Source organism: Vidua macroura, chromosome 16 (assembly GCF_024509145.1).
Source record: "Vidua macroura isolate BioBank_ID:100142 chromosome 16, ASM2450914v1, whole genome shotgun sequence".
Classification (NCBI taxonomy): Eukaryota; Metazoa; Chordata; class Aves; order Passeriformes; family Viduidae; genus Vidua; species Vidua macroura.
The window spans coordinates 3,179,674-3,299,744 of NC_071586.1; the positions used below are offsets into that span (position 1 = coordinate 3,179,674).

General features: G+C 48.9%; 7 protein-coding genes across 21 annotated transcripts; 1 reads left to right on the plus strand and 6 right to left on the minus strand.

Annotated features, from left to right (window-relative positions):
• Positions 1-1,593: 1,593 nt before the first annotated feature.
• On the minus strand, positions 1,594-6,710 carry MRPL28 (mitochondrial ribosomal protein L28). Its single transcript, XM_053992467.1, has 5 exons — positions 6,389-6,710; positions 6,132-6,284; positions 4,446-4,580; positions 2,388-2,474; positions 1,594-1,980 (listed from the first exon to the last, which is right to left on the minus strand). The coding sequence occupies exons 1-5, from the start codon at positions 6,674-6,676 to the stop codon at positions 1,897-1,899; spliced, it is 747 nt and encodes a 248-aa protein (XP_053848442.1). The 5' UTR covers positions 6,677-6,710; the 3' UTR covers positions 1,594-1,896.
• Positions 6,711-7,330: 620 nt separating this feature from the next.
• Positions 7,331-24,338, minus strand: PGAP6 (post-GPI attachment to proteins 6). The gene is made up of 13 exons (XM_053992062.1): positions 24,242-24,338; positions 20,049-20,226; positions 18,342-18,549; positions 18,130-18,263; positions 17,497-17,762; positions 16,027-16,349; positions 15,253-15,346; positions 14,551-14,674; positions 13,745-13,881; positions 11,702-11,880; positions 10,758-10,904; positions 10,253-10,369; positions 7,331-9,826 (listed from the first exon to the last, which is right to left on the minus strand). The coding sequence occupies exons 1-13, from the start codon at positions 24,336-24,338 to the stop codon at positions 9,530-9,532; spliced, it is 2,301 nt and encodes a 766-aa protein (XP_053848037.1). The 3' UTR covers positions 7,331-9,529.
• A 7,454-nt stretch (positions 24,339-31,792) lies between these two features.
• LOC128815159 (hemoglobin subunit alpha-A) lies at positions 31,793-32,620 on the minus strand. The gene is made up of 3 exons (XM_053991602.1): positions 32,473-32,620; positions 32,122-32,326; positions 31,793-32,020 (listed from the first exon to the last, which is right to left on the minus strand). The coding sequence occupies exons 1-3, from the start codon at positions 32,565-32,567 to the stop codon at positions 31,892-31,894; spliced, it is 429 nt and encodes a 142-aa protein (XP_053847577.1). The 5' UTR covers positions 32,568-32,620; the 3' UTR covers positions 31,793-31,891.
• Positions 32,621-34,950: 2,330 nt separating this feature from the next.
• On the minus strand, positions 34,951-35,846 carry LOC128815161 (hemoglobin subunit alpha-D). Its single transcript, XM_053991604.1, has 3 exons — positions 35,708-35,846; positions 35,389-35,593; positions 34,951-35,130 (listed from the first exon to the last, which is right to left on the minus strand). The coding sequence occupies exons 1-3, from the start codon at positions 35,797-35,799 to the stop codon at positions 35,002-35,004; spliced, it is 426 nt and encodes a 141-aa protein (XP_053847579.1). The 5' UTR covers positions 35,800-35,846; the 3' UTR covers positions 34,951-35,001.
• A 2,270-nt stretch (positions 35,847-38,116) lies between these two features.
• On the minus strand, positions 38,117-44,868 carry LOC128815160 (hemoglobin subunit pi). The gene is made up of 3 exons (XM_053991603.1): positions 40,060-44,868; positions 38,932-39,136; positions 38,117-38,392 (listed from the first exon to the last, which is right to left on the minus strand). The coding sequence occupies exons 1-3, from the start codon at positions 40,152-40,154 to the stop codon at positions 38,264-38,266; spliced, it is 429 nt and encodes a 142-aa protein (XP_053847578.1). The 5' UTR covers positions 40,155-44,868; the 3' UTR covers positions 38,117-38,263.
• Positions 44,869-46,004: 1,136 nt separating this feature from the next.
• NPRL3 (NPR3 like, GATOR1 complex subunit) lies at positions 46,005-88,090 on the plus strand. 10 transcript variants are annotated; one of them, XR_008439564.1, is made up of 15 exons: positions 46,007-46,169; positions 47,748-47,817; positions 52,679-52,717; positions 56,111-56,240; positions 59,423-59,497; positions 61,568-61,721; positions 62,913-62,994; positions 69,082-69,219; positions 69,934-70,090; positions 71,937-72,043; positions 73,217-73,346; positions 80,968-81,157; positions 82,286-82,478; positions 84,052-84,145; positions 87,369-87,405. XR_008439564.1 is itself a non-coding variant. In XM_053991585.1 (14 exons), the coding sequence occupies exons 1-14, from the start codon at positions 46,052-46,054 to the stop codon at positions 87,532-87,534; spliced, it is 1,749 nt and encodes a 582-aa protein (XP_053847560.1). In that variant the 5' UTR covers positions 46,010-46,051; the 3' UTR covers positions 87,535-88,090. The 10 variants fall into 10 exon arrangements, 9 of the variants coding, with proteins under 9 accessions (XP_053847566.1, XP_053847560.1, XP_053847562.1 ...); XM_053991585.1 differs by lacking the exon at positions 84,052-84,145 and having other exon boundaries at positions 46,010-46,169; positions 87,369-88,090; XM_053991594.1 differs by lacking the exon at positions 84,052-84,145 and having other exon boundaries at positions 46,066-46,087; positions 87,369-88,090.
• A 1,640-nt stretch (positions 88,091-89,730) lies between these two features.
• MPG (N-methylpurine DNA glycosylase) lies at positions 89,731-103,184 on the minus strand. Of its 6 annotated transcripts, none has more exons than XM_053991598.1 (6): positions 103,128-103,184; positions 102,700-102,803; positions 99,154-99,281; positions 98,338-98,563; positions 95,110-95,314; positions 89,731-90,251 (listed from the first exon to the last, which is right to left on the minus strand). In XM_053991598.1, exons 4-6 carry the CDS (start codon positions 98,557-98,559, stop codon positions 89,857-89,859), a joined length of 822 nt encoding a protein of 273 aa, XP_053847573.1. In that variant the 5' UTR covers positions 98,560-98,563; positions 99,154-99,281; positions 102,700-102,803; positions 103,128-103,184; the 3' UTR covers positions 89,731-89,856. The 6 variants fall into 6 exon arrangements, with proteins under 6 accessions (XP_053847573.1, XP_053847574.1, XP_053847570.1 ...); XM_053991599.1 differs by lacking the exon at positions 103,128-103,184 and adding an exon at positions 102,889-103,080 and having other exon boundaries at positions 99,154-99,278; XM_053991595.1 differs by lacking the exon at positions 103,128-103,184 and adding an exon at positions 102,889-103,080.
• Positions 103,185-120,071: the final 16,887 nt, after the last annotated feature.

A 120,071-nucleotide genomic window follows, 5' to 3' on the forward strand; every position in this document is an offset into this window, starting at 1 on the left:
GCTCCTGCTACCCCTTGTCACCCACCATACCCTCCCAAGGCAGCAGATCCTGCAGATGCTCAATGAGCAGCTCTGGAGATCAGTCGGGGTCCAGGCTGGGCAGTTCCAGCCATGGGAGGACACACAAGCAGAGCCTCAGCTCCACAGAACCAGAACCTCCCACCCCTGGGACAGAGCAGCAGCTGCTCATTGTCCCCTCAGCCACTTCCAGCAGCTCCCTCAGTGCCCAGAAGCTGCTGGAAGTGCCCAGGGACCCCCACGGGGCTGGGCAGGATCCGGGCAGGCGCCAGCCGGGCTCGGGGGGCCGGGCACGTTCCAGCAGAGCTGTGCAGGGGGGCAGGACAGAGCCACGGGCTGGAGCTTTGCTGGGAGCTGCATTAAAATGCATGAGCTGAGCTGGCACTAATGATGAGCAGAGCTGTCAAACAAGGAGCTTGTCCCAGCTAATTATCTCTAACGAGGGCAGAGTGTCAGGGTCCCCGAGGAGCTGGGCAGCAGCTTCCCACTCAGCTCAGTTGCAGCAGAGGGAGAAGATAACCAAATGTCATTGTGCTGGCCTAGCTGCAGAGTCATTAATTAGGCAAATACAACCTTCTGTGCCAGTTTGCTCTTGAGAACCTGGACTTGCTGGGGATGGAACACATAGGCAGGCTGGAAACATCCCAGCTTCTGCCACCCAGCCTGCTCCCCCTGTGCCCCTGCAAGAACAGCACAGCCCTACCAGCCTGTGCCAGGCTCCTCTGCAGGCTCAAATACCCCTTATGGGGACTCCATCCCCTTCTCTGTCCTAAAGAGCAGCAGAAAAGTCTGGTTTTCATGAACTGCTGTTGTTTAGATCCCATTCAACTCCACAACCTCCCTTACCCAAGCCCAGCATGGCCCTGTGAGGCTCTGTGCTCACCCAGGGGCTGCTTCTGCACCACTCCTCCCCCAAACCTTCGAGGCACTGCCAATCTCCACTCCCCTGTGGTCCTGCTCCATTGCAGCACAGAGGGGCCGAGCCACACTCTGCTCTACAAGCCCAGTTTCTCTCTCTTCACTCCTGTGGCTCACAAAGCAAGGCAGTGCACTTGGCCTGATGTGCCAGAGGGGGAAGCCCAACACAGGGGTAAGGCAAAGTCTCTTCCACAGAGACGACCCACACAAGGTTCAGCCTGCAGGCTCTGTGCTTGTCCCTCACCTCAGAGCTGAGAGGAAAAGGGCAGAGGCTGATTTTGATCACCCAGAAACTCACTGCACCACCACAAAGCTTCCAGACAACACCAGGGACTCCCAGTGCTGCTCATCAGCCTGTAATTATGGCAAGTGCTCTGCAGTCCCTTGTTGCCAGACAGCAGCAAAGACTTCAACACCCACTTCAACTACATCTTTACAAAGTAAGATTTAAAAGTCACCAACTTACAACGAAACAGGGCTGTAACCCAAGGGTTAGTGAGCTGTGCAGGGCTGCTCAGCCCCACCTGCTGAGGGGGTCGGGGTCACACTTTTGGGGCACAACCATCTGGGGTGGGTGAAGCTGGGGATTGATTTAAGTTACATTGTGTCTCAGAGTCCCTGCCACAACACACTAATAAAACAAGGATCAGAGAGAAGTTTACTGCTATTAATACCAAAATGTGTATTTTGCATCACAAGTGGGCTCTCAACAGCAGCCAACTGCTCCTACAGGCACAAGATCCACACTGAGTCAGTCTGACAAGAGCTCTCAGAGCCACAGCACAGAAGCTCTTTCCTCAGCCCACAGGAACAGGTCCTCACTGAATTTAGGCTGTCATGACACTTCAGCAACGTGGCTCTCACGTTGCCCCTTCCCCAGCAGCGTGGTTCAGGCAGCAGAGCCCCTGAACCCCACTGCTTTCTCTGCAGCAGGGGTTTTGCTCCCAAGGTTTCTTCTTTCTACTGCTTCTGCACTGCCTGTTGCTGTTCTTTCAGCTGGCTGACAAGCTCTTCAGCATACACCTTGAAGAGAGGGACTGGGTCCTGCAACAAAGCAAAGGATACACCATGTGACAGGAGTGAACCTGAGCAGCAGCAAGGGGAAGTGCAATGGGGAGCCCAGGGAGTGCTGGCAGCCAAAACCAGAGGAAGATGTGCCTGGGTTTTATTCCGGGGCTGAACAAGGCAACCTGCTGTGCCACAGCTGCTGCTCAGCTCTGTAACCCTCCCTCAGAGAGGGCAGGCACTGTGTGGGGCATTCAGCAGCTTCCCCAGTTCTGACAGCAGGTGAGGATCATCAGGAGCTCCCAGGGATCCCTTTCCCCCCTCCCTCCCTCCCTCCCCACACTGCCTGCCATCAGTGTGCACTGCAGCAGTGGCTGAACGCTCCCCATGGAGAAGCTGCACGTGCAGCCACAACCTCAGTGCTGAGCACTGCCTCAGCAAATCACCTTTTTTTCCAGGAGCCTCTGTTTTTCTATGGCTTCTTCCAAACTCAAGCCAACCCATTCAGCTTCTTCCTCTGGGATCACAAATTCCTGTGACAAAAGAAGGAGAAGGTAGCACAGTCTTTGCAGGTGACCAAGACACAAATCCTCTCTATGCCCAGTGTTAGAACCTGGTTACTGAGAATTTCAGACTTTCTGTGCTGACAGGCACTGACCCCAAGAGAACACTGCATTTGACCTGAGTGTGGAGAAAACTTCCAAAATTGAATGACAGAACTAAAATTGTAAGTGTGTAATTTAAATAGAAGTGTATAATATTACATAGTAAAAAAACCTTAAAGTTTTAGAATATAGTAATATATATATAAAACAAGATAGAAGTTTTAGAACATAAGCTAGTCCTTCTTCTTCATAGGTTTAGGTGGTATTGTAAAATTAGATAAAAAAGTCCACATTACACACCACAAGTGGTTAATTATTAAGATAAAAGTAAAAATAATTCAAGTGTTATTTCTTAATTAAACAGTTTATCCTTAAAAAAATCTTATAAAGAGAGAAATATAGCTCAATTTTTTAGTTTGTTAAAATAAAGTAAAATAAAGTACTATAAAATATAAAGTACTATAAAGTACTATAAAAGTTTATACGAATATAATATAAATAAAAACTAATGAACATCTAATACCATCAGACACAAAAGACATATTGAATTCTAACCCTAACAAAAAAAACCCAAAAAACAAAAAACCCTCTAGAGGGTTTTTGTTGAGCCAACCCTCAACAACAACAACAACAAAATTAAAAGTCCCCCAGCCCAGGACACAAACATGAGATCCAGTGGGAACATTACTACGGGCAAATCTTAGAGCCCTGTTCCCTCATTTCCAACAAGCAAGGTCACTTCCCTTCTCTCCTCTCTTCTCAGCAGGTGTCCTGCTCTCTGATCACCTGTGTCTTCTCCTGCAATTCTTTTATGCAGTTCTGGGGCTGTTTCTCAGCACAGCTCCAGGGACTCTGGGTGCTGGTGCTGTTTCCATGCTGGCAGCCACCAGCAGCTGCACAAAACTGACACAGAATGGGCACTCTGGGCTCCTCCCTCCAGGGGTAGCACAAATTCTTACTGTTTTTTATTGCAGACTCTCCGTGACCTCAATCACAGCAAAAATACTGCTTTTTGTGTCCCTAAATGATGAGTAGAAAAATGAGAAGCCCACAGAGAGACAAGAAAAAGCTGATGATGTTTATATTTTCTTGTCCCTCAGCAGAGGAGCACCAACACCAGTGATGGGTGACCATCCAAACAGCAAACACCAGGACAGGTTGTAGGATTAATCCCTTTTCTGACCCAGAGATGGGGTAACTGAGAGGTGTTTTAAAAACTTTTATTCTATTTTCAGTTTCATGTGAAGGGTGAGATGATACAGATGTCATAAATTACACTATTGTAATCAGAAGTTAATAATAATAATAATAATAATAATAATAATAATAATAATAATAATAATAATAGTAATAATAATAATATAATTATTGTTATTATATAATTATGGTTTTGGTGTATCAGTTTTTGTTACATTAATTATTATTTAATTAAATTATTATTTTAGAAATTATATATATTTCTTATTCTAGATATATAATATCTAATATATTATATATTATATATAATATATAAAATAATATATAAATATAATAATAAATACAAATTATTAATTAAATCAATAATATTAAATATTATTTAATTAATAAAGTAAATGCTTTAAAGCTAATTATTTTAAATTACTCTTTGTGGGTCTTAAAATGTATTTTTCATAGTTTTATTTTTCTAAAGTATTTAGTCTTATTTGTAAGGCTATCTTTTGAAACGTGTTTTTAGTTCTGTTTCTCTTAACAATGTTATTTATTCTATGGTGTTTTTGAGCTAGTATCCCTTAAGGTTTGTATGTAGATGTATATTATGTGAGCTTTCTGTCAGGTGTTTATAAATGTAGTTGTTATGAATTTCTTGTTTACATTTCCCCTCTCTCTGGAATGGGAGCGGGTGAGAAGTGCAGAGCCCACCTTGTACTTGTCATAGATGGCCTCTCTCCTGGCTGCATCGGCAGGGTGCAGCGCGGGGTCCCGCCGGGCCAGGCGCAGCAGCATCGTCCTCTTCAGATCCATGCCCAGCTTGGAGCACATGTCAGCTCTGGGAGTCTGCAAAGGCAGCCTGGGCTCAGGGACCAGCTGCCAGGGGGCACAGCAGTGCCCCGGCACACTGGCAGTGAAACATAAACTTTAAGAGATGGAGAGATTTTGGAGGAGCTAAGATTTTAGTTAGAGATAAGCCTTACTAGAGTTAATTAAAGTAAAGGGATTCTGTAAGTAGGCCTTGATGAAGTTAAGAGTTAGTAGTGAACTAATAACTGATTGCTTGTCAACACAATGTTTAGTTAGCTGGGTTTCTAATGAGGAATATAGAAACTGACAAATAGCTTTTAGGAACATAAGACAATTGTGGGCCTCCTTGTTCTGAAACCAATTGAAGACAGGGAATGGGAGTTCTACCAAGGTTCATTTGTCATATTTGCATTGAAAAGGCAGAAAGGTCAGAATGAGGAAGACTTCATTGACTTCCTCATTTTGGGACCCCTCCCCATGAAAGGGACCACCGGCCCATTTCAAGGAACAAACTCTGCATGCTTAATAGCTTTTGGAATGATTAGCATAGGAAGCGAGGAATGGGATGTACTAAATGATGAATATGTATTTGTATTTTGGGTATTCAATTCTGGTGTGGATAAAAGGACTCTGTAATCATTGGAAAGGTGCAGTGTGCATTTGGGAGCTATCCCGCACACTGCCTGGCAATGAACATACACTTTCTAACTTCAAACTGTCAGAGAACTTTTGTCCATCACAGTTGGGTATTGTTCCTAGATCAATATCCATATTTCTTTAATAAATCAACAGCACTGGCACCTCATCCACACCCAGCACACGCTCGCAGGACACTGCAAAAGGGGGAGCAGCTCTTGGATTTGTTCTGGACACAAGTTGGTCACAGCTCTGAGTTTTACTATCGAGGGCTCCAGTCGAGGGGGTATTAAAGGCTGGGAGCATCAGACCTGTGCTAAAACATTAACAGCAGCACTTGTTCAGCCTGGAGGAGAGGACAGGCTGGTCTGTCTGTATCACACTGTCTGCAAGAGCAATGAGAGTTTCTTAAAAGAATAGAATAGTACAGTATGGTATGATCTAATAAATTGATTGAAGAATTACAGAGTCAGTGCTAATTATTACCCAGCTGGGAGCTTTCAGCAACAGAGCTGTGCTCAAACATTAACAGCAGCACTTGTTCAGCCTGGAGGAGAGGACACTGAGGGTGGAGCTCAGGGGGGCTGCAGCTCCTCCCGAGGGGCAGCTCCAGTCTCTGGGACAGGGTCAGGGAATGGCTGGAGCTGGGCCAGGGCAGGGTCAGGCTGGATTTTGGGAAAGGTTCTTCCCCCAGAGGGTGCTGGGCACTGCCCAGGCTCCCCAGGAATGGGCACAGCCCCGAGGCTGCCAGAGCTCCAGGAGCCTTTGGACAATGCTCAGGCACAGGGTGGGATTGTTGGGGGGTCTGCGCAGGGCCAGGGGTTGGGCTCGATGATCCCTGGGGGTCTATTCCAACTTGGGATTTTCTGTGCCTAATCCCAGGACTCCCTGCCTGCCAGCCCACGGCTGAGGGCAGCGTGGGCACGGCCCGGGAGCCGCCGGGCGCGGTACCTTGAGGATGTAGAAGTCGAAGCCGAAGGCGGCGTCGATGAGGTCGAGCGTGCGCATGGTGACGGTGATGGTCAGCGTGGCGTCCAGGATCTCGCTGTAGAACTGCCGCTCGAACAGCTGCGGCTTCCACGTCTTGGGCAGCCTGGTGGAGAGCTGGGCACGGCCCGGCCGTCAGGGGCTGCCCCGGGGGAGGCGGCGGCCGCTGCCAGCGGGCCCCGGTGACACCGGCCCGGCTCGGGGAAGGGCGCAGCGCTCACCTTGTCGTCGCGCGCGTAGCGGAAGCCGCGGACCCACCCCTCGCCGCCCCAGAGCCCCTCGTTGGCGGCGGGCGGGAAGTACACGGGCACCGGCACGTCCTGCACGCGCTCGCGCTCCCCGGTGCGCGGGTTCCGCCGGTAGCGCAGGCCGTGCGGCTCCCAGTGCACGGGGGTGGGCGGCGTGCTGTCCTGCAGCGAGGCCAGGTAGTGCTGCGGCAGCCGGGCGCAGATGCCCTCCCGCAGCCGCATGGCGGCCCAGAGCCGCGGCGGGAAGCGGTGCAGCGGCATCGCCCCGGGCCCGCGACCCCGGCCCCGCCGCCGCTTCCGCCCCGCGCGGCCGCGCCCGCCGCTCATTGGCCGGCGCGGACGGAACACGACGGCGGCCGGGAGGGGCCGCGCCGCGCCCCGCCCGCGTTTCGGCTCGGCAAGCGCTGAGGGTGTTGGAGGGCGGTCCCGGCTCCTCCGGCGGGGCCCGGACAGAGCGGCATGGGCACGGAGCGAACCGCTGGAGCTCCACCGCCACGGGCTCGGGGGGCGGCTGGAGCTGGGCCAGCTGGAGAGCAGGGAAAGGCTCTTCCCCAGAGGGTGCTGGCGCTGCCCAGGCTCCCCAGGGGATAGGCACGGCCCTGAGGCTGCCGGAGCTCCAGGAGTGTCGGCCAGCGCTGCCAGGGCTGCCCAGGCTGGGGTTGCTGGGGTGTCTGGGCAGGGCAGGGCCTGGGCTGGGTGAGCCCTGGGGGTCCCTCCCCACTCAGGATATTCCGTCATCCTGTGAGGGAGAACTTCACACGGCCGGGGCAGAGCAGCCGCCCAGGGAAGGCCGGGCTCTCCCTCTCTGGGGACATCCCAGACCGCACCTGGACGCGTTCCTGCGGCTCCAGGTGACCCTGAGATGAGCCCCCTTCCATCCAGCCCTGGATTGTGTGACTGCAGCCACCAGGCGTCTGCCCGCAAATACCGTCACCTTTATTAAATTATAAAACCGTAAGCTTTAAAATTTACCATATAAAATAATCACAGGTATTAACAGCAAAGAAAAAAAATAACTTTTTCTTTTTTTTTTTTCCCCCCCAGACACCGGAATTTGCTTAGATTTGACCCAAAATAATTAACCCTCCCTCCTGCAGGCGCCAAGGCCTGGTCAGCAGGGAGGGGGCAAAGCAAAAATGAATGATCAAACACAAAATAAACAATCACATCAGCGGGATTTCTTGTGCCAAAGCTTCTGCTTTCAGCACGGAAATCCCTGAAGGGAAAGGCCCGATGAAGAATTATTGCTTTCTATGATAACCAGCAATACCCGGCCATAGCAGTGGCATCAGGTCACACTGGTGGCACCCGGGTCACACTGGGGGCACCTGGGCCACCCTGGTGGCACCCAGGTCACATTGGCAGCAGTCAAGTCACATTGCTGGCACCTGGGCCACACCGGCAGCACCTGAGTCACACCAACAGCACCTGGGTCGCACTGGAAGCACTCGGGTCACCTTGGCAGTACCCAGGTGGCACCAGTGGCACCCAAGTCACACTGGCAGCAGTCAGGACACACTGGCGGCACCCAGGTCCCACTGGTGGCCCGGCATGGACGGCACAGCTGTGAAGGAGCAGTGGTCCCCTGGCACAGTGCTGGGGCCTCAGCACCGCTGTGCAAGCTGAGACAGGGGACAAAAAAAGTGCCTAAAAGTGGTAAAAGTTGGAGGAAGCCCTGAGGGCCCCATGTCCCCCTTCCCGCTGTGCTGCCCTGGATGGCAGCAGCACAAGGAAAGGCAGGGGACACGGGTGGGGGGGGTGACACTGCTGGGTGTGGACAAGTGTCCTTCACTTGTCCTGAGCCTGCTTAAAAAAGGGGACATTGCAGAGGAAGGGGAGGCAGAGGGATAAAGTGCACAGCTGAGCTGGGTGCTCTTCAAAGCAGAGAAAGAACCCCGAGGAGGCAAATCCTCCATTAAAGACTCTTTCCTCCCCAAAGCCACCTGAGGAGGGGCTCCCAGCAGCACACACCAGGCTGACACAGCTGGAAGGATGGAGTTGAGCCCTTTTCTGTGGAAGAAGGATGGGCAAAGACAACTTCCCTGGTCGCCAAGTTCTGCCCTTGCTTGCTGTGTGCCCTGGGGTAAGGCTAAGGTGAGACACGCTGCAAAGGAGACCGTGGCCACCTGGGGAGCCCCTGGTGATGCTCCTGGCTGGGCTGGGACACTGCTGAGGCCTCAGGAGCCTGCAGCACATCCAGGCTCTGAGGCACAGCAGGCTGGAGGAGCAGCTCAGGCACCACCCCAAACCTCCTGTGCCACCCCAGAGGGAGCCCTGCCCATGCCCAAACCCCCAAAAGGAGGAAAACAGTGAATCCCTGAACACCATCAGCCTGGCTCCTTCCAGAGCTGAAGTTAAACTCAGACCAAACCCTGCACTGCTGTGGGTTTCACAGCTCTGGCCGAGCTGCTGCTGCCTCCAGCATGTCCCCACATGGGGTTTTTCACATTCCTGCCAGGCCTGATCCTGAATCCAGGGCCCAAGTCCCAGCCTCATTCTTCTCCCACAGAATCAGGACCAGGTAAGAGCAGCAGCACCTGTTTCAGAGGGAGAGAGGCTCCAGACCCCAAGGAGATGGCAGCCAAGGGCCCAGCACGTGCTGGGATCAGCTCCCTCCCTTCCCCATCAGCAGCAAGGGCACTCGGCAGCATTTGCTCCCCAGAACAGAAGAGACGTGTTCTTCTCTTGGGTTCAAGTGCTGACTGCAGGATGGCAGGAGGGGGTCCCTGTCCCACATCCTCTACCAGGACGGGGTGCAGAGAAGAGCCAGCAGCCAAAGCCTTGGCTCCAGCTCACTGTGTGCTAAGCCCAAGCCTCATGGATGCAGCAGCGGGGGAAGAAGGGTTGGCGATCTCCCCCAGGGCTGTGGGGAGGTGGGGGACAAGCTATTCCTTGATCTGGAACCATGAAGAGCCTGCCCCACCCCAGCAGAAAAGCAGAGGTGGCCTCAAACTTGCCTCCACAAGACCAGCCCCGACCATCTTCACCTTTAAACCCAGCCCACGCTGCGCCCTCCTGTCCAGGGGACGAGCACGTGAGAGGACTGAGGACGTGCGAGGGCAGCCACGGCCGAGGGCAGCTTCCCCATGCGTCCACCCCTGCGACCAGGACAGGTCAGGTGACAGCATAGAGCTCCTCACGGTCGTTCTGGCAGATCTGATAGCGACACGTGAGCTTCTGGGACCAGGCCCAGGGCTTCTTATGCTTGTCCCGAGGAGGGAGCAAGAAAGCAACACTGCAAGCCACCAGCACGTGCCAGATGCTGTGGGTGTAGTAGTAGTTCTCATTGGTCTCCATGAAAGCGTACACTGAGATGGCAATGAAAGCCAAGGTGATCCCTGGGAGGAGGTAGAAAACCCAGCGCTTCCACGAGGAGGGGTAGCAGTGCCTGCGCTTTGCTCCGTGGTGAACCTGGGGGGGTCAGAGCACACGGGGGTTAAGCCGCCCAGCAGGGGCTGGGGCAGGGGGCAAACAGACCCCAGAGCATCTGCCAGCCTCCCGGGGTGCTTGCTGTTCCTGAGGAATTCAGCCCCCCTGCTGCTTGGGCCCATCTCTGCTCTGCAAAAGCCCCCCGGGAGCTGTGGCACCAGAGCCCAGCACAGATGGTACAGCTCCTGCCCAGGGCCAAGCCACAGCCCGTGTTTTGGGACCCAGAACCAGGGGTTTCTCAGCTGCTGCAGGGCTGGAAGGTGAATCCCTTGCCCTGCCCCCTCCAGCTGGGTGTTTCAGGGTTTCAAGCCATGCCTCTGGATGGGCTGGAGCCTTGGGTCTGCTCTACCACCACCACTCCCCATGGGGAGCAAAGGGCAGCAGTCCTGCCTGGCTGCCCTCACTTACCCACGCTGTAACCATGATGAGGAGGGCGAAGAGGCAGGGACCCATCATGTTCCACACCCCTCTGCGGTCCAGCTGCAGGGACATGGCAATTAACAGGGTCCCCAAGACGAAAAGGACCTGGAAAAGAGACACCACCACTACTGGCGGGAGCTCATCTGTTGAGAGAGTACAGCCAGACATGCCAGAGGCAAGGAGAACCTCTTCTTCTGGCTACCCAGCTCTGCATCCACGCAAGAGTCAGGAAAAACACCTTCAGGGAGGAGGAACCACAGAACCCATGAACCTTTATCCCAAATCTCAGAGGACATCTTCAGGCCCAGCCCCTACGAGCAAGCAGGCATGAGCCAAACTGCTGGGACAAAACAACCCAGGGTGGCACTGGGTGACAAACAGGCTTTGTCACCCAGCTGTCATTAAAATACAGCGGTGAGAGGGCTCAGCGTGGCCACTCATGGCTTGGCTGGCTCGGGTCTGGCTGGGCCACGTGGGGACACCTGACACTCACGTATTTCAGGATCTTCTTCAGGCGGGCCATGCACAGGATGGTGACCCAGATGGACACCACGGAGCCCAGGAAGTCGCAGTACTGCAGGGTGTCGTAGTCCATGATGCACATCACGGCCACGCCCGGCTGGTCACACGCGTGGTAGAACTGCGGCCGGGGGCAAAAGCAAAGGTCAGCATGAAGCCAGCAGCACCACAAGGCTCTCTGGGAGGGGGAGGCAGGAGAAGGCTCAGCCCACTGCCTCCTGCAGTGGCTCCAGGAAGCTCCACCAAACTGCTGTGGCATTATGGAAAGCAGGTGAGAGCAGGCACCCTGCACTGTCCCAGCAGCTCTGAAAGGGCAGGACACAGAGTGGAGCAGGTCCAGAGGAGGGACATGCAGCTGATAAGGGGACTGAAGCACCTGCTCTATGAAGACAGGCTGAGACAGTTGGGGCTGTTCAGCCTGGAGAGCAGAAAGTTGCATGGAGAACTCATAGCACCTTCCAGCATCTGAAGGGAGCTACAGGGAAGCTGGAGAGGGATTCTTCTCAGAAACTGGAGTGATGGGACAAGGACTAATGGGTGCAAACTGAAAGAGGGGAAATTTAGGTTAGATATTAGGGAGAAATTTTTTACTCTGAGCATGGTGAGACACTGAAACAGGTTCCCCAGCGAGGTTGTTGATGCCCCAGCCCTGGAAGTATTCAAAGCCAGGCTGGATAAGGCCTTGAGCAGCCAGGTCTAGTGGGGGTGTCCCTGTCCATGGAACTAGGTGATTTTTAAGGTCCATTCCAACCCCTTAACATTCTTGGATACTACAATGTGCCCATGGAGGAGCTTATCCAATGATCCCAGGAGCTCCTTGTGGAGCTCCAGGATGGGCTGCTCCACCAAGGACTTCATTCTGGCACAGCATTCCCAGAGCTCAGGCGAAGGTGTCAGGGGACACAAGGCAGTCCCTACCGTGGAGAAGAACATGGTGTAGGTGTAGACAGAGGCCTCCACCAGGTAGAAGCGGTAGACAGCGACTGCAATGGCGGGCAGGAACATGAGGTTGCTCAGGGTGAGCAGGAGCGTGGCCAAATTCTGTGTGCCCACGCTCTGGGCCTTGGTGTCATCTGTGCAGCTCCAGCCACCCCAACCTGCAGACAGAGAGGCTTCTGTGGATCTCAAAGGCCCTGCCTTGTCCTCCCACAGCAACCAGCAGGAGCCTGGGGTGCCTGAGAAGGAGCAATCCCACACCCAGACTGTCCCTGAGCCTCTTCTCCATCAGCCTCTCACACTCCTGCTCTTAGGGTGTCTCATTACTCTGCTGTGGGAAGCTGGGGAAGCCCAGCAGAGCCCCATGGCTGCCCTGAGGACATCCCCCAGGTTGTCCCCATGTAGAGAGGCCATCCTGCATCCAGACTGGTACTTTCCATCCCTGCAGTAACTCAACACACGTGCTACTTGCTGGTGGAACATCAAGCACTCAAGGTTCAGATGCTTCACGTGGTGGTGTAACCTGGGTGCAGGATCCCTACAGATCCCAGGAATCAGGTGGAGAACGACCCTCAGCACTGAGGAAACCACTGGGCTCCTCTCCTACCAGCTGGCACAGCAGACCCAAAAGAGGTCAGGCCACTCTAGACCTTCCCCAGCTGACTTTTGAAGATCTACAGGGATGGAGACCTGGAACCTGTGCAAAAACAAACAGCTCTGAAGGGGGAGAAAATGTGTCTTCTTCAATTTAGGTGACAATTTCCTTGCTGCAGCCAATGTCTGTGGCCTCTTGCCCTTCCCCTGTGCTCATCCTGCATAGCTGGCTCCAGGGTCCCTGTAAGCTCTGGGCAGCAGAAAGTGTGACTGGTCCCACTCCAGCTCCTCTTCCACAGGCTGAACAAACCCACTGCCTCAGCCCATGGTGACACCCAGGGCTGCACAGGAGCCTGGGAGTGAAAATTCCCTAAAGGAAATTTCCTAAAGGAAAACAACTCTCACCCTGTGATTGGACACCAAGGACTGAACTGAGGCAATCTCTAGGAACACAAATCTGCCTCTTCTTTTTAAAAATTATTTAAATTATTTTAATTATAGATTAGGATGTCCATGCCCTCCTTTTGAAAAAAGAAGGTCAGCCACAGGGCAGCTGGGGTACGTGCAGGCACTCCATGGTCAAGAAGCAGAGTTAACAGTAGCATCCATCCCATTCCAGAGTCACTGGAACCCACAGCAGCAGCTCTGCCCCGTGTGCTGGCTCCCTGCCAGGCAGAGCCCAGGGAACCGACTCTCTCTGGTTTATTTCTGGGTCACCAATATGCAGATGGGGCACTTTGCTCGGAGTGATTCAGCAGAAAGCTGTCCTCAGCCTGATTCTCCAGTTCCCTTAAGGTGCTCTGTGCTTCCCAGAACCTGGCAGCCCTCAGGGAAATTGGGATGCTGCTCTCCATCTCGCTCCTCACCCATCATCAGCACTGCAGCAGGGAGGTCCTGGCTCAGGCCCAGAGCAGCAGGGAGCCACATTTTGCCCTGTCCTTCTGCTGAGAACAGGTGCACAGACCCACCCAAGCACAGCAGAGCTCATCTTCCCTACACCACAGACTTCCCAGGCCATTAAGATAATTAGGAGCTGACACAGATATTCCTCCTCCAGGGGCACCTCTGAGTCTAAGCTCTTGGCAGGAGACACACGGGGACCGCAGCCCGGCCTCATCACAGCTCGCACCAGGAACCCACTCAGCAAACCTCCCTGACAGGCACAGGCTCTGACACAGGCATTTTCAGGCACCCTGATCTCTCTGGGATGCTCAGGAGCACTGCTCCAAGCCCTGGAGGACTCCAAGCTGTCCTCATCCCAATTCCCCATCACCCCTGGGCTGCCCTGGGTGCTTCCCAGAACTGTGCTTCCCCAGGCACTGGCACTGCCACCCACAGCAAACCCCAGGCTCCCCCACTCCAACACCACCACTCTAAATCGTGCTGTCCCCTCGGGGAGGACGGCAAAGCTTCCCAGGACAAGGCACTCACCAGCCTTGCAGCTGCAGCCAGCGTAGAGGTAGCCGTGTCTGCGCAGGAGGCTGCACTGCCCGTAGGGCCCGCAGTCGTTGAAGCAGGGGGTGAGGTACGCGAACACCGTCACTTTGCCTTCGGCGCTGGCACATTCCCTGCAAGGACAGCACGTCCCCTTGGTGCCACAGTCCTTGGGACAGCCCCCTGCCCTGCTCCCGACAGCCAGGCCACGCTCCTGCCTGCAAGCTCCCTGGTATTTCGGGATCTGCTCCATCCCTCCCAAGAGCCAGGAGCAGAGCCTGCTCCCTTGCCACTTGGGCTGCCAAACTGATGTCCAGGTGGGTGTCAGCTCTCCCCAGACCCCCATGGCAGACCCCAGTGCCCGTGACTGTCCTCAGGACCAGTGTCACCAGTGCTGTTTTGCATCATGCACTTGGCTCCTTACACAGGAAGCCAGCAGGAAGGCAAACTGCAGGAATTCAGGCACAGCTGCCTGCACTTTAGAGACCTCCCAGAAGGGTAACAGCAGCAATTATTTCCCAATTTATCACCTCTGAATCCACCTGGGGAAGGGGAAGCTTACCTAGGCAGGCTCTGCCATCTGCAGTCTACGTGAGCTGTGCCAGCTCAGCATCAAACAAGCTGCTTGGGTGCTCACAAGGGAGCAAGTGAGCAGGGCCACCCACCTCCCTGTCCCTCTGCAGCCACAGTTCAACTGCCACCAGGTGAGAGGAGCCCACAGCCCACACAGGAGGACAGGGGGGTCAGGTTTGCTCACACGAGCCAAGGGCAGTGGGATGTAGCAGGGTGACATCCAGACTCACCCCTGTCCCTTGGGGCAGAGGAGCTGCAGGGACAGGAACCAGTCATCGGTCTGCGGGTACAGGACAATCAGCATCGCTTCCGCAGAGGACGCGCTCACACTCAGAGGGTAGCCCTGGGAGAAAGCTAAAAAAAGGAGAGTGCTGTGATGTGCCAGGGCTTGAGGAGAAGGGCCCACAGCAATCCCAGGCTGAGACTGACCACACAGGAATCAGCTGCCTCCTGTGGCTCCTTGCTCCCATGCTCATGAGGCACCAGCAGCATGGAGAGGACCCCTGCTCTTAAGACCCTTTTGCTTGAGATCTCAATTTTTTCTGTCATTGTAGTTCCTGGTACATATCTGGGCAGCACAGGGCACCTGGACAGCAGCCTGTTGTCTTGGCTGGTCCTCCAGTGCACAGCTTAGTTGCTTTGCACACCAGCAGTACCTTCACCATCCCCAAACCTCCTGCCAACAAGGCTGGAAGAACCCCAGCTGGTAACCAGACCTTCCTTTGGTGGAGGCTATCTCGTGGTGCCAAGACCACCACCTGCACCCCAGCACCCTGGGAACGTGCCAGCACAAAGACCTCATGAGGGTTTGTGCAAAAATCGGATTTTGGACACACCATGAAGTCCTGAGTCAGTTAACAGCTTGCCAGGTCTAAAAGCAGAGCCCTGAGATGACACAGCTGAGCTGGTGGCAGTGCCAGCATCTCTCCTACCTGTGCTGCAGTTCTGTGTGGCGTTCAGGGACAGCACTGGAGAAGCAGCACTCACACAGGCTGCCACGGTGGCATTGGCCAGGCTCACAGATGTCTGTGCAAACAGAGCATTGTCCAATGTTAGAGTGCCCCAATGCCATCCCCCGGCACCATTCCTTTCCCACAGTGCCCCGGGACAATAAATCCATCAATTCAGAAGGTTTCTGTTTCACTGGACCTTGTGCTACCACTGTGTTGTGTCAGGGATGAGAGGCATCCTTGTGGGGGACCCTGCCAGGGCAACTGCCCCAAAGCTGGGGTACCCACACATCATTTCAGCACCAGCACAGGGGAGACAGAGTCTGCAGAACATCAGGGCTGAGCCCTCGGCCAGCACTCAAGAAGTTTCATAGAATTTCAGGGGGCTATTTTGGTGGTGGTGGTGGGGTGTCACTGAAGGAGCCTGGGAATCAGTGACTTGGACAGGAACATCCCTGGGTTCCCCTGCTCAGCCTCCTCTCCTGGTGGCAAGGTGCCAGGCTCCCATGGAGAAGATGGCATTGCAGCTGTTTTCCATTTTGTCTCCTGTGCGTCACTGCCGCCACATGCTGCAGGCTGTGGCATTTGAATTGGAGCTGGCAGGTGGGACATGCTGGAAGCAGCTAAAAAAGGCTCGGAGTATTTTGTAACAACAAAAAGAGAAATAGTCCCAGTGGTTCCTACAACCCCTGGAGCATGCAGGAGCAGGGACAAGCCCTGCCAGGGGGACCCAATCCCGTCCATCAGCCTGCTCACCTTGTTGAGCAGCAGACTGACCACGAGGGATCCCCCGCTGTCCATGCCCGTGTTCAGGTTGAGCAGGAGCAGGGTGGGGGACAGGGAGGTCACGGGCACACTGGGGCCGTTCAGGAGCCGGTAGCGCACGGACACCACGTCCAGGTCCTCCCTCACCACGGGCTGGCTCTGCAGGCAGGAGCTCCGCCGGCCGGACGCGTTGCGTGGAGCCTCTCCTGCAGCTGGAGCAGAGCTGCCTGCTGCTGCTCCTGGTCTGGCACCAGCCTGGCTCTGGTTTAGGCTGATGAAGTTAAGGAAGGAACTGGTGCTTCCTGGTCTGCAAACTAGAGCCAAAAAGGAGAGGAATCAGCACAGCCAGGTGTAGCACCTCACCCAGGCAGGGTCCCAGCAGATCCAGTGCTCCAAGGGGCAGCACAAACTGGGGGGGTTTCAGGTGGTTCATGCCCTGCAGGAACTGTCCCTGAGGTGCCATCTTTGCAGGAGGAGCATCCACAAGCTGGGACACTGCTGGGAGCGAGGCAGTGGTACAGTGGGTGGAAGCACCCTGGAGCTACAGGGAAAGGGGAACAGAGGAAGGGATAGCACAGCACCATCAGGGAGTGCTCACTCACCACCAGCAGAGCTCAGCACTCAGCTGTCCCACAGCCACAGGCTGCACAGAAGTCTCTCCCAGCTCCCCATATATGAGCAAGCAAAGCTGAGCAGGAGGGAGAAGCCAACCCAGTGGAGCTGGGCACACTGTGGCAGATGGAGCTGAATGGGACTCTTGGAAGCCCAGTGCTGGAGACTGTCCATTGCTCCCAGAGACTCCAGTGCTACCCTCTAACACCTCTGCTGCCAGTGCCAGGTCTTTCAGCACACAGGATGAGGCTGTGCTTTGAAGAGGAGGTGGCAGAACCCCCAGCAGAAGAAAACTTTAAAAATGTACCTAGTTGGTGAGCTTCCAGCAGTCAAACAGGGATTACGGTCACACAATAGGTGCAAACGTGCCCATCACAGCCACAAGGACCTTGTGACCACCTGAGCCACACGGTGTCACTGGAAATGGTGACACCCCCTCACCACAACTCCAGACATTTCCCCAAGTAAACCTCTGTGAGGTGGTTTCCTGCCTGTAGCCTGCTCTTGGCTAATTAGCAGTCAAAACAGCCTTAGTCTGGTGTACCACAGAAAACTATTTTTCCCACCAAATTTTAAGCCAGCCACTGTTTCTCAAACAACCTTTAGAAAAATAACACTGAACTTTACAGGTGTTTCCAAACAGGCAGCTCTAGCAAAAGCCTCTCTAGAGTGAACGCTGGAGCTTTCAATTTCGTCCCCAAAGCAAGAACTAGGGCGTCCAAGAGGAGGCAACCAGCATGATGGGGAGCATAGGCCAGCACAGCCAGGCACCCAAAGACCCAGGGTGACACAGCACACACAGAGTTCCCTCTGGTCCTCCCCTCACTGCTAAAGAACACGGAATCCCACCTGTGAAAGAAGCCAGCATCTCCACCGACACGCTGGCATTGGCAGTGCCGAGACTCTCCACCATGATCTGCAGCCACTTCTCCCAGGGGGGCGACTCCAGGGCCAGGCTGCAGTTGATGCTCCCAGTGCAGGTGAGGCTCCTCTGGAAGGACTGGGGCAGGGTGATGGAGCCCAGCAGCACCCGCACGGTGCAGGCTCTCTGCTCGCTGGTGACGCAGCTGCTCAGCTGGAACCGCATCCCCGCGGCGTGCTTGGGAACGAAGACCCTGCAGGGAGAGGGAGCAGCAGTTTGCAGAGCTTGTGCTCTCAACACAGGCCAGGTCCAGGTCCCCAGGGCTTTGTGACAAGAGCTAGACTGCCCTGGTTGGTGCTGTGAAAATCCTTCCCAAGGCAAACATCTGGAAGAACTAAAACTCCTGCCGTTGCATCTATGACCACCTGGGAAGAGTCGGAGAAGGGTGCTCGTGTGCTGCCCGTGCAGACCCTACCACTGCTGCAGGGAGCTCAGCAACAGGCTCGGAGACCCCCCAGCTCCAGCCCCACGTGGGAACAACACTGGCTTCCCCTAAGCAGCTCGTGTGGGAAGTCCCACCCCACCGTGCCCTCAGTTGCCCACCCGCTGCTCCCACTCACTTGACATGCAGTGGCTTAGCAGGCGAGACAACGGTGTGTGGCATGGGGACACCAGGCTCCAGGACAGGCATATCAGTGAGTCTGAGCACAAACATATCTGCCTGGAACATATAGGGGCATGGAGTGGAGAAACCCTGCAGGAGGGGAGAGCACAGGGGTCAGCTGTGGCTGTGATGAGACACGCGGGGCAGGGCACGGGGCAGGCCCCTCACCTTCACCTCGATCCTGCCCGCAGCCTCGGGCAGGTGGGCAGCGATGAACCAGTCCCCAGCAGCGGGGGTGGTGACGTTCACGAAGGTGGTGTTTTGCACAGCACTGCTCAGCGTGATGCTGATGTTGTAGGAGGGACGGACGGTGGCGTTGGCAGGAAAGCGAGTGCCCAAAGGGTTAATGACGGGAGGGGCTCCGTGGCGAAAGTGCCTGCGAGAGAAACCACAGTGAGAGCAAACTCGGGGAGGTACAGACACCGGCAAGATAAACTGGGATACAGACTGGCCTGGGACTGGAAAGGGAGCAGGCTGGAAAACCCCACATTTTCAAGTGGAGTCATCATTTTCACCTGGTGAGGATTGGCTGCTATTAGCTTATCTGGGATTTATTTAGAGATTGGTTTAACTTGGCAGCTTATTAAGATTTACATGGTTCCATCAAGCCTGCGAGCAAATTTCCAACACTTGCTAAGGCTCAGCCCCACCCACAGACTACTGCTTTATAACCATCAGCAAATCCCCCATATAGGGAAAATCGTCCACAAAGAACTTTAATTTTCTAGCTAAGATCTGCATCTTCCCATTTCCTCTTTTAAGGAAGGCAAACAGACAGACTAAAAAGGCATTTCCAAGGAAGGCCCATATTACAGACTTCAGTACAGCAGCACTTCTGCTTTCTAGATAAGCCCAGCATTTGAAGTAGCAGAAACACACACAGCTGAGGAACGTGGGAGATATTTACTCAGTCAATTTGGCATTTAATTTGATTGCTTTTGGACTGCACTGCAACAGGTTCAGCAAGCAGACATGACAGGTGATATGTTCTTACCCCTTGGAGCTTATCTGGGTTAGCCATCATTTCTTGGATAATTGTTTAGCTGCTGCCTTGTCCCTCATGCCCCCAGACAACTGGAAACCTTTCTGGGAAGCAGAAAGCAGGCAGATCATCTGTGCCAGGCTGCTCAGGAGCAACCAAGAGTGCCAGTCTCCCCAGGACAGACCAGGGTGGCACAAGCCAAGCAGCTTCAGTCACTCCCAGACCTCTGTGGCATGGGTGCCAGAGACCCATGTGACTCCATGGGCACAAGTTGCTGAGGAAGCTTGGTGTCCTCCCAAGATAAAGCTCAAAATCTGACAAGTTTTGGATCTGAAATACTTCAACAAGTCAAGTACTGTTTTAAAAGCAGCATTTCTTTCACTGACATTGAGTTTGCAATCTTCTCACACTCCTGTACCCACAGGACACCACATTCCTCTCCTATCTCTGCTCCACGCTCGGCCATGCCCCTCACAAAGTGCCCCCAAATCTCCTCAGTTCCTCTGCACTGGGCAGTTTGCCCATCTCCAGCCAGTCTGGGTCTGCTCAAGTCCCTTGCAGTGCTGCCACATCGTTTGGCACCATGTGCAGGTTCTGCCAGGCCAGGAACACCTCTGAGCAGCACATCTGCCTCACTGTGAAGCTCTCTCCAGTGTCCTAAGGGGCCTCTTGGACACCACACCTGACAGGCAGCCCCAGATCCACTGGTAACATGAACACAAAACACTCCTACAGGTTTAAACACAGACTCGGTGCTGCTCTATAAAGAAACTACAGCTCCTGCAGCTGAGGAACTGCCCAGCCTCCACAACCAACCAGCCCCAGCCACGAGTGACCAGGACAAGGGGACAAGAAGCCCACAAGGACAAGCCCTGGCACAAGGACATACATACACAGTGATCTCCATGCTGGTGCACTCGGGGCCTTTCCCCCGGGATGCCTGCAGGAGCCAGCGGAGCAGCACGGTGTCTTCTGGCACGTGGAAGTGGAAGAGCTTGGCGTTCCCATACCAGCTGTAGAAGGAGAGCTTCTGTGCACTCTGAGAGAAGTACTCGGAGACATACAGGGAGTCTGGAAGGGAGAGAGCACAGCAGTTGGTGGGGGAGCTGCTGGGGGCAGGCTGCAGGGCTTTATCCACCCACAGAAGCACACAGGAGGCTTAATGTTTCTTGGAACATGCACTCTGTGTCCCTGATTTCTCATTCCAGTCCCATTAGATATGTGGTGATCCATGCTCCTCCAGCCAGAACTACCCACATGCCTTCTATAAAACCATCACCCTGAACCAGAGAGCACTAACAGATGCCTAAACTTCACTCTGAGAAACGTGCCCTGAAGATAAGAGATCACCAGAGACACCCAGGAGGAGGAAAAGGTAAGGAGGAAAGGTTGATGGCAGAAGGAAAGGTGATGGAATAGGCAGCAGGAAGCCCTGGGCACAGCACAGAGCAGATGGGTGCAGGCAGCAGGGGGTGCCCTCTGCCCCAGCAGCAGTTTATGGTGCCAAGAGGCAAGAGCTGTGCCCTTGTCTCCTGCTGAGCACATGGGCTGATGTTTTACATGGGCAGAGAGTGAAAGGACAGTGGGGATGATTTTAAATGAAAGGAGGGGAGATTTAGATTGGATGTTAGGAGGAAATTCTTCCCTGTGAGGGTGAGGAGGCACAGATTGTCCTGAGAAGCTGTGGCTGCCCCATCCCTGGAAGTGTCCAAGGCCAGGTTGGACAGAGCTTGGAGCAGCCTGGTCTGGTGGAAGGTGTCCCTGCCCATGAGATGATCTGTAAAGGTCCCTTCCAACCCAAACCATTCCGTGGTCATCCATTTACCCAGCTCAGGACACGGGTGCTGTCTTCCTGTGACACACAACACTATGGAAATTCATGTGCTGCAAATGTCACTCTTTCAGACATACCTTCTAAAGCCTAGCGATTTTCCTAGCTGGAAGAAAGGCTGCTGGGATAGTGAGAACAGCCCCAGGGTAGGCTGAAAGGGCGTGCAAGAGGACAATAGCTACTCAGTCAAAGTGCCAAAGTGACAAACTAGATCCTCCATGCCTCTGCCCAGCTACACACCTGCAGATCACACCCAGCAAAATATACATTACCCAAAGCAGCCAGACTGCAGCTCAGGGCTGGAAAAGAAGCATCACACCAGTTGAGAAAGGGCTAAACTGCACAGAGACAGCAGAGTCAAGGCCACCCAAAACCAAGGTTTGTAACACTCAGCAAGAGGGTAGAAGGTTATATCTTCATGTGCCTGTGGAGTGTTTCCTGATGCTCCTTTCCTACTTTGGAATCCCCAGAGCAGGGAGAAGCTGTGGCACATTTCAGAGGCAGATTCCTCGTTTCTATGATAGAATAGCAATGAAGGTGAGTTAACTTGCCTTCCCTCAAAGCTGCACAGGGTCGTGCTGCAAACACAGAGGACCCAACTGTGTATAAGAAAGACAGCAAAGAAAGAGGAAAACAATCCTTAGGCAGGACCAGATCCTTGGGATGTACTTCCTGCCGGGAGGAATCTAATCCTAGCAGGAACTACGTTTCGTGCCCCAAAGGAGGACGCTGGCCAGTCTGCACCCACGGCACTGCAAGGAGACAGGAACGGTAATCATGGCTTTAACTCCTTGGCAACTTACCAAGCCAAAGCCTGCGGGCATCCTGCGAGCCAGCAGGGAAAGGAGGAAACAGGAAAGCGAGAAATACCAGCCACGCAAGGCAGCGGGAGGATTTGCTCCTGGAGGAAGAGCGCGGCTGCCTGACCTTGCCGCAGGGGCTGCCCCGGCCACGCACCCATGGGGGACAGCCAAGGGAGCAGAGCCGGCAGCACCTTCATGCACAGTCAGGAAAGGCCACAGGGAAAAGTGAGCCTTGGGCAGGATGGCCAAGAGGCCACAGGCCCTGGGCAGAGCTGTCCCACTGCAGCCGGGGTCACGCTGCTCTCCAGCCAGCAAGGAGCAGAGACCACAAAAGGGGCTTTTCAAACCAGTGCTCCCTGGCTGAAACGCCAGCGCAGCGCGTGGGTACTGTGGACAAGAGCTGGCTGTGATCCCTGCCAGCCCAGGGACATTTCCCTCATCAGGGCTATGGAAAGGAGCAGGCTTTCATCCGTGGTGTCTGTACCCCCAGCACACTCCACACACACTTGGCACACTCGTTTCTGGCACTCCGTGGAGGCATTTGGGCACAGGAGGAGGGTAGGCAGGGACACAAAGCGTGATTAGAGCTGGGAGAGCCTTGGTCCTTGTCCATGCAACAGGTCCCATCAGACAACCTACAACCTGCCCCAAGCCCACCAGCTGTCAGCCACGGCCACCACCCATCCTGCACGTCCTCACCAAGTCAAAGCTCCCTTTGTGTGGGTTTGGGGGAGGACAGGGCAGGCCAACTGCAAAATTAAAAACTCCAGCAATCAGCAGTGCTCTTTATTAAGGACTGGTCAATTATGTGGAGCGAGCTCAAGAGCATTACCAGGTCAGAGCAGGCAGACCTGCCCTGCCCATGCACTGCTTGTCACCAGGTAAGCACCAGCTGGGGCTGTGGGCAAAGTCCACTGACAAACAGCTTCTTGTGGTGACAAGGGCTGAGCCCCTGCTCACAGGCTGTGCTGGACACCCAGAGCTGCACCAGCAACCTGGTATGCGACTCCCTCCGCCCAGGGTGACAAGAAAATACCACAGATAAGCGGGACATCAGCACAGAAAAGCCTGAAAGACAGGTCACTGCAGCCAAAGTGTGTGCTCTGGCAGCCCGTTTGCATCAAGAGAGAGTCCTCTGGCATGTGCTGTGCTCTGTTTGTGTCCATCCCCATCTATTCAGTCTGCTCGACACCAGCATGGCAACACCTGGAAAGTCCCACTTGACTGTTCCATGATGTGAAACAAGCTTTAAACTGAGCAAGAGACCTGTCCAGTGGATGCTGTTTTCCATCCTCTTCCATACAGATCTCGCATAAGCAGATTTCAAACGTATTGTGTGAAAACCAGAAGCGATTTAAGACAAGCAACAGAACGCGGTAGAATCCCTGATGCACAGAGGAGACACATTATTTCAATTTCAGAGTAAAGAGTCACTTGCTACAGCTTGGGTTTGTTTGTACAAAGATGATCTCATGGTAGTTTTAGGAAATAATACCTTGACTGTGGGTTTCACAGGGCATCCCATCAAAGGCATGAAGCCCTCATTTCAAAGCAGACACTGTCTAAAGCTACAGAGTTGATGAGCCTGACTCGGGAAAAGACTGGGCTATGTTGCAGGATGTTTTCCCACTTACAGTGTAACAGAAATCCCATTCCTTTATCCCGGGTCTAAAACCCCCCTGCAAATGCTGCAGAACAAGGACCCCTCGCTCCCCTGGGGAGCAGCTGATCTTTGCCAGCACCCACACATAACCCTAGCGAGGTACTCCCTAAGAGGCATTCCCACAGCCGGCGGGACGGCGCCGGGACAAACCCAGCACCACACCTGAGGCGCAGGGAGCTCTCCAGGGCTGGGAACCCAGCGAGCAGGATGCCAGAGCAGGGTGGGCCTGGGGCACGGGGCCATGTCCCCCGCGGCTCCCCGAGAGCCTCACGCTCTGCGGACTGCGAGGAAGCGATAAGCACCATCAACAGGACAGCCACGGGCAGAACGAGCCGACCCCCCAGACGGAGGTGAACAGTCTCACCTTCCCACACCTCTCCACCCCAGAGCAGCTCCGGAGCGGGGGCACAATCCCCGCGGGTCCCCAGCCCCACCGCTCTCCCAAAAGCCCCGCTCCCATCCATCCGTCTGCATGCACTGGAAGTAAAGTCACCTGAAAACAAGGCAAACCCAAGGAAAACGACCTATGCAAACCCTCTGCGAGTGGCCTGACCTCCCCCTGCTCTGCAGGGCCGGCACAAGCGCTGCTCCCGGGGATGCTCGAGAGCCCCCGACTCCCCCGGGAAAGCGCGAAGCCACCCCAAAGTCACTGCAGATCCACCCCGGCAGCAGCTGCGACACCCGGGGCAGCTCCCGGGGCTCCCCTCAACATCGCCCTCCGCTTTCCCAGCGCCGCCTCTGCCCCCCGAGACCCCGCGGCTCGCCCCTCTCCGTCCCGCCGGGACTCACCGGGGCCGGTGCGGTCGGCGCGGCCGGCGGGCAGCGCCAGGAGCTGCAGCAGCAGCAGCAGCAGCCGCGGCAGGGGCGGCCCGGCTGCCCCGGCCATGGCCGCCCGCCGCTGCCCCGGCCCCGCCGCCCGCCCGCCCCGCAGCGCCGCCGCCGCCGCCGCCGCCGCCGCTTCCGCCGCCCGCCCCGCCCCGGCCCGCCCCGGCCCCGCCTCCCGCGGCACCGGGAGCGACGAAGCGGGAGCGACGAAGCGGGAGCGACGAAGCGGGGCTGCCCGCGGAGGCCGGCGGGGCGCGGGGCCGCAGCTCCCGCCCGGGCGCACCGCCCGCTCCGGCCTGGGAGCCCCCGGGCTGCGCCTCGCGAGTCGGAGCATCCCGGGCACGGGGAGAGAGCCCCGGGGTGGTGCCGGTGCTGCTCCCGGGTGTGCTTCTCAGCGCCCTGAAGGCCGAGGAAGGTGGTAGTTGGAGATCGGTTGAAGCTGAAATCGCAAACATGAACATGCCTCGGTCACAACCGGACAGCCCACCGTGTCCCCGCTCAGACGGGAAATCACTGGGGAGGGTCAGCCCTTCAACTGATGGGTGGTTTAATGCTCGCTCCTGCAAAGCCCGATTGCTGTCTTTGCTCTCACGTATCTGCCATGTTCATAGGACTCACGGGAGATGTGGCTTTCACAGGCATGGTCAACTCATTCTCTGATTTTCCAGCTGATTTCAAAAGTGTCAAGGATTTTCTTTTATCTGCGTTTTCCTTGGGATACCTCTGATGTGTTCCCCAGCAGAAATACTGCAGCTTGGGGACAGTCTCAGAGTCCTTGCTCAGGCAAAAATCCCACCACTCCCTTACCAGTCAAGTCCTCCTTAGCTGAGGACTTCAGACCTGTTTCCATTCAACCACAAGCTCCCTGGAGATGGAGTTTCTACTTCTGGAGCTCAAAATCTTTGCTGCTTGCTCTCACAAGATGTTAATCTTTGTAATAAATTCCTGGGGCATGGGAAGGAAATCCCCTGGGGAAGTGCCTGTCATTTTCTAGGAGCTCTGACATCACCAAAATCCCAGTCAGAGCAGACTGTGTGCTCAGAGCTGGCAATGTCCTCACCTGATTTGGAGATGACTTCCCTGAAGTCAGCCCAGAAGCCTGAGCACATAAAGCTCAAGGATGGAAAAGGACTATTCTACTAATTTCCAGCTTCAATTTGTTCACTGCTTGTTCATTTCCGTTTGCCCCTGTGTGATACTATCCTTGGATTTTCAGAGCTCTCCTTCTAAGAGGAAAAGAAATAAACCCTTCTGTCCCCATTCTACATTAATTTAGCCTTTGACTCTACTTTTAAAGATATCAGCTCATCTCCAATCAGGCCTTATGAATTACTTTCTTGAAACGCTGTTTCTAGTTATTTTCCTCTTAAAAGAGAAAAAAAAAAAGGGCAAAGACCTGAGCATAAGTTAAGCTTATCTAACACAATGCAGAGTCAGCTCCAGAATGTGTTACAATACCTATTTTTTTCACAGCTTGGGTCCCTTGGAGTTGCTTGTTCCCAAGAGAAGCATTCCAGTGCTCACTGGAACTGTGTGGATGGATGCTGTGTGGATGTAGGACATGCCACCTCCAGACTGACAGCTGCTCCAAACACGTGGGGACATGCAAATGTTGTCACTGGCTTAGTGACTGTCTGGGCTGCTCCTTTTCCCTTAGGCTAAGCAGCCTTGCAGCCTCAGAAGGGGTGAGTTTGGGCCAGGGAGGGTCTCCTTTTGGCTGCAGAGCTGGAGTTGGGGCTGAAGCTGGAGCTGGAGAAGCTTTCTCCACTTCCCAGTCAGTGCAGCAGGTGGATCACAAAGACCTGCAGCCAGGCAGAAGATACAGCTGCAGTGGCATCTGCCTCATCCTGTGTGGCATCAAGAGCCCAGAGGATGCAGAAAACCACGTGGGGGGTTGTGTCTGTGCAGAGGCCTCAGGGACCATGGCTGTGCTGGGGCCAGGGCTTCTGTCTGAGTCAGTGACACTCTGAATGTGTCTTGGTGTCCCTGTGATGGTCAGGGCTGACCACTTCTGCTTCTTGCTCTTTGGTCCATGAGTCCTGAACATAGCTCTTCATCAGGAAGTTAGACAAAAGAGGAAGACCTGTTCTGGAGTGTATTTCCTGCAGTGTTTCAAACAGGCCTGTGGAGAAGTCTGGATTATATACTGGAAGTATCCCTCTTTGAGGCAACAACCTGGAAAAATAAATAATGGTGGCCTGTGCAATTTGGATTTATGGAGCTTTAACAGTGCTGACCCATGAATTTTGATAAATACATTTCTACTATTAATAAAGGCACTGAGCTGCTCAACTATTGAGGGATGTCTAAAAGCTTTCTGGATGAGCAGCTGCAATGCACATTTTGCTGTATTGCTTTCCATAAATCCATAGCTGGGATCCTCCTGGCCATGTGCAAAAGTCTCTGGAGAGCACAGAGCTGGCACAGTCTGCTCCCCTATCTCTGTTTGATCCTAGTGCAAGGAGTAAAAAAAGTGTCACTGACTGGAAAACTCAGTTTTAACTATTTTCAGCTAGGTCTTCATTCAATTGTGTCCACCCAGCAGCTTGACTTGAAGTCACTGTGACAGGGGAAGGAAGATTATAACAAAGAGCTGTACCCCAGGATTAGGGACCAAAACTCTGCTGTTAGAGTTGCACAGTTTTAGCTTTTGACAGAGAAGTCAGATGATGCTCCATCGCTGCAGGAGACTGCTGAAAGGATATTTGATGTACTCTGTGGAACTTTGCTATGTGCAGCTCTCAGTGTTGCTCACAAAAGGAAAAACAGAAGGTCAGTCCTTTCAGTGTAGTTAAAGAGGGTGACCTGGATAGGGAAATATGATCTAAAACAGGGGAGGCTGAACTTAAACTGGCTATTACAGCTCAGGAAAAAGATGCTGGAGCCCTCACTGATGGTTTGCCAAAATTGTAGCCTTGATGTGCAGAAGGAAAAAAAATGATGGTATCATCAGGAAGGGCCTGGGCTTGCAAAATAGCAAAGAGAACATCTCCTGCCTGTTGTGTAACAGCTTGGTGCACCCACATCTGTGCAGGTCTGGCCTCTGATCACAGAATCCTATAATCATGGAATAATTTGGGTTGGAAGGGACTTTTAAAGGTTGTCTAGTTCATCACCTCTGCCATGGACAGGGATGGCTTCCACTAGGTCAGTTTTCTCAGAGCCCCATCCAACCCTGGCCTTGAAAGTTTCCAGGGATGGGGCATCCCAACCTCTCTGAGTAACCTGTGCCAATGTTTTACCTCCTCCATTGTGAAAAACTTCTTCCTTGCATCTAATCTAAATCAAGCCTCTTAGTTTGAAACCACCACCCCTTGTCCTGTCGCAACAGGACATCTTAGAATGTAAGAACATTGTGGATTTACAGCCCTGAGCAGGGCAACTGAGATCAAGGGGATGGGGTAGCTGCAATAGAAGGGGGTTCTGGGGAGGCTGGGATTTTTCTCTGGAGAAAGGGGAGCAGAACATGCCAGCCCTACAAAATCACAAAGAGAACGTGGACCTGGTGCATGATGAGAGTTAGAGCCATCGATCAGTCTGGTAGATTGATTTAAAATGAATAAAGAAGACTTTATTTGGAGCAGGTGGGAGAATGAACTTCTGCAACTCACTGCCACAGGAGGTTGTGAAAACAAAGAGGATCAGCAGGTTTATAAAAGGTAGAGCAAATTCATGAGCAGCAGCAGTTCAACAGACAGATGCTGAAGGTAACAAGCAGGGATGCAGCCTCTGGAATTGCTATTAGTGCTTTTGTGGGAGCTGGAGGAACACAACCAAAGCTGGGCCCTCCCCAGATGGCATCTGCTGCTGCTGAAAAATACAGAAAAACAACATGGGGAGAGGGGAATCACTGATGTCACCAGCAGAGCATTGCCTAACATCTCAGCTCCAAGCAAAATCAGATCTCCCACGTGGTTGCTGTGTGGTAGGAAGACAGGGCAACCAGCAGGAAGAAAGATTTTGCATTTCTATTCAATTTCCATCTTTGCAGTGAAAATCTAATCAATGCTCATTTTCTGTCTTCTACCACTTTTCCTTTTTCCACTGGCAAAACAACCAGTGGTGGAGGAGGTGGGAGGATTCCAAAAAGTTTGAATTCAAGTACATTTCAATCATTCCTTGTTTTCAGACTGCTTGCCTGAGGAAAAAAAAATCCCCTTTACCTCAAAAACTGATGGAAGCCACCTCCAAACATCCAATATCTCTGGGAAAAGAGGGAGGGGGATGGGGTCACAGAAACAAGACCATCATGTCTCTTATCATTAGCAGGGTAAAAGGAGGAAACCAAGGAACCAGTCGGGTTCAAGTTAAAAAAAACAAAAACAAACAGTGGGACTTTCAATCAAGCAAAGAGATGAGTAATAATCATAGCCATTGCCAAGAATGAATCCTTTCAAATGAGTATGTTTTCCTTCCGTGACAGATTCCAGTTCTTTGTTTACCATTATTATTTACTGTTCTGTCATCAATAACTTGTTTTGTAGTGGAGAATGTCCTTATTGAGTTCTCAGATGTTCCTGAGCTGGAGGGGCTGCAAGCACTGGCTTAAAATTCAAAAGGATTCAGACAAATCAGGGAGATAATTTCAGCAGGAAAAATCTGACATTTAGGAAAGAGTGGCTGTCCAAACACACAGCAAAGAAGCAGAGACCTATTGGCTGCACCACTCGTGGGCTACACTATTGAATTCCAATATGGGACGTATAAACAAGAACAGTCTGTAAAACACACGATGTTTTCCTTCCTAATTCCAGCAAGAGGATCTCTCAACTGGTCTCCTAAGATCAGCTTCCAATGAGGAATTAATTCTCTATCTTCCCACTGCTTGTTTGCTAGATCCCCTTACTACTGGGAAGACAGAAAATTCATGGAGAATTCCTGTTAAACTCCCCTAGGATGCTTGACCTCCTCCAGAAGTATGTGTTTTTTTTATCCCTTTCCAAGACACACTCTCTAGGGACATGACTATCTAGCCAACATAATAAGATTAGAATCCAGCCTATCTGGACAATGCTGTTTGCAGCCCCTCAAGAGACTGGTGGAAGTCCTGTGATTGGGTAAGTCATTACCATCAAGCTCATTTCCTGATGTCATTTAACTCCTCTTTCAATAAAAATGAGCTCTGAGATGCCACTTGCCTTGGTGACACCACAGAACAGAGCACTGTCCTGTTCTGGGGGTATCTTTGAACCCCGGGTGCTTTGTCCATCAAGAATAAATGAGAACTGAGAAAAGCCTGCAGAATGGAGACACCAAAACAGGCATGACCTGGAGATACTCATCTTCTTTCTTCTGCTGAAGCTGCCTGGTGTGATTTGGCTTCCTGAGTGCTGCCATGGCCTGGATCGGGGGGCTTTGTGTCCAAATCCACCTCCTCAGTGTCACCTGGGGCTGTTTCAGGCTGCCGCTGCTGCTGTGGCAATGCAGAAGTTGCATCCAGCTCTCTCCTCAGCGCTGGAGCTGCAGCAATGCCAGCTGCAAAGCCAGCCTGGGCCAGCACTGGGGCAAATATTTGACCTGCTCTGCTCCAGAGCATGGCTGCTGTGGTGCTGGTGGGTCCCGAGGCAGCTGGGCAGGGATGCCAGCTCAGGGAGTGCCAAGCTGTGGCCAGTGTGTCTGTGCCATGGGGCTGGCTGTGTCCTGGGGCACACACAGCCACGGCCACCAAGGGGTGCCCAGCGAAGGGACCCCTGAGCTATGAGCCAGAGGCACGGGGGGCTCAGGGCTGGAACTCTCAGCAGGTCACACGGGCTGATGGGGAGGGGTCCTGCACCCCGCTCCGAGCTGGCACCAGCGTGCCCAAAGCACTCGGGATCTGGGGCCGGCTGGAAGCCCTGGCACAACAGCTCTGCTTCTCCCAGCCCTCGCAGCCTCTGCCTGGCCCCGATAAAGCTTGAGGTCCCCATCTTGTGGCAGCAGGGACAAACGGCTGGGACAACACGAGCTCAGCGGCTCTCCGGCCAGGCAGAGCCCTGGCAAAGTGCTGCAGAGGCAGGACACTGCCCGCTGGCACCCGACGTGTCCTGCCTGAGGTCACAGCACGGCTCGGGAGCAGTCAAAGCTAAAGCAAGCTGGGGACAGCTCTCATCCTCACACAGACATTGTCCCCACGTTGCTCTTACACCTTCTCTCCTGTGCCCACCATGCTCGGGACCATGAGGGCCCTTAGTGGCTGGGTTTGGAGAAGTCCAGGTCATTGATGGATTTCATGTTGGCTCTTCCCAATGCTTTTCACACCAGTTCACATCTCCTTGCACACCTGTGTGCCCCGAATCCCCACCATATCCTGGTTCTCCACGAGATCCCCAGGAAGTTGTGCCTACAGCTCTGCCTGGGTGCTGTTCCTGGCTGGAAGGGTGGAACCTGCTCCATACAAAAGTGGATCAGATTGGCCAGTGATGCCCTGAGTGGCTTTCTCCTCCCTTCCTCACTGTGCCCAGGAACAGCGGGTGCGTGGGCTCATGATGCCTGCAGTGCTTCGCAGAAGAGACCCTGAAGGGCCTCCTTTTCTCTTTGGAGGTGCTGGAGTTTCTCCTGTCTCTGTGCATTCACTGACAGTGCCTGGGGGCCATGGCACCAGGGAAGAGTCCATCCTTGCCAGTGCCAAGGATCAAAGGAGCCTGTGGCAACCTTGGCTGGCTTTGTGAGCCACCCTGGGGCTTCCTTGAACCTTCCCCTCCTCACTAAGGACCTCCCAGCCCTTACTCAGCACCTGGCAGGTCGTAGCCTCCTGGAACTATCTGTTGCCCAGTCTCCCACCACACCCACAGCTGGAGGAGAGCCCACACGTTCCTTTATCAGCCCCCACCACGGCCACCCTGCTGTGGGCTGCGATAAGGGCTGGGGGGGTGCAGACACCAGCGCAACTCCTGGGCTCCTTTTCGTGCCCTGACACCGCCCCACACTGCTGGATCTGGAGCTGAGCCCCATCTGCTCCCCTTGCAGCTCCCCAGGACCCCTCCACAGTGACACCCCAGCAATGGGCCATTAGGTGGAGACAGAAGAGGTCTTACACCACTGCACAGCCCTGTGTGCTGGGTGTGCAAGGAAAGATGCCCTGGCACAGGGAGGTCCTCAGGCTATTCCCACTCTGCTACCAGGCAGAGGGTCACAGGCGCCAGGAGCCCCTGTACTCCTGCAAACCTTCTCAGGAGGAGATGCCTTCTGACACTGCCCTGAGCAAGGGTGCATGGGGCTCGTGGTGCAAGAGGGGATCCTCAGCGTGGAATTCTGGTGGGACAGCCTGGGGCTGCAGGGAGCCCCAGATCTTCCATGAGTCTCTCCCCTCCACTGGTGCATAGAAATGCTCTGTTTGCTCCCAGAGCCCCACGGCAGCAGAGCAGTGTCTGCCTGCCGGACACCACCCCCCAGATGCTGCCTCCTCTCAGGGACAGCAAAACCAGAGCCCATTTCCTCCATGTACCCACCTGCTGGGGAGACCTCCAGTTCAGACCCCCAGAGCACATCCCTCCCGCTCCCTTCCCGCAGGCAGCACACAGAGCAGGACACCAGAGCTGGAGCACAAATGCAAGAGATTTTATTTCAGAACATTTGACTGCTCGCTGTCGGAGGGCTGGTGGTGTGTTGGCTCCAGCTCTGGCCACAGTACACGTCTTAACGGTACTTGGCGGTCAGCACGGTGCCCACGGCGCACAGGAACTTGTCCAGGGAAGCGTGGACCTCTGGGGTCAGGAGAGAGGGGTTGCGAGTGGCCACTACCACCAGGAAGCACTGGCCCAGCAGCTGAAAGGCAAAACGATGTGGTGAGCAAGGGAACGAGGCAAGGGAGTAGCCAAGGGGTGCAGGAGGGAAGCTGGGCTGGTCGCCCCTTCCCAGACACTCACTTTGAAGTTGACAGGGTCCACACGGAGTTTTTGGGCGTGGAGGTCGCTGAGCTTGGAGAGGGCACCGGCAAGGTCATCGATGTTGTTGGCAGCTTCGACCAGTGCAGCCGCCACCTTCTTGCCGTGACCCTTGACCTGAGCAGAGCCCTTTCCTAGGTCGAAGTGGGGGAAGTAGGTCTTGGTCTGGGGGTAGGTGGCGAACATCCTGGAGAACAGAGGGGTGCGGAGACAGGTGAGACAGGGAAGGGTGGCAAGGGACAGAGACAGCTGCGGATGGGGACAAGAGGGGGCAGATGCGAGGGAGTCGGGGCTGGAGAGGAGAAAGGGTCACGCCGGGGACATCCACAATACCTCTCCAAGGCGTCGGCGCCATATTCGTCGGCTTGGCCGCCGATTTTGGCGAAAACGCCCTTGACGTTGGACTTGTCGCCGGCGGACAGCACCATGATGTCACCCCCGAGTCGGCAGCCCCAGCACGGGTGGCCCCGCTGGCCGCCGCCGCCCTTATATGCGGTGCTGGGGCTCCGCCCGCCCCCGTCCCCGCCCGGCCCCGGCCCGGGGGTGCTGGACCCCGGCCAGGCGGGGCCGCCGCCCGTCCCCCCCGCCCCGCTCCGCCAGGCACCGGCACCGGCACCGGCACCGGCACCGGCACCGGCACCGGCACCGGCACCGGCACCGGCGGGGCGGCTCTGCCTCGGGGGCGTCGGGTCGGGGTTAAGGTCCGGGCTTGTTCCAGAGCGGGTCTCTGCCCCGCGGACACAGGCTGATGTGACAGCAGCGTTAGGCTCAAGGTTAGGCTTGGGGTCAGGATGCGGTTTAGGTTTATCTGTAGTGCCTGGGCTGGCGTGGGTTGTCGTTAGGGTCTGCACTGGCACTGGCAGAGGAACCCGTGTGTGTCCCCTGGCATGGGGTGGGACACTGGCTGGATGTTCCTGACACAGCCTGGATGTGTTCTGGCCAGGTGTTGGGACAGCAGCGTGGGGGAGCCTGTGCTCCACACCCCCACACAGCCCCGTGTGCACCTGCATGTACAGACTGACCATCCAACAGCCTGCACGCACACCCCGAGCTGCCCCAGGACACGCACTGCCAGCTGACACCTACACGTCCTTGCACACGCATGTGCTGTCCCTGTACAGCCCTCTGCCATCCAACACAGTCCCTGTGCACAGCTGCCCCACCGCATTCCCTGCTCTTGTTCCTCAGGACACCCCACACCAGTGTACCCCACACCAGTGTACCCCACAGGATGTGTCCTCTTCAGCCCCTGCTCCCTGAACCACAGTCATGTCTGTTTGCCAGCAGAGCCCGGATCTCCCCAGCCCCAGCCCCCTCCCCTGCACTGTTGTGCTGGCCCTGGTGCTCTGGGGCACTGGGGGACCCTGACTTCTGGGCAGGGAGGACACTGGGCAGAGCCACGGGATCAGCACTGGGCACTGCTGCAAGCACTTCGGGAAGATACGAGGGACCACAGTGGTCTGTGGTGAGCCCTGCGTGCTCCAATTGATGAGATGAAGGTGAGGAATGTAACAAGGGCAAGGAAGATGAGGGTGGTGAGGAAGACAAGGAGGGTGAAGGGGCTTGCAGAGCTCACAGTAGGTTCGGCAGGTGGCGCAGACAGCAGGGACAGTTCACACCCGTGTTTCCTCCATGGCTGAGGTTCTTATCATTTGTGTTTGGGGGAGATTAGCTCGGTTTGGCAGCACTTCAGAGTGGGGAGGGAGGGCCGGGGGGGGCTGACTTTCTGGGAAGCAGCAGCAGCAGGGCAGTGTCTGCTGCATGTGTGTGCATGGGGAGAGCTGCCAAGGCAGCAGAACCCTTCAAACTGGTGGCACAAAAACAAATGGGTGTAAATGCACGAGAGCACACTGGGATGTGGATTGGGATGTGTTTGAGGATGGAGGACAAGCGCTGTGGGTTCACCTGCAGGAGCAGAGGCTGCCACGGTCAGGGACTGCCTGTGGGTGAGCAGGCAGGGGCTCTGCATGCCCCCACCTGCCTCCTGCCTGCACCTGGACACTCAGGCACCTCTCTCCTGCAGGATCTCCTCTCCTCTCTCTGATGTCGCAGCACAGAGCAAATCCAGGGCTAGTTTAGTATCTCATAGCCCCATACCTATGATCTCTGATTCTTTTAAAATTCGGGCTCCAAAGTCCTGAAACCAGTGTCCCTATACTGGACTGCAGATTTGCCCATCCCATCCCATCCCATCCCATCCCATCCCATCCCATCCCATCCCATCCCATCCCATCCCATCCCATCCCTACCCTGCCTGGGTCCCAGGGGAAGAGCAGACACCTGGGGCAGGTGTGGAGGTTTTTCCATGGCAGTTGACTGGGATTTGTGGTTCAGGAGCTTGAGTCCCTGAACAGTCTTTGTGCTTAATGGTCTGCGGTGGACTTTTCACTCCATGAATTCTCAGATTGCTTCTGGAGCTCATGCAAGCACTTAGCTCCTGCAGCACCCCTAATAAAGTCTTAAAAAGCCATCTTGATAGATGGAGACAGGCAGGATTTATCCTACACCCCCACCACCCCACAGGAATCCTTCAGGGGAATGCAAGGATCACATTTGTCTTGGCGCAGCCTTCGCCCTGCTCCCTGGAGGGATGCAAGCACAGCTTCATTCCCTGGGTCCTGCCATCAGCTACATCCTGTTCTGGGGAGGGTTGGAAGCAAGCAGGACCCTGAGGGACACCCAGGGAGCCCAGGGCTGGTGCTGCCCTTCCCGTACCGCATTCTCACACCCACAGCCCCCTTCCTCCAGCAGGAACACTGCCACACTCCAGCCCACCCCAGCCCCCAGCCCCGGCACAAACAGACACGTTGCTGCAGCAAAAGAATCTTTTTTTATTGATGGTACACAGGCACGGCTGACAGCTCATCTGTATTTCTCAGCCAGCACGCTGGCCACAGCCGACATGAACTTGTCGACGGCAGAGTGCACCTCGGGGCTGTACTCCTTACCCAGGCGGGTAGCCAGCGACACCTGCAAGCACTGCGACAGGAACTGCAAGGATAAACAGGGCTTAGCACCGCCACTCCAGCCCTCCTGTCCCCATCCCCGTCCCTGTCCCACACCCCCTGTACTCCATCCCCTGCTGTCCACCCTGATCCCGCTCCCCCATCCCCTGTCCTCCATCCCCCAGCTCCCTGTCCCCATTCTCTGTCCCTTAGTCTCCATTCCCCATCCCCTGCTCCCTGTCCCTCCATTCCGATCCCTATCCTCAAACTCCGTCCCCATTCCCCATCCCCATCCCCTGCCTGCCTTGAAGTTGACGGGGTCCACACGCAGGTTGTAGGCGTGCAGGTTGCTGAGCTCAGACAGAGCCTGGCTGAGGTTGTCCATGTTCTTGATGGCATTGCTCAGGGCAGCCACCACTTTCTTGCCATGGCCACGGATCTGGTCAGATCCTTGTGACAGGTCGAAGTGGGGGAAGTAGGTCTTGGTCGGGGGGTAGGAGTGGAACATCCTGGGGGAGTGGGACAGTCAGTGGTGCTGACCCCAGCTGGACCCACCACAGTGGCCCCTCCGTGGGGCTCCCACCCCCTCATCCCCCTCTCCCGTGGGGTTCCCAGGCCTGTACCTCCACAGGGCATCGGCTCCGATTTCCTCCTCGGCGCCGCTCAACTTCCCCCAGATCTGCTGGATCAGCTTCTTGTCCTCGGCGGTCAGCATGGTGGCGGCTGGAAGAGTGGGCAGGGGTTGGTGGCAGCAGCACTGCAGGAACACCTCTTATAGCCGCTGGCACCTCCACCCAGCCTTATCTTATCACACTGAGGGGCGAGGGGATGGCCGGGCCCTGGGAGCGGCTGCGGCACTGCCTTGGGGGCCCCGGATACCTCGGGGGGCCCTGCCCTAAGGAGGCCCCTGGGGGGCCCAGCTGCCTGTCCTGCCCCACTGCACCAGCCCAACACCAGAATGGGGCAGGGGGCAGCACCTTACCAGGCTGTCCCATGGACAGCAGCAGCCCCAGGCATGTCCCACGAATGCCACAGCCTTGTCCACCCTGGCTGGCATGTCCTCAAACCTGCTGTTGTGATCCACCATTCTCCACAGATGGGGCAGGATCCTCCTTGGCTCTGAGGGTGTTGAGGCACAAGTGTCCCATGTCCCCTCCAGACTTTGGCACATCCAGCTCCTCTCTGCCCCAAGAGGCCCCCATGGCCTCTGAGCAGGAGCCATGGACAAGCCCTCCCAGAGAAATCCAGTATGGGAACAACCCCTCTGGGTTCACGGTCTTCCCAAAGTCCATCCTGTGATGCTTGTCAGTCCTGGACTCCTTCCCTTCTTCCCACCCCAATGTGTGCTCCTGCCTCTCCCCATAAATGCTGGGAAATCCCGCAGGGCACGTGGTGGCTGGTCATACAAAAAAAGAATTTTAGAATAATTGAATTATTAATGTTGGAAAGGGTGTCTAGGATCATCGAGCCCAACCATTCCCCAGCACTGCCAAGGCCAACACTAAACCAGGTCCCCAGGAGCCACATCTACACATCTGCTAAATCCCTCTAGGGACAGGGACTCCACCACTGCCCTGGACAGCCTGTGCCAGTGCCTGACAAGGCTTTCAGTGAGGAATTTTTTCCTAATATCCAGCCTAAGCCTCTCCTGGCACAACTTGAGGCCATTTCCTCTGACTCTCACATCCTTCTCTCAGCCTCTGCAGGAAGGAGTTGGTGCAAACACGGGGTAAGGGACACGCCAGATACTGTCTTAGCACGTAAGTCATGGATTTAACCCTCCAGGTTACCTGACATGCATGGATGTAGAATGCCTTAGAAGCTGCTGTGGTGACATATTTAGAGCCATTTGGTGGCCTGAGAGCTTCCACATCACCTTTCTCCCCCTGTCCAAACACAGTCCCTAAATTCCATGGATGAGACAAGGACTGCCACTTGCAGTGCTGGCTCAGGCTGGCCATCAGAGCAGGCTGAAGGCTTTGCACCCATTGTTTCATGCCAGAAGTCTCTGAGACAGGAGCTGACATGGTCCTGTGCTCCAGGTTTTTGGCCAAAGTGCCCCAGTAAAAGGTGGATGTTCCAGATTTTGTTGAGCAGCATTTGCACAGCATCAAGACTGTCTCTGCTTCTCACTCTGCCCCCACCCAGGGAATAGATTTTGAGGTGCTGGGAGGGGACACAGCCAGGCAGATAGGCCCAACTAATCAAAGAGGTATTTCATACCATGTAACACCATGCTCAGCAATCAAAGGGAAAAGAAGGGTTCTGAGGGAGTTTTAGGGGGGTTATTTATGGTTTTTGCTCATGAACTGGCTAAACATCAGCCTGCCCATGGGATGTAGTGAGGGATTGCCTTTGCATCCCATGTTTTGTTTTCTTCCCTCCACTTCCACTTAGTCTTCACTTACTAAACAATTATTTCTGTTTGTTTGTTTGATCTTGACCCCCAATTTTTCTTGCTTTTATCTTCCTTTGCCCTTCACCTCATCCCATTGCAGGGGGGAGGTGAGTGGGCAGCTGGGGTGCAGTGGCTGCACAGTGGGGTTAACTCAGAGAAGAAACACATCAGGTACCACGTCCATACCCCATGGAGAGAGGCACAAGAGGACAATGCCCTGCATTGCAATGCAGGTTTGGTTCCCAATGGGCTGGGATGGGTTTTGGATACGTCAAGCAAAAAGCCTGGGTCCATTCAATGTCCTAGCAGGGTAAAAGATTCATTCCTGGTCAGCCTGGAGACAGACTGTGGTGGATATACCTTGGTGAGCAGCTGCAGTCACAGGGCTCCAGCCCATTTTGGGCTTCTGCTCAATGTTATGTTGCTCCCACTGAATGTTATGTTATACCCACTGAATTGGCACATGAATTAGTATGAGTTCATTAGTATATGAATTAGTACATGAGTTTATAAAGTTTATAAACTTTAACTTTTTATAAACCCCCTCCATATTGTGTAGACATTTCAGAACACCCCTGCCTGAACATTCAGGTGTGGGCAGAACATATTGAGAGGAAAGCACAGAGACCATAGCTCACATTTGAATTATTTATTGGGTTTTGCAGATGACCGAGACCCTGCAGCAGGGATTTAAAGAGCTGCCCAGGAAGGGGTGATATCCCAGAGCCTGGCAGCAGGGCTGGGCTGTGGATGGGCCTCCCTCACCCTCTGTTGAGGTCATTTATCTGTACTTCTCCGTCAGAACAGAGGAAACACTGGACAGGAACTTGTCCCACGCAGCATGAACTTCTGGGGTGAAGTCACGGGGATAGTGGGCAGCCACGGAGCACAGGATACAGTGGGAAAGCAGCTGTAAGGGAAAGCAGCATGAATTCCATCCCAATGAGTACAGGTACCAATGTAGGGGTCTGCAGCGACCCTTGGGCCCAGTGTGCTCGGGGATGACAAGTACCTGTCCCAGCCAGGCAGTGCTGCTGCCTGAGGTGGGAGTGAAGAAGTACAGCTGTCTTTTGTACAGGGCAAAAGGCACTGCTTGATCCCACTCCCTTTTCCATGTGCCCCGTCCTTCCTCATGTGCAACAAAAACAGTGGGACTGTTTATAATTTATTAAAACTTTGTTCAAGACAGCTTGATGTGTGAGGCAGATTCATGAATTACAACAAAACCAGCAGAGATTCGAGTCTGTCTAACACAAACCACAGGAGCTCCCCGAGGAGTTCTTTGCCTGCATTGGGCCAGAACTTCCATTAAAAGACCCAATCTCAGGTTAAAAATCATATGAGAAATGAGCTGTGCAGCACAGTCAGGGATCAAGCTGCCATTAGAGACCTGTGCTCTCTAATTTTGTGATGGCAGTTTCCACCCCTGAAAGTCTTGTGCTCACTCACCTTGAAGTTCACGGGGTCCACCCTGAGGATGTAAGCATGGAGCTCACTGAGCTTGGCCAAAGCCTTTCGGATGTCATCAATGTGCTTCACAGCTTCCCCGATGGCATTCATGACCTTGGAGCCGTGGCCACGGAGCTGAGCTGAGCCTTGGCTCAGATCGAAGTGAGGGAAGTAGGTTTTTGTCTGGGGGTAGCTCAAGAAAAGCCTGGAGGAGAACATGAGGAAGTGGTCAGTAGAAATGGTATGAGGTGGTAAAACCTCAGAACAAGTGCAGTGTAAACCTTCTGCAGCACATGCAGATTAGACAGCAGGTTTATCTGTACGTACTAGAGAAGAATTAAGTGTTAAAAATTATTTAAAACTTAATGTAGTCTTGGGCTTGGTTTTGTTTTTAATAAATAAAAGCCCAAACTTATCACTGATTTTCCAGTATTATATTATAACCAAGTTTCCAGGACCTTCAAACGAAAATTAACAAACCAGAATTGATATGAATGATACTCAGAATCCTGAAAGGAGGATCACAATACTATATATTGAGCTGTAAATAGCATTTAAGTCACTTTGAATAACATAAGAATTTCTGATAATTTCCAGAACCTTTTGTGCCAGCTTGTTTAATTGGTATGGACTTTTAATTACTGTGCCATGCTTCATGCAGGGGGTCCAGCTGTCTTGTTTCACAGCAGTTTGTTACTTAACAACTGGAACAATGAAACCTGAGCATCCAGTGAATTTAGTGGACAGCTATTCTCTTAATGCATAAAAATTTAAGAGAAAGTGCATCACTTGTACCATAAACCACTTCAAGTTTATCCCCTAACAGGGATAATGGTGTTTAGGACACTGAGTATGAATGACTTTGAATTCCTCACCAGTGCTTCTGGCTATGAATTCTTCTGTATGGCTATAAGGAGAAAAAAAACCTATTAAATTGTTTAAAAAATCATGCTTTACTGCCAGATTGTGAAGCATTTAGTAGCACAGATATAACTCCTGGAGATTACATATCAAACAGCACAACCCGTCATCAGGTCTCCCTGGTCCCAGCCTGCTCTCACTCACCCAAATTCTACATGAGATGCATCCCAATAGCAAAGCCCTCTCTGGAGGCTGCTGGGGCCTTACCTCTCCAGTGATTCTGCCCCAATGGCATCAGCTTGGGTGGCCACCTTGGCCCAGACGGTGACCACGGCGGCTTTCTCGGCTTGGGTCAGCGTCATTGTGCAGGAGGTGCTGGCTCTGTCCCTTTGCAGTGACCGCTCAGAGCAGGTTTGGACTCACCACCCTGGCAGCCCTGGTTATAAAGGGGAAGGGGGGAGCAGACCCCGGTGCCTGCTGACACTCATTGGTCACTCCAGAGGCCCGCTGTGCAGTGGGGGACACTTATCTCCTGAGAAGCAATGGCTACATTGGCAAGGGTCAGCACACTGTCCTCCTTGCCTGCTGGCCTTATCAGCTTCTTGCTTCTTAACCCAACAGCAGTGTGGTCCAAAGAAATTGTCTGGACACGTATTGATACATGAACAGAGAGATAATGCTGCAAAATTCCAGTGATGAAGCATTAGGACACACGTCTAAGCTGAGAAGCGCGTGGACTGCAGCACGCTAAGGAGCCTGGAGAGGAGCCTGCATTTCCTCCCTTGGTTCACAGATGTGAACACAAGACTCTGGGCCTTTCTGACCCAACCACTTCCAGTATATGTGGCTGCACCATGTGCAATATTTCACATAAAATGCTTTGTAGGTAGTCGTAGGGACAGGCTGGGAGATCTGTAGTGCAGTTCAGAGGAGAAATGAAATTCTGATTTTTTTAAGAGTAAGTGCAGATTCTGCACTTTGCCAGCCTCTTGCAAAGAATTAGGGACTCACTTTACAATTGCTGCCTGTGACAGCACCGGTAGTAAGGACTACTTTGGATACAGGAATAGAGAGTTTGTGAAATTGAGTATGATGCTAGAAAAAAGTGTGTGTGCGAGAAAGCCCAGTCAGATTTCTTTTTTTATAATCCTCAGACTGCACATCTTTGATTTCTAACTGTGTGATCTTACTGTTAATTGTTCCCTGCACTGTAAAATAGCCCTCAGCACTCCAGTTAGTGCGGGCTGTGTTGTGCTATGTGCTGGACATGCACAAGAGCTCCTGGTCCTACAGCAGATGGCTGGTACCATCAGGGCATGGGCCCTGGGTGGGTGAAGGACCAAACAAGCAAAATGGAGACCAGCACAGGTCTGTAATCACAGGTAAGTGGGCAAAGTGTCAAAGAAATACCCTACTGGAGATGGTTGCTGCAGAACCTCTGGGAGTAAATATCCTGCCAGCACATAAAGCAGAGGTAAATCTCTTTGCCACGCTGATAAACTTCAGCAGCCTCAGACATCAGCACTGAGAGCTGGCAGCTGTGCACAGCTGGTACAGTCAGAGGGGTCAGATAATGTTCTCTGCCCAAGCAGCCCTGCACACTTGTGTGGAGAAGGTTGGTGTGTCTCAGTGAGAGATGTGTCTGCATTTCACAGCAGCACTACCCACCACCACAGAGGGTGTTCCCCAGCCATGGTCATCCTGCTAAAGGGAAAGCCCTTCTAGGGATCTAATGATCCTTGGGTGGTGCATGGATTGGGGCATGTGCAGCCCATGGATACCTGTGCTGAAGCACAGGTGTCCCACAGGAGTGTGCACTGGCCTTGCAGCCCCTCAGGAGCCACAGGGAGCTGTGCTGTGCTGCTGGAAAGCTGCTGGCTTTGAGGTGGCACCCGTGCGTGTGTGTATGGCAGGGATCTCTTCTGTGCTGTCACATGGTCAGAGAGAGGTCTCTCCTCTCTGGGTAGACTCCACAGCCTGGAAGAGTTGATCCATAAACAAAGAGACACCACTTTCCTGGGGCTGTGCCTCTGCCACTGCATCCTGGGCTCAGGTGGGAATGAACCAGTGGTAGGGTCAGAACCAGGGATGGGGGCAGACCGCAACTTCTGTATCCTCTGGTGTCCCCACTTTGCTGAGGCAAGTGGCACTTGCAGAAGGACTCTGACCCACCCCTTATACTGTGCACTGGGCTCTAATTTAAGCTTCTCTGCATGCCATCTGTCACACAAACTAGAATAAACCTGGGGCTTTCCCAAAAGGCAGGCACAAAACACTTGGGGCCTCTGAGTCTGCAAGCCTGGCTGGGTTTGGGGATCTTGAATTATCATCCCCTCTGTGGAGGCCAACAACTCCTCTGGGATTTAATTTCAGATTGTGTTCAGTGCCACAGCTCCTCCTCAGTCCTCCTGACCACAGGCTGGGTAATTCACTCACTGTAAGAGGGGATATGAAAGTGGACTCATCTGAGACACAAGGAGGACAATTGTTTTACCACAGGGAATATTATCAGAGGGCTCTTTGTATACCTTCCCTTTGATAGTGCCATACATATCCCCTGAAAACCCAGAACTCACTCTGGCTACACAGATGCAGAGCAGTCTCCAGTTAAAAGTGCCACTGACAGCATAGGCAGAGTTAGGCCACGGACAACATGGTATTACATTTATACAACTTAAATGAATGGCAGTACCAAGAAAGGCTGTATTCATCATCCCTTGCTACATACATTTCCAAAACTTGCAGTTTTCCCATAGAAAATTTACTTTGAAAATACAGATGCTGTTGTGAAATATCCATTTACATAATGTTTTTGTCTCCTCCCCAAAGTGCTGCCTCTTGCAAGTCGTGTTGCATGGCAGTGCTCCAAGCTCTCCTCAGTGAGAGTGCTTTTAATCAGGGGTTACTCAACCAAGCTGTGACCCAGATAAACACAGGGATAAGGCACAGACCATCAGGACTCCTTCCTATCCTGCGTAACCTGGGCATTGCTCCTCTGTGACTGCAGGATTAAGGTTTGTGAGCACACAGAGTGATGTCTGCACAGGAGGATTCATCATGACTGAAATCATTATGGAATTTGAATTCCTTTTCTGAGAGTTACTTCTGCACTATCTCAAAAGCCAGAGCAGCCAAAAGGTGACAGTGGTTTGCCAGAAGGAGCTCATTGCTCACTCAGGATCAGGGCTGTGCTGGGCATTGTTGTGGGAACTTCTCAGGAACAAATCCAGTGGGAGAAGTCTGATCCTCAACACAACGTGACATGGAAAATGGCCCGGCTTTGCATGAACGTTTCAGCCAAATTCCTCCTTACAATGCTCCAGCTACCCATGGGTAGTGAGACAAGGGGGTCCTGGCCTCAGGAATGCAAGGAACTGGACAACATGACTGCTGCTGTTCCTGTGTCACAGGGCCACTAGTGAAGACATGTCCTCTGGGAAGCCCCATCCAACCTGTCTTCCTCTCTTGCTGCTGCTTCTCGTGATGCTCCACAGCTCCACTGCAGAATGTCCACCCTTGGGCACGTCACGAATCTTTGTCAGAAAATCACCAAAGGGGATTTTTTTTTAAAATTGATGTACGTCTCTTTAAATCTAAAATCTGTTCCAAAAGCTAGCTACCAGAGTTTCTCATTTTAAACAGCAGAAGCAAGGAACAGACCTGTTAGCTAATTGTAAAAGTGGTATTCTAATTTCCAACAGACCTGATTGAATTGAATCATCCAATTGAATGCCATCACTGTGAGATCAGGGATAACTTTCCCCACGGGCCTGTATTATCCACAGGAATTGCCTTCCCCTCAAGGAGAATGCTGTGGATAAGGGGGGGACATATATCTGCTCTAACTCTGAAATATCTGAGGCATATTACATTTTGAAAGTCTGGAAAGTGGAGTCTAAATCGTGGCTTTACTCTTTAATTTCCTACTAGAGCCTGAAGAACTTGCAATCATTGCTTTAAATGACAAGGCTAACTACAACTAAATGTCCAAGAGCTGGGAATGACAGATAGGCCTATAATTTATTATTTAAGAAAGTAAAATTATATTTTGAAGCAGTCACACTGAAATTTTAACACGACAGCCCAGTGCTGGTGTACAAGGAGTGCTCTGCTGTGATAACATGACTGGTCTTTAATCACCCCAGGACAACTCTCTCCCCTCAGCATCGTCTTCTCTTGCTCAATTGTTATCGCTGGCCTTGTGCAGAATGGCCCTGCAGATTACACCCTGCTGGGGCTGCTCATCTCCCTCTTCAGCCACCCACCTCTGTCCTGTGTCCCTGGGGGGACTGCAGAGCAAAACCCCCAGAGTGGGGATATCTCAGTGTCCAAGCATCTAAGTAATGCAATAAAATACAGAAGAATTTGCATAAACCCCAGGGCATCCTCAAATAGAAATGCTGATAACTTCTGATCTCGATTAAACACAAAAAAATATGAAGGCACCAAGACTGCTGCCAGGGGAGTAATGTCACCCTTCCTAATCCAGAGGCAGGAGTAAAAGCATGGAAACCATGAGGCAGGGTGCATCAGAGCTGTGAAGGGAACATGAGCAACAAGCTCAAGCCAGCCTTTCCATGAGCATGGGGAGCCCACAGGTCTGATTTCCAGAGCTGCCCCCCTGCAGGCACCCTGGTGTCACAGAATCATTAAGGTTGGAAAAGCCCTCTGCAATCATTCATCTGCAATATTGACATGCTGGATTTGGCAGCTCTGATGGAAACAATCTACTGCCAGATGGTGGAAGAATGGAGAGGGACTGGAAGGGAAGACAGAGGAATTCTCCATCTGCGAATCCACCCTCAGTGGTACCCAGGCTGGCACAGGGAGGGTGGAGATGCACATTAAGCTCCTGCATCCCATCTCTTGTCCATGGCAAAGCCAGGAGAGGTCATCAGTTCCTCTCCCACTAGGGAAAAAGCATCCATGGCCTCATTCCAACCCACAACAAATTACCTTTGTTTTCCCAATTAATTTAGCCTTCTGCTCAGTGTGCGGCACGTGTGTACTTAGCTCCAGAAAGGCAGAAATGTTATTTCAAAAAATTGTTTGAAATGTCCCAAAGAGGCATTTGCAGCAGGCTTTAACCAGTGTTCCTTTATCTCCATTCCCACTATAATTACCAATGAGCCTCCTTGTTTAATACTGCTTTATGGAGCTCTTCTTTTCTTCTTCTTTTCTTCTTCTGTTGCTACTAGAAAGTTGCTGATGTGGAAAAAAAAGCAGGGAAAGTGCCATGAGAAGAGTCATGGCAGACTGAGCTCACTTAGAAAAATTCCTATTCAAAGACACACTCCAAGGTGTTAGGTTAAACCAACACTGTCAAGCCCACCACTAAACCCTGTCCCAAAATGCCACATCCACATGTTTTTTGAATACTTCCAGGGATTGTGATTCCACCACTGCCCTGGGCAGTTCCAGTGCCTGTCCACTCTTTCCAAGAAGATGATAACCTGGAGGGGGAGGGGGGTCTGGGCATGGGGGAGATGATGAGCCCTCGCTGGTCTTTGTTACCAGCTCTCAGGAAAGTTCTGGAGTTAATGACTGAACTGGCTAAAAGCCCACAAATGACCCATAGTGGCCAAATAACAGCATTGGGTGGTCCAGGATCCAGCAGCCCCTGCAGAGGGATCCAGGGCTGGGGCCACCAAGCACTGTCTGGGTCCGGGGCTGAGCTGGGGGTGCTGGGCTATGCTGGGAGCGCTGGGCTGAGCTGGAAGGTGCTGGCTGCAGGCATGTGAGGCACTGGAATAAACTGGGAGTGCCTGGAACAGGGAGTGATGTCCATGGGACACTGGGATGACTGAGAGAAAGCAAGTGTCAGGTGCTGGTATGAACTGGGAATACCGGGCTGTACTGGTGATGGGGCCATGGGGTACGAGGTGATGTTCAGAACTGGGAATACTGGGCTGTACTGGTGATGGGGCCACGGGGTACGAGGTGATGTTCAGAACTGGGAATACAGGGCTGTACTGGGGATAGGGCTGTGTGTGAGGTGCCGGTCTGAACTGCAGGCGCTGGGTTATACAGGGAACGGGCCATGGAGGTCTGAGATGCTGGTCAGAACTGGGGGCATTGGGCTGCACTGGGCAGCGGCCGTGGGGTGGAGAGGCAGGGCCGCACCGGGCAGAGGCGGCCCCGGGCACGGCCGCCCCGGCCGCGCTGCCCCCGCCGGTGCCGGCAGCGGCGGCCGCACCGTGTGCCGGCGGAAGCGGAAGGCGCAGCGGCCGGGCCCTTCCTGCGGGAAGCCCGAGCCGGCATGGGCGAGAGCACCAGCCCCATCAGCGTGATCCTGGTGAGCTCGGGCAGCCGCGGCAACAAGCTGCTGTTCCGCTTCCCGTTCCAGCGCGGCGCCGAGCACCCCGCCGCGCAGGACAGTAAGTGCCGACGCCGGGAGCTGCGGCTGCCCCGCGCCCGCAGCAGCCTCCGCCGGGGCCTGGCATCCTCCCGTGGGGGGCTGGTACCCCACACGGACCGCTCACACCTCCCGTGGGGGCCCGGAACCTCCCCTCACATCCTTCACACTGTCCATGGGGGCCTGGCACCCCTCACCTGGCAGTCCGCACCCCTCACACTGTCTGTGGGTACCTGTCATCCCCCCCACACACCCCTCATACTCTGTGGGTATCTGTCATTCCCCACAGACACTGTCACACTCTGTGTATCTGTCATCACCCCCAGACACTGTCACACTCTCTGTGGGTACCTGTCGCCTCCCCCCCCGCCCCCCCAGCCCCTCACACTCTCTGGGTACCTGTCATCCCCCAGACACCCCTCACACACTCTGTGGGTACCTCTCATTCCACCCACACGCACCCCTCACTCTCTGTGGGTACCTGTCATACCCCTCACACTCTGTGGGTACCTGTGATCCCCCCACACTCTCTGGGTACTGGTCATCCCACTCACACGCCCCCCTCACACTCTGTGGGTACCTGTCATCCCCCCCACACACCCCTCACACTTTCTCTGGGTACCTGGCTCCCCTCACTCCCCTTGTCCATGAGGACCTGGCACCCTCACAACTCCCCATGGGACTCTGCACCTCTCAGCCCTTGCCCTACAGGTGCCCTCACTCCCCCCAGGGGCCCTGGGACCCCTCTTATCCCACCTCAATTGAACCACATTAGTGCCAGGTGTCACCATCCACCTGGTACCTCACCTCCGTCCCCAGGAAGGTGAATCCCATGGGTTTTGGGAGCTGCAGGGGAAGGAGGGGGCAGGATGAGAAGGATGGCACTGATTTGGAAGAATGGATTTGGTAAACACTATAAGCTTTAACCAATAATGGGCAGGAACCATGAAACTTTAGTCTGTGGTCTTGAATAATGTGCTTGGGGAGGTTTAATTTCTCCTGGAAAAGAGGAGCATGGGACTATTCAGGTGCCAGCACTGCTTGCACCTCTTACTTTGAGGCATGTGATTTGGGACAGTGCCTGTGGCTGGACTGGGACCAGTATCAGTGCAGGGCCTAAAGGTGCTGCGGGGTGATGGAGCTCTGTGATTTGGGTTGTGTGCTAATGGCTGTGTGTCAGGAGAAGTTTGACTCCCCTGCTTAGGTTGTATGAGGAGAGATTCATGTCTAGTTCCCTTCCCATTTTTATAGGTGAAATCTGAAAAGTTTGGGTTTTTTTTTTGGCTGTTTCCCTGCCACCTCCCTCCTGCTTTTTGTTGGTAAAGGATTTCCCTTCCTGTGACTGTGGGAGCATTATATTTGTCCCAAAACCTCAGCAATAAGGGGCGAAATCGCACTGGTCAGACTTTTACTTTTCACTCTTGAACTGCAAACCTGTGTCAGTTTCTGTGCATGTTTCACTTTCTCCTCTTCATCCCCTGAAGGATAAAATTTTTCTCCTCTTTTTTTTTTATGTTCTTTTGAGTGAGAATAGAAAAACATACAAACACACATTAAGCAGATTGTTCCTGGATAAAATTATCTTTATTCTTTGCTTCAGACAAACCAAGGAGTCGATATGCTGTGAATGGCTCTGGTGACACCACAGAAGATCAAGATGGGGACTCCAGGTAGGAGGCAAGACATTTCTTCTACCCAAGAGGTTGAAATGGAGGAGAGACAGCCTCCTGCTCTCTTGCCTCCTAGTTCCTAGGCATATTCTCTTGGACTGTACAGAAGACAACCTGGCAAAAAATGCTTTAATATCAAGTTGTGACCAACTTAGTGCTTAGTAAAGAGGACTGTCTCACGAGGCAATGATGCTGCAGCTCTTGTTTTCTGGGCAAGGTCAGCTATTCTGTGCTCGTTAGAAAGGCAATATTACCCTTGCAAAACTAGGAGTATTAATCCTTTGGTAAAATCCCACTTTTCTTTACCTGCCTACTCCTAACTAGATATATTTTTCAGTTGCCTCGACTTCTTCCCTAGCTCATGTAATGGTCTTATGGAATTGCTGTGCACTAATGAATAACTAATTTTGTTTCTCCACACAGAGCTGCTGTTGTGTCAGTGGAGTGACACAGTGGCTCAAAAGGAAACTGAGACTTGAAGAGAGTTTTTTAAATACAGGAAATCAGAGGGTAACAAATGCACTGAAAATAGGCAGTGTGGTGTTCAGCATGCGTGTATGTATGGATGGACCCTCTAATTAGTTTTGTTCAACATTTGAAATCTGCTGCATAGTTCTAAATTTATCACTACTAGATATGAAAGAAATCTGGGAGAGAAAACTTTTTTGTCTGTTGGCCCATAGTTCACTTGCAGATCTTTTTTCTGATATGTATTTTAATCTCCAGTATTAATAAAAAAAGACGTAGTTGCTGCTCTTCTCTTTTATAAGAGTACAAAGTAATCACGACTTTCCCACCCCAAAAAAGGTAAGGTTGTTGTTAACTTTATGACAGAGAGTGGTTTAGCTGAAATTAAAATCACCCATGTGACTGTAAACATCATCACTTAATTTCGTTTTCCAGGACTGGGATCTTATGAAAACACATTTTGCTTGAGGTAATTTGTATCTTCTGCCTCTTCTGATGCCTTTGAAACCTTCAGCCTTTGGTTGTGTGTCAGTGAGTGCAGTATGGACAGGGCAAACCATTTGTATGTTTGGGAACTGGTGACTGGGTTTTCAGGCTGGGCTGTGGACAGCAGGAGAGCTCAGTGCACATATTTGCTGGTTATCCCAGGGGTTTTGTTGGTGGTTGTTCAAACCCCTGGCTCTAGAATTTCCCTAGGTAGATTAAGAAGGTGTTGGAATGATATCAACTTCTGTCTGACACTGATTCTTTTTGCCTCTGCTCTTTTGGTAGGTTGGACAAAGCACTTAATGTGTGGCTGTGTTTATTGTATGTTGCCTGAGTTGCTGAATTAGTGTGAGACAATATGTGCTTACTGCAGTGATGTAGGAAAAGCTTTTATCATTTCAAATGATGGTCAGGTGAGAAAACTGCTGGTGTTTTCCTGAAACAGATTTTAAACTGAATGTGCTGCCATGTAACTTACACTAAAAAAATACTTCGTTTCATTGTAGTGATGTCCAGAACACTGGGCATGAAAGTTCATGCTTAATCTCCTGGTCAGGTATTTGTTACTAATAAAAGATTTTTTTCAGATCTGTCTGAATCTCCCATGCATATGAAAAGGGAAACAGAAGAGCAGCAGCATTTCTGTTGCTCTGAAAGTTTATTTCTTCTAGATGCTGGATATTGGAGTATAGCACACTGCTAGTGCTGTTTATCTGCTTTCTGAAATTCAGAGACCCTTTAAAATTGTGTTTGTTTCCAGTTTGATTACTGAAAGCTTTTTCCCAGCAGCAGTGTAATCATCACTCTTAAAAGTCCCCTGCATCCCACATAAATGTGTCCTCTTCAGTGGTACCTGCTAGTAGAGGAACATGCTGATGCTCTTTATATACTGAGTGCTGTTAATTTAAATTAGACAAGAGGACTTTTGTTGGCAAAGTTCATATTTTTCACTGACTGGTACAGGTGGAAAAAATATGCAAGTTTTAAGTACACAGATGCTTCTTCCAGCAGAAGACAAAAAGGCATCTTCAAAACTGTGCAACAGATTGCTCCAACTTTGATTTGTATCAGGCAGTTTTAGGAGTAACAGAAGTTGTTGCCTTGGAATAGAAGAGATTCCAAGGGGAGAGTGGAGGCAGAAAAGTGCAGATCCCCTGGAGGGAGGGAGATGCACTCGCTTTGTAAGCTGGGAAAGGAAAGGAGTTTAACTTTCACATGCCATGAAACCAATATCATCATTGATTTTTTCCTCACCAACATGATGAATTTTTGCTTCAGTTTGTGTGTTTCCATTGAAGATCAGGTTGTAGAGACCAAGAATGGAGCAACTGGTTTTGTGAGAGCCATTCCTTCAGTGGCAGCTCCATCCATGTAAGATCCTCCTTCTGCAGTGCAGCAATTCCCTTCCTGGACACTCGGTGCACTCAGTCCATGGAGAGAGTTCATCAGCATGAAGTCCAGTCTGTTTTCTGATGGTGATGATTTTCTGTCTGAAATTGTCCACAATAAAAGTCATTTATGAAGTGGTTTTGTATTATTTTTGGAAGACTTCATTGAGGAAAAGGTTCCCTGCGTGTCAGGAACACCCACCGGTGTTTTTGGTGGCACAGAGTGAGGCTGTGGAGTGGGCAGACTGCTAGGTTGAGTTGGTGGTGTGTGGCAAGTTTGATAATGTTGTAGGGTTGGGGTTTTCCCACTGCATGCTCAGTACAAAGGTTATTTCAGATTTATCTTATAGCTGCAATAGTTCCTAAGGGGGTTGGAGTCATCCTTTTTTATACTGGATGGCTGTCTTTAAATTTTTAGTAATCTAGCATCAACTGTGTCCTAGGTAAGGTTTACTGTTGCTTTTTCCCCTGAGCTATTGGAACCCAGATCAACTACTTTGGAACTGACCTTTCCTAGAATAGCTGAGGTGCTTGTATTTCTTAATGCTCTTAGGAGGGACAAAATTAGATCAGTTTGGGTGCCTTAACTCCATTTCCATGTAGCACATTTGGTATAGAGAATTGGATTTCTTTTAGCCTCCAGGCTCAATTTCCTGGTCATTGTTATGCTTTCTGGTTTTTTATAGACAATGGCAGCCTATTCATGATAATCTTTCCTCCAGGTTACTGAGGTGTGTTTGCTTGTATTAATTTCTGCTCCATGGAGTTGTGTTTAGGTCCTCAGAGTACATATTTTGCTTCCTGCTGAAAGCAAGTTGAGCAGCAAAAATACTTGAGGTGTGTTGATGGTGGCCATGCAACAAAAAGGTATTCAGAAGACTGTCACTGTCAAAACAAATTGCTTGTCAAGTCTCTCTTTGTTGGCTTCTTCTCAGCCTTTCATCATTTGCACTTTTCAAAAACATCCTTCAGTTTCTGAGTGTTTTACCAGGAATACACCCCCTCCCAATGTTTACAGAGATGCCTGCCAGTTTTCTTTCTTTCCCCTGAAAAAATATGAGGCAATTACTCCTTTGAAGCCATAAAATAATGCTATGTTAAATTGGTTTGAAATAGTTTTTTGTAGTTTTTCTGAAGGTGGTATAGCCAGCATGCAAATATTCTAATGAGGAGGCACATATAGTAACATATGTTACAGCAGACTTTGCTTTTTTAGTAGCAGAGCTGACTAACTGAAGGAGTTTTAGCAAATTTAGCAAATGCTTCTGTTATAAAAACCCCAAGTAACTGACAAACAAGGGTTTGAATGTCCCTTTCTAACAAACAGTAGTTCTCCTGTGATAACATTTGTTTCCTCTGTCCCTCTTTCACTGGACTCCAGTGTTCTTCCTTGTATTTGTTCTGAAAGGCTTCCTTTCTGTAAGCCTGTGCTTTTCCATTCATCCACCCATTCCTTGAAACACCCTTCCTGTAATGTCACCCCACTGTGTACTTTGTCATTTAGGTTCTCTAGGTTCTCTTTTCATTGTCACTGGCAGAAATCTGCTGTGTTTTGTATTATGCAATTGTTGGTTTTCAGTTTGCCTTCCCTTTCTCATGTGGGATATTATAAAGCTTTTATCAGATTCATTTTCCAGTACATTTATGAAGTTGTTTCAGGAAACAAGTAATTTTTTAATCTTAACTGGGGGAAAAAGTGGCAGTTGGATGTTAAAATAGAAACAGGTGTTTCTGATATAAAAATGAGTACAGGTGCTAACTCAGTCCTGCTCTGTACACCTGTTGTAGAGAAGGGTTTAGGATTCTTTGCCTTGAAAGCTTTTTCAGCCTCCACTTCCTAAGTTGTGCTTATTGCCTGGGGCACAGAGCGGGACAGAGAAGGACTTCATGTGTGTGCTGTGAGTCTGGCCAGCCTTGTGCCTGCTGTGTGAGTCCCTGCAGGAGCAGTGGTGGCTGTGTGTGCCAGGTCCTTCACAGAACCCTGCCACTATAATCACTTGGTGTCCTCTTTTCCTAAATCTTGTGGGTATGGAAGCGCTGGAACCAGTTGGGAAGAGCTGTGGGTCGTTTGGAGCTGCATCTGAGGTTCTTTGGTGGAAATGCTAGCAATAGTCTAGGAAAGAAACTGAGGTTTAGAATCTGCTCTAAATTAGGCTGCAGCCTCTTCTGTTTCTCTTAAGGTAAGCATGAATTAAAAAGTGCCATGGAAATCAGCTCCATAAATGCTGTGTACTGTGGGAAAACACGTGGCAGCAGCCACTGCTAGTGCAGGGGCTCAATTACCTTAGCCTGTTTTCTCCATGTTGTCAAACAGCCTGCAATATATCCTTGGAATTCACCTTCCATTAACTTTTGACTCTCCTCAACAGTTATATTTCCTTTACAGGAGTTTAATCCTTAATAGTTCATCCTAGTTTTTAATATTATCTCTTTTTTCTCTTTTGTATTTTGTGTACTTGCCTCGTTTATTTTCTTTTGTTGTGTTTTGTTTTGTGTTTATGGCCATGTTCCCATTTCAGAGACCAATGTCCTCTAACTGATGAGCAATTGGTTTCAGGGTAAGACCAAACATTCTAAACAATCACCTTTGTCTAGAATGGCTTTCTTTTCTCACCATCCTTTTTAATTGTGCTTTTGTTTCTGGTTTCTGTTTTACACTGAATGATCAGAAAATCATATGCTAAATCACAGTGTTTGTAGGAAATGTATTGCTAAAGGTTTGTGCCAGGATAATTACCGAGGTCCTACTAACATTTCTGTGCTTCCTGTAGGAAATCCAGAATGGATGTGGCACTGTCCCTTCTGTGAATTGGGAAAAGCTGGGAGGCGCTGGGAATGCAGCAAGTATAGCCTTGGCATTGTAGTTATTCCAACAAGGAGCCCTAAATCAAATGGTTTTCTGAGGAGAAGTGACTTGAAAGTACCAGATCAGTGAGCAATCTATTTAATCCCAGGGTAATGATGGAGAGCTCTTTAGAGGACCCAGGTCTGAGCAGCTGTGCTGTTGCTTGTTCTTGGTGCCCCACTCAGCTAAATGGGATGATTACACACATAGAGGGAAAAGTGCTTAACTCAGGGCCCCAGAAGGAAAAAAAAATAATGCATCCCTAGTCCCTGCTTAACATAAAGCTCACCTACATACTCAGATCCTGTTCTGAACTACTTCAAAGAAAAATTCTTTGTAGGAACCTTGCTTTGAATTCCTGTGGCATATAAAAAGTTATGATCCATTCTTGGGGGAAAAATGAATTAATGTTTGAATCTTTTCAGTGTGCTGTTGCTATGTTGTGCTCTGGAGAGGAGTGGTAAAATATTTTGGACAAATCAAAGCTTTTGTTTATTGTATATTGTTTCTGCCTGCTGAATTCCTTAGTACAGAAGAGGTTTGCTTCCCCCTGGAATTCACAATGCTCAGACTAATCTCATAAAAGGAGAAGGGTTACTGCCCAACTGCAAAACTTAATCTGCTTCTTACAAACTCTTGGGCTCTGAGAAGACAGTGTTTTTAGGTCATCTTAACATACCCCAAAGATGGGAAAATGTGTATTGAAATATTTCAAGTGAAAGTGTTATTTTCTAGGATGAGGTGACTAATTGAAGTAATGGGAATAACACATCTGCTGTTCCTCGATTTCCCTATTGTCCTGAGGCCTAAGAAATGTCAAAATTATGTAGAGCACTGGGGGTTAAAAAAAACCCAGACAGCAAAGCTATAAATCCAGGCTGTCAGAGGAGGAGAATGGGACTGGAGTCCAGGTAACTCTTGGGAGAGCCTGTGGTGATAGGAGGTGCACCTGTGTCAGGATTCTGTCCCTGAGCATGTCCTCTGACTACAATTCAGTACTCTCCCAGACAGAGAAGACCCTGCTAGTGAGAAGATCTGGAGGACTTTCAAAAGTCAGCCTTTTAATCTCTTCCTCCCCAAAGAGCCACATGCAAGGTGGGGCAGATAGGGCTGTTGGTGTCAAGAGCTCCCCTGGGAAACTGCTGAATTCCCACCTTTAGCACCACATTTATCTGTTGAAAGATCTGCTGGTGTATTCCTTGTGGAAGTTATGAGAATGATCAGTTTATCAGCTCCCAGGTATCCTTTGCCAAGGCTGGAGGAGGGAAGGGTAACTAATTTCTTACCAGGAAGCCGACATTTTCTAGTTTGCCCTCCTTCTCCCTTCACCCCTCAAAACATATGCTCCTTTTGGATCCAGTGCTGTTCCCATCTTCCTGGCTCCATGATGAGCCTATTAATGAGCAGCTGAACAGGGTAAAAAGAGGAGGAGAAGCTCACTGCTGTCATGGTGACTTTTTTCTATTTTGAATGTGATCTCCAGGGTCTGTCAGTCCAGGTCCTGTTCCAGTTGGCTTTGCCCTTTGCTCCCAAACTTCCCAAGTTGTGCAGCCCAGTGGCTGAGGAGCAGGGGCTCAGTGGCCCCAGGAGTCTCTGGCTAGTCTCTGCTTGCCCTTAGCTTGGAGTTTGGAGCAGAGCAGTCAGGGATTTGGATGTTTGTGCACAGCTGCTCTTTCCATAAACCAAACATAAGCAGCATGCTGTGGTCAGGGCAACCTGTTTGTACAAGCACCAGGGGCTTTGGCAGTTTGGACCTGTGTGGTCCTTCATCTCCAGTATTTGTAAATAAAAGGAATTCCCTGTGTCCTTGAGTGCATTTGTCTTAATTTCTGTAGTACTGCATGACTCAGAGGGAAGCAGGACTAAGGTACATTAATTGCTTCTCTGGGTATGGAGGGCTCACTTGTGGCCAAGAGATAAGATGAGCACAGCACACACCCATGCCTGCCCTCCTCTCAGAGTGATACTGGGTTATCTGGGATACCTGCCTGCCCTAGGGGGATGGTCTGGCAGGGACACACATCCCTGGGTGTAAATACACAAAATGAAATAAACATTTTCATTCTTAAAAACCAGCTCTCATCAGAAAGTGGTCTGAAATTCATTTGGTCAAGTAGGAGCTTCTGTAAAACAGATGAGGAGAGAACTTGTTAATAACAAGCCTTGCACTGCTCCTAGAGCAACAAGTTTACTCTAGCAGCTGAGATCCTCTTCCCTGTGGGTTTGGGCTTCACTGTCCCAGGGGACACCTTGAGGAAAACAACTGTTGGTAGAGACCAGACCAATGTTGAGAGGCCATTGGAGGGAGCAGTTGTGGAATTCCTCCCTTGTCACACGGGATTTTTAGCTGGTTTTGCAGCAGTGGCTGTGTTTCACAGGGCAGACCCCTTGTGGATACTTGCCCTCCTGTCTCAGAGCTGCCGCCTTGCCCTCACCAATCCAGAGCAATTCAGTAACCCCATGGCTGGGCATTGGGAAGGGCCTGGCCTGTCAGGAGTGTGATGTATCAAATGAGAAAGCCCAGGTGAGGCCAGGCAGCTCTTGGAAGGTGCCAGTGGTCTGCTGAGCACAGGTTGAGATCTATTCAATGAGGAACTTAAAATGTCACTGATGAGCTTTGGGAAAGGAAGGACAAGCATTGGCTGTGTTTCTTTTAATTGAATCAGCTCTTTCTTGCCTCCCCCTCTGCCATACTGGGTGGCTTAAAGATCTCTGTTGTGCTTGAGTGACAGGCTGTGTCAATATGTAGTTGCTTAGTAAGTTCATTAACCTGCAGCTAAATCCAGGCAATGGCTAACTCCAGCTCTTTTTATATTTAAGCAAACTGCATCTAATCTTTTCAATGTATTTTGCTGAGCATGTAATTAAATGAGCATGACCCTGCAGTCTTTGTTGTGAATGCTTCCTGTTTTATAATTGTGATGATCTGAGGGATGTAATTTAGGGGTCCTTAATTTTACATAATTGGTGGTACTCCAGGTACAGCAATCTAGTCACAATTTGTAACGCCTTAAAAACTTTGGAGTTAAATATATCTGTGTTTGCAGGAATATTTTGGGGGTGTGCTTTTTGAAAACAGTAATAATTTCTGTTTCTGCTCTTCAAGGTTTTCAGATGTCATCCTGGCAACAATTTTGGCTACCAAGTCAGATATGTGTGGCAAAAAGTTTGAATTGAAGATTGATAATGTTCGCTTTGTTGGCCATCCCACCTTGCTCCAGCATGCCCTTGGGCAGGTAGGTATGAGATCCCCTCTGGGGACCTGCCTTCTTCACAAACTGCCTGCCTTTAGTGAGGAAACCTGCAATTCAGAATGGGCATGTTGGCTTTTGATCCTGGTTTTACTTCCTGATGCTCCAAGCTGTCTTTTACTTACTTCAGTGGAGTGAGTAGCAAACTAAGGGAGCTGTCAGTGATCACAGAAACTCTTTTGGTTACTGTAGGGAAGCAGTGTGAGTAAAGAGAAGTAAAACTGGGCACTCCAACTCAAAAAGCTGTTTCCCACTATTTTAGTTACTGCAAGTTAGCTTTTAGCACCTCTAATTAGTGTGGCAGTTGAAAAAAACACCACCAAAAACCTTCACAAATGCTAAAAGCTGCGTCAGCCTTGTTTGGCTTTTAACTTTTCCTGAGGCTGAAGATGATCCACAAGACTTAGATGGAATATGTAGGATGTTGAAAGAGATCTAACATTTTCTTGTGGATCAAGTCAGGCTGCTGTTTGCATTGAGACCTTCCTCCATGGCCTGTGTTTTAGGTGCTTAGAATGAGAGCAGTTTGCTACCTGGGCTATGTAAAAGGCCCTGCTTAAATCTAGGAAAGAATTCACCTGCTTCTGCATTCCTAATATTCCCTGTCCTATTCCTTCTTCCTGATCAACTGTAGGAATGACCTAGGTTTTGGTAATTTCTGAATCCAACACTGATCCCTGTCACTGAACTGCTTTGGTCTCATTTTTCATCAAATTTGCTAAGTCATTCCTTTTTTCAGGGGAAAAAGAAGTCTGCTTGCCAATTCTATCCTGCTTTCTAGCTATAATTAGAGGTGGAAACAGCTTGTTGGTAACTGTTGCATGATATTTAGAAGACCAGACTGCTTTAATCCCAGCGAGGAGCTGGCCTAAAGCATCAAAAGATGCTACTTTGGGAACTCAGTTGTGAGTCTGCAGGAAATGTCATGGAGGATCACCAAGACTCAGTCCTGAAAAGGTTTAAACTATCTTGGAAGACAGGATTCAAGTGTGCCCAAGCTGTGCAAATCCATCAGCAGCCCCAGGCAAGGCAAGAGGTGAACCAGGCCCAGGGTCTGTGTTGAGACCCTGGCCAGGAGCAGAAGGAGACAGGACAAGGGTGGGATGTACCTAACCAAAGGTCTGTCCGGGAGACAGGCACAGATCCAAGGCCCATCCTGGACACAGGCATAGCTCCAGGCCCTGGGATGAGCTTAAATGTGGCTCCCAGGTCATGGACTCTGTGGGAGGGTTATTTGTGTGGGAACAGGTCCTGGCCAGGGCCATTAAGACCTTTTGGTGCCCTCAAGGCTCTGACAGCAGTGGCCTGTTCTCCCTAAGATCATTTTCCTTTCTTTTACTAATCTCATCTGAAAGGTTCAACTTCCTAAATGTGCTGTAAACGAGGTTGAAAATTTGTATTTGCATTTTTTTCACCACTTATTATTGTACATTCTTTCCAATCAGTTTAATCCTAATTGCATGAAATGTCACTTCATTTCATTTGTCTAAATAAAATTGTATCTGGGCAAAGAAATAAAATTATAAAGAGCTGTTTTTGTTACTTCTGAAGGATCTTCTTTCTGGGTGTGTCTTATCATCCCAGGAGGGACCCCAGAACTTTCTGGGAGTCCAGAATCTTCTAGATGTGGCAGCCATCTCTGCTGGTTTGTGCCAGTCTAAATCTGGGACCCTCCTGCAGTTAGGAGGAAGCCAGATGGAGCTGCTTTTCCATGGAGCTCAGGCAGTGTCTGGAGTAACCCAGCAGCCTCTGCTTTGAGTTTCCTCAGAGTTCATACTGCAGTAAATTAATCCACAGAACAGCTCAGCAAATTCTTACTTTGATGAGATTCAGGAGTTACAAGAGCACAAACATTTAATCCCGTGTGCCAGATTGGTTTTGTGTAGCAATGTTCTGAAGTCTTCATTCCTTCAGCATTTTCTTTCCCAGCTCAGTCTTCCTTTTTTCCTGGACGTGAGGTGATATGAAATCTAGCCTGCCTCCCAACTGATGTTAGTGGTGGTAGTTTCTCTGATTTTAAGGAAGGAACAGGATCAGTCCTTACATTTGAAAATTCATAAGATGTCCTGGAACCTCTGGGTCCAGAACAGATAAACACAGTAAACTGCCTTTACCACTCTCCCAGCACTGCCTTTCTGAGAGAATGTAATTTTCACTTTAGGACAAAAATACCCCCAAAATATGTATCACTTCTTAGTTTTCTAAATGTTGAGACTCCTGAGTGAAAGCAGTCAGATTTTGGAGTTCAGTCCCAAGCAGTTCACTGCTGGTGCTTGGGACCTGTGGGGAAGGGCAGATGCTGCTCTGTGCTTGCCCTGGCTCAGGTGCTGCACATACTTTGGGTAGAGACCAGCTCTTGTTTGGCCTGGCAGGTTCCAGCTGTTTGCACTCGGGATGGGGTGGGTGTTGAGCACGGAGATGCAGGGAGGTGAGAATGTCCTCTGCATTTTGTGCTCCATCTTGTGGCGACACGTGCTCCCTTTGGAGTTGGTCTGGATGTGCAAATTCCACTTGCTTGTCTCAGCTCCAGCTTTTTCTTCTCACTGGAAAGTTTGAATCTGCCTTGGGGATGGAGCTCTCTGCTACAAAGATAACAGAGGGGCTGGATAATGTGTTTGAAATCCTTCAGGAAGGGAAAAATCAAACCTTTTATTTTCATACTGCTGTTCTAGACCATCTTTTGTCTGATAAAAGCAGCAGTTTGTAATAGGATGCAATATAAATGGGGATTTTAGGAAAGGAAGGAATAGGCGTGGCCTGAGATCTGTGGAATTCTGTTGACAGTATATCTGACAGTTGTGCTAAAGAATTTAAACCTAAGGTCCCTAATGATGCTAAATGTAATAACAGAGACTCTAAGAAAGAGTGCTGTCTTAACTGACACTCATTTCTATGCTTGTGACTAAAAGACTTTGGTTTAAGTCTTCACAGCTGCTCAGCAAAGGCAGTGTTGTAGAGTAACTGTGACACTCCAATTAAAAACAAAAGCATAGTTCTATATTTTGCCAGTCATATTTGATGTTATATATTGATTTGTCTGCTCTCTTTTCTCAGCTTGTTATTTAACTAGGGTTTTTTTTTTTAATTTTTTAAAAAAAATTATTTTCCCTTTGTTACTGTCTCCAGCTGACACTAGCTGATGGGATTTTCTAAAAAATTTTTTTCAGGTATCCAAAACTGACCCCTCACCAAAGAGAGAGATGCCCACCATGATTCTGTTCAACGTGGTGTTTGCACTAAGGGTAAGGACTGTCTCCATTCCATCTGACAGTGGGATGTGCCTTGGAAGCATGAGAGAATGCAATAGGCTCACACTCCAGTCTTGTTTTATGATTAATGGCCAGTGTTTGAAAGCTGCCTCCTCTCAGCAGTGAGGTCACTGTAAAGGGAGAGTGCCAGGGAGCAGCAGCTGAGCAGCAAAATGAGAAGAAAGTACAAGTGAAGAATAAAGAGGTTTCAATGTTCAGCAAAAACCTAGAACAAATACATAGTTTCTGCCTGGAATTTTTTTCAGGCTTCCTCTATTAATTAGATGCTGGTGTTAAGGGATCCTGGCTTGGCTAATTAGGTGTATAAAGCCCTAGAAATTTCATTATGTTCAAGCATTACTTGATTTCTGAGCTCTGGCTTTCTTTTCTCAGTCCACAGGCTGTTTAAAAATAAAAGAGGGAGCTGGAATAGTCATCTTTGTGGAAATGGTTGATTTTTGCTCGACTGGATGTAATGTCATGATTTAAAAACCTCCAGCTCCCTGCTTGTGAAAGGAGCTTTTTTTCTTTTTTAGCACTAATACTTTTCTTACCACTGGCTTTGCAAAGTTGACATGGACATGGCCCCAGCCTGCATGACTTGTCCTCACATGAGGAGCAAGGTTTCACACAAGACAATTACCTGAATCAAACCAGAAATTGTTTTCTGAGCTCTGCTGGGAATCCAATGTTCCTGTACTTTAGGACACTCCTGGGTCAGGGAGTGCTGAATTTGCGGTGGAGGAGTTGATTTTAGATTTCACATGTTAAGAGATGTTGTTTTGGTGTTTTGTTAAAGCCCTGTGCTTTGCTTGCAGGGAAGTGTGTGTAGATGCACCTGCAAACACAAACATTGATGCACACTGAGCCATGTGGCAGCAGAAGTGTTGAAACCAATGCTCTTTCATTCACAGTGAAGACTAGCTCACATTTTTCTGGAATCTAATTTCTAGTGCTTCTAGGAAGACTTGCTTTCTTTGCCCTTCAGCCATGTGATGATACTGATGTAATTGTGTGTGTGATGCAGCACTAAATCCATTTGCCAAATGAGACACTCTTAGTTCACAGGGAGCAGCCAGGTTTCTGGAAGGTGTTGGGCAAGAAGCAAGTAGAAATTTTTTCCTGGGATGGAGTAGTGCAGTGCAGGAGGTGGGTGGAGGCCCTCAGAGATAAAGATGAGTGTCCATCTGCAGTGGGCAGACAGAGCAGGCAAAGGCCCAAGTGTGATAATCAGCACTGATCCTGCTGTGTTTGAGCTTCAGGGCTACCAACGTGGCGTGACTCAGCAAGAGCAGTGGAGTCAAAAAACTGATGAGTCACGGTTTGCTGGTTTCTGTGCCAAGTGGTCACTTGCCAGAACTTTTAAATTCCTTTAAATGTCTCAACAAACATGAGGCAGCTGCTGACTCATGCTGGAGCTACTGAATTCCCCTTCACCCCCCTTGGCAGCTGTACTGATGTGATATTTTTCCAGCACTTTCTTTCTGGGACTTTCATAAATGCAGTGTTAGTAATAAGCCATATTTGTGAATTTTTTGGGAGATCCAAATTAATTCAGATTTGGGATGAAAATATTGGTCATGAGCTGGTAATTGTTACCTCGTTACTGCCTTTTCAGTACATGGCACAAACTCCAGTGTGGCAACATGGAGTCAGTGGGACATGTTAAAGGCACTGCAGCCCTTGTGCTGCCAGTGGGTTTAACCTGAACATTGGGAGCCTTTTCAAAAAGCTTGACGCTTTCTTGTCTCACTGTGTGAAGTTGAGGTCTTTGCTCTCTGCTGGTAGAAGGCCTATTAACAACTGGAACAACAAACCAGATAGAGCTATCCCTCTCCAGGTGTGGTGTTCCTTTGATGCATTTTTAACGAGCGTAGAAATGCAAATATGCAAATTACATTTGGACACCTCTGAGCTTCTGCTTGGTTGCGGGTAGAGAAAATTCTGTTATTTTTCCAGCTGAGAAGCTGATTTTTAGTCTCAATGGCAAACCATTTGCCTGTTCCCCATCATCCCTGTAGTTCTGTGTGCCCCTGGCTCAGTGGCTGCTCGTGTTCCCTGCAGGCCAACGCGGACCCGTCCGTGATCAGCTGCCTGCACAACCTGTCCCGCAGGATCGCCATCGTCCTGCAGCACGAGGAGCGCCGCTGCCAGTACCTCACCCGCGAGGCCAAGCTCATCCTGGCCATCCAGGACGAGGTGTCTGCCATGTCAGAGAGTGAGTGCTTTGAGCAGCAGTGGCTCTGAACAGGAACGCTCTTCCAGGGAGGTGCTGATTGTGCCTTCTTACTTCTCTTGTGCCTGGGGTCACTGTGAACAAGTTTTGGTGCTCTGTAGCATTCTGGCAGCTTTTCCCTGCGTTTTGCCTCAGCCAAGTTCACTATCCCTATGCAGAGATGTGAGTTTCAGAGATGAAATTGTGGCAGGCACATTCTTCTCTCTCTCAGGATTTTTTCATAGAGGAGCACAGAGAGAAGAAAGAGAAAACAATTTCTATTTCTACTCCTTGTTTTTCCCATTTGGAATGTGTTTAGAGAATTGTTTACCTGGGGTGATTGCTTGATTGGATTCTGGTGAGGATTGTTTGAACCTGATGGCAAATCAGATCCACCTGTGTCTGGACTCTCGCAAGAGGGTCACGAGTTGGAAGGTAGAAAAGTAGGCTTGTAGTTTTAGTATCTCCTTTAAATAGTATATCAATGTATTATAGTATAGTTAGAATCAAGAAATCATTCAGCCTTCTGAACTGGAGTCAGACATCAGCATTTCTTCCCACTGGGTTCACCTACATTTACAAGAGTGAAATAGTTTCTTTGCTAGTTAAGTTCAGCACAATCCCTGGAGACTGTGCACTGAGCCATCATGTTTGCCTCTCCCTGTCAGGCTGGCATGGAAGAGCTCCTGTGTGGCCTGCTTCACCCGGCCTAGAGCAAGTTTTGCATGCTTTAATGCTGTGTGCTGAGTCACCAGACTTCTTATGTGGAAGCCTTACTCTTATGTGCTGCTACCTGGCTAGCAAACAGTTACAGAGCATTTTTATAGACTGTACTTGGAAAATTTACTACAACAATATGTACTGTTTAAGGTGAACTCTGACAGTGATGCATTATCTTGCTGCAAGCATTAAAAATTAAAGCTAACATCTAGCAAAACAAAGCATTTAAAGTCATCATTTGTCAAATTTGGTTACATGGGCTTAACTGAGTTGAGGTTTAGCAGAAGTTGGCAATAATTCACTATTATCATCTTAACGTGTAACTTGAGTTATTGTAGAATATTTGAATGATAATTGTAGATTAAAATGATACAAATTCTGTCCTTAAGATACAGGTTGATACCCAGTGGGGGAAGAAGAAAGTCTTTGATTTGAAGTCAGTTATTTACTTTCTTGTTTTAAATTTTTCCATAGCCACAGAAGGGCCCCAGTCACCTTTTCATCACATCCTACCCAAGTGCAAACTGGCCAGAGATCTCAAAGAGACATATGACAGGTAAGTTGGATTTTAGTCTTAGCTCATAGCATGCTGTTTCTCATTGAAATCTCTTGGCTTTGTTCCTAGGGATATTACCCACTTCCTCCTGCTGTTAATCATTGGGATTTGGGTTTTAAACCAGGCAGAGCAATGTGAAGCCTGGAAGTCAGGTGAAATGTTTGCAGAACTGCTATCCTAAGCATTACCTTGGTCTATCTTTGGTGTCTTGTTCTTAAAAGCTGATGATGTCTGTCACAGCTTTAAGAATGACTTTTTTTCTTCTTTAGTGCAGGGCCACCTATTGACAAGTGAAGTGTAGAACTGACAACTGTCATAACAGGGCTATCACAGCACTGGGGAAGTGCTCCAAACCTGCAGCTAAGGGGAAAGTGCTGCAGGAGCACTGATGGCAAGCCAGGTACTGACTTGTGCATGTCTGGACAGCAAATTTGCATGAGATGCTGAGATTTCCAGCAGAATGCAAAGTGTAACATGCTGTTTCTTGACTGGGTTAGAAGTTCTGGCAAAGGTTTCAAAGCAGTGTGGGGCTGTTGTTGTACTTTAGCAGGAGCCTGTGCCTGTCAGTGCTACCTCCAGGGACCCAGAGGCTCCTGCAGCCAGGATTGTGCTTGGGGAAGGGCCTGGACAGAGGGACACAGAACCTCTGTGTGAGGGAGGAAGATGCTGTGTCCCTTGTCTGAGGTGTTTGTCAGGGATTCAGAGAATTAGGCTGGAGTTCCTTAGGGAACCCTTTACCCTCCCTGGGTTGTGGCTTCTCATGTACAAAGGGGATCAGAGCCCTGTAAGGTAAGGCACTGGGAGCCTAAATAATTTGCAAGGAGCATCAGAAAACTTCTGCTAAGCTGCTCTTTGTGCTCCAGAGCTGTGAATTTCATCTTATTTGAAGAAATGTGGTATGTGGTTCCACCCACCTTGCACAAAACCTAAGTACTAAAGTTTAAGTGCTAAACTTTTAAGTAAGGCAGTTTTTATGCAGCCTGTAATTCTAATATTCCAATTATATTTTTCTGTTCCTCTAGGGCTATGCATTTATGACTAGGCAAACCCTGATCACATTTCCAAATATTTTAGGGACACAGTGACATCTTGTGGCATTTAGCAGTGACTGTAGCAACACAGAGCCCAAGCTCATGGACTGTGCTGATGTGAGCCTTCCCAGAGATAAGGAGGAATAGACAGACCATGGAGAAATACACTTTAGTGCTGCCCCCACCTGTAAAACAAAACAGTTTCTCCCTCATTTAGGCATTGTGAGTGGGGAAGAAGTGGTGCAAGTTGGATTTTGACACTTTCGTATGACGCTGTCAAAAGAAAATGTAAGAAATAAGGTGTTGGTAAAAATCTGAAGTGCCTGTGTGCTTGATTGGAAACTTGTACTTCAAAAGGAGCTGACAGTGTTGTTGGGTGATAAGGAGATGTTCTGCAGGGTTTTTCTATTAATACTTAATATGGGAGCATAGGAAATATGCTTGTTATACCTGCAGTCAAATCAGCTGAGAGGAGCTGCAGCACCTTGCCAGGCAGGCATAGATTTAGAATTATTTTTTAGTAAAGTAGAAAAAGGGTTCTAGGAATACAATTTTTTTCTGAAAATGCAGGATGAATTAATTATTCCTGTGTGGCAGCAGCTCTGGAGTGAAGTCTGTGTGGTCTTCTGTGAAGTGAGGGTTAGTCATAAGTGACATGGGGTTACAAAAAAATCCAGATAGACATGAATGCATAAAATAAGTCTTGTCTGTAAGATAGGCACCAATCCTGCTCACAGTTGTAAAACTCCTGCTGTAATGAATACTTTATCCAGTTTGGACACCACATTTCAAGAGGGATTTAGGCCACCTAGAGAGTGTGGAGGAGTGTGAATGACCTCAGAGGGAAGATGGAAAGATTTGCTCTGTTGCTTTTAAAGGAGAAAGGACTGCTGGGAAGGGTAAACCTTCAGATGCATGCAGTGACAATGTGCTGTTCTAAATTTGCAGAGACTTCTGGCATAGCCTTTGGCTGTAGGAGAACAGCCAGTGGAGTGGAGAGAGCACTTTGAATTGCAGATAGAGCCCAGCTCTCTGTTTGAGATTTGCTCCAACCAGCATTTCCAAGTGCCTGCTGATTTCTGCAATTCCAGCCTAGTTTCCAGGGTTGCTCCAGAGGTGTTGTCGAGCCCTTGGCTTCCTGTAGATGGTGCTGAGGTATTTCAGACAAGACCCAACATGTCCCTGAGCAAGTTGGTTTGAGCAAAACCACAAGTAGAAGAAGATTTTTGTCATTCAAAGTGTTCCCTGGTTTTGAATGAGGTGCCTGTGTTCCATAAGGCAGGAGCAGTACCCAGGACATCTTGACTAGCAATGGAGTGGTATTACACTGACAGCTCAGAGGCTTTCAGCATCTGCTTCCTGGGACATTTTGTCTCTAATGGAGAGCACTAGAATGTTTCTTTATGATTAATTCAGAAAACGGAGAGTCTTCATGCATCTTGTCCCCAAACTGAAGCATTGGTGTGGAACAGAAAGCAATGGTTTTTAGGCCCAAGAAAGTTTCCAGGACTTCCAGTGCTGAAAAACTTATTGGTCTTAAAATATGTGTCTCTTTTGAGGAGCTTTTACATAGTGTTATCTGCAACTGCAGATAATACACGAGCTTGATAGTTACTAAATGCTTGTCTGGTTCTAGCAAATTTCTCTTAGCTTTGCATTGGAATAAAAGTGAAAGTATGGAGAGGTTTTTGGGGAGGTTTGGATTGTTTGTTTCTTCTTTTTAATACAGAAAGAGACTTTATAAACTTTTAGCCTAGTGGGACTTAACTGTGTGGTAACCCATCTCAGCTCAGGGAATAATGCTATGGGACCTAATGTTATTTCTGTGGCTGTGCTGTAAAATATAATCCAACTACAGTTATTTATCAAAGGACAGCCCTTTGTCCTTTATAAGGAAATGTGAAATAATTTCAAAGCTCTGAGTAGTCACAACCTCTAGGAAAAACAAACCCCAAAGCTACAAGCTCACCTCTACGAAAAACACGGGGATAATTTCTGATATAAATAAACAGGACAGATGTGATATGAGGTGTGTGTATATGTAAAAATTCTTGACTCTTATAAACATGAAGTGGGATTTCTTTGTTTTGCCAGTAGTTATGGAAAAGGCTGCAGTTCTGGGAGATGCTTGGCAAATTTTCATGTTCTCATTTTGGGGCAGTTGCTCACAGTTCAGGACACAGCAGAACGGAGCAAAAGAGCAGTGATAATCCCTAAAATATTCCCCAGCTTCCTGCAGCTCTGGAGGGGTTTCTGTACATTCAGCAGCTTTCAGCTGATCTCACTTCCCGGAATTAGCCCACAATCCTGTGAGCCAGAGTAAATATTGAACAACCACAGCATCCTCTGATAAGGAGGTCCATGGCTTTAACTACTTTTTGTGCTTCTTTCTATTTCTTCTGAACTTTGCTCCTTCTTGTATCTTGAGATATCTCATGGGCCTTATGATGAGAGACATTAAACAACTTTTTCCTGTTTGCCTCTCCCTGTCTCAATTTTAAACTTTGTTATCTGATCATCCTGATCCTTGCCCATGCATCCCTCAGATCACTCATCAGGTGTTACCAACCAGAGATTAAAAAAAAAAAAAGAAAGTGTTGAAACAAAGTTTTTATGGAATAAAATGTATTGGTGGGTTTAATATCCGATTGCCTGAATCTTTGTGTCCATTCTGGGGACGTTATTTAACTCCCCTGTCTGGCCAAGGGCAGTTGCAAGTGTTGCTGCTGGAGGGTGTAGCTTGTTCCTTGTCAAATTACAGGCACTTAATTATTTTCCACCTAAGGAGGGGCAGGTGAAGGAGAAATTGTGTTCATAAAGCTATAATGAAGGCTGGAAAATGTACAGCTGAATGCAAATGCAGAAGAATAAAATTAAGATCCAAATCAGAACTGAAAATCTGTTTTTCTTGTTGTCTTTAATTCTAGGCTTTTGTTGTATAGTGCACTGTAGACAAAATTATGCTGTGGAGAGTGTAATTTTGTAATTAAAGCTTTTGCCTTGGTGCACTTGGACCAAAGAATGAAAGGAGCCAACTGGATCTTTGTCTGCATGTTAAACTCTGCAGGGAAAATGTCCCTGCAAGTGTTTCATGCTTTCATGTATCTCTGCTGCTCTTGGGTAACGTGTTTTTACAATCCCAAGAGCTTTCAGGTGGTCTCTGAACTCGCTTGTCCCATTCCTTTATTGCCATGTTTCCCCTTGTGAGGATTTGGCCTGGGAGATCGTGTGGATAACCACAGCTTCAGCCCTTTTCCCTGATGTATTTTGAGGGAATCCAGCTTTATCTCCAAGTTGTTTTGTGGTGGGGTAAGCAGTGTTACTGGAGCTGCAGCATTTAATGAACTAAACCAGAGGTGTTTGTGCTTTGCATGTTCCTTCAGGGCTGGGAGCCTCTGAGCAGATCAGAGCTGGTGGGGCCAGAGAGACACAGGATTCACCCTCTCAGTGCTTTTTAAAAACAGGAAAACACACAGTATCTGCTCCATTTGCAGCTTGAAAAATCAGCATTTTCCAGAGTTCCATGCAAGATTTGAGAACAAAACCTTTTGAAAAGTGTTGTCTGCAGTGAGATGTTCCCCAATGAGTCTGATCATGTGCGAGGTGGGAGGGGATGCTGTTTGCTCCCTCACCACTCTGTTGTGGTTTGGTGAGTAGTTGCACCAGCAGCTAAAGCTACCCAATATTTTTGTTTAAAGCTGAAATTTCTGCTCTCTCCAAACCCTCTACAGAGCCAAATGAGCTTGAAAAAGACCATGTTCGTTTGTGACCTGCAGTTGAGTGCTGGTTATAAACCACATAAATACTTTTCCAGGCGTGTATTTGTTCCTGGCCTGTTCCTGGCATGTTTTTTAATCTGTTTTGTGTACAGGGGGAAATTCATGGCAGTTATTGACACAAAAGTCAAATTGTGAGTCTCAACACACTTTGAATTTAAAATTCAGGCTGGAATTTTCAGAATGCAAGCTTTGAAATTTGATTTTAAGCCAAAAAATGTTGTTTGGGAAGAAAATTTAAAATCTAAGGGCATTGACAAATTCAGTTCTCCGGTGTAGATCTTGAGATTGATAAGTTTATGTGTTCCTAATTTATGAAAAGATGTGGTGGGCCTTGCTGCTTCCTCCCAGCACAGCTGTTCCCAGGCCAGCATTCCCTGCCTGTGGAATTGGGAATATTGTGAGGGTTTGCACGGTGGTGCTGGCTTAGCTCCTTAGGGTACATTACCCATTTTAAGTAAACATAGTTCCCTCCTGAGGTGGATTCCACCTCTTGTCTAGATTTACAGACTTCTGTAAAAGTGCCTGAATGATGATCCTGGCTCTAATCTCCAGCTTTTCTGTTGGTTTTTTTTTTCAGTAAAAGAGGCTTATTGTTGCTTTCAGGCTAAGAGCCAGGGTCTGACTTTATTGTCTTTATTATTCCTGGGACATCCATTGCTTCCACTCCGGTCCTGTTGTCTGGAGTCAGATGAAGGGCTTAGCTCAGTCCCTGTGGTTTCCTAGAATGAAAAAACCATGTAACAGGCATGTTTGTCACAAGCAGAAGCAGGTTAGTAAGGAAACAAACAACCTAAGCAGAAGCAAAGGAGGCTGTTATTGTGGAAATGTGCTGCTTGGAACAGCCCTTGCCCAGTACACACATCCTCTTTTCTTTTTGCTTGGAGGGGAAGATGGAAATTGGAGGTGAAAACAGTGTGCCCAGTTGATCTTTGCCCTATGCAGCTTTGGCCTAGAGAATTTTCCTTTGCCTTGCTGTAGATCTTGAATAAACTTTAACTTGAGACACTGCTGCCGTGTTAAGGGTAGAGGGAGCAGAAGGTCAGTGGTGGAGTCTTTCAAATCTCCCTCAAAATGCTGCAGGGGATGGTGCTCTATGTGTTCAGCTGTGGGAGGCCCTTGCAGTTAGGTGTCAGCTGGTCCTCAGCCAGCCTGGGGACAGATGGGGTGCATTCAGTCTTTTTTCACATCTGATTTCTGTGCAGGGGTGAAACTGGGCCACTGTTTTCATTTGTGATGCAGTGTAAATGCTGTATGGATTTATTGCCTTCCTATTTTAGTCTGTGCACGACAGGGGTGGTTCGTTTACACATCAACAACTGGCTGGAAGTGAGTTTCTGCCTTCCTCACAAAATCCACTATGTTGCCACCAACTTCATACCCCCAGAAGCAATTGAGAGAAGTCTGAAATCTATCAGGTAAGAGCAAGCTCTGCCCCTCAGAGTGTGGCCAGTCCTTGCTCCTGTTCCAAGGGTGGTGCTGCAGATGTCTGAGGTGGCTCCGGCAGGGGGATGGTGTGGCTGGGCTGTGGAGGAGGGGGGCCCTGGGCTCAGACAGGACTCCCTGGAGCTGCTGCTGTGGCTTTGTGGTGCTGCTGGATTCATGGGGGTGGTGTTCACTTTAGGTGGTTGTACTGAGGGGATGCTGCAAGAGTGGCCTGCGCTGTTTGCAGCCAGGAATTGCGTGTTCATTTTAATCTGTTGACCCAGAAGTAATTCTGCCTTTGGAAGAAAGAGAGCCCAGGTCATGTGATACCTTATTTCCTGTGTTTGTTTATCTGCAAAAGTAATTAACTTCTGCTTTCTTCCTTTCTTCTACTCCATTCTGTATTTCAGTAATGCAGATGAGCAGTTTTCAGACTTGTTCTCAATTGTGTGCCAATGCAGTGCAGTCTTTTTTTCCTTGTCACTGGGGTATCCAGTTACCATATAACCCTTTGTCTCTCTTTTACAGAGAGCCTCTTATGTTGTGATATAAAAATAAACTGATTTTGAACCCAGTTAGAGCAAAATTATGATATTAGAAATTCTTTTTTTACCATTACATTGACCCCAGGTATCGTGGTGTGGGAATAACAAAGCCTTCAGGAAAAGCTGCAGTTTACTGTGCAAATGTATTCTATTTTTCTGCAGGCCTTACCATGCCTTATTACTTTTAAATGATGAGAAGTCATTGCTTAATGAGCTCCCGTTGGACTGCTCTCCTGCCCTGGTGAGAGTAATTAAAACTACCTCTGCTGTGAAGAATTTGCAGCAACTGGCTCAAGATGCTGACTTGGCATTGCTGCAGGTACGGGGAGCTGTCAGCAGCTGCTGAGAGCTTTTTAAATCATGAGGTGTTTTCTCCTGTGTGCCCGTGGGCTTGTGTGGGGCAGGAGCATGGCAGCTCCCTTGGTGTGAGCAGAGAGCAGGGAGAAGGTACCAGCCCTGAGCCTGGGGAAAGGCTGGAGAAATAAAGGGCAGGGGTGCAGGGACAGTGCTGGGCAGCTCTGCAGCCACATCCTGTCTCAGATGGGAGTCCCCATCCTTGGGGTCTCTGGTCCCCATCCCGGGGGTCTCTAGTCCTCACCACTGCTCAGGACAAGTCCATTAAAACAGGCTGATTAAAAACTTCTCTTCAAACTGTGAGCACCTCCAGGGCTGCCTCCTACAACCTCTCTGGTCCAGCACTGACCAGCATCAGAGTGAAACCTTTCCCCTTATCTTGTAGGAATTTCCCATTGTTCTCTGTGTATGTTGCCTCAGGACCTGTCCCTGTGTCCCTCTGAGGAGAGTGGCTCTGTCTTCTCTGTGCCTCCTATTTGGTAGTTAAAACCAGAGCAGGTTGTACTCCTGACTGACACCACAGTGGCCTGTCTTGGTCCTGCCACATTGATGTCTACATGCAAATGAAGCACCCAGAATGCAAGTGCAGGTTTGCAGCTACCATGGCCAAATACGTTGCTTCCCCTGGAGCTGCCAAGATCTTTTCTACCAAAGACTTGTGAATGTCTGTACAAACCTTCCCATCCATTTCCCTTAGTCCATTAGTGCACAGACTTGGCAGTCATGGGAAGAAGATTTAGTTTAGGCTAGGGGAAGGATCTTGAGCCAGTCTCCCCAAGCCAGCAGCTCTTTCCAAATGCCCTTCCAGTAGTGACAAGCAGCTCTCAAATCTGAATTGCTGGAGGTGATGTGATGAGCCCCTGGAAAGGGAAGTTTTGCCAGTGGAGGGATGAGACTCTGGCACTCACATGAGTTGTGAGGCTACTGAGAGACCCCTGTGGATTACTCTGATCATTTGGGATGATTACATGAGATGATTCCAGAGAGGGAGGGGCTGCTCCATGCTCCTAAGGGTTGATCCAGACCCAGAGACACAGCCTGTGCTCTGTGTGGCAGGGGAAACACAGCTCATCATCACATGTTCTGGTCATAGGTCAGTGTTCCAAGGGAAAGGTCCTGCTTTGTAATAAAACTCCAGGTCTGCCTGCAGTGGTCTGTGGTATTACTTGGCTATGGGATGAACTCTGGAAATTCCCTACTGCTTCTGTAGTTTTGTTCTCCACAAAAAAGCACAGTTAAATGCATCTAATGATACAGGCTGGATTTTATGTCTTGTAGACACTATTTATGTGGCTTTTCCAGAGCCATTAGCAACCACTGACTTGTTTAACACATTAAAATACTTTAGGTAGCTCATTACTGAAATACCTCTGTGCAGTAAAAAGGCAGTGTTGGTTTCCTTTATGTTTCTGTCATAGTAGAAGCTGATTCTTTTGTTTTATTTTTCACGTGTTTTATTTTTCATGCATAACACAATGCATTTTGTGCATAAAGAAAAATAGTTTTGGGGGCATGAAAAGAAACTAAACTTGTATTGATACAGTTTGGAGGAATTCCTTTGAGGCAGGAAATACTAAGTTGCTTAGAAATGTGAGGCAAATCTCTGTAAATTCATAACCTTGTCAAATGCTTTTTGATCTGCCACATGTTATATTAAACCATAAATTTATTCTGAAGGCCGGGTGAAAGGATGGAACATTTTTCTTTCATTTCAAGTCAAATGAGACTTTTTTTGTTGTTGTATGCAACGCTTGGTGAGAGTTTGTATATTGATTTTGCTCCCCTAATTTTTCCCTGTTTTCTCAATACAGGTTTTCCAGCTTGCAGCACATCTTGTTTACTGGGGCAAAGCAATTATTATTTATCCTCTTTGTGAAAACAATGTCTACATGCTTTCTCCAAATGCCAGTGTCTGCCTGTAAGTAGAAGGAAAATGTGTTGGTGGCAACACAGTGCTGAGGAGTGCAGATGCACTTTCCTTGCCTGACTGGATGCAGAGTGGGATCTTTCCTCATGAATTTGTTGAGGCTGTACAAAACACAAATCATTACATGAGCCTGAACTTGCACAGCCAGTGTGGGCAAGGAGGAGCAGCAGAGCAGATCAATATTCCTCTGTGGCCCTGGAAGCAATATATTCCCTGTGAAGCTGCTGTCAGTGTTTTTAGTACTCCTGCTCACTGCATGTCCAGTATAGGAACATTTACAAACTAAAATACTTTATGATTAAGTTATAGGGCTCTCTGTGTAGCTGGCACACCTGACATAAATCAAAAGTAGCAAAAGTTGCCATTGTTTTGTTTCATGTGCTGGCATTCCATACTGTGTGCCTTGTCACAGACAGAAGGCACCATGGCCATTTGGAGAGCAGGCAGAGCCACTGCAAGGAAGATGTGGAGGCAGGGGTGGGTATTTTTGCTCTGCTGAAGATTGGCAACCCTTCCTCTGTTGGATTTTGAGATGCTTTTAGACTCTGTGTTGGAACTCAGTTATAGGAAAATTGTTTTAAATCAAAACTTTGGTGATGGAAGTATAAAAATAGGGCTGGAAGGGACCTTGAGGTCATTCAGCAACAACTGTGCCCGTGTCAAATATGGCAGTGCTGTTCCTGAAGACCTTTGGAGATGGAAATGCTAACACAGACAGTTTTCCTGATATTTAACTTGACTATCCTTTACTTCTGTTCAGTCCTTTTTCTTGACCTGTCAGCACGGGGAGGGGGCACAGCCACATCTGCAGCTGTGGTTGGCACATTCAGAGGTTGTGTGTGTATCCTGCCCAGTTCCTGCCCAAGCTCTGTCCCTTTACCAGAGGCTGCACAGGTCTGGACTTTTTATCACTTTCATTTTTCTCTGGATTCCCTCCACACCTTGACTAAAATGCTGGAGCTGAATGTAAGGCTGAGGTGAAAGTGCATGAGCTCCTGGCTGGCTTCTGCAGGACAACAACATGCCATCAACTATGCTTAGGGGTTTTCTAGATCACAGGGAATATTCCATTTGGGAATTGGCACTTCTGCAATGCTTGATTGGATCACAGTCACCCTGAGCAGCACCACAGAGCTGATCTGTGCCTTTGCCTCTCTCCTGCAGGTACTCTCCCCTGGCAGATGCCTTCTCCTGCCAGTTCCGGGGTCACAACCTGCCCTCCATGCTGGCCAAGTTCTCCCTCCCGGTGTCCCTCTCCGAGTTCAAGAACCCGCTGGCACCGCCTGTGCAGGAGGTGAGCTGGGCACTGCCAAGGGCTCCTTGTTCTGCTGCCCACAAGGGATGGTGCTGCTCCTGAGCACTCGCTCAGGAACCTGCTGTTGCACATTTACAAGTTCCCAGTTACTGTGCTTCCAGCCTTATGATTTACTGATTCATGTCCTCGTGCCAAAAAGCTGTGGGGATGTTCAAGGTGAGAGGATGCTCTGTGCTGGCAAAGCACAGTCCTAAAAGAAGCATTTAGAATGTTTCTTTTTGTGGAGTGATGTAGTAGGGAAAACTGAAACTCCATTTGGTCTGTTCCAAGCTGCTATCAATTGGTAGGGCTGAATCAAGTTTGTGGATTCTTCACAATCACATTTGATTTTATTCTATTCCATCTGCTCCAAGTTCACAATCTGTTTTTAAAAGCAATCTGTCTGTTCATTTGGTTTTGCTGTAAAACTGGAATTGTTAAAAGGCTTTTGGAGGAAGTAGGCTCAGCATGGGGTCAGCACAAGTCCCTGTGTCACTGCATTAGCTTTTTAGTGTAAAGATCTGTGTTAATAAAATATGGATTTGGGATTTGTGAGCTGTTTTGCTTGTGCATCGATCATGGCTTGTGGCATTTCTGGGAACTGCTGGAACACAGGAAGGAGCTCAATAACGTGAGGTCTCCTGGCTGACTCTGCTCTGTTCCCAGATGGAGGAGCCTGGACCTCTGGCCGTGGCTCAGCGTGGCAAAGGAAGCATAGGCAGAGTTCTTTGGCTGCCTTCTCGTGGTGTTTGTTTCTGGCCTTCAGACTGGGGTGCCTTGGTGGCTCCATGGCTTTAGCCCCTGCTCAGATACAGAGAAGATTACCATCACCTGTGCACTCCAGCACAGCTGTGAGGGAAGAATTGGCTGTAATTACAGGTTCACAGAGATGATGATCAGAGATAAAAATAAGTAATGATGTAGGTCTAATCCCAGTAGTATGTACTGGTCAGCTGCAACCTTGGGAGGCAGGGGAAGAGCAGGACTGCACTCTAGTTACAAACAAATAAGTATCCTGAAAATTGAAGCTGAAGTCATAGCATTAATTTTATTATAGCTGCAGTAGCTTCAGGAGACATTCTCAGTAATCCTTTTAAAATTAATTACTTGCCTTAATACTTCTCCTTCAATAGTTCTGGTTGTTCTCAGACGTCCTGCTTTTGTTTAAAATACATAAATAAGTGTCTGTCACTTACTGCTGCAGTTATACCTTGAAACAAGGGTGCAATAAATGCTTACCAGAGCTGATGGAGTGCTCAAGTGTTTTTTAGAGAGTGTACCTTCCCTCTGCTGCTCACCTGTCTGTGTTAGGGTCCTCAGGATTACCAGCACAGCTTGCTTTCATCATCCTTTGAGCCTTATTGGAAAGATGGAGGATGATGCTGTGAAAAGTTGTGGCTTTTTGATAAAGCAAAGTGTGACAGTTCTTAGGGACGTTTAAATTAGAGCAAGTTTTTATGTATTTTTGTATCAGTACATTTTCTTCTACTTTGAAGAGACTTCTTCAAAGTACTCTACTTTGTAGGACTATGTAGGACTTCTTGTATTATTTTTTCATTTTTCAGTCTTTTAAGAGACATGACTCCACTCCCTGCCCTGGTCAGGCTCCAGTTGTAAATAACAGAGATCTAATCAATACAGCAATTAATCTAATGAGATGTGTGTGGGTTTTGTTCCGCTGGGCTGTGATAAAAGATGTTGTACTATGAACTGTAAATATTGTCAAAATGTATTCGCTTTGCTTTTGAAATGAAATAGCAAAGGTGGGACTTCTCTCTGTAGTTTTGTTCTTTGTGTGCACAGGAGGGGATGTGAGGTTTTTTAGCTTTGAAGATTTCCAGTGGTTTTCTGTTATCTCGTGCTTTTCATCAGGCTGAGGGCACTGTTTGTGCTCCTGAAGGTCACTGAGCTGAGGGTCAGTACTGTGGAGGGGGGTATCTTCTGCAGAAACTGTTGTGGCCTCATGGCATCCATCCCATTTAATTCTTCTCTTAAGCATGGGATTGGCTCCCTGCTTTTGGCATGTGTTTCTGGATGGGTAAAGGAAACAGAAGGCATTAATAAAGCCCTCCATAGGAAATAGGAGAGCTCTCAGAGTCCTTCCTGGTTTTATATAAAAATGTTGCTTGATTTGAAAGGAGACAAAGTTATTTTTGTTCAATTACCATTACATGAGTGGAATTCCTCTATTCCTTTGGGTAGATGAAAAAAAAAAAAGTGGCACTCATTTTTCTGCTTGTTGTGCTGTGGTATTTTTTGGCTGGTAGGAAATATGAGCAACCTGAGCAAAGACAGGACTCCCTTGGGAGTGCATGGCTGTGTTCTGCTTTTGCTGTCTGCCTGTCAAGTAGGTAGGAGGTGTCAGGTGAGAGGTGTGTGCCAGGCCTGCCAGTGCTCTCAGCTGTGCCCTGTGCCAGAGATTGAAAGTCTTGATTGTGTCATCTTGGTCTCCTCTCTTGCCTGAGATGAGGAGCAGTGTACTGCAGTGGAACCCTAGTCAGTGTGTATCTGTTAGTTGAGAAGATTTTGGTATCCATGCAGTGCTCCCTGCTGCTTCCCTTTCTCTGTGTTTCCCTTGGATTCCCTGGGACAGCAGCAGGATGAGGATGAGCCCATGCCCTCAGCTCGGCTGACCTCAAGAGATCTTGGTGCTGTTGAGCTGAGGCCCTGCTTTTCCTTCCCCTCCCAGGTGTGTGCACACACGAGCCTTCCTCCCTTCCCTCTTCCCTTTCCTAGAGCCCTGTCCAGCCTGACTCTATTCATTAACCTGTTCAGCTGCAGAAGTGTTCTGCCAGGTTAGCAGGTGGAATTCACCTGGGGGGATCCAGTGAGCTCCAGGGCTGGCACAGAGCGAGAGAGGTGATTTCTGCAGAGCTTGTGCAGCTGGGGGGATGAGGGAAGCAGCAGCTGTCCTCCCCATTTCACAGTGAGTTGTCCCTTAGCTCCATTGTGACTTCTCATGTCACCAGGACTTGCTGCAGTGCCTGGGTTTGTCCTGGATCTCACCAGGGTACAGCCACGGGGTGGGGAGATCCTGTGAGCTCACACCAAAGGGAACTCATCTTGCCTTTTGGTGTTTTTCTGGAAGAGAAGCAGTTTGCATCTCCTCTGCCCCGACCCCAAAGAAGCTGCCCTTGTTCTGCTGCCTGTGGCTGTTGGCTCGTGCCCCTATGCTCTCCTCCTCTGTGTGGCATAGCCCTGCTGTGAGTGCAGGGCACACTGGGCTGGAGCTCTGGGGTTGCTCAGTGAGGTGTGCACACCCCTTCCAAACCTCCTGGGAAAGCACAGGAGCACCTGGTGACCCAAAGCCTTCAGGTCAGCACATGCTGACTGGCAGGATCTGTACCAGGCACTGCTGCTGGTGCAGGGGGAGGCTTTGACCTGCTGTTCAGGATAAGGATTTCTTTGCCAAGCATGAAATTTCTTTACCCAGCTACTCTGCACGAAGTTGCTTTGCAAACCAAGAGTTAGGGATGATGACTGTGGCTTCCCCTCCTCTGCACTGTAACCTCAGCCAATTTATCTCCCTCAGAAGCTGTAACACGTCTCTGCCCCGCCCTGAACAAACATGGACTAGCAGGAGGGATCTTCTCACCTGTAAGGAGTGCTCCTAGGTGAATTAGGCATCCCATTTCCTTCCTGCATCCCCTTTATCATAATGCACTTTGTCATTATTATTGTGGTTCTTTAATTCTCCCTTGATGGGACGTGGATAACTTGCAGAAAAAAAAACCCAAAACCAACAGATGGGAAAGCAGGACAGCTGCTGCTGAACAAAATCTCTTTAACTTTTCACTTTTGTTTCAGTCAGTCTGGGCCATCCTGCTGGGAGTCAGGCCCAGGGAGATGAGGCCTCTGCCTCGTGCCTGCTGAAAACATGCCGAGCTTTGTGCAGGGCTCATGGAAAATGAGGCAGGAAAATGTGTCAGGGGATGGAGTGGGAGGGGAGCTGAGCTGCCTGCACACCCTGAATGGGCAGCTGTGTCTTCAGGGAGCCACACTGCACATGGGGCTGCTCTGCTGCAAGGCATTAGGGAGCTTTCGTTGGCAGAAGTAAGGAAGTGGGATTAAGATGCATTTATATTCATTGGACTGGGAATAAAATCAGGGGTTTAGCACAGTAAGTTAAAAGAATATATCATGCTAGGCCTGAATGGAGGGAATGGTTAAGCTGAGAATTCAGAGCTGTTACCTAATGATTAAAATGACAATATTAGATAGTAAATGTTTCATCCTACATCAGTAGGAGTTTGCAGAGTCTGTTTCCTGTAAAACAGGGAGAAGTTTTCATAGCTTATGTGTTTTCCATGAAACAGCATGGTTTGAATGCTAAAGGAAGGTAATACATTTCAGCAAACATCCCTGCACCCCAGTGGCTTTGAAGGTGTCATCATCTTGAGCCAAGGCAGCCCTCAGTTCTCCAGTCAGACCTTGAAGAGGATTTGTATCAAATGACTGGATAATCCAGGCTGGAGAAAGGGGGCTTGTGTGCTTCAGTAGGCAAAACAAGCTGTATTTTCACTGTCTCCTCTGGGACAAACTGGGATTGAGTTCTTCTAGGCTGCTGTTTTCCCTTCCCTTTCCTGAACCTGTTGCTGCTCCCAGGTATCCTTAACTTTTTAGCCCTTAGAAAGAAAACAGCCTTAAAGAGTCCTTGCAGGAAATTTAACATGTTTCTCAAGAGTTTTACAAATGGCCCCAGACAATAAGGAATGCTGGATCTTGTCCCTCCAAGACTTGGAGCTGAGCTTTCCTCTGGCCATCCTGAAGTGCCCAGCTGGGCTGATGGGCAGTGCTGTGTTTTTGGAAGCCAGTGCAGCATCTCTGCTTGTGCCAGTGAGCACAGATCAGGGAATTGTACCAGTGCATGACAGCACACTGGCACTGCTCTGGGAATAGCCCTGGGCTGCTCTGTGCCAGCAGGAACAAGCCAGATGTGGCTGCTGCAGCAGACAGGACCCCCTCTGAGCAGGCTGGAGAGAGGAGCACGGGCAGACAGGAAGGATGAAAGGAACATGAATAACATTTAGATTGAATTGGTAGTTAAATTAAGCAACAGAAAATGTTTCACTTTATATTTCCATCACAGTCCTGGTGTTTCAGCCAAAAAAGGCTGGCTCTGGATTCCTGCTGTGCCAGAGCATGACTGAGGCAAGCAGTCCTGGGATGGAGTATATCCCTGCCTGGAAAGCTGCTCCCAGCCCATGTGGCTTCAGCAAGGAGCTCAGCTCTAATGAAGTGCCCTGAGAGCAGGCACGGGGAGAGCCCTGCACCTCTGGGGAGGAGCAGCATTTCCAGCCAGCACAGCACAGATGGGGCAGGGAAGCCTCTGCTCCTGCAGCCCTGGGTGAGCTCCATGGGAGCTTGGGAGGAGCAGATGGAGAATGGATGGAAGTGCAGTGCTGGTGTCCAGAAGCACAGGCAGCAGCAGAATGTGTTAGCAAAGCCTCTACTGGAGCTGATCTGTGAAAACACTTCTGCCTTTGCTAAGAAATGGGTCAAAACCTGGAGGAAGTGGGAATGGGAATGGTGTGAAGCACTTGCAGTGGTGGCACAAAGCTCATCACATGGGCAGGGGCCAGTGCAGGATGCTGCAGCACTTGGGCTTTTTCTAGGACTGGGTTTTAAGAGGTACCAAATTCCTGCTGAAGTTTGACTAGTACAGAAAAATGTCAAGGATCATCAGTCTCTGGTCTAGGGATGATTGTTCCAAGTTTACTTCAGCATGGAAGAAGAGTTTCCTCTAGTTCTCACGGCAGTCCCAGATCTCCAGCTCTCCCACCCAGGGATGGCACCAAGGTGTTTGGCAGGGGTTGCTTGCACAAGGTTGTGGCTGTAAAGCTGTAACACCACTGCTGCCTGGCTTCTTGTTCCACTGGGCCATAGCTGCTGGCTCGGGGTGGCTTTCTAGGTATTTCCACAAGGGTGTGGAGATGATGGTGCACGTGCAGGATTAGACTCTCCATGCACATGGAGCTGCAACAAAGGAAATTGGCTATTTTTGTAATTCATGGAACCACCAGAGTGCCCAGGGGAGGCTGCTCTGGGTCAGGCCCTACCCATTGCTTCTGTAGGTCTGGTAGAGCCTGTCTTCCTGTCTCCTTGGATTTTTCCAGGGTTGTTTTGTGCTTTGAAACGTGCAGACTTCTTTCATTTGCTAATCAGACGTCGCTGCGTGCCAACAGGTTGGAAATTTAAGTAAAATAAATGAGCCATCTTTCCATCCAGGCCTGCATCTGGAAGGAAGGATTTCAGCAACATAATTGCTGGAGTAAACCTTGCTCTTCCAGGCTGGCTTCAGATGTTAGCAAAGCATTATGTCTTTGGTGTCTTTTGCCAACCTTCCTCTCTGTAGATTTTCTGTTAAACATGTAAAATGAATTATGGCTTTTCCAGAAAATAGATGTTTGAAGGCGATCCCAGATAAAAACTTTTAAGATTAAAATCCACTGAGCCCCCAGAAGTGGTAATTGCTGAAAAGACAGGGTGTGGGTCTGTCTGCAAACAGAGAGGTTTCTTTTGTGATTTGATAGCAGAGGAGGAGCTAAGAATTACCAGATTTATGGAAAAAGGAAAATTATGTGGGCTGATGAACTTGGGTTTGGGGCTTTTATTGTGATTTGGCAGGTTACCCTGATGATTAATGCAGCAGAGTGAGCTTCCTTCTGAGCCTGAGCTCATACTGCATGTGTTTGTCTCACCAAAACAGTGGTGGTTGCTATGAAATCCCCAAGCAGCCTTGTCAGTGATAGTGTTCTGAGCCCTTTGCTACGAGAGTTGCCTGCAGTGATATGAAAAGGCTTTTTATGCAGAAATCAAGACACAATGATGCATTTTGAAGGCTCCTCCCAGATTTCTGAAAACAGATCCTACAAGCACTTGCCCCTTGCTCTGCCCGTGGTGCAGGTCTCCAGCAGGTGTTGGGCAATGTTTAATACATCTCATTGCTTTTGAGTCTCTTGCCTGCCTGAAAACCCAGGTGCCTTATTAGCTTGGCCCTATGTAGCAGAGGGAGGTGAAATGAGGGATGGTGACTCTGCATGGAGAGGGGACTCCTTGGCAGCTCAGGCTGCTGTCCCCTGCCAGGGCTTGTGCTGCTGCTGGTGCTGCTTCTGTATTGCCCAGCCCTGTCAGGCTCTGATCTCCAGAGGCTCGCCCATGGCTAATCAGCAGTTTCCCATCTGACACCAAAGGGCTCCTGGCCACATCCCCTGATTGCTTCAGCTCTGCCCCATCACTGCCCTCTCTCTGGCTCTCTAGAGGAGCCTGCACTTCAATCTGACCATGTGGGATTAACCCTTCTGTGATTTATTTTAGTGGCCCTTGTGTAGAGACCAGCAAACTGGTCTGGAGCTGAGGCAGGGGCAGGGCAGGTTCCTTCAGCTGTGCTGGTCAGTGTTGCATAAATACGTGGATCATGAAAGGCCCCATTGCAGCCTAAGCACCCACAGAGGCTCTGGGTGTGATGAAGTTTTGTGTCTGGTCACCTTTTTGATAAAATCTTGTGTGGGGCTTGAAGCATTTTCCATGTGACTCATTACTCACCAAGTGTACTCTGTGTGCTGTTTTCCTCCTGTATCTCATTTCCCAGACGTTTAACCCCTCGTTTCTCCCCCTGCAGACCCAGCTCATCCAGATGGTGATTTGGATGCTCCAGCACCGGCTCCTGATCCAGCTCCACACCTACGTGTGCCTGATGGTGCCCCCGAACGAGGAGGAGCTCCGAGCCCAGGACGAGGACATGCCCTTCACTGCCAGGGTTGGGGGACGAAGTTTGAGCACCCCCAACGCTCTCAGCTTTGGCTCTCCAAGTATGAGCACACTTTTCTCTGCTGTTCACACTCCACCTCACTTCTAGAGCTTCCCTCAGTGCTGCCAAGGGCCATCAGGCCTTGGTAATATGACATCTCCTCTTGCTGCAGTGCTTGCTAATTAGGTCCAGCCTTTCCTAAATTCAGAGCTGGTGAAAGTCCTAGGGGCTATTAGACTTCTTTTTAGAAAGAAGTAATGCTTTGTAATTTGCTGAATTCTCATCTGGTCATGTAAAAGATTTTTATGAGAGGTACTTTGTTTTTAAAAGTAACTTTGTCCTCCCTTGCTGCACTCAGAAGTATCCCCCGTGTTACTCTGGCAGATTTTGGTTTTCAGGACAGAAAGAAAATGAGATAATTTATTCAAGCAGCATTGGTTTCTGTGGGCTGTAGAGCCATTAGAGCCACCTGAGGAGACACAGAGCTGGCTTTGTTCTCACACATGATTGATTTCTGTTTGTGTCCTCTGATTTCTTTAATCCCCCAGTGCCATTCTTCAGGGTGATTCCAGGAAAGCATTCTTTCAAGAGGATGAGTCAGATATAATGCTGAAATCACCAAACTTTCCTGCCTGGGCTGTTCTGAGCAGCCTTCTCAGAACACTGCTGGGCTTGGATATGGGGAGAGATCCTCTCTGTACAACTTGGAGCTTTACAGGAGTCATGAATTAGGGCAGAGATCTTGGAATGTGAGTCAGATGAGTCTGTGATCTGCTTTTTCTGGCTCCCTCACAAGAGGATATTGCTTCTTGGCCTCTCTGCCTGCTTCCACCTTCTGTGCTGTTAGGCTTTTCATGTTACCATTTCACTGTATTCCAGCACAGTTGTCTGGGAATTCTCTTTTCAAATGTTTTTATGGACTGTTTATGGTCTCCAGAAGTACAGTTTTCCACACAAATTGATGACTCTGTTGAAACATTTGAATTTCCCATTGAGAAAATCGCTGTGTTGTCATATGACTAATTGCAGATTCATGGAGCACTTGGAGAGCCACTTTCTCTGCTCTCCAGAGAAGAGGGATTACTTGGAAAGGCTGCACAGAAACAGCCTGAATTGATAAACTTTGCATCCTTATGCTGAGGAATACAAAAATTTAATGTATATGTGTGTCTCTCTCTTGTCCTGATAGCCAGTAGTGATGACATGACTCTGACAAGTCCCAGCATGGATAATTCCAGTGCTGAGCTGATACCTGGTGGGGACTCACCCCTAAATAAGAGGATGACAGAGAATCTCCTGGCAAGCCTGTTGGAACACGAGCGGGAAGCCATCCTGAATGTCCCAGCTGCCCAGAACCCAGAGGATCTCCGCATGTTTGCAAGGTGAGCAGTGCAGCAAGCATTGGTTCTTATCCTCTCTGCTTTATGGAAGGATTGCTGTGGAGACTGAGCAAATCCTGTTAGCCTAGGGGTTTGGAGGAGAAATTCTTTTGGGTTTGCTCCTGTATTTCTTCTGTAATACAAACTAATATTTGTGGCACAAGAACACTTGGTAACAAAGAGTCCTGGGTGTGTGAAGGAGCATCAAGGAGTATGGGTGGACTTCACTGTCCTGCCAGTTTTCCTGGTCCACACATGGCAGACACAAAACTGCACAGCCTAAAAAACCCATCTAAGCAGGCAAGGCAGAGACCCAGTGATGCTGATGCTGCCATTTTGTGTCCATTGGTATTTCCAAGCCAGCTCTCCTTAATTTTATGGTTTGTAAACTCCATGGAAACATGAGACACAGCGCCAGCCTGAATACTTTTACAGAGTGTCCCAAGGTGTGTTTGGCAGTGATGAGAGCTCACTGCTTAGCTTAGTTAAGCTAAAGGCATTAAGATGTGTGATCAGGAGCACACATTTTGTTGTCACACATTTGCACTCAACAAAAACAGGCATTATGTGTTTCTGCACATGGTAGAAAGAGAATGACTTCCAAAGCAGCCATCTAGGAAGCAGGGAGGGGGGGAAATACTTTTTCTTCCAAAGGATTTCAAAACTCAGTGGCATCACTGGAATGCAACTTCCACTGATTTTCATACTTGTGGAACAGAAAACCACCTGAGGCAAGGACTGCAGCTGTTCCATATTTTGGATTCAGTTGGTAATACCTGAAAACCTGGTTCTTGCCCTAGGATGGATACAGGCAGGTAGCCCAGGGAAATTGTAATAGCAGGAAGATGCTTTCCTTGTCTGTGGCAGAGTACAGCTGAGGGACTTGGACAAAGCTCTCAAAACTTGTGGGTAGTTACTGCTCTCTGAATTATTCGTCTCCTTCATCTTCTGCAACTCTTCAGAGAATATGCTCTGACTGGGAGGCAACATTGGCAACTTGAGAACTCTGAAGTGTTTTTTTCTTTATTACCAGCTAAGTCATTACAAAACCACCGAGGAAGGAAAGTAACAACAAAATCATATTTAATATCTTAAGACGGAATTTGTAGGGGATTCCTTGGACCAGTTCAGTGGCAATGCAGATTCTTTGTTATCCTAGTGAGAGGAAAGGATGTCGTGATTGCTCCCCTCTCATACCCTCAGCTGGGTAAAAGAGCCATTTGGAAGCTTTGGAATTGCAGATGCAAGAAATGACTCTAATTTCTTTGTGAAACCAGCTGAGTGATGTTTATTGTGCAGTTTGCTCCTGCCCCAGGTTCTTCTGCAGATCCCCAAGCCTTAGCAGGTCAGAATTTCCAGTCTACTACAGATTGAATTGACAAGTGCAGAGTGCTCCGAGGCAATAGTGAGGAACAAACAGATTAAACAATAAATAAACAATAAACAGATGGGTCCTGTGAGCAGATGCTGCAGTGCACGTGTAGAAATGTTCATGCCAGACCCTCTTGGTTACTGCTGGTTTTATACACCACAACTTGTAGGTGTGTTTTCCCTCTTTTTGTGTCATAACTATCAGAGATGAATGAGTAAATCTGTTGCTCTCAATGAAAGAGAAGAAGCCATGGTGAAGCTGCCTGAAGGAGATGACCTCCCTCATTACCCTCATGCAGGTACTGCTCCAGCCCTGGCCAACAGCTCTGCTCTCACAGCTGCCTCCAGAGCAAAGTGCTGTAAACTGGTGCCCCAAAATTCCTGTGGTATTTGCCCTTCCCAGGATGCTGTGTGTGCACAGAGGGATGGGCAATTTCCAGCACAGCAACAGAGCTCAGCCTGGCACATTTTCCTGTGCTGGTGCCTCTGAGTGCCTGTCCCTTGTTACACAGACAGCACAGAGTGCTGGTGCCTGTCCAGGGCTGTGCTAAGCTCATGTTTGAAGGGAGAAACCTTAAGGGGAAGTAAGGAAATACTAAAGCTTGGCTCCAGCATTGGCTGCATTAACCCTCCTGACACTGAATGGGGATTTAAATCCAAGTTCTTTCCTAAGGTGCAATTACAGGAGGGTTGGCATGTCCATCCAGGAGGAAGCTTGAGAAGGAGACAGTTCTTTTTGAGCTAGATCCTCAGTAATGTACACTAAGCCTTCCTCACTGCACATTAAGCAGTGCTTTTGAAGCCTGAAGAAGCTGGAGGCTTCACTCATGCCTTCTCTCCCAAGCCATGGGTGTGGAGTTGCTTTCAGGGCTTATTTGCCTTGCTCTGAGATTGGGAGGTGAGATCCTTCCCTGCACTGGGGAATGCTCATTGGCAGCACTGAGCTGTGGACACTTCTGCTCTGGTTTCAAGCAGTGCTGTGGCAGGGACATCTGCTTGGCCAGAAACAAGCTAATTCTATTTGAATTGCTAATCTGGGAGAATTATTTTCTTTTTAGTGTGTAGGAACACTCCAGTGCTGTTAGAGGGGCAGCTCTTGCAACTTGTGGAGGGGAAAACAGTGATGAGCAATAGAAAGCAATGATCTTCCATCACTGCATCTGGATGTGCACATCTGTCAGCACACACACCTGAGCAGCTTCAGAGGGACTCAAACACAGTGCCAGTGCTCCTAGAAGTGCCATCTCATGCTGATTGTGTCCCATAAATGTTCATTGCCCAAAAAGGCAAAGGCAGTGCCCACCTTCTCTGGAGCTGTGAGCCCCAAGGACAGCCTTGTAGATTCTGGTTGGACTTTTGGGACAACCTCCTCTGGGAGCATGGTGCAGCCCAGGACAGATTGCCCAAGCATGTGGAAGGATCTCCATCTTGGAAGGGTTTGAGAAAGCTCCACAGCATTAGCAATACTCCTGCTGGAGCAGGAAGCTGGGCTCGACTTTGGGGGTGTCTTCCAGCTGGCATTTTTGTGATATTCTTTAATATCCTCTCTAGCTTTTATTGGAGTGGAAAGTATTTAGTCTTGACCAGTTACAAATCCAGACTCTTTCTGAATATGAGATGGATTTATTTATTGGCAAACTGCTCAGTCTGTGCTGCTATGAAAGCCAGGTCATGCCATTTGCACAGGAGAGAGCTGAGCCAGGGTATGAGCACATGGGCACAAGAGCCTGGCACAGGGGAGGGGATCCCCAAATTCACTTTGTGAGCTGTGAGATGAGTTGTAAAATACAAATGTTTCTGTTCACACCTGTGGGAACAGTCTGGCTTTGACACACCCAAGAACTGACACTGTCCCTGTGAGTGACCATTTCTCAGTGCACACAGTTGCCTTTGGCCCAGGGGAGGCTCGCAGCGAGCCTCATGTCAATCCCCAGTGGGAGACAGTGCAAAAGGCAGATGCACAGCCCAGATACGGGAAAGACTGGAGCTTGTCTTGTTTGCTTGTGCTGCAGGTACAGAGAGGCAGCATTACCTTCTCCATACTGGTGCCAGCTTGAAAGCTGGCAGAGGAGCAGCAGGAGGGAGCTGGCAGCAAGCTGGGACTGCCCAGCCCCAGGCTGCCAGTGAGGATCCTGCTCTGAGCCCACAGACAGCTCATGGGGGAGAGAAGGGATGTGGCAAGTTGGGAAGCAGAGAAACACATGTGGCAATAGGGTAGAGGTGAAAACTCTGCAGTGGGGCATGTGATGGAGGGACACTTGTTGCATGGTGACTCCTTTCCAGTCACCTGTGAGGGTGGTGGGTGACAGGAGTGCCCAGCTGAGCAGCAGGAGGCAGCCAGGCAGGTGTTGGTCCTGCAGGGAAAGCAGGAGCCACTCCATCCTCCAAAACAGGCCGGAGTGCTCCAGTGGATATGGGGTATATTTTGAGGGCTGTTCCTGCATGGGGGCTGTATGAATGGATTGGAAAACAGATCATGTCATCTCAACTCTTTTTACAGTCAGTTGGCATGAAGCTGCAGATGGGTAATGGAACATGAGCAAAGGCTGCTGGAGACAGAATGTGATGTGGAACACGTGGAGGCACAGCTGGCTGTGGAGCTGGGAAGGGACTCTGGCCTTTGGGCCTTCTCGGGGTGGGGAGTATTTGAGTCACAGCATGGCTGTGACGTTTGGGAGGGTCAAGACAAGAGACTGAGCAGCAAACTCAGGCTTCATGGCGGGGGCTGCCTTGGTGTTATGGCTCAGAGGGAACTCTGGGGAGGGGCCCTCAGCCACTGGGGACTTCTGCTGTTTGTCGTGGACCCTGCTGTCCACTGTGCAGGGCCAAGGTTTTCTGATGGCTGTAGCATGTTGGTGGCCAGCAAAGGGGTATCTCTGCTGTCTTTGTTTAAAGAGAATAGGGAATTTAAGAAGCCAGCATGGTTTGAACTTGGGCTTCAGGGGATTTGTAACTCCCACAGCTTCTCTGTGGTGCCTACCACCAAAATTTCCATCTCCCTGTTGTGACTGCTCCACCCAACCCAAGCTGCCCAAACCCTGAGTGCAGGACCTGTACAAAGCCCCTTGGACTGCTGTGAGGGAAAATTGGTCTTAATTCTAAAAGGCAGTGCAGGTACCCAGGCCCCTGATGCAGAGCTGTGACAAAGGGTAGTTGCAGGCTTAGCTAAGAGAGCATAGAGTAAATCTGCCATGTCCTGACTTCTCAAGGCTCATTGGCACTTGTGTTTGTTCACTTTCTGGAATTATAACTAAGTTGAAAATTGTCAGTCTTGGGAAATGCCCCAGAATGGGAAACCTCTTGATCCAAGGAGGACCTTGGCAAAGCCCCACAGTGGGCAAGTCCCATCCTTTTCCAGGGGATTTCTGTGCTAGGCATGATTTAATTCCCTTTTCATGCAAATGAGGGACATAACCCAAACAACCTTGTGATTTGCATCCCATGGGAGAGGAGACCTTGGGGGTGGCAGTATGAGTCTGAGCTGCTTTTGGCCCACGTGCTCCCTCGCTCTGCTCCCTGCAGGCTGCTGCACTACTTCCGAGGCCGGCACCACTTGGAGGAGATCATGTACAACGAGAACATGCGGCGCTCGCAGCTGCTGATGCTGTTCGACAAGTTCCGCAGCGTGCTGGTGGTCACCAGCCACGAGGACCCCGTCATCTCCGTGTTCCAGTCGCTCCTGAAGTGACTCTGCTGGCACAGAGGAGGGAGGAGCCTGCCACGCTCTCCATGCTGAGAGTCTAAAGGCAGCCTAAAATCTGCAGGAGGTGGTTTCAGTTCCTTCTCGCCATGTGACACACAGCAGGTTGTCCTCGTCCGTGCCTCGATGTCCCAGCTGCTCCCCGAGGCTCCAGGGCCTGCTGCAGGACAGCACGTGCTTCCTCAGCCTAGATTCCTGCCCTGCCACGTTCACAGCCCTTCCTGGCCCTGCTGCTCCCCAGGGATCCTCAGAGTGGGACAAGAGGGTTCTGCTGTGGTGCTGCTGGCAGAACTTTTGGGGGGACACTGGTGCCCTGGGAGTGCTCCCTGTGCTTTCCAGCATGGCTGCTGGGACACTCAGCCGTGAGAGCCTGTCCCCACGGCACAGCGTGCATGGCCTTGTTCCAGGGCACAGGGGAGCTGGCCTGGCTCCTAGGGAAATTACCCTGGGCACCCAGGAATTCTGTTTGATCTCACAGCAGCGAGGACAGAAGTGGGAAGGCAAAGTATCACAAGTAAACGTGAAATCATGAATGAATGACACAGCCACTGTGTCACAGCTCATTCTTTCCTCGCCCCAATATCCTTATTCCCAAGTGTTTGTTGGAGCAGGGCTGTCACCAAGCAGCCTCTGTGTTCCTGGGTTTCCACGTTTCCCAGTTTGTGCCTGGGGATGGGACCTTGGTTGTTGAGCAGGACTGAAAGGTGCTGGCCAAGGTGCAAGTTCAGGGACATGTTCCACCCAGAGGCTGGTGCTCAGGGCACTGGGCTCTCAGCTTGTCCACCAGGGCTTGTTTTGTCCCTCCAGTCCCTCTCCCACAAGCATGGCTGTGGCTGCAGGGAACCAGACAGGGATCCTGGCCTGGGTTAAAGCTATCCAGCAGGAAAGTGAGATACAGGGCTGTGTTTCCTGCTCTGGTTTGGGACTGTTCCTCCAGCCGTGCCAGGGTCAGAACAAGATGCAAGAGCCCTGGGACATGCCAGGACCTGGGGACAGCAGGAGCTTGTGCCAGCTCACCCCTGCCTGTGTGAGGCTGGAGCTTTTCCCAGAGCTGCAGGCCCTCAGGAGCAGCTTCACTTGCCCACACCAACTGTGACACTGGGAGCTTTAGCTGACTTTCCTTCCAGCAGCCACTGGGGGAGCTTCCTCGGGATCCCTTCAGCGAGTCTGGCCCTGCAGCTGCAACAGGGATGGTAGAGAAGAGCAAAAAAACATATCTGACCTAAAAATCAGCTCAACATCACTGGTTTAGGCCCTGTCTAAACCAGCCCCAGCACCTGAGCATCAAGGTGAGCTACTGAAACCAGAAAAAAGGCTGCCCAGAAGGGGCTAAACCAAATTCTTTCATGGGATAGGGACAAGAGTATTGAAAAACTTGAGCCTTTTTATTGTATGTGAACTTGAAAGTGGAGGTGGGGGGGGGGTGTGTCCCTGTCACTCACCCACTGTGGCTGTGGTCCTGCAGGTCCTGCCCTGAATCCTGGAGGTTTTTCCTCTGTACCTCAAGCCAGGCTGCTGCACCAGTGCTTTCTCTGTGTGGGGATTCACACAGTGCTAAGTTCTGAAGTGGTTTCAAAAGCAGCTGGGAAAATGAACAAAAACCATTCTTGCTCTCCAAGCTGGACATTAGAGATAGGCAGAGGGTGGAAGGGGTCTCTGCTCAAAGGAAAGGTGTTAGCTCAGGTCACTCAGGCCCTGTCTGTGGAGGTGTGAATGGCCCACAGCTTCTCTGGGCCCCTGTTCCAGTGTTTGACCACCCTCACAGGGAAAATTTTTTCCACAGAGCTAATGAGAACTTCCTGTTTTCCAGCTGGTAGCCGGTTGCCTCTCATCCTGTCTGACAGCAGCCTGGCTCTGTCTTCTCTATCCCCTCCCCTGAGGTAGCTGCAGACAACAGTAAGATCCTCCCTTTACATCCTTCTCTCCCAGCTCCCATCCTTTCAGTCTGCTCTGCTGCCACCCAATTTTTTAACTGTTTCCCTGCAGCACTGGCCTCTACTGAGGGCTGAAGTGATGGGAGCAGCCCAGAGCTGTGACCCTTCTCCTCTCACCCACCCTAATTAAGCTTGGATCCCTTGGCAAGGGAGAAAGTGGCTTTCAGTGTCCAAAGTGTCCAAAACCAGCCTCAGTTCTGGCTGGGAGGCCCATACCAGTCTCCTGCAAATAAAGCTCCCCCTTGCCCCATTCATTGTGACAAAGTACATTTATTGTTAAAAACCCCCCAAGCCCCTCTATCTGCCCTGATGCAGCTTGAGGCCACTGTACAGAGCACAGCTCAAGTCCTGGTCCCCGGGACACTTGCAAGACTTGTCAGCTGCCAGGTGAGTGTCCTCTTGCTGCCATCTCTCTCTCTATTTTCTTGTCTACAACACTCACAAATCTGTTTCCTCGTAAATAAAACCTGAGTGGTTTCTGTGCCCACTCTCCCCTGTTGCCAATGCCAATCCTGGTGGTGGCCACCACGTCCTGCTCCCCCGGCGGGTCCTGTCCAGGCACCATCCAGATGGCAGCATCCTGAGTCAGGTCCCTTTGGTCAAAAGCCTTGTCGATGCCAAAAGCCTGGCAGAGCTTGGAGGGCCCATTGCAGAGCTGCCAGTCCTTGAGCAGCCGGGTGGGTGCTTTCCTGGAGGCCCTGCGCAGCTCCCTCATGGCATCCAAGCCCTGCAGAGGCTCCAAGGAACGCAGCAGCACTGCAGCCCCTTCTCCTGTGCAGAACAAGAGCTGGGTGTTAGTATGGGGCTGGTTTTTGGGAATGTCTCACCTTTCAGCCCACTGCCAGCAGCACTTCAGCTCTGAGCCCGTGGCTCAGTCTGAAAGAAGAGGGAATGGCCTGGTGCACCCAACCATGGGGCCTGTCCTTTGCCCCCTTCCCTCCTCCAACTCTCCAGTGTCCTGTAGCTCTGTGCCCTTCATTCTGCAGTGCTGACTTGCTCTTCCCAGCTCCACCTGATGTTGCTAAGTCTGGCTGCTGCTCCAAGGCTTGCCAGAGGGCAAGAGCTTTTTCTTATGTCAGCACAATGTTCAGGAATAAATATACATCTGGTTCAGTTTTGGCAGAGGTATCCAAAGCTCTGCTCCCAAACCCAGTGCATTTTTAATAAACTGATTACAAGAACTCCAGCTAACAAAGGTGAGGAGGAATGAGTCTGGATGCTGCCAGCAGAAAGAGGCAGCTTGCAGAGTGAGGCTGGACAAAGAGAAACCTGGCAAGGAGCTGCAGGCACTGGGAGCACACACTGCTGAGGGAGCCTGGGCTGGTACCAATCCAAACTCCCTCTGGAGGTGTATCAGCGGGGATGAGCATGGCCTTGGGTCACGGCACAGCTCCAACAGAGTGTGATTTGGACACATGTGCCAGAGAAGCTCTCCCAAGGCAGGGACCTGGGCAGGACAGGGCTGCACAGTCTGGTTTGGGATGCACAGCCCTGGGAACAGCACTTATCAGAGACTTTTCTATGACAAAAACTGAACAAAACTGACAAATTCTTTTCTCAAATGTGATTTGCCACCGTCAGAAGCCTTAGGTCTCTTTTCCTCCCAGCTGTTGCAGGCAGGTGACAGCAAAGCAAAAATGCAGCTCCTGAATTCCCTGTCAGACAAGGATCTCCAGCCTAAGTGGGACAGAAACCTTTCCCAGGTATTTTCCAGTGGCCAGCAGAGGCCCAGGTCTCCTCCTGCCCCTGAGTGGGTGAGGAGAGCACTGGCACAGGGCCTGTGTGCAGCCCCACACATCTCCCCTTGTGCTGGCCACCCACAGCTTTCCTCCCACCAGCATCTGCACAGTGCTGCTCCCCAGAGTCCCCTCTCCCTCTCCAGCCTCAAACATCTGGAGCCATGCTCATGCCTGGCAAAAGCTCTTTTTGTAGGCACTGGCAGATCCCTAAGGACCTGTGATTTCCTAAAATAGACCCCCTCTCGTATTTTGTACAAATCCCACACTAAATTACCCCTCTGGGCTCCCAGTGAGGTCCTGGTTCCTGGCTCTCTGAGGTGTGCCTGCTGCCCTGACTACAGCTCGGTGAAGCCAACAGCCTGAATTCCAACAGCTGTCAGCAATCTGTTCCCAGGCACTCCCTTCTCCAAGGAGGGGGATTTATGCTAATCTGGCAGCCAAAAGCCGCTTCCCCGGCCTAACAATGATTTGGAGCTCAAAGGTCATTTCAGATTTTTAAGAACATGTTCCATGTCCTAATTCTGCTTTTTATTAATGCACAAAGAAACATCCTTCCCATCATGTTGCTGCCTCCCTTGCCAGGAACAACTGCAGGATTCTGAGCAATCTCTCATTACACTGCTTGCTTTCACCCATCTCATCTGGAAGTGGAAACTGGTCACACTTGAATTGAACCGAGTCCTTGGGATTTCACATGAAGAGAGACAAGCACTTGGAAAACTGCAGGTGCTCCCAGAGCAGCACTGAGCCCAGCCAGGGGGAATTTCTGTCTCTGGCTGCTCTTTCTACATTTCCAGCTGGAAGTCTCCAGGCTCTTTCTAGCTGTGGGCAACATACATCCCACTCTGCCCAGAGAGCAGCCTTGGGAAGAGGTGAAGAGAGCAGACAGGACAAGAGTGCAGGGATACCATGATGAGCCCCTCACACCTCTGGGTCCTCCTGAGCAAACTTCCACATTAGAAGTTTAATTTTAATTCCCAAAGAGTGGCTGAATCAACTCCAGAGTGCTTCATCCTGGCTTCCTCCCCCTCCCAGCCTGCAGCATTTCACTCTCATGGGTCGCCTGAGTTCAGCATCTGCCCAATGTGCACATACCAGCAGCAGCAGGGCCAGCTGGGGATGCTGAGTATTTCTCTCTCCTGTTAAGAGTCACTCCATATAATGAGCAGCATTCAGGGCTAAAAGCTGGGATCTAACAACACTGCAGAGGCCAATTCTCTCCCTGAGCAGCTAGAAATCATGACATGACAGTGGAGTCCCACATCCCCACAGTGCAGCTTCCTGCTCCTTCTCTGAAACAGCTTTTGGCCACTGGAGAGAAGAGAATTTTCTCCTCCATTCACCCACCTGACTCAGTGCTCCCCAATACTTCCTTCAAAATCCTAGTCTAGGAGCTGAAAGTTAGGGAGAAGTCCCTGCAATGTGACCCTGGGCTGAGCATCACCAGGCTCTTGATTTTACAAGCTATTCTTTCAGATCTGGCAGCAAAACACAGACCTTGTCAAATTCCAGAGAAACAGATCACAGCTAAGTCAAAGAAAGGCATCACTGGCATTTATCCTCTTCCTGAGGCAAGGGAAGCCCCACATCTCTCTTAACTCTAGGGAAAGCTCTTAGTACTGAGATTACTGTGCAGCTCAGGATATACTGTAGGATTCATGCACAGTAAAAGACTTTGGCTGTATGTTTTCTATAAGCTCTTCTCCTCTACCACCCATGATTTCTCCAAATGTAGTGATGCCTGCTGTGGCTTCAGGCAGTTGCAGTATTTCACTCAGTGATGGGAGGACCTCTCACAGTAAAATTCCCCATGATGTAGCTTTATCTCAGTTGATGTGTATGGAGATTTCCCCTTCCTCACTGACAAAGAATACTGGAGCCTCATCTCATTATGGTTTTATGAACACAGGGCTGTGGGTGACACGCTCCTCCCATCTCTGAGCGATACTGGAGCCTGAACCTCAGCAATAAAGAGAGAAGGTTTATTCCACCTGGAGTCAGAGGCTGTGAGGCTGTGTATCAAAACAAGTGATCCCTAAAGAGTCAGAGCTCCACTGCTTCAGAGGATACACTTGTCTCTTGGAGCCGTTTGCCTTCAGAGCATGCTATGAAGAAGGACCAAACTATGCCACAATAAATGTTTTTTGTTTTTCTGCCAGGGTTTCTTTGTGTTTTTTCACAGCCAGAGTCAAAATAAAGTTTTGAAGGTCTATCCCATATCCAGAGAATGAAATGCTTTTTTGCCTTCTACCCAGGTGCCACCATGAAGATGACTCCCTCGATCCTTCCCTCAGACTAAACCACAGCACAATAAACAACTCCTTCTCCCTCTAACTGGAGAAAAACATCTCGGGTGTGATTCCTCCCCAGATTCTTTCTTCCAACACTTCTGCACGTGGGCAAATACACAGAAGGGGCAGCTCCAGTTTGTGTAGCTGCATCAGTGATGCACACCATGCACAGCCATGGTACTGACTGCAGTGCTCTGACAAAGCTGGCAGTGCCAGCTCTGCCTGGTGTCACTCACGTGTGACAGGATGATGGGGAGGGAGTTTGTAACAAAAAATCCAATGAATTCCATTACCACAGGGAGCCCTTTAACTGCTTTGCTACAAAACTAAAACAAGGTATATAAGGAAAATTTTCCCGAAGTGTGTATTTCAAAGAAATCTTTCTAGAATTCAAAGGCTAAACATCTATTTTTTTTTAAATAAAAAGAATTATTCTTAATATTTTAATCACCAAGAATCCCATCCTGACAAATGAACCATGTGCTTTCATAATCTCAACAGATTTGGCAGAGCCAATGTAATGAAATTCACATGTGTTCATCCACCAGACTCCAGACCCTCAGTTGCAAAGTCAGGCTCTTCCTCCACACTATAACGTGGCACTGTTTTTCTGCTTGGCTTCTGTCCAGAGGCCAAAACCTGAGCATTAATGGCCACAGTTACATTTGCTTTCCACTTAGGAATACATAAGCTTTTTAACCTTTATCATTGAAACAGTGAAAAAGAAAGTTAATTGGGTTTGAGATTTTTTCTAACAGAATGAGTAGTTACCTAGGAAACATTTGCTGCCATTTCAAGGTGTCTAATTAAACCAGAGGTTCATTGCAAGGCAAATACTGTCATTCTTACAGAACAGGAAAAAGAAGGAAGTTTTCAGTAACGCTTGTTAAGAGTCTTGAAATGTGGAAGGAAAGTTTCAGTAAATTACAGAATAATTTAATTGGAGCTTGATTATTTTTTCTTGAGAATAATAAAAGAAGATGGAAGATTCTGTAACAATCTGGGTATTTTGATTTGGGTGAGGGTTTTTTTTGGCTTTTAGATACAGCTAGACAGCTAAAATGCTCCTACTGACTCCTTGCTTAAGCTTAGGACATCTCAGACTTTTTGTTTTCTCCAACATTTCATTCATTTCACTCTGAAGATAAAGGTAGGAGACAGAGGAGTTTCCTGCCATGGCAACAGACACCAAGATTTAGGCTGTCATTATTGACTCCAACTTTTTCTCTACATCACCACTTTTGAGGAACAAGGTTTACTGAATCATATGACTGAGGCAGCAGCCCAGTCATCAAAACTGAAAGCTCCATCCTATCCAGATTCTCCCTCATTTCTCAATCTTTGTGTGCCCAAACAGCTCCCACAGCTCCCAGCTGGGACAAACTGGGCAGCTGGAGGTGGGCCCTGCCTGCTGTGCTGTCTGCCCACAGGTACACCCTGATCACAGTGGCGAAGCCCAGGTTCCAACGGAAGATGGGGACAGCAAGTCACTGACATCAGAGGGCCCACAGAGAGCTCACAAGTGACTTGCAGCACCACTGTAGCTTGAAATGTCAGCCCCATCCTGCTGGCATTCCATCTCTTTCAGCCTCAGCTTACCTTGGCTGGAAACATTCATGCAGAAATAAATCCCGTAGATCTGATACACGTACAGAGTTCCTGGTTTCATGAACATTGCTGCGTTCCGTTGTGTTTGCTTCCCACCTTTTGAGTGGGAAGCTTCATCTTCCCCACCCAGATAAGCTTCTGTTTCAACAATCCTGCCCCAGAGCTCTCTGCCATCAGGAAGTTTGCGAACTAAAATCTGAAAGAGAGGTCAGAGTGCATCAGTTACCAGCCCTCAGTACAAAATAACCACAGCAAGAGCTGTGGAAACAGAGAAGTTGGAAAGAAAGGACCTGATGGTATTAAATTCTCTCCAGTTAGCAGTTTATAAGCTAACACCAACTTTGCAGCTTCCACAGCCCAGTACAAGGAGTTCCCACCTGTCACTCACCCCACCAAATGCCTGGAGTGTGTAGATGAGGCAGTATGAAACAGAATCAATTTATGATCCTACATATGCTAAAGCCCATGGAGTTGCTTTTGCGGTTATTTTCTGTATTCTCCACTCCAACCCATCAGGTTTAAGGCAAAAATCACTGCTAATATCAACCTTGAAGCATCATGAATGTATTATCTTTAGATCAGAAGAAATATGAGAGTGGCACAATTAAGTAACTGCTATGATTAGACAGTCTCCCTCCCTGGAGATGTTTCAAAGCAGTCCCAATCCCAAATCACAGAGATAATCAGCTCTAGAGAGGGCATCAATGCTATTTCAGTATTTTCTGCACCACAGAGAAAGGCAGTGCAGGAGAGATGGGAATTGGCTTCAGGCAGACAACAACAGATCTTTGTTATTACAGTGTGTTCTTGCTGCTGGTACCTCCTTAAATAAAACAAAGCAGATGCAGGGGAAACAAAACATGACAGACAAAAAGATTCTTTTTAAAAATAAAAAACACACTAAACTTTGTATAAAGGAATTTGTGGTTTGACCTGATTTCTAAACTTTGTGCTTTATTTAATGTGTATGAAATACTGCAGCACAGTCTTGTTTGGGCACCAGCAATCATTTTAATTAAAACATTTCAATTATGCAGCTGTTCAAAAATGACCTTCAGAAAACAAAGCTTAATTCCTAGCAGATGTTTGTGCTGGATTGCTAATGCAGATATTGATCTGATCCATAATGGATGCTCCAGGAGCTGGTTTCCAAAGCTGCAGCTCCAGTATACCACAGTTTCCCTACAGCACTTGTCAAATTGTTGAAAATAATCTGTTTATTTATGTTTATGGAAAAAAAAAAAAGCAGTGGTGTTCAGCAAGTGGGCTGGGAGCAGCCCAAAACCAGACCCATGTGGCCACATTTCTCCCTCAACATGATGAAATGCAATGGTAAGGTTATGGGTTTAAATGCATCCAGGCATTTCCCTGTCTTCAGACACACCAAATACTCTGTTTAATAAAAAAATTCAAAAATTGTGATAATTCCCAACATAGTAAGCCATTTCATAAAGGTTATTTTTCTCACTGAGGATGTACCTTGATGTTATGGCAGTTCCCTCTGAAAGGCCATTCAGTCATGTATCTTTTTTGTTTCCAAGAACTCGGGTATCATGAAGGTAAGCAAGATTAATATACCAGATTGCCTCCAAAATTTGGTAGAATGAAAGTAATGAAGGAAACACTAAATTACATTTATGAGATAATAGGGTGGATCATGGGAGATTGGGGGTTATACTTTAAAGAAAATGTAAAATTAAGGTAGAAATCACATGGTTTGGAATACAAGGCCTAAATAGGAAAAATACAGAATTAGGACTCAAAAATCATCTGCCAGAGTAACTGAATGCATGAGGGTGATGGAGCCATTAAGACAACAAAAATGTATCAGTAATGGGAGACTTCAGGCATCCTCAGACAGACCAGGACATGTGCAATGTTTGCTTAGACACCATCAAATGTTGTGCGGAGCGAGGAATCAGGAACATCATGAGAAAAGACTCAGTTCTCAGATCTGGAGCAAAATACAAAGTCTTTTCCAAAGACTTACTCCTGAAAAACAACTCGGTATCATGACCGTGAAGGATAAAGTTCAGAGTCTTTTCACAAGCATTAAAGTCCAAGAATAATCTACCAGAGCTCTGCCTACCAGCAAAAAGAGGAAACTACGTAAAGTGAGGGAGCTTGTTGGGAAGAACTTCAGAGGCAGCCAAAGGTTAAGGTCTGAAAGGCAAGCCTCTAGCAGGATGTCTGCAAAGATAGCAACACATGTGGAGTATCACAAAGAGGTGAAGGCAGACCAGAAAGAAACCCAGCAGGGCTAAAAGGCAGAGCAAAGGCGTCACTTACAAGCAAGATATCCTTAGAAAATAAAAAAAGGCTGGATGCAGCAAAACAGGCCAAAACCAACAGTTTGTGGAACAAATTCCTGAAGTTATCTAAAGCCATGAGAACCCAGAGAGTCTGCTCACCCTGCAGACAATAAAGGTATAAAAAAGACTCAGAGAAGATAAGACCATAGCAGTGAAACTGAACACACATTTTGCAGTTGAGTTTAGAAGGTCCCAGACTGGAACTTTTTATAGGGAAAACACTAAGGGAACTCCCTCCCCTGGAAACAGCCAGAGAGTTTTTGAAGGACTCACTAAGCAGAAGAGTCATCTCCACCACTCTGATTTCCAAAGGCTTTCAGCAAGGTCCAAAGACTCCTCAAAGTTTATGCAATGGGCTAAGGGAGCAGTCCTTGCATGAGCAGGTCATGACTTGGAAACTCAGAAACAAAAGATAGGAATAGCAATATCTGGAGTGAAGAAAGCTTAATTGTGGGACTGTGCAATCCTTAGCATAACAAGACAGTAAAATGGAGGCAAAGAAGATGTTGCTGACTGCAGAGCATTGCTTTCCACTGGGCTAAGCAAGAAACAAAAACAAGTGAAAGCAATTGCTGAAAGGAAGATAATGGGCCTGAAACAGCCTTCAAACCACAAGCAGCTAAGCACATTTTAGTAAATAGAAAAAAGGGAGGAAAACTCCACCAAAAAATCCCAATTAAAAATGTGACAGACTAAATCTGAAAAATTACTCCTCCGACTTCATCTAGAATAGATTCTGCTACTGGTCTTTAAATTCCACTGCACTTAGCAAAAGAAGGAATGCGAGCTGTATTCCTAAAATAGCCAAGCCCGGGAGTCAAATGGCAAAAAAAGAATTTCATCCTTTTACACCAAGTTATTAGCTAGCACAAAATCCAGTACAAGAATGTCATTGCTCATGTCTTACCTGCCCCAGAAAGGACTTGGCCAGACTAACACAGGGCTGGTTGAAAAAATCTTCTTGTAGCTGAGGAGAATTTTTTTTCTCTATTGCAAAATATTTGCTGCTTTTTGGAGAAGGATCTGCTCCAGGTGTAGTGTTCAGCTGCTCCACGGCATTGATCTGAGGGAAGCTGCTGGTGTTTTGAAGAGTACTTAACTGAGCCAACAGCTTTCTTTTTCTTGGCATAGTTCTAGAAAATGGATATAAGTATCATTAGGATTATAAAGCTTATTTAAAAACAACTTACTTCCACAAACTTCTGCTTTTACACATCTCTGTACAACAATGAATCTGAAAGCTACGACTACATGGACAACCTATGCAAACTGCAGCAGCAGGTGACAGATTTAGCTGTGTTTGCACCAGGCTGGGCAAATATTGGGCTCTACTGATGAGCAAACAGAAAACAGTTTGAGTATTCATCTTTTAAGGACTGTGGATAAAAGCAACTCTGCTCCACTAAGCATTGAAAATAAGTTTGCTGTTAGGCTAGAAAATTCAGAAAGTAAAAGCAAAGATAAATCAGTACTCTGTACTTTTTACTTAAAGCTAACAAAATCTTTTAAGTAGAAAGAAAAAACAAAAACTAAGCACTTCAAAAAATGTGCTGCCTCAGAAAGCCCACGGAAGCTGTGTATCAATCATTTTCAAAGGTAATGTAACTGGATCGGAATCTAAACCTCCACAGGAAATTTAGAGATGCCCTATTCACAGTCACAAACTTGTTTACTGTGCTGTAGAAGTGCCTGTGTTAAATCTCCCAAAAATGATTCAACTTACCAGAAAGATTCAAGCTACTGTTCCAGCCAACAGCATCATGTGCAATTGTTCTCCTGGTTTGTCACCACTTTCCATGTGAACTCCAAAAAACTGGTGTTTCGTTTCCAGTGCTGCAGTCCTTACACCTGCTGAACGGGTACAAGCATTTATTCACTGGATAAAGTGCTTTGAAACAGTTCAAGAGATTCTGGAGATCTGATGGAGATGTGATACCAAGAGTGCACCATTAGATCAAACTCCAGAATAATTTGCAGTTTTCTGTTGGTCCAGAAAAAGCCCATCTCCCAGATGGGCAGTGCTGGAGATGCTCTTAAGCCTTTTCCTATACTGAATACACAGAAAGCTGAAACCAAACTTTTAAAATGCCCCCATGTGCACTAAATTTGGAAAGTGGCAGCCTCAAAAAAAGGACTTTTACAAGAGAATGCAAAGACACCAATTCTAAATGGGACCCCATGTAGATGTAAGGGTACAACATCATACAGATTTAGAAATGGAGAAAGAATCCTATAGTGAACCTGGAAGGAAGTATATACATAAGTAATTAGCTGTTGTCATTCATTTGTCACCAGATCATCAGCATTTAAGAATTACTACAAAAACTTTCAACATCAAAACCAATCTTTATCTTGGTCTGATGGTTCTCACAATGAAGTTCCACCAGCAACAGTTTATTTTCACTACAGTGAAATTCAGCATTGCTACAATCTGAATCACCAGTGCCAACTCCCCAACAGTGCTATGTTTCACTTCAGAAGAATCCAGACACAAACATATAAAAATAGGTAGGAAAAAAAAAATCAAATCACATTGCATGACTGGCAGAGAGGTAGGATGGTTTTATTTTTTTTCTCAGCACCTAATTCTTTATTGCAATAATTCAATGGTGTTAGAGACTTGCCACAGAACCACCAGCTCCATGCCAGCTACTCTGCTCTGAACTGTGGCTTTTAGCTGGTGGGAATTCTTAAAAATTTTGTCAGAACTCACCAGCCTGCCTCAGACAGAGCTGTCTGGTGGCCTGGGCAAATGAGTCCTGTCTCAGAGAAAGAGCAGCAGGAAGGAAGGGCCAGAGGAGGAACACCTCACCATTTCAGAATGACCCTCTGAAACACTCAGTCAAGGCAGCACTTCCCACTGAAGACAATACCTCCAGTCTCCTCTGACAGTATTAACTGGAACTTCCAGCTCATCAGCCACACATAAAGCCATGCTGCAAACATGGCTGACTCGAGTGGAGCATTAACTCATTTGGTAATTTGTGCTCTTATGGAATGCGACATCAGGAACAGGATCTGAGCTGCCTGGCACCTACTGCACTTCCAATTAAATCATTCCTAAAAGCTGCAAGTACTCCTATTGACACGTTACAGCAGCAGCCTCAGGGCATCTGTAACTTCACTGCTGTGGGCTGATCCTTGACACATCTCAGCGTCTTCAATAGGAACAGCAGCAGGGAATTGCCTTGTAGCCAGGAGAAATGGGTCAGGACAGAAACATGAGTGCAGAGTGAGGGGCTGCAACACCAGCTTAGAAACCCGGGAAAAACCCCCACATTCTGGGCTCTGTCTCTCTGCTTGTTCATAGAAAGATCTGGAACACAAAGCTCTGTGCCTCAAAGCCTATCTACGCTTTCTGGAAAGGATGTTGCTTGTAAATACAAATCTCTTCTTGCCCAAGAAAAATCACACTGTAGAAGGCAACACATACCACGGATCCAAGCCCTGTGCATTTGGGAAGCAAGAGACTCAACTTGCTCTTCATTTCTATCTAGATTTTCCTGCTTGTATAATAAACAAATCCTACTCCTGGGCCTCAAATAATGAGCCATGGGTTTAATCACTTTTTACTAATCCTGCTGTAACCAAATTAACTACAAGTTGTTAAGCACATCTGGTAAAAGCATACAAAAAAAAAAAAGAGTATGGAAGTCAGAAAAAGAAGATCAAGAGCTGAATCAGCACAAGTGCCTGGAGTGTTCAGGACTGCTGGGCTAATCTCAGGCAAGTGGCTCAGAAGCCTGAAAGCCAGAACTGGAGAGACACTGCAAATCTGTGCAAAACCCAGCTCAGCAGGAGATACACCCTGTACTCAAGGCACAACAGAGTCTACAGAAGATTCTTTAATCCTTCTAACAAGACTGCATTTGCAGGCATTTCCTTAGGTATTTAACGAGTTGTCATGAAAAGAAGGGGGGAAAAAAATATATATCCCACCAGCCATTTGCATGTACTTTTGGCTCTCAGGTCCAGATACCTGCAAAACCTTCCTCAGGTACATCAATTTTTCTGACTGAATAATGAAGAGGAGTACATAAAACACTGCCAGTTCTAGAGAGACAATTCCTTACAGCAATTCCCAGTTGTACAGATTTTAAGTGGGAACAAATGCTAGGTCAGTGCTGGGTCAGACCAAAGGATACCTCTCCCTGTATCCTGTTCTCCAGCCCAGGTCAAGAGCAGGAGCCTGGGGAAGAACAGGATAAACATCCAGTGCTCCTCCACACATCCTCCATGTCTCTGGACTGGACCCTTCTCAGCCTTCCCTGAACCTAAGCCAGCCAAAGGGAGACCTGACCAAGAAAGAAAACTTCATAGAATTATTTAGTACTGCTCACTCATTTGTGTGGGGAATTTGCACTGCTCCCCACCCACCTGCACTTCACCACCCTCAGCTCTCCTTCCCACCTTCAGTAAGGCAAAGCCAGCTGGAAACACTGATTTTCCATGTCATCTACAAAGCATCCCTGCAGCACCCCAACGGTGACCTCCAGCCACCAGGAGAGCTGCCCATTTACTCACATCCTCTTTGCTGTCTTTGCAACAACTGTCTATTTATGACAGGGGAACTCCCTTATTACGTCCAGGGTGCTCAGGTAAAGGGCTCCTGCTTAAAACCTTCCTGAAATCTGAGTACAGACTCTGAGCCACACCTCAACATGCTTATTTAGACCTACAGAAAATTCTAGCATTTTTTTAAGGCGTAACTTTTAAGCCCATGACACTTATGCAGCTCTCCAATAATCCTACTTTGCTACATTTTCTATTAATTCACTTGTTGGTGGTCAAACTTCCAGGTCTGCAGTCCTTGGATTTCCCCTAGAACCCTCTTCAAAAATTAGTGACACATTTGCTGCTGAAACCATCAGCAGCAACACTGTCCTTGGGGGCTGCATCTGGTTTGGTAGTTTATTCCTGCCTGTTTCTGCCAGTTTAGCAACTTATTCCTGCCTGTTATTCCTGTCTTTTTTGTTCCATAACCTCTTAAACAGACATTTTAAAGCAGATCCTTCAATGAGTTCTCAGCATGAACGACGTCTCTCTGCCTTTCCTGTCTAGTCTACCCTATTAGTGACCAGAAGTAAGTTAATAATGTATAGTTTTCTGGACAACAGTGTGAGAAGCAGGAAAAAAAAAAAAAAAATTGAAAAAAGACTGCAGGCATGAGCTAATATAACCATCGAGTCAATTTCTCCACAGACAGATTCTGACAGCACGTGCAATCCTAATACCGCAAAAATATGCCAAAAGGGATGCTTTTATTCACCTTACTAAGTGCTGGGGATCTCATTTCCTTGCAATTCAAGTCCTCGCCCCTACTCCCTTACCGGGCATCTTGAGCTTTTTTGGGATGAAACCTAACTCATCCTTCTGTAAAGAATAAAGAAGGTAACAACGAGCAATGACGAAAAACAAACAAACAACAACAAAAAAAAAGCTTTCTCAGCAGAATTACATTTCGGTTGAGGACACTCGTGATTTGGAGCGGAATCCAGGGCTGCAGCGGGGGGCGCGCCCGGCAGTGCTGGGCAAGGCCGGCCGGGCCCGTTCGGGCGCTGCCAGCGCCGTGGCCGCGGCTGAGCCCCAGGAATCCGAGCTCCCTCCTCCGCCCGCCCCGGCCATTCCCTGCAGCTCCGGGTCGCTCCCGGTCGCTCCGGGCCGTTCCCGGCCATTCCCGGGCTCCCCCTCACGCACCTGCCGGGCCCGTTCCCGCCGCGGGCGGGCGCGCGCAGCCCCTGCCGCGGCCCCGCGGAAACCCCGCAGCTGCCGTGAGGGGCGGGCCGGGGCGCTGCGAGAGGCGCGGCCGTGAGGGGGAAGAGCCGCTGGCCGCGCGGCGTGAGCTGCGGCCCCGAGTTACAGATTCTTCTTCCTCAGGGGTGTCTCGTCGTGCGTGTTGCTTTCTGGAGCACAGACCCTCTGTAAAACAGCGCTTGAACTCTCGCTGGTTTTCAGCATCCACTGCTCGGTCTTTCACGTTAATCATTAATTCATCAATACAAAGACTGAAAGAACTGGGGGTGTTCAGCCTGGGTTGGAGAAGGCACGCAGAGACCTTAGAGCCCCTTCCAGTGGCTAAAAGGCCTTCAAGAGAGCTGGAGAGAGACTTTGGATAAAGGCCTGGAGTGTCAGGAAAAGGGGGAATGGCTTCAGACTGACAAAGGGGATATTGGGAAGGAATTGTTCCCTGTGAAGGTGGGGAGGCCCTGGCACAGGGTGCCCAGAGAAGCTGTGGCTGCCCCTGGATCCCTGGAAGTATCTAAGGCCAGGTTGGACAGGACCTGGAATAACGGGAGGTGTCCCTGCCCATTTCAGGGCGTGGAACTGAGTGATCTTTAAGGTCCCTTCCAACCCAAATTATTTTGTGGTTCTACTCCAGAAAGGCATGAACACGCATTCTGATGAACATGCATGGTCACAAGCTGGCTCTACAGAGAGCTGCATTAATTACTCCCTCAGTTCCCCGAATAACAAGTGTCTGGCCTGCAGAAAAAATTCCTGGCTTCAGCTTTTATCCAGATGGAGCATATGGCAAAAATGGGGGCAAAATACAATTTTTCCTCACAACATTCTGTGGACATGCAGCTGGGGCCATTGATTCATAAACAAGTGTTTGCACAAAGGGTATGAGGGAAAGTCTGATGAATCCAAGTGGGTTTACTCCCATTTGTGTAATAAAATACTCATATCAGGGTAGCACCAGCTAGGATCCAGTGATGCAGAGAATAGGCATTTACTGCCTACCCCTTTTGTGAATTTGGAAAGGAGAAGGATAAATTACTATAATTTCAGGGGACATTGACAGCTTTGGAGGTGCAGCCAGGAGTATGAGTAGCTAAAGTTTCTTATGAAGGCAGAAATAGGAACCAGATAAATTGAGAATGGAGTCATGCTTAAATGTGGGTAGGGCAGAGGAAAAACTCTGACATTCCTGTAAACCATGAATGGAGCCCAGCATTTCCAAATGTTACTATTCCAGTTTAATAAGAAGGTGTAAAAAAATACCTAAACAAACCATGAACAGAGCAAACACAGAGTCTGTTACACAATTTTCATTCTTTTTGACCATGAAAAAGCAGCTGATATACTTTGGAACCCAAAGCAACTTCCAAGAATTCACTGAAAAGCCCTTAAATCATTGTAAAGCATAATAGCACTGCTACTGTAACTGTGTAAAAAAAAAAAAAGGAAAGGAAACATGGATAAATCTTAAAGGTATTGATACTGGAGATCTCTCTATGATGTTTTAGTTAAAACAGATAAAAATAAGCTCACAAGTGTAGCAGCGCATAGCAGCGGTGACGCGATCGTGATCCAGGGGAGCCACCACCGACAGCAGGGAAAACAGATGAGAAAAGTTTTTTTTGTGTAGTACAAGAGTCCATTTTATTCCCCCCACCCCGTGCTGGGGGGAGCAAGGCCAGAGCTGTGCCACTCCTTGTGTCCCCTCGGGGACTCCCGGCTCGCTCCGGCACAGCGAACGGCGGGGGACACTCTCCCGTGCCTCGGGAGGTCGGGAGGGCAGCTCAGGCTTTTGGCCTTGCGGGATGAGACAGTTGCGATGATGGTGGAAGTAAGGAGTAGACTCCAGGGGTAAAGGCCAGGTTTATTAAGGAGAGCTCCAAAGAGATATGCAACCCATGGGAACCAGCCAACTGAAGCGCTGGACTGGGGTGTGCAGCACAATATAAACGGGGGTGGAAACATGGGGGGACATCACCCACCCACCCATGGGAGTGTTCGGGGGAGTGGAAAGTGGGGAGACAGACACATGGGGAATTCAATAGGGGAAGTGGGAAGGAGGGACCCCTGGTCCCTGTCCAGTCACTTGATGCCCTTTGTGGAAGGTTCTGGATGAGTGGGATGGGGAATCGAGTGATGGACAAGGCACCAGGGAGGGGACAGGGGAATGACCCAGCAAACTGGGCGGGGATTGACATCAGGGAAGGAGGAGGGGATTGACAAACAAGGAAAGGGGTAGTTCAGGGTAAAACCATGGGGGAAATGGGGGTAAAGGGATGAACCATAACAAAACTGGTACAAAACATGAAACTTAAAAACACAATACAACAGGGCAGAGGCCCGAGAGCCCGAGCGAAGCCCAGAGAGCCCGAGAGCCTTATCTAAAGTTTTGCATGCCATCTATACCAGACTCTGTACGCTGGAAAAGCAAAAATGGCTAACAATCTCTTGTTACAAGGTCTTTTAAGACCAAGCTATCCAATTAAGAAAGGACACCTAGATTATTTTCCTTTTTAACCCAATAACTGATCCCTTGAAGCCCGCAATGCGGACTTTTCTGCACATTTACAAGACATCACCCAAACCCATGAAGAAGGAAGAAGAAGGAGAACAACAACCTGCCTCCACCCTAAAACCTCCATCTTGTTCCCATCTACAACATACAAAAAATCCCAAAACCTAAATTTCTCACCCAAGTGACATGCCATACTACTCTCTATAATCTATTTCACACTTTTGTGGACTCTAGTCTTATCTTGAAGTCTTGGAAGCTTTCTCCATGAATGAGGGTCAAAGTCAGTGCTTCTCTGGGGGTCAGGACCCCTCAGAGCAGAGAGAGAAATATTCCCTGTGCCCTGGGTTCCCACATCAGGGAATTTTGGGGAGGGATCTGCAAATTTGTGGGAATTTGAGAATTTGAGAAGGCTTTGGGGTCCGGGCAGATCCAGGAGGGACCTCCTTGGAAGGTAGTCCCAGGAGTGTTACCAGATCATTACATGCCAGTGTAATGGTTTTATCAAATCATTGCAAGCCAGCACGAGTTGGAGCAGAGCTGTGGACAGCCTAAAGTTTTTCTGAAGGTAAGTTCAATTCTTCAAAGCATCATTGACTTGGGAAGCAGCAAGTGGTACCCACTGGAATTTGCAAATCACCCAAGGGTCTGAGCCAGTCTCCTCCAGTTGGTGACTGCACAAATGAACGAGACTACAAGCAACACAGTGCTGATGAGGAACATTTTCCACATGTGTTTGTGTGACCATTTCTATCAAACAAAGACATGGGAAATGTTAGTATATTGATTCTGTAAATACATAGTGCCTTCTCTTTTGAATTTACATAATATAATTTCAATTTTTATAAGACAAGAATAATAAATAAAAATGGATGGAAGGAATTTGCTTTTCCATATGTTTTTATTTCATGACACATTTATAACATTAACTTTATTAAGGATATTAAAATATGTAGACACAAGCCTTTCTCAAGGAATGAATCAACTGCTTGGTTTAAGTTTAGGGTCACTGCCTCTGAAAGCCAAAGAGAAATATGACATGAGGCAGGTAAAAAAAAACGTTAGGCCAGTATCAAGGGTTAACAGTCAATATTCAGCCATTGTGGCTTGTTTGGAATTTAAGTACTAGAAAGATTTAAGGGCTGAAATGCTTCTACCATAATTTCCGGAGCTGAAAATAAGAGCTTCGCCTCTTCACTAGGGAAGAATATCTTGATTTCCTGTCGCTGTGCCAACTCCGCTCAGATGCTTGGAGATATCCCGGCTTGCTCTGGCACTGTGGACAGTGGGGGCCACCTTCCAGTTCCCCGGGGGGTTAGGAGGGCAGCTTTGGGTTCGGCCTTGGACTGCAGGAGAGACTAAGACAACGAGGACAGAATAAAGGAGTGACTCTCGTTGGGGTTCAAAGTCCAGGTTTATTGGGATGCTCTTAGCTCCTTAGCCCAATGAAGAGCGCAGGACTGAGCTGCACAGCAACATTTAAACAGGGGAATGGTCTTCTTACCGACCAATGGGGAGGTAGAGGGGAGTGGTAACAGAGAGAATGGGCAGCAATGGGCACCAATAGGGGAAGTTGAGGGGAGGGGGCCCCAGTGCCTGGCCTATCACTCAATGCCCTTGATGGAACTTTCTGGATGGAGGGGAAGGACTGTCGAGTGACAGGCAGGCCCTGGGGTGGGGTTAGGGAATGACTCGGTGGATTTTGAGGTCTAGGGGTGGAGAAGAAACAGGACTGACGTTCAGGTGGGAGGAGGAAAGGAAGGGCAGAACCATTTGCATAGGGGTACAGTGTTGCAGCGTGCACTGAGCACGGCGTGCTGGGCAGTGGCGGGCCAGGGGAGCGACCGTCCCCCTGCGAGCTCTGCAATCCCAGTTATCGGCACGTTCGGCACAGGAACAGATGAAGACGACACGGGTCTTGGAGCAAACCAGAGTGTATTTATCAGATGGACAGGATGGAGCCCCAAGACCCCAAGACTGGACTGGGGGGGGGGGGCGATGAAGAGAAATTTTATACAGTAACTTAGGAGGAGTGGTGTAGGAAAGTGAACCAATGAGGATGGGGTAAGGGAGGAGTCTAAGGTGGGGCAAATAGTTTACAAACCTATCAGGGAAAACAGGGGAGGGGAATAACACAAAGTAACGAATGGGGTGGCGAGTATTACAAAACAGACACGGAACACTCTGGAAGAAGGGGTAGGGATATGGAGGATTGACAAGGAACATACTGGAGAAAGGGGTGGGGAAGGGGAGGACTGACAGCTTGGAATGGAGGGGGTTAGGGAAGGCCTTGGGAAGATTGGCAGCTTGGGAGAGGAGGGGATTAGGGAGGAGAACAAGGGGCAGACACGAATTTAAACAAAACACACTACAGCAGTACAGGACCAAGCCATTTGAGAAAATGGAACAACTTAAATAACACAATACAACAATTTCCGATACTTCTTGAAGAAACTGTGGTAGTTTTTCAAAAGTTTCTAGCTCTTTAAAATATGCGTCTACCAACCAATCTCCAGAAAATGCATTTTTCATCTTAGAGCTTTCACAAGGCATTACTGGAAGTACATTTGAACATGCTGCCTTTCTCAGAGTTTGTAGGAATCCCCTGTCCCCTCTGAGCACAGGGCGGGGCAATCCTACATGGACAAAGATAAAAGATGAAAGGTGTTCTTGTCCTCGGGACTAAATCCTGTTTATTATTAGGAGCCACCTCAGAGCCGGGCAACGCCTCGTGATAATAGAGGCTGAGGCTGAGGCGTCCAGAATAGAGAGAGAGTGAAGGTGTTGTCCAGGGGGGTTTTGAGCCCAGGGAAAAAGGGTGGGGTGAAACCAGGAAGCCACATCCAATGGGACACAGGTGAGAAGAGAGGGAGGGGGAGCAGGGCAGGGAGAGGCCACCACACCTGAGGCTTAGGGGGGAACGGAAAGGTGTGTGGAATAGGCCAATGTGACATAACTCCATAGTGCAACATAAAAACTACTCAGTGCAAATTCCCAATCACCCAGTGCAAAACAACAACTAAATAAGCTATTTAGTGCATCACAACAAGAGTTAAAGTCAGGGGCATAGCATAATTATAAACTGAACAGAAATCAGCATCTTTGTGGAGCCTTCCCGTCCTGAGGAGGCTGTAATCTGATCCTAAAACTCCTCCCATGGGACACCTGATAAAACTCCACGGCCCTGGGTCTGCTCTCTCTTGGCTCTCAGGCTCTCTGGGCTTCACTTGGGCTCTTGGGCGTCTGCCCCCTGCTCCCCCTGGCATGGGGTGGAGTGGGGGGAATAAAATGGACTCTCGTACTACACAAAAAAAACTTGTCTTGTCTGTTTTCCCTGCTGATGGTGGTGGCCTCCCTGGATCACGATCGCGTCACTGCTGCTAAGCGCTGCTACACACAAGAGTGAGGAATTCCTGGAGGGATGTTACCTGCTGGCTGCACAGATGTGTTTAGCTCCAGTCTGAAACGAGCCGTTGGTGTGTTAGCAAAGACAACAGTCATTTTAAAACGATTAACAATGTTGACTGAGTGCCTTTGAAATAGCATCTTGGACTTCCTGACTTGCATGGTTCACATCACAGCTTTAATGTGGTATTAATATAAAAGAGGAAGACCAAGAAAGTGCGTGAAAAGAGAGATAACCAAACATCAAACTGATCTTTCAGCAAATTATGAAACTTAAAGGAGAAACTGAGCAATAATGAGAGCTATGAGAAGGATTTCCTGGGGTCAGACTAGTTCAGCTCTGCAGATTTTTCCCCTGTGGGAGTCTGTGGGACAGGCACTCTCAGGATGCTGGCTTCTTTGGCAGCAGATCTATTTCATGCTCAAAGGAAGTATTTAAAGCTTTTAGCACCTGAGGAATGCAAATTGCTCCAAGCGACAGCATATGCCATGTTCTTCATTTGTCCAATAACTTCACTGTTACAGAATCAATGCCTAAAATAGCCTCTGTAAAAGCAGATCTGTTTGAGAAGATTAAAGTTTCCCTCCCTGTGGGGCAAAAACTTTTTAATGTGAGAGGAATAACTTGGAATTTGTGGTTAGAAAATCTGGCTGGTGGAGACCCTGGGGTCTGTGGCACAACGGCTGCATACAGTGCGCCAGGCTTTTCTTGGAGCAAAAACTGTTTGCAGAGTGGTTCCCTACAGCTCCCAGGCTGTGCAGAGCCCTGACTTGTCATCCTTTTACAGCCAGGACAGCAGAGCAGCATGGAAGCAGGACAAAGCAGTAGGGGCAGATTTTCAAGTTTTCTCTTTGTAAGGTGCCAAATGAAGCTTCTGCTGAAAAGCCTCCTCTGTCCCGTTAGGAGGAGACACGGAATTCCCCACCGGCCATCGCCTGGACACTTCACGTGGCCACGCTGCTCTTGCCAGCAGCATGGGACAGCTGCAACACATCATGAGCCAACTCTTGAAGAATTCCCGTGGATGAAAGCACTCCAAACAGCACAGGGTTTTTATGACATCCCCTTCTGGCCTCTCCTGACATCCAGTCTTGGCTGCCGCTTCCTACTTATCCGCAACTGCCAGTGTGTCTTATCCAGAGCTATTTCCAACCAGCGTCTGAGTTACATACAGCACTCCAAAACCCGGTGCTAGGAGGGAGAGGTGCTTGTAGCTACTTTGGTATCTCCCACTCCCAAGCTGAGCCACAGATCAAATGTCCAGTTCTGTAAACCAAGCCCATTCAATTCGTTATGTAAGCAGATGTGTGTGTATTATCTTAAATTTGCGGATACCCATGGTAGGTACTGGTCGACCTGCTTCGCACTCAGGGTGCAGGGAATCCTTCCAAGTGCACTGCAAGCAATGGGAAAACCCAATAAAGCAACACAGCTTCTGGGAGCCTCAGCTCTGGACCAGAGAGGGCAAGCAAGTCTTATTTAGTAATCTATTAATGGATTCTACTCAGTCTTATTTGTTTGTTTGTTTTGTGTGAAAGACATTTTTGTTCTCTGACAAGACAGAACGGTTGGCTTCACAGGATTGCTCAATGCAGAGAAACAAATAGATTAGATATTAGGAAGAAATTCTTCCCTGTGAGGGTGGTAGGCCCTGGCACAGGTTGCCCAGAGAAGCTGTGGCTGCCCTGTCCCTGGAAATGTCCAAGGCAAACTTGGCCAGGGCTTGGAGCAACCTGGGATAGTGGAAGGTGTCCCTGCTCATGGCAGAGGTAGAACTGGATGGGGTGTAAGGTTCCTTCCAACCCAAACCATAAAAAAAAACCAAAAAAAAAACAAAAAAAAAACCAAAAAAAAAAAAAACCCAAAAAAAAACCCAAGTGAGCAGTGCAAACTGCTGGGCTCTGCTCCCTGCATCTGTAGGACTGACAGCTTACATGATATCCCTGGTGAAACTGGTTTTGGTTTTGGTGGTACCATAGGACAGCCATGCCTGGGAGCCTCTCCTAACTGCACAGGAACAATGGAAGCCAGAGAGTGAGACCAAAGGCTCAGCTAAACTAGCAGGAGGTGAAGAAGGATGAGATGGAGCTGCACCAATAATCAGCCAAGCTTTTTTAAAATGTAGATTAGAACCCCTGTTCTGAAGGGGTTAAAGACAGTTCATTCAGTATTTTCTAGATCAAGATGCAAGCATGCTTATAAATCAGTCAGAACTGAGAAAAGGTATACATGAGAGTGTTGGAGGGCTTTGTGGAGAAATATGTATGTGTCTGTCCAGTCAGAGCATTGCAAGCCTGAGAGCTTGCATCTCCAGCTCTGCCCCTCTGCTGACAGTGCTCAGAATGTGTTGGATGCAGGGAAAAAGCCAATTAAAGAAATTCCTCTGGCTCCTTGCCCCCAACCACTTATTCTTACCTCTCCTTCAGAAGAGTTTCCTCTCCACTATAGCAGTACAGTGACGTACAGAGCTGTGCTTAAACCAGGTCCCTGAGCTGGAGGAGGTTCACATCCCTTCTCTGTGCTGCCACTGCCATGTCTGTGCCCTCTGGACTGAGCAACACCTCACCTTTGGCATGGATGGCCTGGAGCAGTAAGAGCAGAAGCAGGCATCAATGGGTGCAAAGCTGAGGTCATGGTAATACACTGAGGAATCACCATTTTTCTGCATCCTGTGCAATGTCAGCATGCCAGCAGATAGCAGCAGTTCAGATAAGCTCCACCAATGTCTCATAACAGATGAAAAATTGGGCAAATTAGGATGCAGTTGAGCTGATGATGATAATTTGTTTTTACGGGACTAATCCTGTACCTTTTGCAATACAGAAATGCTGCTGGGAGGGAGCTTTCAAAGATGATACTTATGTGTATGAGTGTACTGGGGTAAAAATTGGTCACATACTTACTGGCTCCCCTGGGATAAAACATCAGAGCATTTTCCAAAGGAGACCAGAAGTTAAATAGCGAGTGGGACTTGCTCACTCTGTCTCAGAGGGTCATTACAAAACTTGGCATGGAGAGTGAGCAAAGACTGAAAAGGAAAGAAAGTGGCCTAGAAAGTGCCAGGATCAAAAAGAAAGGGACAATTCACACATAGACTGAGGAGCTTATTTCCACAGGACACTGTGAGTACTAAAATGTTTAGGTTGAAGAAATACCAGGAAGAAAAGTCTGTCCAGGCTAATACACACAGACATAGCATCTCTGCTTCAGGAAGTCCCTGAGCCACAAACCACTGGGTCTGGTGGAGTATTTAGGAGAAACATTACTCCATACATGACCTGTTTTCATACTGTCTATAAGCTTTGACAGTTGGCTGCTGTAGGGGGTGGATATCTTCTGCTCTGTGGATCTGTTACCTGACTCATCCACCTCTTAGAAACGTTTTGCAGGAGTCCCAATTGGTTTGCTCATCTGCTTAGCTGGTATCTTCTAGTAAATCCAAATTCATCCAGGAAATGCTCAGAAGGTGAAAGAGAATGCTCAAAGAGCAAAAATGCCCCAAAATCTTCTTTGGTGAAACAGGACTGCCCTCCCAGCCCCTGGTGTTTGCTATCACAGACATCCAAATTTAGGAAACGTATGGGCGTGGGCATACTTCGAGTCATTGACCACAGGCATGACATAGCACTGGTTACTAAAACTGACCTGAAGTTGTTTGCCTTGCAGGATATGGTAAAGAGATTTGGATTGAATATCATTGAGTAAGGTCACAAGAGTTAAGCTTGAAATAGCAGAACTTGAGAACATTTGGGTTGTAAACAGGTGACTGGAGGGAGTATGTCACAGGCTTTTTGCAAGGGATAATCATTGACCAGAACTGTTGGCACAGATAACCTGGTTTGAGAAAGGCTTTCCTGCCTGTATCTGTGCTGGCAACGTGAAGATTAGCTCTGTATACACTGCAAGTTAATTATAGTTGGAGTAATTTGTAACTCCATCCTGCTTGTCCTCTTAGGTTAAAGGAAAAATTAAAATGCTGCAAGAGACAAGCTCATCTAAACTCACAAGGCAGAGCAAAAGACAGAGGGCCTTTCTTTTGGGGTCTGCATTTCAAGTTTAGTTGTTTTAACTTAAATTGCTGCTACATTTCCCTGTTAACCTTATCTCTCAGGGTAACAAAATTTACACACTCACCTTGTCTATCTCCTCTTTTAAATCATCAGGCTGAGTTCCTGTAGTTTCTGTAATAAAACCTGGATTCTAGATAGGGGGAAAAGATCTGGAATCACGCCCTCCTTCCAAAAAGAAACAAGAATGTGCTCAGCAGTTCCCTACACTGTTTGAAGTGTTCTGGGTGATCAGAAGTGGCCAGCCAGTGCAGGCATTGGCATGCAGCCTGTGGGACACAGGAGGTGGATGGTGTGGGAGGGCTGGGGACAGGGGAACTGTCAGCATCACCAGGTCCTCAGGAAAGCAAGAGGAGACAGAGGTTATTGTGGACAGGAAGGGAAATGAAATGGGACAGAGGAGCCTAGGAAACTGTACTTTGTTCCATTGCTCAAAGAGCAACTTAAACATGAAGGATCTCCAGTTTCTGTCTGAGGCCCCGTTTAAACAAAAGGGTTCTTGAACCCTCAAATCTGTCTTCAAACAAATCCCTTAGGTTTGATGTGATTATTTGTTTCCCAGAAAAGCACAGACAGCCAGGGCTCCAGGGTAAAAATTCAAGTAACTGGAAAGCAGCAGGGTGCACCTTCTGCATATCAATTTTTCAGTTGGCATCAGACTTAGTGTTCCAGTTCCAAGAACTGCCACAGAAAACAAACTCCTCCTTTTGAAGAGATGGGAACTCACATATTCCCAGGGAAAAAAAAAAAAAAAACAACCAAACGGTCTAGGGACATAAATACAATATAGGTACAGTTTGCTTTTGCATGTAAATCACTAATGCTTTCTGCAGTGCTCACTCATTTTTAACATCTCCATCCTCACCCGCTGCTTCAGTCAGGATTCATCTGTGTTGTGGCTTTGCAAGACAGCAAAGCTGTCTTTTACTTCAGAAATGCAAAAAATAAATTAAAAAAAGAAGAAAGAAAAGATCATATCCTTACCAATAAAATTGTGTTGGTAAAGCCCCAGCATAAATGTAATTGATAATGAAAGATGAGTCCCTTTGCTAAGGGATCTTACACTCTTTGAGGTACTAATTCCTCCAAAGTAACCAGGAATGCTTTTTGGCAGTATAAGCCTGATCTCTGTGCAAATGGTTTTTATCCAGCTTTGGAGGTAAATCAAGTGCCTAAGGAATCATCTCTGCTGAGATTTCTCCTGAAATGGGGCAAAGATGGTGACTGGGCTCCAGCTCTTTTGGGCCATCCAAGCCTCTCTGCAACCAGCTTTCAGATTACCTTGTCTAGGTTACCAAGATTAAACCCAAGACACCTTCTCTGCCAAGCAAACCTATGGCTAAGGCAGCCTCTCCTGGCATTCCTGTGCAGTTTGGGGTGATTATACTGAAGTCAGCATTTCCCTGGGACATATCTGCCCTAACCAAGGGTCTTGACACACATGAAGGAGATGATTTAAGCAGTGCTGCTGAATCTGCTGCTTCCCCATCTGCTTGTCCTTCAGTGTCATGGGTGGCCAAAGAGGACATGAAAGAACTGGCATCAGAAGCAGGTTTTATTCCCATAGCAGAATATGTGAATTTCCATAAGGGATGTAAACTGTGCTCTCTTTCCAAGCAGGAATCCCTTTTCCCTACTGTGGATTGCTGCCCATCAGAGCTTGGTTTCCCTTTTTGGTCTGATTGAGATCAACACAACATCTGCTTGCAATGATCTGAAACTTTCTTGCCTTTCTCTGGGCAGCCTCACTGAAGGCAAATCATGTGTGTACAACATGCACATCCATGTTGCTTTAGTTGGAATATGAATCCCTTTTGGCCTCATGGTAAAATACATCATCACGTGGTGAGAAACAGAATTTTGACTGGAAAGATAGGAACACAGAGCCAATATAAATATTCACTGAAAAAATAGGAATTACTTTCAAAAGAGCTAAACTCCCAATTTATTTCTTCCTGCTTCCTGAAAATTTATCACACTTGCATAGCTCATGGCTTTTTCCTACTTACCTGTTTTCTCTCTGCTGATGTGTTTCAGAAAGTGCAGCAGGAGCTGTGTCTTGCTACTTTTGTGGGCTGCAGTAGCTATTTAAATCAAAACTTGCAGTTGTGTCTTTAGTGGGATTGTGGGTTAGTTCTACTCTTAACAAATTTGTAGTGACACACAGTAACCAAAAATACTTTGGAGTAAGTCAGAATTCCTGCATTCATCTTTGTGTATATAAAATGACCAGAGTTGGGGTTTTGGGTTTTCTTTTTTGGTCTGAACTGCTGGAGAATTCTTCAGCATGTCGACAGAGGAAAAAAAAAAAACCAAAAAACAAACCTGCCTTAGTGCAGTCAACACATTTGTTTCACTTTTCTCTCCACCTTTCTGAGCAGTAAACCAACCAGTACTGGAGAGACAAGGACAAAATTAGGAGTTCAGTGGCCACTGGGAGAGTGGTTTTGGTCACCCTGAAGGAGGTCAGGGAGGGGGATCAAATCATACCTTGAGCTTCTCCTGGAGCTTACAAGGACCTCATAAATGCAGGAAGCCACTAGTGGTAACCAAGGAAATTCTGCTTGCCATGCACCAGACAGGGCCTGGAATGATGGTGGGACCTCCATCCTTGGAGATTTTTCAGCTCCACTGGGCAAGGCACTGACCAACTTGCTCTGGCTTTGCAGCCAGTCCTGCTTGGAGCAAGAGGTTGGAGAGGCGACCTCCAGAGCTCCTGTGCCACCAAAATCCTTCTGTAGATTTTTTGTATGACTTAAGGATCAAGCAGTCCATTGCTGCTGTCATCCACAATCACCACTTTGCCCAACTCAAAGCACACAAATTTGCAGTTTTCTGGCCCTTTGCTGCACGAATCCCACCAGCAGTGGTTTCCTTGATTTCACCAAAAAGGTAACTGCTGCTCCAGCAGAAATGTTCATTCTTTCACAAGCCTGATGAATACAGGTTTCTTACAAAGAATGCACAGAAAAATCTGTTCTTTCTGCCCACGGTGGAACTCAAAGAGCAGTTCCCTATTGCCTGAGGGACTATCCTAAGCCCTTCTTTGTGAAACTTTTCCTTAAAAGTGGTCTTCCTACCTCCATGCCCCATGTCCCCTGCCGGCAGTCTCATCTCCTGAGATGGCTAAGGCTCCAAAACACCATGGAGGAGGTATTTCAGATGTCCTTTTGCCTTGCCAGAAATGGCTGCAAAGGGGGAAAAGATGGGAGAGGACCAGGGTGGCTTAACAAGCATGTGGGAGCGAGGAGCAGAGAGAGGCACTGGAAATGTTGAGTGACTTGGGGGACTCAGATTGCAGAGTCTGCCTTTTTTCCAGAAACTGTGACTGGCCAGATGTCACATCCCTCCTGGGAGGGCTTGCAGCACAATGAGGCTTCTTGCCTGTTTTTGCATTAGGAGACTCCTGACAGGCACTTTATCACTTACTGACTTGCATCTGGATGCCCATTAATTTTGTTCTGTCACTCCTGTCATTTTCATTTCCATAGCATATTCCATATTTGGCCTGCTGATGTGTAGCATTTCTACAACATCACTTCTCCAGATGTCAGCTTCAAACTGGAGATTGAAACATCTGGGAGGAAAAAAAAAAAGGCAGAAGCTTTGGCAGCTGGGGTGGTGCATGTTATGACAGGTTTGGAAGGGAAGCACAATAGCCTGATGTATTTGCTGCAGTGACTACAGCCAAATGGCTGAGGTGTTATTTACACACCTCACACTGGCATCCACACCAAATTCATTACAAGCCAGCTCCTATTGGAATTGAGTTTAGGTTTTTTGACTAAGAGTTTTAGAAGTTAAATGTTGTATAACCAATCTTTGGAGTCAGCGCTGCCTGTCTGGAGCAATTTCTGTGGATTAGCTGAGCTTTCACAAATGCTTTCCACAAGCAGTTTGCTGGACAGTTAGAAGAACTGCCATCCTATTTTCCCAGGCTGACTGATTGAAGTTTAAAAAACCCTTGCTCTAATCAGAGATAAACGGAGTGATCATGAGAAAGGAAATGCTTCTGTGAGTAACTCCTCTGTCCTGCCCTGTCACCCTACAGCATGCTGTCTGCCCTTTCCCAAGAGAAGTACATGCACGTGGCTGATCCCACTATTTTGGGATAATGTATATTCCTGGGATTTGCTGTGGGTGGGAACAAGAGAAGCTGAGCTTCCACGCCAGCCCTCTCCTGTGGTCTCCCGGCCATGGTACAGTGAGGTGCTCCCAGGGGCTGCCTTCCTCCTCTTCCTTTGGCACCTGGGTCTCTGCTGCTGGAATCAACAACAGATTTTGAGCCTGACCTCTAAAAATGGAAAGGAGTTAAATTATTTTAGGAGCTGCAGGGAGGTCAAGGGAGTTTCAGAGCCATGGGGAAAGAGCAGGATGCCAGCAGAGAGGGTTGGGACCAGTGATGTGGACTGCAGCCCAAACCTGGGATATGGAGATAATTCCACAATGAGAAACAAATGAGCCAATGGTTTAGTGGTCTAGAGTAACCAAAAACCTGGGGTATAAAAGAAACTGCTGAGCAGCATTTTATCCAGTTGGTGTTCATCATGAGATGGGTCTTCCCAACACTTAAGGCGGGTGCTAAAGTAGCATTGCAGACTGCAGGAAACTAAGCAAAACAAAAAAAAAAAATCCTCCAAAGCTCCAGACTTTGTCTTTAACCATCCCAATGCTGTCAAAATTGCTAGGTCCATGCACACTGTGATGTGTTCAGAAAAATCCCTTATGTCCGAGACCCCCTATGAGCTGTGCACATAGCAGGCCAGGCCTGGGGGCTTTCCAGGGCTGCTCTTGCATTAGCCAGCAGGTATGTTCCAAGAGGTTTGGAAAATGGGCAGCACAGGAGGATGTTACCTTGCACAGGTGAGGGTCACTTGTCTGGAAAATACATTTTTTTCAATTCCCAGTTTTCTGCATAGAGCTGTGCTCAAGGTGAAACAAGTTTAACACGGGTGAAATGCATCCCCTGGAAGCTGTCTGCTGTGGGCTTTTGCAGCTGAGCATCCCAGGGGCTTTCTCAAGGAACCTGTCTGCCCAAGCAGCTCTGGAGACCCGTGTGCAAGTGATCCCCAGTGCCAGGGAGCTGTCCTGGGTGGCCCTGGGGAAGCAGAATCGGCACATACCCAATCATCTGTCCAAAAAATTCATCCAGCATCCCAAACTGGACACAGGCCTTCAGCTGGTGTGGTGCCATCACTCAGCTGGCTGCAGAGACAGGGCATCTCTGTGCCCCCTGGGGACCGCCAGGCCCCCACCTAGAAAGGGACAGGGTGTGGGGCAGAGAAAGGGCTTTGAGACTTAAACTGAGCTGGCATCCTGCAGCTGTAAAATAAGATGTAAACTCTGTGTGCATTTGGAGCTAAGTTTAACCCCAGTCCTTCCAAACCTGTGCCCACGTAACTGGAGATTTGCCAGATTAGCCCACTGTAGAGCATGTCTGATATTTTGGGAAGGAGAAGGGATTTTTTTTCCCTAGTTGTTTTTGCCAAACCTCAGTTTCTGAGCCTGAGGATGTAGCTTAGGCAGCAGGGTCCTGGTAGAGGAGCTCTCTCCGTGGCCTAGGAAAAGTAAACCAGGATGAAGCCCAGTGGTGGTGGATGGTTGGGGCCCATGGCTTTCCCAGGCTTGCTGAGCTGCCCAGCAGCACGGCACTGCGGGATTGCGGTCAGGCAGGACTCGGTGCTGCTCCTTCCTGCTCTGGTCCCAGCGTGAGCTCTGAGGGAGCCCAGGATTCCCAAGCTACTCTGGGCACCAAGCCACTGGCCTGCTTCCCGTTAGCCATAATCACTGGTCTGCTGGAAAATTTATGAGACCTGCTGTAGTGATGTTCATGAATAGAGAAGCTGTTGTAAATGTAATTTGTTTCTAGGATTTGACACTCTTTATCTGAGCCACTTCAGGCACCCATCGTTTGTGCTGGTTATGACAGAGCTTCTGCTGATGGACTTGGATAGCCGTGAGCTCCTGTCAAGGGTTGCAGGTTGATCCCTGACTCTCCCAGAGTCCAGCTTGTGCCAAGAAGCATGGCAGTTATTCCCTCTGCTTTGGAGCTATTGCTGGAAATGTTGTTGTTAGCCATTAAAGTCGCTAACCCTATTTTCAAGGTTATTACAGTATTTAACTTGGCTGCTCCAGTGTGGTTTTAAAGTTGTATTTCCAGCATATGATATGGGGTAAAAATAGTTGGTGTCTAATTAGAATAATCCCTGGAGAAACTCAGATTCTTCAATTGCACAATGAGTTGTTCTCCTCACAACATGGCAGGCACATTTCAGTCAGTGACAGGGTGTCACCCTGGATGAGGAGAGGCTGCAGTCAGAGACCCCAGGAGAAAATTCCTGAGAAAGCCCTGTGAGCATTTGATATCTCAGGAGACAGCTGCTTTTCCAGGCTGGATGCTTGGGTAGGACTTAGGTGACCATCATCAACAGCTTCTGCATATACATTTAGCTCTTCCTTTCCTAAGTTCCTGAGTGGGTGTGTGAGAAAAATCCCCTGCCTCATCCATTGCTGGAATTTCTGGGAATCAGGCAGACTGTGGCTGCAGTGTTACGGTTTGGGGTTTGGGATGATGGTGCCAGAAATAGTGTTTTGCAAGCAGCAGCACGCAGCAGTGCGGCGGGCACTCAGATTCCACTGGGCTATCATTATCCCATGAAACATTCCTGTGTCTGCAGTGGGCACGGGGGCTGAGGGCCAGCAGTGGCCTTTAGGCTTCCCACCACCCCAGCTCCATTCCAGCTCCATCCCGCAGAGGGAGATGAGTCAGGCCCTCAGCTCTGCCGCTCTGGTAGCTGGAGAATGCTCCAGATCCACGATTCCCAAAGAGCAATCAGGGACTGTGCTCTGGGGAGCTCTGGTGCAGGTGATGAAATCTAAGAGTTCTGGATGAGCTGCTGGCTCTGCTGGGTAGC

What these genes read in the sequence shown, in the direction of transcription:
- PGAP6 (XM_053992062.1), bottom strand. Translation starts at nt 24,338, where the DNA reads ATGGCCGGGGCAGCCGGGCCGCCCCTGCCGCGGCTGCTGCTGCTGCTG. An exon ending in ACCAGCATGGAGATCACTGT is followed by an intron (nt 18,550 to 20,048) that starts GTATGTATGTCC and finishes TTTCTCTCGCAG; the next exon opens with GCACTTTCGCCACGGAGCCC. An exon ending in CACACAGAACTGCAGCACAG is followed by an intron (nt 14,675 to 15,252) that starts GTAGGAGAGATG and finishes TCCTTTTTTTAG; the next exon opens with CTTTCTCCCAGGGCTACCCT.
- LOC128815160 (XM_053991603.1), bottom strand. Translation starts at nt 40,154, where the DNA reads ATGACGCTGACCCAAGCCGAGAAAGCCGCCGTGGTCACCGTCTGGGCC. An exon ending in GGGGCAGAATCACTGGAGAG is followed by an intron (nt 39,137 to 40,059) that starts GTAAGGCCCCAG and finishes GTTCTCCTCCAG; the next exon opens with GCTTTTCTTGAGCTACCCCC. An exon ending in TGGACCCCGTGAACTTCAAG is followed by an intron (nt 38,393 to 38,931) that starts GTGAGTGAGCAC and finishes TTTCCCTTACAG; the next exon opens with CTGCTTTCCCACTGTATCCT.
- LOC128815159 (XM_053991602.1), bottom strand. Translation starts at nt 32,567, where the DNA reads ATGGTGCTGTCCGCCGGCGACAAGTCCAACGTCAAGGGCGTTTTCGCC. An exon ending in GGCGCCGACGCCTTGGAGAG is followed by an intron (nt 32,327 to 32,472) that starts GTATTGTGGATG and finishes TCTGTTCTCCAG; the next exon opens with GATGTTCGCCACCTACCCCC. An exon ending in TGGACCCTGTCAACTTCAAA is followed by an intron (nt 32,021 to 32,121) that starts GTGAGTGTCTGG and finishes TTTGCCTTTCAG; the next exon opens with CTGCTGGGCCAGTGCTTCCT.
- LOC128815161 (XM_053991604.1), bottom strand. Translation starts at nt 35,799, where the DNA reads ATGCTGACCGCCGAGGACAAGAAGCTGATCCAGCAGATCTGGGGGAAG. An exon ending in GGAGCCGATGCCCTGTGGAG is followed by an intron (nt 35,594 to 35,707) that starts GTACAGGCCTGG and finishes CCACTCCCCCAG; the next exon opens with GATGTTCCACTCCTACCCCC. An exon ending in TGGACCCCGTCAACTTCAAG is followed by an intron (nt 35,131 to 35,388) that starts GCAGGCAGGGGA and finishes TTATCCTTGCAG; the next exon opens with TTCCTGTCGCAGTGCTTGCA.
- NPRL3 (XM_053991585.1), top strand. Translation starts at nt 46,052, where the DNA reads ATGGGCGAGAGCACCAGCCCCATCAGCGTGATCCTGGTGAGCTCGGGC. An exon ending in TCCAGCATGCCCTTGGGCAG is followed by an intron (nt 56,241 to 59,422) that starts GTAGGTATGAGA and finishes AATTTTTTTCAG; the next exon opens with GTATCCAAAACTGACCCCTC. An exon ending in CCAAATGCCAGTGTCTGCCT is followed by an intron (nt 72,044 to 73,216) that starts GTAAGTAGAAGG and finishes TCTCTCCTGCAG; the next exon opens with GTACTCTCCCCTGGCAGATG.
- MPG (XM_053991598.1), bottom strand. Translation starts at nt 98,559, where the DNA reads ATGCCAAGAAAAAGAAAGCTGTTGGCTCAGTTAAGTACTCTTCAAAAC. An exon ending in CCAAGTCCTTTCTGGGGCAG is followed by an intron (nt 95,315 to 98,337) that starts GTAAGACATGAG and finishes CCTCTCTTTCAG; the next exon opens with ATTTTAGTTCGCAAACTTCC. An exon ending in CATGAATGTTTCCAGCCAAG is followed by an intron (nt 90,252 to 95,109) that starts GTAAGCTGAGGC and finishes TGTTCTGCACAG; the next exon opens with GAGAAGGGGCTGCAGTGCTG.
- MRPL28 (XM_053992467.1), bottom strand. Translation starts at nt 6,676, where the DNA reads ATGCCGCTGCACCGCTTCCCGCCGCGGCTCTGGGCCGCCATGCGGCTG. An exon ending in GCTACGCGCGCGACGACAAG is followed by an intron (nt 6,285 to 6,388) that starts GTGAGCGCTGCG and finishes GGCCGTGCCCAG; the next exon opens with CTCTCCACCAGGCTGCCCAA. An exon ending in CCATCTATGACAAGTACAAG is followed by an intron (nt 2,475 to 4,445) that starts GTGGGCTCTGCA and finishes CTTTTGTCACAG; the next exon opens with GAATTTGTGATCCCAGAGGA.